The sequence below is a fragment of the Marmota flaviventris genome, chromosome 14, assembly GCF_047511675.1.
Source record: "Marmota flaviventris isolate mMarFla1 chromosome 14, mMarFla1.hap1, whole genome shotgun sequence".
NCBI classification, from domain to species: Eukaryota; Metazoa; Chordata; class Mammalia; order Rodentia; family Sciuridae; genus Marmota; species Marmota flaviventris.
In genome coordinates, this window is record NC_092511.1 from 61,375,932 (window position 1) to 61,520,110 (window position 144,179).

Consider the following 144,179-nt stretch of genomic DNA (forward strand, 5'->3'; position numbering starts at 1 on the left):
CTTACCACATGCTATAAAGTTTGATCTAGAATGTCCCATAGTCTCCAGCTTGGCACTAGAGGGAAATGGTGGAACCTTTAAGAGGTGAGGCCTAAACCAGGATAAATGTTGTATGTCTATAAGCCCAGCTACCTGGGAGGCTGAGCAGAATGATCTCAGGTTCCAGGATGGTCTGAGCACCTGCGCAAGATACTGTCTCAAAATAAGATTTTAAAAGAGGAGCTGGTGACAGCTCATAATCCTTACTACCAGAAAAAAACGGGGGATGCCTAGTAGGATATCTTCTGGTCATTGAGGTTTGAGGGTTTCCAGTATTGAAGGGGAAAATAGGACCCAATATGTCCTCTTCCCCACCCTTCTCTCTCTTCTATCCAGGTCATAATGTAAGCAGCTTGTTCCACCATGAACTCCCTTTCAACATGTGCTGCCTTGCCAACTGACTATGGACTGAATCATCCAAAGCTGTGAAACAAAAGAAATCCTTTCTCTTTTATAGGGTGATTATCTCAGGTGTTTGTTATAGTAACAGAAAGCTAACAATACACCACATTCCTCCTGGTTTTAGGCCTACTGCTTTTCAATGATGTGGACTTGACAAACCTCCAAAACAGTGTGGCCTTTGAAGAAATCAGGGGGAAGAAGGAAGAACATTAATAACATTGATCTTTCCCAATACATCCTTTCCTAGTGACAAGACAATCCCTGGGCAGCAAGCAAACATCACCCAATGATAGGACATCCCTGGAAAGGGCAAGCATTGATCCTTTCCCAATATATCCTTTCCTGTGGCAGTGCAATAGACCCTCCACTATTGCCCTGTAAAAACACTGCTTAGTTAAAAAAAATTATAATTTTTGTAATGAGGACACTGGAAGGCGAGCTACACCCAGGCAAGGACACCATTACCCTTGGTGCAGCTACCTCTTCCCATGTCCCATTCATTGAGTTTCTAGAATGAGGGGGCCTGGGCTCCACTGCCTCTACCTCCTCAGGTTGTCCACTTGAGAAGCCCCAGGTTACATGGCGGATGTACAGCAATGCAGTTTCATTTCTGATTGACACAGGGGCAAGCCATTCACTTTTGACACAATGGCATGGGCCCACTTTTTTGGCAGACACCCCCATTATAGGACTCTCAGGAACCCCTACATATCCACTAAAGACACTCCAGTTTTTTGCACAATTCGATCCTTCTCATTATCCATTCTTTATAGTTATGCCATGTTGCCCTTCTCCCTACTGAGACAGTAGCTGGTCCACAAAGTAAAAGCCTCAATCATCATCCCCCCTTTAAATTCCACTACCATCTTCTTAATACATTCTGGCCCAGATCTAGTCCCTGAGTCCCCGAAGTATCTGATTGTTCTTTGCCCATTGGAATTAACTCCACAGTATGGGATACTTCTCAACCTAAAATAGCTAAACACCACTCTCCTGTTCATATCCAACTAAAAAATACCACTATGTTCCCTTCCCCAATATCCATTAACTCCCTGACTCTCAGAGGTTTAAAGCACATCAATCATCTCCCACTTGTTACAGGTCCATCTCCTCATACCAACCACCTTTCCTCACACCTTCCCCATACTCAGAATAAAGAAACCCAATGGCCAATTCTGGCTAGTACAGAATGTCAGGAAAATCAATGAGGCAAGTGTTCCCACATATCCTGCAGTATCCAGTCCCTATACCCTTATCTCATATCTCAGCCTCCACCACACATTTCTCAGTGCTCCACCTGAAAGCTACCTTGTTCACTATTCCCCTCCATCCTTCCTCATGCTCACTTATGCCTTTACCTGGACTGACCCAGGCACTAATGTGTCTCAGCAGCTCACCTCAGCTCCTCTCCCACAGGGTGTCCATGATAGTCCCCAATTCTTTGGCCAGGCTCTCCAACAAGACATGCCCACCTTAAATTTATCCCCCAGCCATCTCATACAACATGTAGATGATCTCCTGCTCCGTAGCCCATCCCCCAAATTGTCCAAACATCACCAACACCCTACTTATTGCCCTGGCCTCCTAGGGTACCAGGTCTCTCAATCTAAGACCCTGCTCTGCTCCCCTCAGGTGCAATAGTTAGGTATCCTACTGACCCCCCAACTCCCATACAATACCCTCAGAATGACTCCAGGCCTTAAAGAACATTCCCCTATCTTCCACTAAAAGAGATAAGCTTGCCCTCTTAGGCCTTTTTCATTATTTTCACATCTGGATACCCAAATTCCCTCTCATACCCAAATCCTTTTATGAAGCCTCAAAAGGGAATCTTTTAGATCTTCTTCCATCTCCCCATTCCTTTTCTTCCACCATTTCTACTCTCCAGAATTCTCTTCTGAAATCCTTAACTCTTTATTTACCAATCCCTAATAAGCCTTTCTTCCTGTCACTCCACTCAGACAAAAAGAACAAAGGAGTCCTTGGGACTTCTTTACCAGAAATCAGGGAAAGGGATTATATTTAATAATATATTTAATAATTCTGTTCAAGATAATGTAAATTATTAAGAAAATTGTTTTCTTTTAGTGCCTTCTGGAATGTTATATAATTTTTTCTTTAGCCATTATTGCCAGAATTCCTATCTTCATCCCAGTGCCAGTGAAGACAAAGATAAAACCAATCTACAGCTACTGCAATAACCATCACTGAACTGCTTGCAGAACTTGCCTGGACTATGAATCACTTGTATGCATTGTGAACTCACCTGTATGCATTGTGAACTATCTGTTGGTGCAGCAACTTGTGGTAGTGTTGGGGTATTTTTGCTGATGATGTCATCGGTGGTACAATTTCTCCAAAAGGAGCTGTCAATTGGCTTGGTGTATCTTCCTCCCTTCTGCTTGTCATGGTCATTCAGCTAAAATTTGGGGACCAACAGAGGTGAGGCAAAGAACCTCACCTCCCCCCACCCCCCGCTGGTACAAAGACCTATCCACAGGTGTGGCTGTATACTGGACCGGAAGTCAGTGACGGGTGAGATCCAATTGCAATGGTACCAACCTAAGACAGGAGGCTGACGCCTTGAGGTCAGTTCATCCGATAACGGGTAAGGACCATATGTACTATTGGACAACCTAAGGCAGGCACGGTCCCTAAGCCACATGCTTGTTGTTTAAACAGAGAGGGGGAGATGTTGAGAGCCACAGCCAAAGGGGCCCCAGCAAACTTCCAGCTGCCAACAAACTTCCAGCTGCCAGCTGATGATTGGCTCACAGTGGCCCGAGCAACTTATAGCTGCCAACTGATTGGCTCCTCTGCGGTGATGCTCATTGGGCTGTTTCCCTGCCATTTCAGACCACGGAGCTGCTCATTGGGGGACTTTTTGGCTCCGCCCACGTGACCCAGCCAATCGGCCTCAAGAGCAGGAGGAGTGGGGGAGATTGGGAGGCTTGTGGGAAGCCGGTGGTGGCAGTTGGGCTCTGAGGGTTTTTCCTGAGGAGCTGTTTTGTTTGGCGTGTGTGGTTCTAAAAATAAAGTTCGTTTCTTTTGACAAGTGGCTCCTGAATTGTGCCCAGCCAGACTGCGGCAAGCATTTTGCTACTTTTCCTCAAAAAAAAAGCTCTTAGCCTTTCTGTAATTCATGTTTTTTATACCTTCATTTATGTATTTATTTATTTTCATGTGGTGCTGAGGATTGAACCCAGTGACTTGACTCATATGTATGAGGCAAGTGCTCTGCCACTGAGCCACAATCCCAGCCCCTGTAATTCATGTTTTAAATATAAAGTGGAGTTGTGGTTCAGTGGTAGAGCACTTGCCTGGCATGTGTGAGGCCATGAGTTCAATACTCAGCACCACATATAAAATAACAAAATGAAAAATCCATTGGCCACTAAAAAATATTTTTTAAAAATGTAATATCATATTGTGTTAGCTACTATTTATATGACCTCGAGCAACAATATATGTAAAATTTATAAAATGATATTTAAGAATTAAAGATCGGCTTTTGAACTAGATCACTTTGCTTAAGGTTTATAAAGATTTATAAAGAGCCCTGCCTTACCTGAGATAAGGCTCTGGCCTCCCATCTTACTACATGTCAGAATGACTCCAAAGCAGGCCAGACTTCAGTTCATTTAAAGTTGGGTTCAAAAGATTCATTCTTGTTGTTAAGATTATTAGGATCTCAAACAGGTGTTATACTATATAACTCAGTCAAATTCAAGGTAGCTATTACACAAACTAAATACATTTTTACTCTTGTTAATTTTATTTTCTATTTTCCTTATAAGCTGTCTAAATGTTTCCTGTTCATGTTTAACAGAGGTATTGCTTCAAGAACACACAACCTGGGGTTGTGGCTCAGAGGTAGAGTACTTGCCTAGCATGCATGAGGCACTGGGTTTGATCCTCAGCCCCACATAAAAATAAAATAAATGTACTATGTTCACAACAAAAAAAAATGTTTAAAAAAAAAAAAAGAACACACAACCTGGGTTAGTTTACGATAATAAGCCATCACCTAAGGGACAGATAAGATAGTAGAGACCCCAATTAATAAAAAGGGGTAAATGACTGTAAGGTTATAGATATAAAAGTTAAAGCCCAATATTCTTAATTTAAGACTGATGAGACAGACTTGCTAGATTTAAGATCAAGACTTAAAAATTAAAGTTAAATTAAAAGAACCAACAACCAATATTTGGCTCTTGTCCTCTGAGTCAGTCTAAACCCAAGAAAAAGGAAACTTCTCTAAAGAGCTTTGCAACTCTGGGCCACATAACCTCGCAATCAGGGAGATAATGAGAACACTAAAGAACAGAAAGACAATTGACGCAATTGCTATGGAGAGGAGGGTTATTGGAGAAGGGAGACATCCCTAATGCTTCCAAGGGAAGCCACATGGACAGCAAGACCTGGACCCATCCTAGCGCAAATGGCACTAGCACAATTAAGAAACTGCTCTCAAGTTCCCCCAAGAGAGACTCCCATGGAAACTCAGCTGACTCTTAACAATAACTAGACACAACAGTCAGTTTGAACTTGCTTCATCTTAAACACCTAACAAAAACAGTCCAAACCAAAACATAGCCATTCCTAGGCATTTAAAAGATAAATAATAATAGTTAAATATAACTTAAGATATACACTTATGTTAGCCCCCCTAAAATAAGTAAGACTGGAGGATACAAAGAGAGATTCTTAGGCAGGAATGCCTGATAACTATCAAAACAAACTATCAAGAGGAACTGCCAGAATGAGAAGTTTTTAGTTAATTTAAGGCCATCAGATATTCCTAACCTATACAGGTAGGCTTGATGTTTGCTAGTATGATTATCCAGCCCTAAGTAACAGAAATAAAGGGTTCTCTACTAGACATGAAGGTTGTACCAGTAAAAATTTTACAAGATCAGATGACACTGAGTAGCATAACTACATCTCATGGGGATGGACATCTGCAACATTAAAAGTTAAATGTTGTGTTTACATTCCTGATAACTCTAAAGATGTTGAATATTTACATTCCAATATAAAGGCCTTGTCTACTCTGGCCTTATCATGGGGACACCTTCTCAAGGCTTCAAACCTCCTAGTGAGAAATATTAACTTCTGTTGTCTTCATATTCATTGACATGTTCCAGAGACTGCAATATTTGTTCAGTACTCATGTTTTTGGTTTCTCCTTCATAGAACCACCCATTCCCAGAAGACTTTACAACTTGTTCTTCCGCAACCAGACTTCAACTCCAAAGCTGTTTGCCCCATCTCACATCACGCCCCCTCTTAGCTCCGAAGAAGCCACAACAGTTGTCGCTCCTTTTTCTTACAAAAGTGAAGCCAGAAATAGACAGTCACTATAGATAGGTAAATCCAATCATGTTGGATCAGGGAGGCCAGTTTTGGGTGAGTCTGGGAAGTTGGGGACTGTCACTTAAGGGATTAAAATTCCTTCAGAGCTCTTCCTCTACCCTATCAAAGATTTGAAAGAGACATATAAAAGAGAAGGGGGGAATGATGAACCCAACCTAATTTCATCTTAAGATTGGGAGCCATCAGATCACAAAGTCATGAAAAGTTAATTTCTGTTTTACTATAAATTACTATGATTTCTAACCTTCTTTGGATTTTCTGTCCATGCCTTGACATCACCCATGTCTGGCTTTCCGTTTCCAGATAACAACCCTCTCTAAAACCTTAGTGGCTCCTCATAATTCCTGGCTCCCCCCGATCAGATAACAACCTATTATGAAACCTCAGTGGTGCCTCATAAATTCTGAGGTTGGGATTTGAATTTATTCCCTACATTGAAATGTTAAGCCATGTACATCATCAACCTACTATATGCCTTTGTATTTTGCTCGTCAAAATCCTGTTATCTGTAAGTTCTCAAGACATCACCATTTGCAACTTTTTATGCTAAAACTGTTGCTAGAGAGATGGGGTCTAGTCTGGGGTTTAGGGACACACAGTCCTGGACAACTCCTATGTACACTTTAATTTGATTCATAATTGGAGTCAGTGGTCTTTTCTTTCCATTGTACTCTTTTCTTTCCATTGCAGTCTTTTCTTTCCATTATGGTTTAACAGGGCATGGTGGCACTACTGTGTAATCCCAGCAGCTTTGGAGGCTGAGGCAGGAGGATCCCGAGTTCAAAGCAAACATCAGAAACAGCAAGATACTAAGCCACTCATGAGACCCTGTCTATAAATAATATATAGTTTTTTTGGCACAGCTACGGTCGCGGACGAGCGCGGCGCCCCTGAGCGTGGCCCCGGGGAAGAGGCGACGGCGGCAGGGTTTAATTTCTAGAAATCTGGACTGGAAACAGAAGCAGCAGTTTGTATAATCCCAAGAACTTGCTTATGCCAGGAAGCTGTAAGGGCAACATGAATATCATTGAGGAGATCTAACATGGCAGCGGGCGGGGAGAGATCAAGTCTCTGACCTCTTCAACTGCGCGGGCATAGGGAGCTGTAAACTGTATAAATGCTGTTTGCCCAGGATCACTAGGCAATGCTGAGCTGACGTGGATCTGGGGTGTACCGTCTGAGCCCCTCAGAACACACACACCGAGCCCGGATCGGCTGCATCCAAGCTCTGGGTCGCCTGCTTCTCGTGACTCAGCACTAACAATCCCGCTGAAATAACTGGTTGGCCCTTAGGAACTTTCAGAGGTAAAAAACAACCGAGCCTTCATAGGCAGTGGCCACAGGATTGAAACGGGGATTGGGAGAGACAGTCAGGACCTACCCGTTGCACTGGTCACCCGGCAAAGGTAACGAACGGTCACCATTTACATGTGATACCACCTTGGCAGAGAACTGACGTCACGGGCGGAGGAGATAACTGCATTGAAACCAGCGCAACAGGGCTCCCAGGAGCAGCAGACATGGCGTGTAGCCAGTATTGTGGTGAGCGTCACAGGTGAGCGCGGCCCGGCTTGAGGAAACACAAGAGAAGGCCCTAGGCACTCAGGATTGGAGACCCTCCCAGTCTGTGACAAAGAGCTGCTACACAGTGATTGGTTCCCACTTAGTGAGAGGAGAAGCTTGACCCAGTGGGCACAGCTCCACCTACTGGAAGAGAAATTAATCGAACTCTATGACTGCATTTATTATTATTATTATTATCATTTTTTTTCTTTTTCTTTTTTTTCTTTCATTTTCAATTTTTTATTGTTGTTGTTCTTTAACTTTTTTTAATGCTTCTAATTTTTTTTAATTTTTTTTATCATTAATATAATTTTTTTAATTTTAATTTTCATTATTTTTATTATCATTATTATTTTTGTAAAAAAAAATTTTTTTCTTTTCTTTCTTTATTTTCTAACTTTTTTGTGTGTGTTTTGTTTTTGTTTCTTTTGTCTTTTCATTTCTTTTCAATTTTCTTATTCCCCCTTCCTTGAATTCTACCTGCCTACTCTCATTCTCTTTAGTGACTTCTTCCCTTCCCTTCTAATATCTTTCCTCCCAAGCATCAAATAAATTTATAAGAGTAAACAGTAACTCAGCAGTCAAGCAGAACAAGAAGTAACATGAGCAGCATAAAAAAGCAAGGAAGAAAAGGGGTACAAACAATGGAGGACAGCCTAAATATTCAGGAGGACCTAGAGTCAGCAGAAAAATGGTCATATAAAGAACTCAAGGAACACCTTAGACAGATGGAATGGAACCTTAAAGAGGATACGAGACAGCAAATCCAAACAGTGAAAGAACACTTTGAAAATCAATTACATAAACAGATAAAAGAAGAAGTTAAGCATCTTTATCAGGAGATAGAGATTATAAAAAAAAAATCAAACAATAATTCTAGAAATGAAGGAAACGATAAACCAAATTAAAAACTCAATTGAGAGTATCACTAACAGAGTGGAGCAAGTAGAAGCCAGAACGTCAGATAATGAAGACAAAATATATCATCTTGAAAAGAGCCTAGCCAACTCAGAAAGGCTGGTTAAAAATCATGAGAGAAACATCCAAGAGATATGGGATAACATAAAAACACCAAACCTACGAGTCATCGGGATAGAAGAAGGTACAGAGATTCAAACCAAGGGAATGAGTAGCCTGCTGAATGAAATAATTACAGAAAACTTTCCAGAAATAAAAAAGGGAACGGATATACAAATTTTAGATGCATACAGGACACCGAGCACACAAAATCACAGTAGACCAACGCCAAGACACATTGTTATGAAGATATCCAATATACAGAACAAAGAGAAAATAAAGAATCTGCAGCCAGAAAACCAGCATTGCAAAGCATCTTGAGCAAAACACTACACGAGGAAGAAATGAAAAACAATAACCAAAACCATCAGTGGGAAGTGCCTCTATAAAAACAGAGGGCGGGGGGAACGCTAACCATGGAGAAACAAACTAAATTCAATTAAAAAAAAAAGAAGATAAATAATAAAACATGGCTGGAAGTACAAACCATATATCAATAGTAACTCTAAACGTTAATGGCTTAAACTCTCCAATAAAGCGACATAGGCTGGTAACATGGGTTAAAAAAACAAATCCAACAATATGCTGCCTCCAGGAGACACATCTGATTGCAAAAGACATACACAGGCTGAAGGTGAAAGGCTGGGAAAAAATATACCACGCACACGGTCCTCGTAAGCAAGCAAGGGTGGCCATCCTCATATCGAATAAAATCGACTTCAAGACTAAGTTAATCAAAAGGGATAAGGAAGGACATTATATACTGTTAAAAGGAACCATTCACCAACAAGACATAACAATTATCAATATTTATGCACCAAATAATGGTGCTGCGACGTTCATAAAACAAATTCTCCTCAAGTTCATGAATCAAATAGACCACAACACAATAATTATGGGTGACTTCAACACACCTCTCTCACCATTTGACAGATCCTCCAAACAAAAGTTGAATAAAGAAACTATAGAACTCAATATCACAATCAACAACCGAGACTTAACTGACATATATAGAATATATCAACCATCATCAAGTGGATATACTTTTTTCTCAGCAGCACATGGATCCTTCTCAAAAATAGACCATATATTATGCCATAGGGCAACCCTCAGTAAATATACAGGGGTGGAGATAATCCCATGCATTTTATCTGATCATAATGGAATGAAACTGGAAATCAATGATAAAAGAAGGAAGGAAAAATCCTACATCACATGGAAAATGAACAATATGTTACTGAATGATCAATGGGTTACAGAAGACATAAAGGAGGAAATCAAAAAATTCTTAGAGATAAATGAAAATACAGACACAACATATCGGAATCTATGGGAAACAATGAAAGCAGTTTTAAGAGGGAAATTCATCGCCTGGAGGTCATTCCTCAAAAAAAGGAAAAACCAACAAATAAATGAGCTCACACTTCATCTCAAAGCCCTAGAAAAGGAAGAGCAAAACAACAGCAAATGTAGCAGAAGGCAAGAAATAATTAAAATCAGAGCGGAAATCAACGAAATTGAAAAGAAACTATTGAAAAAATTAACAAAACTAAGAGTTGGTTCTTTGAAAAAATAAATAAGATCAACAGACCCTTAGCCATGCTAACGAAGAGAAGAAGAGAGAGAACTCAAATTACTAACATACGGGATGAAAAAGGCAGTATCACAACAGACACTACAGAAATACAGAAGACAATTAGAAATTATTTTGAAAACCTATATTCGAATAAAATAGAAGATAGTGAAGACATCGATAAATTCCTTAAGTCATATGATTTGCCCAGACTGAGTCAGGAGGATACTCACAACTTAAACAGACCAATATCAATAGATGAAATAGAAGAAGCAATCAAAAGACTTCCAACCAAGAAAAGCCCAGGACCGGATGGGTATACAGCGGAGTTTTACAAAACCTTTAAGGAAGAATTAATACCAATACTTTTCAAGCTATTTCAGGAAATAGAAAAAGAGGGAGCTCTGCCAAATTCATTCTATGAGGCCAACATCACCCTGATTCCGAAACCAGACAAAGACACCTCAAAGAAAGAAAACTACAGACCAATATCTATGATGAACCTAGATGCAAAAATCCTCAATAAAATTCTGGCGAATCAGATACAAAAACATATCAAAAAAATTGTGCACCATGATCAAGTAGGATTCATCCCTGGGATGCAAGGATGGTTCAATATACGGAAATCAATAAATGTTATTCACCACATCAATAGACTTAAAGATAAGAACCATATGATCATCTCAATAGACACAGAAAAAGCATTCGACAAAGTACAGCATCCCTTTATGTTCAAAACATTAGAAAAACTAGGAATAACAGGAACTTACCTCGACATAGTAAAAGCTATCTATGCTAAGCCTCAGGCTAGCATCATTCTCAATGGAGAAAAATTGAAGGCATTCCCCCTAAAATCTGGAACAAGACATGGATGCCCTCTATCACCACTTCTATTCAATATAGTTCTCGAAACACTGGCCAGAGCAATTAGACAGACGAAAGAAATTAAAGGCATAAAAATAGGAAAGGAAGAACTTAAATTATCACTATTTGCAGATGACATGATTCTATACCTAGAAGACCCAAAAGGGTCTACAAAAAAACTACTAGAACTAATAAATGAATTCAGCAAAGTGGCAGGATATAAAATCAACACGCATAAATCAAAAGCATTTCTGTATATCAGCGACAAAACTTCTGAAACGGAAATGAGGAAAAACACTCCATTCACAATATCCTCAAAAAAAATAAAATACTTGGGAATCAACCTAACAAAAGAGGTGAAGGACTTATACAATGAAAACTACAAAACCCTAAAAAGAGAAGTAGAAGAAGATCTTAGAAGATGGAAAAATATACCCAGTTCATGGATAGGCAGAACTAACATCATCAAAATGGCGATATTACCAAAAGTTCTCTATAGGTTTAATGCAATGCCAATCAAAATCCCAATGGCATTTCTTGTAGAAATAGACAAAGCAATCATGAAATTCATATGGAAAAATAAAAGACCAAGAATAGCAAAAGCAATTCTAAGCAGGAAGTGTGAATCAGGTGGTATAGCGATACCGGATTTAAAACTATATTACAGAGCAACAGTAACAAAAACAGCATGGTACTGGTACCAAAACAGGCGGGTGGACCAATGGTACAGAATAGACGACACAGAGACTAATCCACAAAGCTACAGCTATCTTATATTTGATAAAGGAGCTAAAAGCATGCAATGGAGGAAGGATAGCATCTTCAACAAATGGTGTTGGGAAAACTGGAAATCCATATGCAACAAAATGAAACTGAATCCCCTCCTCTCGCCATGCACAAAAGTTAACTCAAAGTGGATCAAGGAGCTAGATATCAAATCAGAGACTCTACGTCTGATAGAAGAAAAAGTTGGCTCCGATCTACATATTGTGGGGTCGGGCTCCAAATTCCTCAAAAGGACACCCATAGCACAAAAGTTAATAACAAGAATCAACAAATGGGACCTACTTAAACTGAAAAGTTTTTTCTCAGCAAGAGAAACAATAAGAGAGGTAAATAGGGAGCCTACATCATGGGAACAAATTTTTACTCCTCACACTTCAGATAGAGCCCTAATATCCAGAGTATACAAAGAACTCAAAAAATTAAACAATAAGAAAACAAATAACCCAATCAACAAATGGGCCAAGGACCTGAACAGACACTTCTCAGAGGAGGACATACAATCAATCAACAAGTACATGAAAAAATGCTCACCATCACTAGCAGTCAGAGAAATGCAAATCAAAACCACCCTAAGATACCATCTCACTCCAGTAAGATTGGCAGCCATTATGAAGTCAAACAACAACAAGTGCTGGAGAGGATGTGGGGAAAAGGGTACACTTGTACGTTGCTGGTGGGACTGCAAACTGGTGTGGCCAATTTGGAAAGCAGTATGGAGATTCCTGGGAAAGCTGGGAATGGAACCACCATTTGACCCAGCTATTGCCCTTCTCGGACTATTCCCTGAAGACCTTAAAAGAGCGTACTACAGGGATACTGCTACATCGATGTTCATAGCAGCACAATTCAGAATCACTAGACTGTGGAACCAACCCAGATGCCCTTCAATAGATGAATGGATAAAAAAAATGTGGCATTTATACACAACGGAGTATTATACAGCACTAAAACATGACAAAATCATGGAATTTGCAGGGAAATGGATGGCACTAGAGCAGATTATGCTTAGTGAAGCTAGCCAATCCCTAAAAAACAAATACCAAATGTCTTCTTTGATATAATGAGAGCAACTAAGAACAAAGCAGGGAGGAAGAGCAGGAAGAAAAGATTAACATTAAACAGATACATGAGGTGGGAGGGAAAGGGAGAGAAAAGGGAAATTGCATGGTAATGGAGGGAGATCCTCATTGTTATACAAAATTACATATAAGAGGTTGTGAGGGGAATGGGAAAATAAACAAGGAGAGAAATGAATTACAGTAGATGGGGTAGAGAGAGAAGATGGGAGGGGAGGGGAGGGGAGATAGTAGAGGATAGGAAAGGTAGCAGAATACAACAATTACTAATAGGGCATTATGTAAAAATGTAGATGTGTAACCGACGTGATTCTGCAATCTGTATTTGGGGTAAAATTGGGAGTTCAAAACCCACCTGAATCAAATGTATGAAATATGATATGTCAAGAGCTTTGTAATGTTTTGAACAACCAATAAAAATAAATAAATAAATAAAATATAAAATAAGGCTGGGAATGTGTCTCAGTGGTGGAGTTCATCCCTGGTACCCTTCCCCACCAAAAAAAAAGCTTACCATCAAGGAAAATGATTAAATCCATAGTTTTACTCCCCAAAACCAGCTGACCAGCTGAATGTGAGTGTGTGTGTGTGTGTGTGTGTGTGTGTATTTGGCAACTCAGTCCTGACTTACTTTATAACACTCATAAGAGAAGTCAGTGAAAAAAAACACTCTCCACAAATTCAAAACCAAAGGAGTTTTTTAGGTGAAGCTGGGCTGAACAGACACACCTCTTACTTGGGTGCACAGCATAACTCACCACAAGAATTTTTCCAAATGCCCTTCTTTACTTTTCTCCAAAAATCCATCATGTTAAGTTAATTCACAAAAGTTAACCATAAACAATCATCAATGGAAAAACATGCAATATGTCTAACAATGCTGGATTTCTTTAAAATATGACCCAAAACAGTGAGCTGAAAACCCAGAGCCTAAAAGAGCCATCTATACACTATGAACACATTAATGGGTGACAAAAATCAGATCATATGACATAAAACAAAATAAGACTTAAGATCTTTATCTTATAGAATTCATGACAGATTCTGGACTTGCTACCTAGCTAATATAAAATAAGCAAATATATATATGATAATTATATATATAAATTTATGTTCATATATATATGGGGAAGGTGCACAAGCTAGGTTCAGTGGAACATGGATGTAATCCCAGAAACTCAAAGGCTGAGGATGGAGGATCTCAAGTTCAAGACCAACCTCAGCAACTTAGAAAGGCCCTAAGCAATATACTGAGACCCTGTCTCAAAAGAAAAAAAGGGATGGGGATGTGATGTAATGGGAAAGTTTCCCTGGTTTAAATTCCCAGAAAATGTACCTCCCCTCAAAATTTAATTGCCCCTTTTATTAACACAAATGAGACCTAAATGTGAATTGTTTCTGAAAAAAATAAAAATTTTTTAAAAATACATGTTAACCATTCTTTATGTACCCTCTCTTTATGTTTTCCTAATGTTCTAACTATTCTCCTGGTCTTCCAAGCATGCAAGACAAAGAATGTGAGAAGCCCAAGATTCTATAGTGGCTGTTTGCATGGGGGAGGAAGTCACAGTAACAGCCACACTGGATCTACTTAAAGAAGAAGAGAGAAAGGATCCTCAGTGCCTCTCACATATGAAAGAGGCTGATGGCAGGATGTCTACATGATCAAAGGAGCTGTCTGCAGCAAATTATAAGTTAAAGCAGTACAACAAAATCCAGAAGAGGAAAATTTTACAGTCACCTGGGTCTTCCACCATTCTAGATTATGCTTCTATTATTCAGAGTTCATTTTTGCAAGAATCAGCTCACAGAAAAGAAGACCCCTGCTCCTGAAGTCAAAAGAAAGTAATATTGATGAGTATATGAAGGCAGAATCAAGGTTTTTCCATGAAATAATGTCTACAATGAAGAGGGGTGGGGGAAGGAGAGCAGAAGAGAGTTACCAGTCCCACCTGGCCTAGCTAAGGCCAAAGAAAGTAGGAGTCAAGGAGAAACTAAAGAGAATCTTGGACCACTTCATTCCCCAGAGAATGCACTGAAGGAACTTCACCCTAGGGCTGGGATTGTGGCTCAATGGTAGAACATCAGCCTAGCATCTGTGAGGCAATAGGCTCAACAGATTACACACAAATAAACAAATGAAAGAAAAGTATTCTGTCTTCTAAAACTAAAAAAATAAAACAAAAAAAAAAAACACAAAATTTTTGACTAACCCCTTTCTTAATCCTTGAAAACTGCAGTAACTTCACAAATCAAATCAAGTTCTATGGTTCCACAATAACGATACTTGCTCAACCTAGATGTCTCTTTCTTCCATCTCCAGGGATATTAACAGTATCTGTTAATATAGAAATGTATACACTATTACCTCTTATACTGTGAAATATAATTTGTAACATATTCACAATATTTTAATGAACATTTAAGAGGAACACTGAGATAATATACCTAACACAAGAGCCTGGGGGAGGGGTGAGCCTGGGGTGAGCCCATTATGTCCCTGTTGCAGGATTCACCTGTCCAGAACTGAGCCATTTAGTTTCTATTATAACTCTCCTGTCACTATCTCCACCCAATCAACTCTCTTGTCATTTTCTCTACCCAATCCCACCTTCTTGTTGGGAATTTGACCGCCATATTGGCTACCTTATACCACTAAACAGCGAGTTTTGTGACATCATTCTCCAACCAAACCTAATGTCACCTGCTAGAATCTTAGGCTTGCCATGCAGTTGTAAACAAATTTGGAGCATGCAAGTGACCAGTGACAAGTAACCAGTCATCAGAGTGGCTGGTGGCCAGTGAACAGTGACCTGTGAAATCCATACTGGGAAACAGCCTCAGCTACCTCAGCATGGACATGTTCTCAAGAAAAACGAGGTTGGTTGGGATGGAATGTGGAAGAGAACCAAAGATTTTAAATCAACAGACAGCACAGAGTGATCTGCAAAAAATGAGGCTGGTTTAGAGAATGTTTAGAATAACCAACTTGCAAGGAAACTAAGACTTGAATTAGGGCATTACTGGGATAAGCACTTTATCAGAAAAGTCACACTTGGCTGTTAGTTTTTCTATGACCTCTTTGAACACAGATGATGTTGACAGTTTGAAATGAACATTTTAAAAGTATGTTTTAGAAATGATTCTTTCTATAAATATGTAATGAAAGTGATTATAGACAGGGCTGGGGCAACAGAAAACTCCATGTCCTATTTTACTTTGATTTTTGAACTACATGGATTTTGAAAAACTGATGTGCCCTAACCTGTATCAGAAGGACAAATTCCTTTGTGTGACAGGTAGTTTTGGAGCAGAACCTATTTTTCATCTTTCCAAGAGTTTTCTTTCTAAAATAGAATATATACAAAGAGTCATTAATGATTTTTAAGCCTAAGAACCAAAAGAGAGACCTATGGAAGAATAAAAAGTCAATTCCACAGCTCTAATTTCCACATTTATCTAATTTTGTGAAGTCTTTTTGGTTTTTCTGTATATCAAAGAATTATTGTAGGCTGGGGGAGTAGGTCCGTGGTGAGGGTCATGCTTAACATCCTAGAGTCCTGGTTCCACTTCCCAGCACCAGTAACCATCAAAAAAATTAAACTTAAATTTATTATTATATTCTATTGGTGGTGGTTTTTTCAGACTTTAGAGATAACATTTTCTTGTTAAAAATAATTATAAAGTAGAATTTCAGGACAAATACAAATTACATGATCATTTTGAATCATTTCCTTTGCCTCTTTATAACTGAAATGTTTATCAGAAAAAAAATTATATTAATTGAAATATCTACCTACTGGCATTCATATCTTTTACTTTTTAGGGGTAATAGAGGAAGATAAAAAAGAACAGTTGATAAAATTACTTTACACTTCTTGTTTTGTTCTCTATTTTGTAAAAAATTCACTTTTTTCCTTTGTTCTTTCCTTCCTTTTCTTCTTTCCTTTGTTTCTTCTTCTTTCCAGTCCTGGGTAATGAATGCAGGGATTGAAACGCAGGGTCTCATACTAACGAGGCACGCTACCACAATATATATCCCCATCACATTTTGTTGAGCTTCTGAGACAGGATCTTGCTAAATTACCCATGGTGGTTTTGAATTCCTGGGCTCCAACAATCCCACAGCTTCAGCCCTTGAATGCTGGGACTACAGGCCCACCCCACCATTCATAGTGGAGTTTTGCTTTTGCATGTGGTGGGAAAGAAGTTGCTTTGGATTTTGCTTTTCTGCAGTTCTAGGGAATGAACCTAGGGTCATTTTAACACTGAGCTACATCCCCTGCACCCCTTCCGTTTTTATGGACACAATATCTTTATTCATTTTTGGATGGTGCTGTAGATCAAACCCAGTGCCTCGCCTCACATGTGTAAGACAAGTTCTCTACCATGGAGCTGCAGCCCCAGCACTTTTAAAATTTTATTTTGATAGTGTCTCACTAAATAGCCAAGACCATCCTCAAACTTGCAATCCTCCTGCCTCAGGCTCCTGAGTAGCTGAGGTTACAAGGTGTGTAATACTGCAGCTGGTTTCATACTGCTTTTTATTGAAATATGCTTTTTATTGAACTACACTGTGGCTCCCTATGTGTTCACTTTTCTTAATTTTGCTGCTTAAAGAGAAACAGGAGTTTCTCTGTCTATATGTACTTCATAGAAATTCATTGAAAACCACTTTCAATGGTGGGCAGTGTTTTGGTTAACAGCATTCAGGAAAATAAACTAGAAACATTCACTTTCCTAATACTGTATGCATGATAATAGATCATTGTTTATTAGAAAATTTGCTATGCTTTGATGTTTGCTACATATCTAAAATTTCACTAGTACCTATGTATTCTTTGTAGTTCTGTGCTGTTTTTCACTTTTTGCCTTTCTATCTTTCCATAACTTACTATGTATTCCCCCATACGAACCTTAACTAATATATCACTTTGGTTCACAGATGAATTATCACTGCTAGTATTATTGTAACCACTTTCCAGATTAGACACCTGAAACTCAGAAAGTTTAAATAATTTTTTCATCCAGGAAGCATTTCTTGATAAATTTACTCTCAGGTATTCATTTTGATGTAGAATTGGAAGCCAGGCTCAAAGAGGATAAAGAAAGACCCATTAAATGTACCATCTGGATAGTAAAACTGAACTCTAGAAAATGGTATGTGATTTGCACAAGCAAACTGAGACACTAAAAATAGCAGTGGTGATACCAGAACTGTTTTATCTGAACAGGGAAAATAAAATTCTTTTCTCCTGACTTGTGTTTTTTGTCTAGAGCACAGAGTCCCAGCAAGGGAGGAATTTTCTATGACCCCCTTACTGATATTGAACAAGTCAATCTTATTTCTCTGACCCTATTTCGTCACTTACAAACTGTTAGTGTTAACTGTTCTCAAAATTTTAAAATGCTTCAGTTCTAGGGTATATTCATAAGTCAATACTATTGTCCACTCAAAGGAAAGATAGGGGAGAGAGAAGGATGCTGTTAGTGAACAAATGAGAGAAGCAAACCACTTGGGTCTATGGTGCCCAATTGGACAGAAAAGAAAGTTGATCAGAAGAGTACCAAACTGCTCCAACACTTGCAGCCAACCTAAATGGTTTCATTTGGGATATCTCAATGATTTCTAATATTGGAATCATTCTGACTGCCACAACCTCAGGATGATATTCATCCTCAAATATCGTAAGAATCTGCCTGTCTCATCAATATTTTCAACTCCCTCTTGCTTCCTACATAAAATTTCCAAAATTTTTCTTTACATGGAACTGCACATTCTCTGCAGTTCTCTCTTCCTCTGGCAACCAATGCAGCTTCCCTTACAGGAAGTGTCTGCAACTTCTCCAGAGCATCTGCTCCAGCTGCCACTTCAGTATGGTTACTGCCCTCAACCTGTGGCACCTCCTTCCAGCCACTCATGGGCAGTGCCTACCTTTATAAACATTCTAGCACAGACATGGTGTCGGGGTTACTGGCCAGAACCAGATGCCCATGGCATCAGCCTCCTATCCAATATCTCTGAGTGGTATATCCCAGGAAGTGCTGAAAAGAGCTCATCTGCACTTGGGGATTTAAATCTGACTCTCACTGAACAGGACACAGCAGGTTCTTCCACTTCTATGACAGTCCAATATGACAAAACTTCCAATACCTATGTCATGGTCTCTGTGTATACATCACAGTCTACCAAGGTTGTCCAGGTGACACCATCGCAGATTCCAAGTCAGGGACATAGCCTTGAACCTCCCTACGAAGAAGGAAGCCAGGTCTACTATTATGATCAAAACACTCTGGGGAATCTGCTCTCTGGAGAACATGGACCCTGCCTGCAATCCTACAGCTCTGTGCCATATGCAGGAAATTGTGCCACTGCCCCTCAATCAGAAATGGTGACAGTGCTGAAGAAGGTTCAGCCCACAAATGTCTACTATGGGATCTACTACTCTCGGTCTGCTCAACCTATCATAGAAACAAATTTTCAAGGGAGTACAAACACCAGGAAGGGGAAGAAATAAGTACAGCATTTGAAATGAGGGTCCAGTTTCCAGCTGGTCGCTGAGGGGCCAGAGATCATTAGTTCATGAGCAAGAGTTCCACCCTCTCCTAGTTCATGGTGTTAAGTGTTCTCACACTCTGCGGAGAGGGGTGAGATTTGAGAGGCCCCTATATGAGCAGGAGAGACTCCATGAAACAGTTTTTATGTATTTCCCACAGAGTAGGCAAGTGCTCTACCTTTGAGCCATGGTACCAATATGATGTGCCAGCCCAAAAGTAGGACATCAAGTGATCACCTGTAACCAACAGGCACCTCCTAACAGAAGCCTGTCCATGGTCCTTAAAAACTGCTACTAGAAATGCCTTCTCCACAGTTGGAAGGTTCCCTAATTAGAGTGTTTCTGCATAGAAGGAGCATCCAACTTACAATCTTTCTTCATTCCTTCCTTTGCAGAGATGGAAATTTTCCTAGGGATGGAGGTTTCCTTGGGATTGCAACTTCCCAGACATTTTGTCTGCTACAACCTCCAGAATTCCCCAAATCCTACAGTAACAGAAAAAGCCAAATACTTGAGAGGAACTCACAAACTAAACATGGAAACATTTCAGAAATAACTCCAGTCCAGAGTTCTACTACTTTCTGGGCATTGCCTCCAACTCAAAGCCAGGAACAAACAGAGAGTAAGAAACTAAATGAGATTAAAACCATGCTTTCAAAGCCTCTGGATGCCTACCAGTTTACCACGAAAAACCAAGATCCTCCACTATTCCCTTTAGACATCCCTGAAATCCACCAGCTGCTGGCCTCCATTGGTCTTCTGGACCAAGGGGAGAAGCCACATTCTGAAAATATCCATCTGGGAAACAACAGCCTGAGTCTTGAAGACCAAGGTACACTTGAAAATGGGATTGAATCTAGCAGTGGTTTCACAGACCTCACTGCCCTGGTAGAGGATATTCACCATCCTGAGCTTTTCAGTTCCTTGAAAGACTTTGACCAACCTGAAAGTCCCACAATAACAAAATACAATGGCACCAGAGCCATCATGGTGAAACAGGGGCAGGAAAACTCAAGTGTCATAAAGGGTCCTAGTGCTCCAGCGAGGAACAACAAACATAAAGCTTCAGAGTGTCCTGATGGAACTCCTCAGGCCAAAATGTAACCAGAAACCTAGAGTGTGCATTAGAAGAAGTTGCTCACAGGAATGCAGACAGTAGTAGGGCCCATGTGCACATAGCCAAGCACTCTAACAGCAAACCTCAGAAAGCTGCATCCAGCAGGAATGGCAAGGCTAAGGGCCATGGGCAGGACAAGACCAAGAAGACCAGAGAAAACCACTCCAGGAAAAACCAGGAGAATAAGCAACCAGGCAAATAAGTCAAAGCAGAATAGAAGCCAACCATGCCCAAGATGAAGCAGAAGAGAAACCAACCTGAGCTTTGAGAAGAGACCTTTAAAAAGCCTGAGGTGGGGCTGAGTTGTACCTCAGTGGTGGAACGCTCGCTTAGCACATGTGAGGCACTAGGTTCTATCCTCAGCACCACATACAAATAAAATGAAGATACTGTGTCCATCCACAACTAAAAAAATGTTTTAAAAACATGAGGAAAAATGAGTTACTTGGGGGATTATGCTCAATGGGAGCAGATAAGCCTGATTCCTACCTTAGGAGCTCTACTTCCACAAGAATAGCACTTACCCAATAACAGCATCCACCTGCTGGACTCATTCACTGTTACATCCCTAACACCTAGAACCAGCTGTTCAATCAGTATTTATCAAAATGTTGAATTGACTGGATTTTGTCCTGTATTGGCTCCTGCCAGGACCTGACCAATACTCTATGCCCTGTTTGACCAGTATCTCCAATGCCTCCATTTCTTTAGGCATAATCTACTACACTCATATTCTGAAGGGAAAGAATCAACAGAGAAGTAGATGGGGTACTGTTTACCTTAGGTGTGGTCTACTATGTGCTGTGTACAACTGTCTTCCCAAATACTTCTGCAAGGGATCCATGAGTTAAATAGTGAAGCCTTGCATTGGCATACGTGTTAGTGTTAATTGGGGATGGGAGGATGACGTACAATGTGCTTTCAGTCATCTTAAAAGTCAATGACCACACAGTCACTTTAGGAAAACAAAGAGATATATACACAATTATGTTTGGCAGAAAAAAGGCACTGGAGCTGGTACACCTGAGCTGGATCTTTAAGCTATACTTTGACAAATAGGTTACCATAGAACAAGCTTCTAGGGAGCTACCAAATAAATTTTCAGAAAGTGTCCTCAGAGTTAAGCTTTAAAACCAAAACATAAATTTTCAAGGTGGTGACATACAGTCTCCTATGACAGAATGGGTAGCAGGCCTCCTGAACCTTACTGAAAAAAAGGTGAGTACAAATTCAATCATATGCATACCTAGAAGTAGAATATGGCACTCTATTTGCACTTGGGTATATAAACACCTTTTCCTGGTTTCAGGGGCTGGAACTTTATCATGTAGGTGTCTTTGTGAACCCATTGCTTTTGCACTATTAAAGCAGGTCAGTGACCTCCACCCAGAAGACTCTTGCCGTAATTAAGCTTCTCTTTGTGAGATCAGCAGGATGTCTGCAGAGGATATTGAGGTTGGTACTTTCCTCTTTTTTTAAAATGCCAGGTTTGCACACAAAAGGTTTGACAGAGTAGTCTGAAAGCTTCTTAATTAAAAAAAAAAAATGATTTTTATGTTTTCTTGGTAAAAACTGTGAAACCTGTGACTGTCTAAAAAGATAGAATGAAACTCCATTGGTATACGAACCTCCTACCGACCCCACTGGACTCCCAGGGGTAGAAAATTCAGGGAATTTCTATCATCTTTGTTCAGAGGAAGAATTCTTAGGCATGAGCCACCTCTGAACCCTGCAATTAATAAATCTGCTTCCTGAAAATTGCTTAGGTGTCTGGCCTCTTCTGTCCTAATTCAACATAACACTTTCAACACATCTTATAGGTATTATTACAGTCTTATATTCTCTTCTAAGCAATAAGTTACTCCCTCAGTAATACCTCAGGCTACAAATCTTGGGTAGAAAATTACACAAGCTGAAAACAACGTCAATGTCCTGGGTTTCAATTCATGATTCGTTTAGGAAGTCGGCTGTTTTACTTGAATCAGCAATGCTCTTTGAACATGAGGTTTATGTGAGTGTAACGGAGGGGATATCTCTTGGGAAACACCTACCCAAAAGCAAAATGATTTTAAAAACAAAGAGTCAGCTTGATCACTGGTTTCTTTTAACTACTGGAGTTCACTTTCTTTCGGATCTATTTTCCTTTAAGAGCTAGGCACTGTAGAGCTCACTAGTCACTGGTCAGATTTTGCAGGAGTTGATTCTAGCCCCACTCACCAGCTTCTCACCCCTGGTCCTAAATCCTTGGGAGTATAATTGACAGATTGGTGTTAGTGGGCGTGCCTCCAGGCATCATCCTGGAGGAAAGGAGATAAAGGGTCTTGGATGTAGTGGGTAAGAATTTTGAGCATGGGACTCTGAAAGGAGCAGCTGCTGTGTGTCCTCTACACCACCCACTGTGCATGAGGCCATTTAAGGCTCTGGTCTCCTTGGGTTGTCACCTGACCAGCAAGGTCCAGCTCTATCCTGGCTACTTCATATGAAAGACCTACAACCTTAGGTGATTTTGCCCAGGAATGACAGTTTGGGCTTGAGTGCCTTCAAGAAGGGCACTCCAAACAGTTGTGGATGCATCCCTCTATACTGAAAACGCCCCCTCTGCTCATTCCTGCTGCTTCCTTTCACTGCCTCCACAATACATTTTATCAATGAGGCATCTTGGGGACATTTTAGGTTCGCAAGAGGCTTTGTGGGAGACGCAGTGCCTCTGCATCTCTAGCAGTTCCCCAGCTTTTCATGACCATGAGGAGGGTTTAGAGGGAAAGTTCTATGAAGGAAATGTGACTTGAATATTGAGGAAACCACATGAGAGAACTGGCAAAGAGATGACTAACTCTAGGGAAGGGATGGAGTAGAAAACACAGAAACAGTGGCTAGATAAATGAAGCAAAAGGTGCGGATTCCCAGGGGCGCTGTAATCCCAACTAAAGAAAAAAAAATATGTGGAGGAGGAGGTAAGATGGAATTATGGAAAAGACAAGAAAGAGACAGTTGGCTTTGGCTCTGAATTATAAGATGAATTGTATAGCTTGTACAACCCTAGAGAGTGCTGGCTAGGGAATACTACATTTTAATGCATGTCAAATACCCACTTTTCTTTTAAAGATTATGGAAACTAATGAAACTCTCAAGAAAATCTGGAGTCTAACAGCAAGAATAACTGGAAAGATTGTAAAATTACTGGAGTTTAGGACACAGGGAAAGAAAACTTCCAGACTGGGAACCATGCCTCTCCCCCACATTCAAAACTACTTTGTGCCCTTTTGTTATTAAATGAGTGCTTAGTTTTTGAATATAAATAAATTGTTATTTTAAGATCTAAATTCCAAGCTGATATGGTGGTACCTTCCTGAAATCCCAGCCACCCACCCCCGCAACCCACACCCCGGCAAAAGCATTTGATGACTGGGATATGTGGTCATATCAATCAATGGCACAAGAAATATGAATGGGTTTCACTTATAACTAGAACTAAAGATAATGTTTCTCAAACTGGTTTAAAAAAATAAAGTAAAATTCAGCTGGGCCTGGTGCCTGTCATCTCAAAGTCACAGGAGACTCAGGGGAATCACAAGTTTAAGGCCAACCTCAACAACTGAGCAAGGCCCTGAGAAACTTAGTGAGATTCTATCTCAAAAATAAAACATAAAATGGGCTTGGAATGTAGCTCAGTAGTAAAACATGCCTGGGTTCAATCCTTACTGAAAAAAAAAAATTTAAATACCTTGCCATGAAAATGAGGCACAATGTTTTAGACTGAAAGGAATAGTGGTTTAGTGAGCAATAATAATTATGAACACTCATTCCCAGACAAGTTTCCCTAATCAAGTTTGGACACAAATATGAAAAAGTATAGCACAGAAAATGTCAGATACTCGGATTAAATTAAAATAACCACACATAAAGTCACTTAACAATCCTCCTGTAAGTTCACAGAATGTGCTCTTACAGGTACTGGGATAAATGCAAATAGGTAGCTGAGAGGAGAAATGATGGAAGAAATACAAGGTACTGTACCTACTTTTATGATGCTCTAGGCAGAGCAACTTAATGATAGCAAATGACTACTTGAGGGTAGAACTGAACCCACCTTGGCCTATTCTCATTATATTCATTGTACTAACCTAATTGTGCTACAAGGATTGTAGGTTTTTGAGTATGCCAATACTCTCATCATGATTTGAGCTTCCTTGATGCGCTCCACCTTCTTGAAGGAAACAGACTTTATTTGATAAGAACCACAACATATTTTTTTCTTTAAATATTTTCAAGTAGAAGTTCGTGAGGTAAACACACTTTGTACTAGAACGGGCTGGGATGATGTTGGTCTTCTTTCTAATGCCATCTGTTTTCTCTTTTGTGTCTCAGAAATTCTTGGTCCTGACCATCTGACCATGGAGGCTCCTTCCACATGAAGGCCAGGGGAGGGCTCTGTCCCATTTGGGGAGTACCCTGGAGGTGAATGAAAACATTTCACCCCGTTGATACTTCCCCACCTCACCTGGGTCATCCACACACCCTGCAGAATGCACCACAAATGCAAAGCCAACTAAGCCACCAGTGGTAGACAGGTCCATGAACACTTAAGCACTGAGCAAGTCCATTTGCTGTTATCCTCTTCCATGTTTTTGCTGCCAGTGTCATTCTGGGGGATTCATCCCAGGACTGCCTCTGTGATCCCACTTACCAGGCTTTGACAATAGAACCCCCTTGGATAAGGACTGCCATACTCTGTTCTGTTACACTGGCTATCTTGTAAAAGAGGCCTTTGTTGAAAACATGCAATTGAGCTGAAGCAATATCAATTTTCTGAAAAGCTGGTGCTATCTTTAAATGTCAAATACTCAGCTTTTAAGGTTATTCAGAGATTCAAAATGGTCAGGGAATTAGAGACCAGATTGGCTTTTTGTAAAAAAAAAAAAAAAAAAAATCTTCAAAATTACAGTACAATGGGGCAATTCGATGAATGACTTTTAAAAAAATAAGAAAAAAAAAAGGGGGGGGGGGACTACTGAATTGTGCTTGCCCTGAAAGCATTCTTGATTCTTAAACAATTTAGTCAAGAAAAACATTGTGTATAGTGGGTGATAATTAAGTTCAACCACAAAAACTATTGGCCATCTTTCCTCCTGTCATTGATGACTGCAATCAAGAAAATGGGGAAAAATGGTGAGTATATCTTGATTATTAGAGGAATTTGTGGAAGACAGGTACTGACTTTCAAGTAGTCATTTAAAGAAGTCAATTTGCTGAAAATCCATTTAAAAGTACAATGGAAGAAGACAAGGAGGGCTGGGCTCTGAGGCCTGACCTTTTGACCTCCACCCCATTTCCTGGACAAGCTTTGCTCCCATTAGTTGTTCCCTTGTACACATTCTAATTTCAGGGAAATTGAACTCTCATATTCTCAGGGCATTATCTTGCCCAAAGAGGCTTGTTATCATTTGTCTTCTAACTACTCTTTCTGTCTTCCCTACTTTTCTAGAAGGATTTCCAGTTCCTCTCTTCAAGTAGATTGATTCTGTTCTAAAACTCTCAGAGCTCTTTTCATCTGCAACACAACTTAGATCATTTACCCATTCATGGAGTTATCTGCAATAACTATTTTCACTTCCCACAAGGTAGGACCTGAGTCTTGAGTCTCATTCACATTTGTGTTCCCTGTGTAGGCTGAGCACAGTGTCTACTTGTATACATTGACTAAGTGGATTTATTGAATTGAAAGGAAAAGATTCGGCCAAACTTTAATTCATCATGGCTAGATGGCATCATCAGACTGCTGAATGACTGTGCACCTCCTGATCAAACATTGTCATTGTCCAACAGTTCACACGTTGCTGTTGAATGTGCAGAAATTTAATATACTTTCTAACATTTTTTTCTTAATATGAAAATATAGCTGTGAAACTTGCTCCCTAACCTTAGCTTGCTGGCTTTCTCATGGGGTTTCTCCACTGGGCTCACAAACTGAGTCCATTCTTGGTATCCTGAAGCAGTTTATGACCCATTTCTTCATGCCTTTTTAGAGGGACCAGACTGGTTTTTGTTTTTTGAGAGGGGCAGGGTTTGGCATCTAAACTTTCTTCTAAAGACTCAATTTAGAAGTAAATAACTACTGAAGTCATTTTCCATTATCAAGACTACCTTATTGTAGGACTCTTAGAAATTCATACCCTGATATTCTTATGAGTTCAAAGAGAAAAAAATAAATAAAATGTTCAGTTGAATGGGAAGGTTAGTTTTTCATCCTTCTTCTTAGATTCTGACAGAGAATCCCTAAATTTCTTAGAAATGCTCTGGAAAGTAGTAGTTTACACTTGTCTTACCTTGACCAATTAAAGCCTACCCTTTTCTTAAAGCATCAAGAGTACTGAACTCAAAAGTCCAAAGGTTCCGATATATCAGATGTGGGTGAGACTCAAGACACAATTCATCCTTCACCAGTTGTGAGCCTGTGAAATGAATAAGTTACATGCTTCCAAAATACAATGGTGGAACAGGTATCGGACCGTCAGTCCCCCATTCCAAAAGGGAGGAACAAATGAAGAATGGAGTGACTGGAGCAGGCATGGTAGCGCATGCCTGTAATCCCACTACTGGGGAGGCTGAGGTGGGAGAATTCCCAAGTTCAAGGCCAGACAAAAAAGAGAAAACATTAAGTCGTAAAGTTGGAGAACAATCTCTTTTGATTCCATGTCCTACATAGGTGCACACTAAGAAAAGGGTTGGACCCCCAAGGCCTCAGACAGGCCATTGCTATATTTTTGCTGGGCTCACTTCACCCAGCAGCTCTCAGAAGTTAGCAGTTTGCCCTCATCTTGTCCAGACCGGAATTGTTGGCTGATGGCTCTTTGGTTTTAGGGTCTTGAGGGGCTGCCCTACTCCTACAATGCCAAGTCATTGCCCCAAAGGGAAGTCTCTTTGGTGGCTCTGATCCTGTGTCATGCCTCCATCCATGCTCTCAGGCTTTCTGCCACATACTCTAAAATCTAGGCAGAGACAACATGGCTCATATAATTACAGAAGATGAGAAATCTCACAGAAGCCTTTTTCCAAGATGGAGACCCTGCAATGCTGCTCATGTGGCTCAGTCGACATCCAAAACCCTCAGAACCAAGGAAGCTAATGGCATAATTCTCAGTCCAAGTCCAAAGTCCTGAGAATCCAGGAGTCACTTGGTGCCAGTCTTGGAATCCATCCTCTAAAATGAACAGTTTTTATTTCCCAGGGGCAGAAAAAGACGAGTGACTTACCTCTGCCTTTCTTGTGTTTCTATGTGGACCCAAAGCTGACTGCATTGTGCCCACCCATATTGAGGGTAGATATTCCCCACTCATTCTGTACAACCACATATCAATTTCCCTCAGAACACCCCTGAAAGTCTCACCCAGAAGTAATTCTTTACCATGTTCCTATTCCTTAATGCAGTAAAGCTGATACCTAAAATTAACCATCACATCTCCTAATGAGCTCTGGCTATAGGCTGCAGAAGAGACTTTACAACACGTTTTTGATGCCATTAGAGTGAGATGCCCAATGCCCAACTCAATGTCTGAAGTTGCAGGGATTTTAGTGACTTAGTTTGCTCTCCCAGTGCTAGCAGCTGTGAGGTCTGCTTGGAATGATTCAGCCTCATGGTCTCAGACTTTCCCCTTTCCAGTCCAATTTCTACAATCCATTGATTGTGCCATGTGCAGGTGCCCAGGAAGCTGAGTCCACAGTTTCTCCAGTCAGCCAGTGCCAACACTGCTCCGGGAGTAGAAACACGTGGAATTCTCTGTGGAAAACTGGTAAATAAATAAATTAAAAACAATAAACAAACAAACTCACTCTTTCCTGAACTGAGACTGTTTCTTTTTCATTGACCTCCCAGGACTCTCAGAGAAAATAATCAGGGTCAGTTTTTCTTTGTACCAAATCCTTCACAGAAGGAACCAAGGACTATATAGTATAATCACTTTGGATCTGTTGACTCTGTATTTAGTTACTTTCAGAGTCCCTTAACTTGAACTGATTAATATTAGAGTTAGAAAATACCAAACTCTAAATTTAGTAGATGGATCTAGCTACTACCTATACCATCAAGTTCTGAGAACCTACTTTTGGTAGGCCCTAGGAATATAAAATATACATAAGGCACAGAGTATATGTCCACAAAAAGTGTCCAATATCACTGTGGAGAGATGGAAGACACACAAAAAAAGATAAATAGCATTCTGATACTATGTACCATACAAGCACTAGGAATTTTGAGGAAGCAGAGATCAATGAATGGAGGCACTTAAAAGAATACATTACTAAGTGCTAATAAATCCATGAAGGAAATGCAACAGATTTAACCTGAGTCTTAATGAGAAGGACATAACAGTGGAGGGAAACTGCTTTAGACATGAGCAAAGGAAGAGAATGGTACTCCACCTGGAACTTTTCAAGAACCACGACTGCACTGCAACAGGGCTGTGGCAGTTACCCATGCTGTGCATCAGAGGGGACCCTGGGGTTGGTCTCAGCATCTCTGCTTCACAGACCCCCCAGAAATGCACAGTAGCAGGCACAGTTGTGAGGGATTCAGGGAACACAAGAGAGACCATGCTGTGGTGGGAAGGGCCTTTGCTTGTGCAGATGTTTGACTTTCCACTGGGTGGAGTTGAAGGAGTGCCCCAGAATTGTGACAAGCTGTTTTCTCCTTTGGCAGACAAGGAATGAATTTAACCATTACCCACATTGTCATAACCAAGCAAAGTGCTGGGTCTGATTACTGCAACATGGAGAACAAAGAACTTTTCCTCATATAGAATCAACAGAGTCTCACCACACTGGGCTGGATTCATGGAAGCAAATCTGGGCTCTCTGAGGGTTCCTCACCTCTTCTATCTTTGTGTTATAAACATTGCTTGTTTCTTTCTTGGAACGGATTAAATTTACTTAATTTATTCTTTTTCTCTCCATTGGATACAGTTCTTCTATATCTGACTGCTTCTACTAAGAAATCGGCAACCTTTTCCAGAACCTCTAAAACTGCGGTTAGCTCCAGCTAATGTCCATCCTAAAAAAAATGGAATTCTCACTCAGTTTTACCTGGGCTAAATTCTGGTAGCTACGCTAAAGAACGTTGAAAAAAAGAGATGAGTCTTTCTGAATGTCTCAATCACAGTAGATCCCTCCCATTAGAACAGCTTCAGGGGCTGGGGATGTGGCTCAAGCGGTAGCGCGCTCGCCCGGCATGCGTGCGTCCCGGGTTCGATCCTCAGCACCACATACAAGCAAAAACGTTGTGTCCGCCAAAAAATAAAATATTAAAATTCTCTCTCTCTCTCTTTTTTCTCTTAAAAAAAAAAAAAAAAAGATCAGCTTCAGAACTTCCCTGAATGCTTACAAAATATCCATTCGTGTGAGGTGCCTCCTCAGATGAGTTGTGTGAACAACTCTGTGCTACTTCACTATAGCAACTGTGTCAGAGATGAGTTGATCTTACTGGGGGGCTCTATCTTTGGTTAAGACACATTGCAAGAAGAATGTATTTGGTATAAAATGAAAAATTAGGAACACGGAGATAAGACTTTACCAACTTCCTGGACACTATGATCAGGGCACACTGCTTCCTATAGGAAGGGCTTTGTTCCTGTTTAAGATCCTTCCTCTCTGGGATGGCCTCTTTTGTTGGTCACAATTCCTTCAGCTCCTGAGCTGGATTCCTTTTAGTAGTTTCTCAGACATGAAGCCTCTTCTTTACATCAACATTTCTTTCAAGTGCAGTGATCTTCAGTCTGAAAGAGCCATTGCAAAACTGGCTGTTGTGGCTTTCTGTGGTCACTCGCATGAAACCAATGACAAGCAGTCCTCTAGAGACAACCTGGTAGATTCATGAACTCTATGTCTAAACTGATTCACTATGTAGGATGGCTGTCCACTACTGCAATGTCATTGGAGAGTAGCAGTACTTTCTTGTTGTACTTCATTTGGGATTTCTATGAGAAGGTATGTGAACACATATGTAAATTATGACCGCCCTTTAGTGGTATTATTTCCTCCTGGGATCTTCGACTCTGCACTCCTCAGGCTGGATACCAGTATACTGAACCAGCTCTGATATATTATGCACAGGTATCGTGAAAGTTTGACTGCTACAAATAAAACTGAGTTGGTTCAAATGGAAAATTAGACTCCTTTTTTAGCAGCAAGATCTATCTATGAACAATTTTATCATTACTTAACAACCATGGTTGGCTGCCTGTGCACATACAGACCCTTTGAGAAAGGAACATATATTGACCTCCAAATCCTAGAAAAACCTCTAGTAGTACACTACTACAATAGTTTAAATTTAGTCTACTGCCCTTCTCTATTAAGCTTTGCTGCTTCCTTTTCTGGTGCAGGAAAGTACAGAAGAAAGGACAATAAACATGAGCTGTCTTCGGGAAAAGAAATGGAACTGGTATTGGGAGCACTTATTCTCAGAGGGGTTACTCGGCTTGAAAGTCTTTATAGGAAGTAAGGTTTATCATTCTTCTGTCCCATGATCACAGCTGTCCCCTTATCAGAGAACACAACCACATGATAAAAGTTAAATGAATGTTGACATACAAATTGAACATGCCAGATTAAAATCCTTCCTGAATTCTAGAGAGGCCCAGTGGCTCAACTTGTGTTTCCCTATTCATTTCACTAACAGACTGCCATCTTCAAGGAATACTCAGAATGGCCTTCTGTCCATGGCTCAGGAGGGCCTTGGTGTGGCTAACTATATTTCATGATTTAGATTTTCAGCTCACTAGTAAAAACTGACATCCTCACCATGCTCTGCCTTCCACCAAATTATACATGAAGAGAGACATCTGCTTTGTGGTGGGATTTTCCACATTTTTGTAAACTAGGAGCTGCATAGTAGTAGATAATCCACAAACATAATCATGCAGAATACTTTTCTGCCTCTGTGAAACCAATGTAGATATTACCACGTTTTCTTAAACAGGAGCAACAGTACCAAATTAATAGGATACAACACATACGACTCTTAAGAGTCCTGAGTAGCTGATGGCCTCCTGGTAGGAATTTGTTGAGGAAAGAAGATGCGTCTGTTTATACAGATAGGCTTTCATGAAACTACTGTATGTGAGTGTATATGAATATGTATATATTTGCTTTTTAAATGTTCAGGCCTAAATACACTAACTGCAACTTTCCATTCAAAAGTAATACTGAGGCTTTTTATGAATTTCATATGAAGTAAACTGTCTTGTTGAAAATATAAATTTTGAGGGGCTGGGGTTGTACCTCAGTGGCAGAGAGCTTGCCTAGCATATGGGAGGTACTAAGTTCGATTCTCAGCACAGTAAATGAATAAAAATAAGTAAACAAATAAAGCCCACCATCAACTGAAATAGTATTTAAAAAAATAAATTTTTTCTTTACTACTACTGAATAACTCTCCTAGTCTTAAAAAAAATTCGTATCATTTGAGGAATGAACATGAATTTATTTATCATTGTCTTTATGGGCACATCCTTAACTTTCTTTAATTTCCTATTCATTCAAACAAAAACTATGTTATTGGATAACAGAAATCCCATTCATCCATTCATAAACTGAATTAATATGTATTGCACTCCTTACCATGTGCCAGGTATACTTCTGTGTGCTGGTTATACAGCTGTATCCCATATAATGTACCTGCTTTTATAGAGTTTACATCCCAGAGAAGAAGACTGACCAAAACATTATAAGCAATATATACCATCAGGTGCTAAGAAGAAAAAGCAGGGATTGGGGACAGAATGTGGAGGTGGTTAGGAAAGGTCTGTCTAAAGAGGCAATATAGGCAGAGAATCTCATAAGCATATAAGCCATGCCACTAGGAAAGAACATTCTGCAGAGAGGTTAAGGCAGTGAAAAGGCCCTGAATGTTAACTTATGTGGCATGTTAAGGAATAGCAGACGCTGGTGAGGATGCAGCATACTGATTAAGAAAAAAGAGTCATAAGAACTAGGGGAGAAAGTTAGAGATTATTTTATAAAAGGTCCATTTAGCCTGGTACGGATATGTAAATGAGGCCACTAGTGAGATTGAGAAGTAGAGTGGTACAATTTGGCTTACCTGTATGAAATATGAAGCTATAATGGGAAGGCAGGAATGAAGAGAACTGAGGGAAAAGCAGAGAGACCAATTAAGTTATTACTATATTCCAGGCAAGAGTCTTAGGCTAGTCTCACAGATGACGGACAAGTGGTTACATTTTGGATTCAGTCTGTTTTGAAGATTGAGAAATTAGGATTTTTTGATGACTTGTATATTAGGAGGAAGAAAAGAGAAGAGTAACAGATGAATCCTACATTTTTTTTTCCTGAACAACTAGGTAAATTCTGAGATAGAGATGAGGCAAACTGGAGGAAGGTTTGGAGAAGCATTGACTCGAGTTCTATTTTGCCCATGTGGGGTTCAAGAGGTTGAATAGAAAATTAAACTTCACAGTATAATTTAGGGCTTGAAAATTAATCTGGGAGTCATTAGGGAATAACCATGGCATTAGATAAAAATCACTTAATGCAGATGAAAAAGAGAAAATGGCAAAGGTCTGACCCCTGGGGAATTCCAACATTAAGAAGTAAAGAATACAAATAAAAAACAAAAAACTTACCACTGAACTAGATGAAAGATTGGTATGCTGCAGCGAGGTAACCAAAAGGTTTCACACAGGCGGAAATATTTCTATATGTTCTCATGTGTATGTAGAAGCTCAAAAGAGTTGATCTCCCAAGAGAGAGACAAACACTGATTAGCAGAGGCTGGAAAGAGTTGGGGAGTGCAGTTTGGAGACAGGATGGTTTATAGGTGTAAGAGTGCTCTTCGGGGGAAAAAAAGTAATGTTTTATAGGGTAGGGAAACTGAGTTTGACAACAATGAACTGCATATTTCAAAATGACTCCTTATAAGGTTTTTGAATGTTCTCTAACACAGATATATACTTAAGATGTAATATACAGGCCACTTACCCTGATTGTTATACATAGTGTGTATACATATATATTGAAATATCACCCTGTATACCATAAATATCTTCAATTATGTATCAATTAAAATATTTCAAATCAAATAAAAAATTCAATTCCTCAAAATAAAGATGAAAAAAAAAAACAGAACTATGTACTCATCATGTTGTATAAGGAATCTTTTTTTTAATTAATTAATTTTATTTTTTGAACGTTTTTTAAATTTATATATGACAGCAGAATGCATTACAATTCTTATTACACACAGAGAACAATTTTTCCTATCTCTGGTTGAATACAAACTATATTCACACCAATTCATGTCTTCATACAAGTACTTTAGGATAATGTTGTCCATCCATCACATTCACATTTCTAATCCCATGCCCCGTCCATTCCCCTCCCAACCCTCGGCCCTATCTAGAGTTCCTCTATTTCTCCCATGCTCCCCCATCCCTACACCACTATGAATCAGCCTTCTTATAACAGAGAAAACATTTGGCATTTGGTTTTTTCGGATTGGCTAACCTCACTTAGCATTATCTTCTCTAATCCATCCATTTACCTGCAAATGCCATGATTTTATTCTTTTTTTATCGCTGAGTAATATTGTATTGTGTATAAATGCCACAGTTTTTTATCCACTCATCTATGGAAGGGCATCTAGTTTGGTTCCACGTTTTAGCTATTGTGAATTATGCTGCTATAAATAAACATTGATCTGGCTGAGTCCCTGGAGTATGCTGTTTTTAAGTCCTTTGGATATAGACCAAAGAGAAATAAGAGAGCCTGAATAGGCAAAGCAATCCTTAGCAAGAAGAGTGAAGCAGGTAGCATCACTTTACTAGACCTTAAACTATACTACAGAGCAATAGTAACAAACATGGCAAGGTATTGGCACCAAAACAGACTTGTAGACCAAAGGTACAGAATAGAGGACACAGAGACAAACCCATACGAGACAAAGGCGCCAAAAACATATACTGGAGAAAAGATAGCCTCTTCAACAAACGGTGTTAGGAAAACTGGAAATCCATATGCAACAAAATGAAATTAAGTCCCTATCTCTCTCACCATGCACAAAACTCCACTCAAAGTGGATCAAGGACCTAGAAATGAAACCAAAGTCCCTGTGCCTAAAAGAAAGTAAGACCAAACCTATATCATGTAGGAATAGGCCCTGACCTCCTTTACCAGACTCCTATAGCGCAAGAAATGAAAATCAAGATTCAATAAATGAGATGGATGCAAACTGAAAAGCTTTTCTCAGAAAAAGAAACAACCAATGACGTGAAGCGAAAACCTTCAGAATGAAAACAAATTTTTATCACACGTAAATCAGAGCACGGATCTGTAGGATATCTAAAGAACTCAAAAAACTTAACACCACAAAAACAAATCCAAGACTCCTAAAGCATAAGAAATAAAATCAAGAATCAATAAATGGGATAAATTCAAACTGAAAAGTTTCTTTTCAGCAAAAGAAACAATCAGTGAGGTGAAGAGAGAGCCTACAGAATGGGAGCAAATTTTTACCACACGCAAATCAGAGCACTAATCTCTAGGATATCTAAGAAGTCAAAAGCTTAACACCAAAAAAACAAATCCAAGACTCCTAAAGTGTCTTCAGATTGGGAGAAAATCTTTACCACATGCACCTCAGATAAAGGATTAATCTCTAGGAAATATAAAGAACTCAAAAAACTAGACACCAAATAAATAAATACATAAACCAAATAACCCAATCAATAAGTGGGCTAAGGAAATGAACAGAAGATAATCCTAAGTGAAGTTAGCCAATCCCAAAAAACCAAATGGCCAACGATTTCTCTGATATCAGGAGGCTGACTCACAGTGGGGTGGGGGGGAGGAGCATGGGAGAAATAGAGGAATTCATCATTATCCAAAGTAGATGTATAAAGACACTATTGGTGTCAACATACTTTATATACAACCAGAGATATGAAAACTTGTGCTGTGTATGTGTAATAAGAATTGTAATGCATTCTGCTGTCATTTATTTCATCTCACTCCCATCAGAATGGCAATCGTCAAGAATACAGGCAACAATAAATGTTGGAGAAAATGTGGTGAAAAAAGGTAAACTCATATACTGCTGGTGGAACTGCAAATTGGTACAACCACTCTGGAAAACAGTATAGAGATTCCTCAGAAAATTGGGAATGGAAGCACCGTTTCACTCAGCTATCCCCCTCTTTGTTTATACCCAAAGGACTTAAAATCAGTGTACTCTTGTGACGCAGCCACATCAATGTTTATAGCAGCTCCATTCCCAATAGCTACACTATGGAACCAACCGAGGTATCCCTCAATAGATGAAGGCATAAAGAAATGGTGGTTTCTTAAAGCAGAGTAATATACACAACGGAATATAACTCTGCAATAAAAGAGAATACAATCATGGCATTTGCAGGTAAATGGATGGAGTTGGAGAATACCATCCTAAGTGAAGTAATCCAATCCCCAAAAACAAAAGGCCAAAAGTTTTCTCTGATATGTGGATGCTGATCCATAATGGGGTTGGGAGGTAGCATGAGAGGAATGGAGGAAGTTTAGATAGGGCAAAGGGAGGGAGGGAGAGGTAAGGGGCAGGGATTAGGAAAGATGGTGGAATGAGATGGACATTATTACCCTAAGTACATGTATGAAGACATGAATTGTGTGATTCTACTTTGTGTACAACCAGAGACATGAAAAATTGTGCTCTATATGTGTACTATGACTTGAAAAGCATTCTGTTGTCATGTTAACAAATTAGAATAAATAAATTTTTAAAAAAACTGCAGAAAACAGTGGAAGATGTTTCTTAATGTTATTGTGAAAATAAGTAATTTGGCTGAATTCCATAGGACATCCATTCAAAGGAAAGACATTGTTGAAGAACCTACTCCATGTTTCCACTCTGGTTACAGCTAGCCATGCTTTTAAATACACTGGTGTATGAAGCGCCGGCACACAGGGTCACAGGCATAAGCAGACAAGACACCAAGCAGCTATGTCACTGCATAGGAAGTTGCAAAAGCTGTGTATCCTGGACAATATGTGGGAATTCTTCAAATTCAACCCAAATAGCTATAATTTCATAAATAATAGCACTGTATAGAATAATCCTTCCATGGCATGGCTCTGAGAGATAAGAAGTAGGAGATAAAAAGGCCTATTTTTTTTTCCTACTCCAGGAATGTGATCTAATATAGTGGCTAGGCACATAAGCAATGAAGTTCATATGAATGCTCTCCTCCCAAACACCCAGTTCTGGCTCTGTGGCACTGTGAACCATATGGATGCATGAGTTGTGACTCATAAGTCCCAGAAACAGCCACAAATAAGGGTTCCATTATTTGCACATGTGTAAAACCACAGTAAAATGGGTGGAGATGGCAGAGTCAATGTCCCCAAGTAACTTACAGAGGCCAATTGTAGCATGATTCTGAGTAGCTACATCCCCAAAGAACCACTCCCAGCTAAAAAGCTCTTCACCACAGAATGTCACAGCTTGATGACACCCTAACTCTGAAGAGTCCATGCTACTCATCTGCTGGCCACAACAACCCAACTCTCTGATGGCCATGTGGCCTATGCGGCCACCAAAGAGTAAAAGAGCACTCCTTGTCTTCAGGTTCCTACCTGGAAGGGAGGATACCAGGACTTTTAACCCATACCGCAAAAAGAAACCTATGTTTATGATGTGTATATTATTAGGAAAGTTTGTTTTTTAACAACTTCATAGTGAACAATTTGTATTAAATAAATTTTCATCTTCTGTTAAAATATACATCTGTAGCTATGTATATTAAAATTCTATATTAATTTGAAAAGGGAAAAGAATGCAAAACCAGTATTCTATACTGAATTTAGATTGCTGAAAGAATACAAAATTAACTTTTCTTACCTTTTGCAAAAGAACTTTGAAAGCAATGAATCCAGTCTCAGGCATCCTCTGTCCAACTGGGAGGTGGTCTTTCCACCTAGTGGATATGTTTTTGTTAGTCAAACTATATGTTAGCCTTTTCTCCCTACACAGAATAAAGGCTTCTGGAATACCACAGTCATAGCCCACAGAGCATGTCCCTATTCTCTGCTTCTCATTCTGCCACTTAACTTATTCATCCCTGCCTGATAGTAACCCATAAATTCCTTCTTCCCATCTGCCCATATGGAAAACAGATCCAAGGCAACAGAACAAAGGTCTCCAGAAATAAGCAATATCTATAATCAGATGGTCAGAACTTCTGTATCCCTGACAAAAGCTAACACCAGCACCAAATACCGAAGTGTTATTAAAACAAACACAGAACAATAGTTTAAATGCAATTCTTTCACTATAAACGATGTTTTAGTTTTCATACAACTGATGGCATCAAATTCAATCGGTAGAGAATTTAAACTTTATGTTTCAAGAGAAAACTTCCAAAAGAAAGGGACTGTGAACTTCTCTTGAAAATACTAGGAGTCGACCTGAAAAGTAATATTTGCGCTCACTTCTACAGTACAAGTTAAAATTAACTGTAGTTAATTCAATACAATCTGAAGCACAGAAAGTCAAGAGTAGCAAGAAATGGGGCTGGGGAGGCAGAGAGGATCCCAGACCATACAGGACCCTATAGACCATGTAAGGAGATTTCTTTTATTCTCAAAATAATGCTTTAGTCTGATGTCTATCAGAACTATGAACTTTTTCCTATTCCATTTCAATTTCAAGATGGTTTGGGTGCTGAGGCTAAACTTATGAGCATTTATCTCCTAAGCTATGAACCCACACTTATTTTTATTTTATTTTTTAAATTTTGAGACAAGGTCTGAATAAATTGCTGAGCCTGGCTTGGAACTTGCGATCTACCTTCCTTGGGTCTCGTAAGTAGCTGGGATTACAGCCATGTACCACTGTGCCTGGCTCAATTTCAATTTTTTGTAATGACCTATTTAAAAGATTTGTGCAAAGAACATACTGGAAGAATGTAACAATAGATCTATGGACACCACTGGACTCCACTGCAATAGGTCAGGCAAGACCTGCATTATGATGTTGAAGGAGAAAAGCTGCCCAATACAAAACATATTCAGGAGATCAAATGAAAGGGACTTGATGTAAGGTTGGAAAGGAAGAGAGGAAGCTTGGAAGGTTTCAAGAAGTAAACTGTTTCATAGCAAATATGAACAGAGTCTCAACACTAACCATCTGGAAGTCTACAGGAAGATCTCTCAGGTGACACCTGTCAGGAAGCACCAGTTTGACTTCCCCAATTCCTGGAAATAATGCAAAACCACTTTTCATGAAAGGTCTCAAGCAGATTCTGAAAAAGCCATTCAAATTTATTTTCTTTTATTTATTTATTTACTTGGTACTGGGGATTGAACTGAGGGGCCCTCTGCCACATCCCCAGCCCTATTTTGTACTTTATTTAGAGACAGGATCTCACTGAGTTCCTTAGCGCCTCGCTATTGCTGAGGCTGGCTTTGAACTCCGGATCCTCCTTTCTCAGCCTCCTGAGCCGCTGGGATTACAGGCGTGCACTACAGCGCCTGGCTGAAATTTAAATCTTTTTATTCATATATTCTGTGGTTGAATCGAGGAGAGGTTCAATTTGGATGATTAAGGAGCATCCCCAAAACCAAGTCCCGTCTCAAAGCACTAGTTGACCCGAGGAGCAATGGACGCTCTGTCTCCCTTTTAAAAGGGTGGGCGAATTCACTGACCTCTATGTCTTTCAGCTTCTGCAGGTGGCGCAGCCAGGGTCAAAGTCTCTAATCCCAGCTTGGCCCATGTGCCAAGCTCGCTACAGCGACAGTGAGAGGCTAAGACACAAGACATGGAGCCCACGCCCAGAAGCGAGAAGGGCCATCCCCAGCACCCAGGGCGTACTACCTTTTCGCGATGCGGTTTCCATCCTTCCTCTTTGCTGAGAGATGTCCAGAAAAGTCGGGTGCCCGGCCCCAGCCACTGCGGCCATGACGCCATTGACTAATGTGGGCACCAAGAAGCCGTCCACCCAATGCCAGCGAGTCAAAGGGTTGAAGACATCTGTAGGTTCCCTGTGCCAGAATGAGATGCCGGTCTGAACTGCAGCTACCCACACAGTGCCCGGGAGTAGCCAGTGCGCCTTCGCCACCGCCCTTCGTGATGGCGTCACAGACCTGTTTGCTGAGTCGCTAGGTTGACAAACAGGACTTTGGCGACGACAGCGCCATCCATGGCCGGAGGCCTGTAGCACAGGTCTGTGAGTTTCTGTGAGTACTTCAGAGTTCAAATGGTACAGGACCTGAAATAAAAAATTAGGTCCCTCTGCACCCAGTTCCTGATGTGTTCTTGGAGATGTGTCCCAGTGTTTACATTTACATTTTGTGTCTCTTATAGATATTTGTATTTTCACATATATGTGTATCCTCTACAGCATAGGATATGTTCTCTACGATGTGCCTAGAATATTGATTTTTCTCCATTTATACTTATATCCTTCCAAGTTTTTTAATGACCATAGAGAATTGCATGGACTATAAGTAACATAACTGAAAATAACAGCATTCACTTCACCAGTCCCATATGGATGGACCTCTATTACAAGCTTTTGGTTTGGGTTTGGGTCTTCTGTTACAGACCATGCAATGCAATATCCTTACACATAAGTACAACTATACCTAGAAATAGAAATAGAAATTCCTAGAAATAGAATTTCTGAAATTAAGGATACACAACTTTAAATTTAGAAGGATACTGCTTAATCTAACAAAATTGTGTCAACCTACACTCCTATTCATAGACAGACTTTTCCTCAGTTACTATTACATAATAGGTATCATGCTAAAGTAGGTAACACTTATGTTTTAGCAAATTCCAAAAACAAACCAAAACAGACTTAAGAATGCAGCTCAGTGCAATATCTGCACATACTTATCAGGCACCAGGACTCAACATGTTAGGAAAACTCTGAATTCACCTACAATTAGAAGAGCAAAGAACAGTGTGTCTCAAGACAGAAAAAAGTACTAAATTACAGATTAAACCGCAGATAATTATGATAGTTATCTTATTCAAAAGTATATAAATCCAGACTGCTCCTGTAATGGGTGGCCATTTTCGAACCCAGAAAGTGTGTCCACCTGATGCCTGAATCCACAGCTAAATAAAGGCTTTGCTGAATTCATGAGGTCTGCACCTGTCCCCATCCCCCTCCCAACCTGCTCCTTTTCTCAGTCACATGAAATGACCCATGAGACCTTAGAAGTGACCACTGAACATCTTTCACTCCTTTGGCCCAGCTCATGCAGCTACTGCTGAATCTTTAAACTGACTCACAGACTCATACATCTCTTCCTCATTCACTAATCCAGAAATAGCAGATGAACCCAATCCTTACAGATTCTGGGGTCTCACTGGCCCCACATCAGACTCCTCTCCTCAAAGTCCCACAATTCCCCCATCTAACCTCCCGCCCCCGCTCAAACCTCACACTTATACTCTACCTCCTCCCTGCCATCACCTCCTCTACAAGATTCAAAATCCTTAAGAGTGCAACACGTGTTCCCTCTCACAGAAGTGGCAGGGGCTGAAGGGATGGTCCAAGTTCATGTCACCATTTCTCTGACAGCTTTGTCACAAACAGAGGCAGAGTAGGCTCATTTTCTGAAAACCCTACTAAGTACAGGAAAGAGTTCATAAAGTAGGTAACACTTATGTTTTAGCAAATGCCAAATTCCAAAAACTGAACTTGAATATTAAACTTGGCTGAAGGGATGGTCCAAGTTCATGTCACCGTTTCTCTGACAGCTTTGTCACAAACAGAGGCAGAGTAGGCCTTCCACCCTGACTCCTGATGAACATGCTCATATTTCACAGGTGGCTAAACCATGTCAATCTCCTCTATGCCCAAATTCCCCTTATCCATCCTGCACAGGGGCTGCCATTCCTACAGCTGAACCTGATGGGACATATCAGCCTCAAAACTCTGGGGTCATCAGACACCAGCACATGATTATTTGCCTCCTTTAAGGCATGACAAAAATACTCATACATAGGTTATTTTCATCAGGTCCCTGAGTAATTTAAAAGGCAATTTTTCAGGGACCTGATAAAAACCCCACCCTCTTTTTGGCCTGGCTTACTGAGGCTGTTACCAAATATACCAACCTAGACCTGGATACTCCTGGTGGCACTCTCTTTCTCCATTTTAACTTTATCAGTGGGTCTGCACCTGATATCCATAAAACACTTAGAAAGTCAGAAAAGGGCCCCGAGACCCCACTACAGCATCTTCTAGATACTACTTTCAAGGATTTTTAAAAATAGGGAAGACAAAGCCAAAAACAAGAGAGATAAATGTCTTTAAACTAAATATCAGCTACTGGCCTAAGCCATCCAGAGCCCTAAAAATGCCACTGTGAGGCTGGGGATATAGCTCAGTTGGTAGAGTGCCTGCCTCCCATGCACAAAGCCCTGGGTTGAATCCCCAGCACCAAAGAAAAAGCGCCCCTGTCACTCGTGGTCCCGAGTAATACACCTCCTGGATCCTGCTTCCGATGTGGCTGGACTGGATATTGGGCAAAATCTTGCCTTAACCCAAGGCCTCCGACCAAGCCCTATTGCAACTGTAGGCAATGGGGACACTGGAAGGCGAACTGTCCTCAGGCAAGGACACCATTCCCCTTGGTGCAGCTATCTACTTCCCTTTTCCCATTCACTGAGTTTCTAGAATGTGGGGACCTGGGCTCCACTGCCCCTATCACCTTAGATTGTACGTCTGAGGAGCCCCAGGTTACAGGGTGAGTGAACAGCCATGCAGTTTCATTTTTTATTGACACAGGGGCAAGCCTTTCACTTTTCACTCAATGCCATGGACCCACATTTTAAGTCAGACACTCCCATTATGGGAGTTTCAGGAACCCCTACATATCCACTAAAGACACTCCAGTTTTTTGCACAATTCGATCCTTCTCATTATCCATTCTTTATAGTTATGCCACGTTGCCCTGCTCCCTACTGGGACAGTATCTGCTCCACAAAATAAAAGCCTAAATCATCTTCCCCCCTTTAAACTCCACAACCATCTTCTTAATACATTCTGGCCCAGATCTAGTCCCTGAGTCTCCTAAGCGTCCTGATTGTACTTTGCCCATTGGAATGAACCCCACAGTCTAGGATACTTCTCAACCTAAAATAGCTAAACATCACTCCCCTGTTCATATCCAACTAAAAGATACCACTCACTATATTCCCTTCCCCAATATCCATTAACTCCCTGACTCTCAGAAGTTTAAAGCACATCAATCATCTCCCACTTATTACAGGTCCATCTCCTCATACCAACCAACTTTCCTCACTCCTTCCCCATACTCAGAGTAAAGAAACCCAATGGCCAATTCTGGCTAGTACAGAAGGTCATAAAAATCACTGCATCAAGTGTTCCCACATATCCTGCAGTAACCAGTCCCTATACCCTTATCTCATATTCCAGCCTCCACCACACATTTCTCAGTGCTCCACCTGAAAGCTACCTTGTTCACTATTCCCCTCCATCCTGCCTCGAGCTCACTTATGTCTTTACCTGGACTGACCCAGGCACTAATATGTCTCAGCAGCTCACCTGGGCTCTTCTCCCACAGGGCGTCCGCATAGCCCCCACAACTTAGGAAAGGCTCTCCAACAAGATCTGGCAACCTTAAATTTATCCCCCAGCCATTTCATACAACATGTAGATGATCTCTTGCTCAGTAGCCCATCCCCCAAAATCTCCAAACATCACCAACACCCTACTTAATGCCCTGTCCTCCTAGGGTACAAGGTCTCTCAATCTAAGACCCTGCTCTGCTCCCCTCAAGTGCAATAGTTAGATATCCTACTGACCCCCCAACTCCCATACAATACACCAGAATGACTCCAAGCCTTAAAGAACATTCCCCTACCTTACACTAAAAGAGATAGGCTTTCCCTCTTTGGCCTTTTTCATTATTTTCACATCTGGATAATTCTCTCTCATAGCCAAACCCTTTTATGAAGCCTCAAAAGGGAATCTTTTAGATCTTCTTCCATCTCCCCATTTCTTTTCTTCCACCATTTCTACTCTCCAGAATTCTCTTCTGGAATCCTTAACTCTTACCTATCCCTAATAAGCCTTTCTTCCTGGCACTCCACTCTGGCAAAGAAGACAAAGGAGTCCTTGGGACTTCTTCACCAGGAGTCAGGGAACATCCCCCTCCCCAGGACATTCTCATCCAAACAATTAGACTTAGTTTATCAAAGCTGGCCCAATGCCTCAAGGTTTTAGAGACTGCAGCTCTACTGATCCCTGAGGCCAGAAAATTTGCATTATATCAACCTTTTACTATTCTTACCACATACTCCCTCCCTTTCAGAACTTCTCAGCTGTTGGTCATTTCTCTCCATTCCACCAACATTCCCCCAACCAAAGTCCAATGACTGCATGTACAACTCCTGGATCCCCTAACTTCCTAGCAGCAAGACTCCCTATTAAACCCTGTACTCTTCTCCCAACAAAAAACCCTCTGCCCCTGTGATTTCTCACTCTTGTCTTGATAACCTTCATTTTCTTTAATATTTATTTTTTAATCATACTTGGACACAATACCTCTATTTCATTTATTTATTTTTATATGGTGCTGAGGATCAAACCCAGGGCCCTGCCTGGGCGAGGTGAGCATTCTACCCCTGAGCCACAACCCCAGCCCCATCCTTGATTTCTTAATGAACCCCTTTTCACATATAAATGATCAGCCAATCCCTGACTCCCCAGACTGGTTCATAAATGGAAGCTCCCAGAAAGAATCCCTGTAGGATATAGAAAATGACAAACTCCAAAATACTGTGGCATGGGAAGAGGGAATAAAGAAGAAAGCAGCACATGGATGGCATTGATCATTTCCCACTGCATTATTTCCCAGTGACATAAAAATCCCTAGAAAGGAAGCCAGAGCATTGATCCTTTCCCAAATAAATCTTTTCCCAGTAACACTACAATGGAACCCTTAAGGGAAAGAGTTAAACACTGAATGCTGACCCCAGACCCACCATTTTTCTCCAAGTAAAAACACTGTACAGTAAAAACAAATTTTCAAATTCTCCCAAACCTATTTCCCGAGTACTCGTTAGTTAAGTCACCTTTCTGTAACCTACATAAGCATTGATTCCCCGTTGGGCCCATGGCTCTTTGTCCACCTTCTGAGAAGTGGGTCCATCAGAGGCAGCACTCTGTTCCTGCATAAAAGCTGTGCTGATCCATGAAGTTTGTATCCAGCCTGGTCCTTTTGTGCTAACAGTCCCCATAACTTGCAGGCTATGCTATACTTCAAGGAAAGATTACAGCAGATTCTTCTTTTGTCCTCACCCATTTATTTGAGGCGGCTTCCATCCTCTCAGGTACCATATTTCAACAAGCGGAACTTGCTGCTCTCACTCAAGTTTTATCATCAGCCAGAAACAAATCAATCAATATTTTCACTGATTCCAAATACACTTATAACATAATTCATTCTAACATCCTAATCTGCAGGGAAAGAGGTTTTCTTCCTCAGGCAGGAATTCTTAATATTACATAAGAAATCTAATTGAAGCTGCTGCTTTATTCCACAAGATGGCAGCGTTGCACTGTAAAGGACATCAGGCTGGCAAGGGATACATTACCTTAGGAAATAATACAGGGGACTAGCTAGTGAAGCAGGCTGCTCTCTCTTCACCACCACCCTCAATCATCGCAAGCCTCTATGCCCACAAAACTCCACTTTCTCCCTGATGAAACTAAAGTCCTATTAGGTTTCCCTGATATGCACTCCCTCCAATGATTCCTGAAGAATTCACTAAATTCAGTATCTCCAACAAGTTCCTCAATCCTACACCACTTGTCTCAAGGACAACCCCAACCCCAAGGTGACACCACACCCATTTCTGACACAGCAAGCTAGGGAGACCTTCCTGACAAGGACTGGCAACTGGACTTCATCCACATGTCCCCTGTAAGAAAAACAAATATCTCCTAGACTCAGTAGACACCTTTACTGGATGGATCAAAGCCTTTCCTGCTAACAATAAGAACGCTTTTACCACTGCAACACAATTTCCCAAGCAATAATTCCATGTTTTGATTTGCCTGCCTCTCTCCAGTCTGATATAGGCCCCCAAGTTACTTTCTTTATTACCCAAGAATTGGCTAAATTTTAAATATAAAATGGAATTTCCACATTCCCTATCATCTGCAGTCCTCAGGAAAGGTTGAAAGGACAAATAGGACCTTAAAGGCAACCTTAACCAAATTATGTAGAAACATTCCTTGAATTTGATTAAGCTCCTACCTTTGGCCCTTATGTGGATCCAGGCACTGCCCGAAAAAAACTCTTATGATCAGCCCCTTTGAACTTCTTTATGGGAGACCCCTCATTCCCCCCCACCATTCAACCTCAACCACCTAGCATTGCTCCCGATGTCAGAAAAGGCCTCCTACCTCACCTCAGGGATTCCCTCTAGAAATATGCCCACACTCATCTTCCCACACCCAATCTTCAGGGGCCCCTCCTCCTATTTCCATAGGGGACTTAGTTTTGCCTCAAAATCCAACCTGTAATCCCCTTACAAAAAAAAAAAAAAAAAAGAAAATGAAGGGGCCCTTTTAAAGTGATTCTGACCACATCCACGACAGCCAAAATACACGGCCACCCATCCCAAATTCATTTAAGCAATTTCAAATCTGTTCCTGCTAATGCCACTTATCATTCTGTTCTCACAGGCCTCACCCAACTACACATGACCTACCTTCCAGCCATTCCTGCGGAAACCACTGACCCTCACACCCAGAATCTTAGAGTTGTTCTCTCAGATAACCTTCTACCTTTTTTAAAATATTTTTTTAGTTATACTTGGGCTCAATACCTTTATTTTATTTCTTTATTTACACATGGTGCTGAGGATCAAACCTAGTGCCTCTCATGTGCTAGGTGAGTGCTCTACTGCTGAGCCAAAACCCCAGCCTCTACTACCTTTTCTTAATAGCACTCAGGAGTCAAATTAAATTCATCATATTTACTCCCCCTTCATCTTTCAACTCTTCAAACATTGAAACTCATTTGAGATCCCTGGCTTCAAGGAACATTCATTGTTCTGACCCCCACCCAAATTTATTTCCTCTCCTTGTGTTTTCCACATATCATCTTTAACTTCACAAACTGCCACACCAGACCAGAAACAGCAGAGACAAGAAGTGGATGATGTACTCAGTGAGAATCCTCTCTCTACAGGCAAAAATATTAATTTCTTGAGCCTGGAAGACAAGCCCCGGGCCATGGGGTTAGGTTAAGAGAGATAACTGAAGGAAAACAGGTTCATTATTCCTATTAGATGTTCCTCATGCTGGTCTTCAAAATATGCACAACTGCCAGCATGGCTAGAAACACAAAGGCTTACAGGGCCCACATTCTACAGCCTGTCACTGCTCACCCAGTAACATGGTTTGATCCTCCCCCTTCAATCTATCTTAATTCCAAGCCTTTTGCCTGGTCCTTTCTTGACTACCAGCTCCTCCCAAAAATGTTTGTTCAATTATTCAGGACTATTTTCCTGACCCCCTCTTTGCATTTCTCACAGAAACTCATATTGTTATCACACTGGGCCTCAAAATTTGGCTAATATATATCCAAAAATAACAGGATCAAGAGGCCAGGCTTATTTTCCTCCCTGGCAGAGACTCACCTGAATGCCAGGAAGTTAATGTTTTTTTTTTTGTTTTTTTTTTAAGAAAGAGTGGGAGAGAGAGAGAGAGGAGAGAGAGAGAGAGAGAATTTTTTAATATTTATTTTTTAGTTCTCGGCAGACACAACATCTTTGTTTGTATGTGGTGCTGAGGATCGAACCCGGGCCGCACGCATGCCAGGCGAGCGCGCTACTGCTTGAGCCACATCCCCAGCCCCAGGAAGTTAATGTTAATTACTCATTAAGCAGACCCATATGTTCTTACCATTGGCACAGAAATCATTCCCCAAAAATTTTACAATGGTCTGAAGGTGGAACACCCCATCCTCGGAATCTTTCAGTTGTAGGAAAACAAGTTATACATTGGGGTTCTCCTGGGGAACTGACTGATGCTGAATCTAGAGCTTTGGGATGAAAATTACCTTATAGGGACAATTCAGATCTGGTTTATAGAACTGTTTTCCATTCCAATTCCACTAGATATTGGTCTAAGGGAGGATTATCACCTGCCATGAAAATGCATTTTGGGCCAACTCAGGACACGATATGGAAAATAGGTCTGACTGAGGAGATTTTTGGGATCTGGAATGGTAATCCTCAATATAATAACTTGAAAAATGTTATCTATCGTAACATTTCCTTCCATAAGGAATTGTACCTCACATTATGTGTCTATAATCCCTATGTTCTAGGGTCCAGATCCATTCAAACACAATGTGATGCCTCACAAAATCGACATTATGTTAAATGTGAAAAGTGCATGCTATAACAACATTTGAACTCTATGGCAAATTTCAGCACAAACTATTATGACTCCCAAAAGGCTCCTTATAAAATTAAAAGTACCACGGCATAAGGCCCCTTCAGTAGCATTCATGCAGGAACTACTAAGGAACTGAAACACCACACTAAATGGCTCATCTGGGGGCTGAGAGCTGGGACTGTTGTTTTGACTGGCATCATTACCTCTGCCTCCACTACAGTGGAGACATTGCATCATCAGGTCCAAACACCCATTACCTTCAACAATTCCATAAGAATGTTACCAAAACCTGACAAACTCAAGAACATATGGATCTGGATCATTCAAACAAAATTCAACAACTAAAAGATTCTATTATTTGACTAGAGAATAAGTACAAGATTTACGATGGGCTCAGAGACTTCAGTGTCATTATAACATCACCCAATTTTGTGTCACTAGAGATCCATATGATGACACTGAGATTCAATGGCAAAATGTATGTAATAACCTAATGGGACTTGATCCTTTTCATAGAAATACTTGTTTGGATTAAAACACAATCTCAGGTTCTGCCATAGCTAATGCAAAAACACCTATTTTTGGTAAGAAATTTGGGGCAGTTTAGCTAAAGGGATTTCTTCCCTCAAGCCTTTGAAATACTTTTCTACACTTATAGCTGGGCTACTAGCTATAACTATACAGTTAATTTCTGTTCTTCTTCTGCAGGGTCTGTCAAGCAGGATGGAAATGATTAAAATATCAGGAAAATATGCTTCTAAAGTTAATCATGCTTGCATGCTCCAAAGGACCCGAACTCCTGAGATCATGGAAAGTGCACCTTGAGTTTGAAAGGGATACAATGGCCGTGATTGAGTGAAATAGGCTTCCCAATGATAGGACCTGCTAAAATTGTTTTCCTACCACTAGCAAATCAGTTAATCTTCACTGTTATTACAATTATCTTTCTTCTCTCTATTTTTAATTGTGTACAAAAAATTTTCTTAATGAGGTGACCGACCTGGCTCAAGTCCCCTCCAGAACACAGTCCGAATTTCTGAAACCACAAAAGGAGGACTGTGCCTGAACCCCAAGTCTACTCCCACATATACTCCTCTTAAGCCTCATCCACCAGAGAAGCCATATTCTTTTGCAGAACTCTGAAAGCAGGGGTCTTCCTACTTCACACCTTCTCAGCAAGAAGCAGCCAGATCTGAAATCATTGCCCTATTCATTATGCCTACCCAGAGTCTGGAATGAAGGATATGCAAATGACAACCCCCCAAAACAGTGTGGCCTAGGAAGAGGGAGGGAGGGAAAAGGCAGAACATTGATAACATTGATCCTTTCCCAATACTTCCTTTCCCAGTGACATAAAAATCGCTGGGAAGGAAGCAAACATCACTAGGTGACAAGACATCACTGGAAAAGGGCAAGCATTGGACCTGTCCCAATATATCCATTCTCAGTGATAGGACAATGCACCCTCCATTCTTGCCCTATGAAAACACTGCCAATAAAAACAAATTTCTAGTTTTTGCAAACTTTTTCCTGAATGCCCACGTGCTGCTAAAGTCTTCAATGGGTAAGTTACCTCCCAGTGTGTAACCTATATAAACCTAGACCAGCAGCCATCTCTAACCAAAAAGTCTGCCCATCTAATGCCTGACTCCATAGCTGAATAAAAAGTTTTGCTGAATTCATGAAGTCTGCACCCGTCTCCACCATTTTGTTCTTATATCCTAAACCTATAGTAGCTGTGGATACCCTTGATTTCTCAGAGAACTTATGGAATGATCTGGCTTGCAGATACTCACTGTATGTACTTAGTCTCATATTACATGCCAGTATTATAGAAATAAGCTATCTGAGGTATGCAATTGAACTAAAAAGAAAAAAAAAACCCTGAAAAAGTTGACATAGTTCAAGCCATATCTTTGTACTGCCAATCCCTCTTAGATAAGCATTATCCCACACATAACCAGCAAATATATATATATATTCCATATTCCATAATTAGCAGTGTAAGAGATGGGAACTATGGCCTCTATATGCAATATTTAGCTTTATTTATGAGCAATTTTTTCTATATATGCGCTTGTCTTCCTGTGGGTTCTTGACATTGTGAATCACACTATCTACTCACTCTCTCTAAAGAAGTCCACAAATTAAATAAAGGTCCATTGACAACTAACAGAATAATTTTTTAAAAAAACAGCTTACCACATTTCTGGGTGGAGTGGCACATGCCTGTAATGCCAGCAGCTCGGGAGACTGAGGCAGGAAGATTGCAAGTTCAAAGCAAACTTCAGCAATGGCAAGGTGCTAAGCAACTCAGTGAGACCCTGGGTCTAAATAAAACATAAAATAGGGCTGGGGATGTGGTTTCAGTGATAGAGTTCAAATCCTGGTAACACCCCCACAAAAAAAAAAATCTTTACCACCAAGGAAAATCATTAAATCCCATAGTTGTACTCCCCCAAACCAGCTCAGTGCTCATATATATATATTATTACCATCTCAGTCCTGACTTACTTTATCACATTACAAGAGAAATTGGTAAAACAAGCACTCTCTAGGGGGATCAAAAGCAAAAGCAATTTAGATAAATTTGGGCTGAACAGACACACCTGTTCCTTGGGTGCAGAGCATAACCACAATGCTTTTCCCACAAGCCTCTCTTTGCATGTCTACACAAATCCATCAGATTAAGTTAATTCACAATACTTGAGCACAAACTATCATCAAAGGAAAAACATGCAATATATCTTACAATGTTGCATTTCTTTAAAATATGACAAAAAGAAAAGTGAGCTGAAAACCCAGAGTCTAAAATAGCTATGCATACACTACAAACACATTAATGGGTGACAAAAATGCGATCATATGACAAAAAAGAAAATAAGAATTAAGATTTTAATCTCCACTGTATAGAATTCATGACAGTTTTTGGGCTTCCAACCTAGCTATTTTTTTAAAATTATATATTTTTTAAATTTATATATACACATTTAATTTATATGTGTTTATTTTTTATATATGTATTTATATATATATATATATATATATATATATATATATATATATATATATATATATGTATATATATATATATGTATATATATGTATATATATATATATATAATAGTCCCAGAAACTCAACAGGTTGAGATGGAGGATCGCAAGTTCAAGACCAGCCTCAGCAACTTAGAAAGGCCCTAAGCAACATATGAGACACTGTCTCTAAAAAAAATAATAAAAAGGGCTGGGGATGTGAGGTAATGGGAAAGTGTCCCTGGTTTAAATTCCAAGGACTTGTCCCCCTGCAAAAAAAAAAAAAAAAAAATGAATTGCCTCTTTTATTAACACAAAATGAGACCTCAATGAGTTGACTTGTTTCTAACAAAAAGTTAAAATTTAAAAGTCCATGTTAACCTCTCTTTTCTTTATGTTATGCTTACTTTTTTATGTTATCCTAATGTTCTAACTATTCTCCTGGCCTTCCACCCAAACATGCAAGACAAAGAATGTGAGAAGCCCAAGATTCTATAGAGGCTGTTTGCAAGGGGGAGGAAGTCACAGTAACTGCCACACTGGATCCTCTTACATAAGAAGACAGAAAGGATCCTCAGTGCTTCTCACATATGGAAGAGGCTGATGGCAGAAAGTCTACATGACCAAGGAGCTGTTCTCAGGAAATTATAACTTAAAGAACGACAACAAAAATACGGAGAGGGAAATTTTACAGTCAGCTAGGTCTTCCACCTCTCCAGAATTGCTTCTATTGTTCAGAGTTCATTTTTCAAAGAATCAGCTTACAGAAAAGAAGACCCCTGCTCCTGGAAGTCAAAAGAAAGTAATATCAAGGTGTATAAGAATGCAGACTCAAGGCTTGTCCATGAAAAAATGTCTACAATGAAGAGGGGTGGGGGAAGGAGAGTAGAAGAGAGTTACCAGTCTAACCTGGCCCAGCCCAGGCCAAAGAAAATAGGGGTCAAGGAGAAACTAAAGAGAATCTTGGGCCACATCATTCCGCAGAGAATGCACTCAAGGAACTTCCCCCTAGGGCTGGGATTGTGGCTCAGTGGTAGAACGTTAGCCCAGCATGTGTTTGGCACAGGGCTTGAACCTCAGCACCACTTAAAAATAAATGAATAAAATAAAAGTATTGTGTCCATCTACAACTAAAACAAAAAAAAAAAAAAGAAAAACACAAAAACTTTTTAATCCCTTTCTGAATCCTTGAAAACTGCAGTAACTTCACTCATCAAATCAACTTCTATGGTTCCAGAACCACTATATTTGCTCAACTTAGATGTCTCTTTCTTCCTTCTCCAGGGATATTAACTGTATACGTTAATATAGTAATGTATCACTATTACCTCTTACACTGTGAAACATAATTTAAAATATATGCATAATACTTTAATGAACATTTAGAAGGAACACGGAGATGATATCCCTAACACAAGAGCCTGCGGAGGGAGGCCATGAGGTGAGCCCATTATGTCCCTCTTACAGAGATTCACTTGTCCAGAACTGAGCCATTTAGTTTCTATTATAACTCTCCTCTCACTTTCTCCACCCAATCAACTCTCTTGTCATTTTCCCCACCCAATCCCACCTTCTCATGGGAATCTGATCACCCTATTGGCTACCTCATACCTTTAAACTGACAGTTTTGTGACATCATTCCCCCACCATATCTACTGCCACCTGCTAGAATCTTAGGCTTACCATGCAGTTGTAAACAAATTTGGATCATCGCAAGTGACCAATGACCAGTAACCAATAATCAGAGTGGCCAGTGGACAGTAAACACTGACCAGTGAACCCCATACTGGGAAACATGCATTCTCTAGCCTCAGCCACCCACACATCCTCTGGGGTGGTCTCCTCATCCTTTGTATCTGCAATTGATGTGACCTCTTCTCTGACCATGTCAGGTAAGGAAAAAAAACTTTTTAAAGTTTTTCGTTAGACTTTTCCCTGCCTAAATTTACTAATGGTGTGAAAAGAGCTTAGAATAATAGGGAAAGGATGGAACTAGAAATCTGGACACCTAATTTCACTTTTGACTTTGACATGTACTAGGTATGGGACTCGACCATCTTTAACTCTCTCACAAAATCTGTTTCCTGATCTGCTACAGGAAGCTAACAGACTGCCCATGCTCTGGTCCCTTTGTTTTCTAATATTGACCCTTGAGGGACATGTTTATAGAGAATGAAATAAGCTTTTATGGTTGTGTTTGTTTCAACTGAAAGAGACAAATCCTAGGCAGGGTGGAAACCAAGAGGTTTTCTGGAACAGTTTCCCTCTACCAAGATTTCCACTTCAGTATTTCAAATTTAGTGCTGTTCAAAAAAGGGGCATTCACATATTTGGGAGTTTTCTGTTTAAACTAGGTGAAAAGAGAAAGAGGGAGAGGGGAGTAGGAGGACAGGGCTGTAAGGAGGCAGATGTTCTTGCGGAGCAAGTTTGAGGCTGTTTAAGCAGAAGGCAACAGGAACTCGGTAGAGGAAAAAAATATAAAAATAAGGGAGAAGAAAATGTCAGAATAAAAGAGATGAAAAGCATGATGTTCTCAAGAAAAAGGAGGTTGGTTGGGATGGATGTGGAAGAAAAGCAAAGATTTATTTAAACCAACAGACAGCATAGAGTGAATCTTCATAGAGGATGGTTTAGAGAATGTTTAGATTAATGGACTAGCAAGGAAACTAAGACTTGAATTAGGGTATCACTGGAGTAAGCAGTTTATCAGAAAAGTCTGTTACAGTTTTTCTATGACCTCTTTGAACACCGATGATGTTGACAGTTTGAACAAGAACATTTTAGAGGTATGTTTTAGAAATGATTCTTCATACAAACATGTCATGAAAGTGGTTATAGACAGGGCTGGGGCAACAGCAATCTCCATGTTCTACTTTACTCTGATTTTTGAACTACATGGATTTTGAAAAACTGATGTTCATTAACCTGCATCAGATGAACATATTCCTTTGTGTGACAGGTAGTTTTCCAAGAGTTTGCTCTCTAAAGTAGAATACCTTTCAAGAGTCATTAATGGTTTTTAAACCTAAAAATCAAAAGAGAGACTTACTAAAGGATAAAAATTCAAGCTCCACATCTCTAATTCCACATTTATCTAAAATAATTTTATGAAGTCTTTTTGGGTTTTATTTTTTTATATGTATTTTTTTTAGTTTCAGTTGGACACAATATCTTTATCTATATGTGGCATGAATCCAGTGCCTCACGTGTGCTAGGCGAGCTCTCTAACACTGAGCCCCAGCCCCTCTTTTTGGTTGTTCTATATGGGCTGGGGTGTAGGTCAGTGGCGGAGTGCATGCTTAGCATGTGTGAAGCCCTGGGTTCACTTCCCAGCACCAGTAACCATTAAAAAAAATTAGATTTAAATGTATTATGATATTCTAGTGGTGATGTTTTTTTTCAGACTTTAGAGACAACATATTCCTGTTATACATGATTATAAACTAGATTTTGAGGTCAAATGTAAATTTTATGTTCATTTTCAAGCATTTTTCCTGATTTTTGACTGAAATGTTTATCAGAAAATGTTTTTATATTAATTGAAAACTCTAATAGTAAAATTCATACCATTTATTTGTTGTGGGTAATATTTAGAGGAAGATGAACAAGCACAGTGATGAAATTACTTTACACTTCTTGTTTCATTCTATACTTTGGCCAAAATTTCCTTCCTTCCTTCCTTGCTTCCTTCCCTCCTTCCTTTCTTTCTTCTTTCCAGTGCTGGGGAATGAATGCAGGGATTAAAATGCAGGGTCGCATTCATGCTAGGCAGGCATGCTACGACAATCTATATCCCCAGCACATTTTGTTGAGGTCCTGAGACAGGATCTTGCTAAATTGCCCATGGTGGTTTTGAATTCCTGGGCTCCAACAACCCCATAGCCTCAGCCTCCTGAATGCTGGGACCACAGTCCCCCCCCCCCCAATTCATAGTGGGCTTTTGCTTTGGTTTTTGCTTTTTGCATGTGGTGGGAAAGAGATTGGTTTGGATTTTGCTTTTTTGCAGTACCAGGGAATGAACCTAGGGACACTTTACCACGAGCTCCATCCCCAGGTCCCCCCCCCCTTTTTATGGACACAATATCTTTATTTATTCATTTTTATGTGGGGCTGAGGATTGAACCCAGTGCCTCACATGTATGAGACAAGTGCTCTACCAAGGAGCTGCAGCCCCAGCCCTTCTAAAATTTTATTTTGATACACTGTCTCACTAAATGGCCAAGGTCTTCCTCAATCATACAATCCTCCTGCCTCAGGCTCCTGAGTAGCTGAGATTACAGATGTGTGCCACTGCAGCTGGCTTCATAACACTGTTTTTGAAATAGGTAGCTACATACATTGTGGTCACTTTTACTTAATTTTCTTGCTTATGTTGGCTGATAGAGTTTCTCTGCCTATATGCACTGGATAGAAATTCATTTAAAATCACCTTCAATGGTGGGGGCAGTGTTTTGGTTAACAGTATTCAGGAAAATAGACTAGAAACATTCTCTTTCATAATATTTTGTGTATGATTACAGAACTTCATTTGTGAGAAAATATGCTACATTTCCAAATTTTCATCAGTTATCTATGCATTCTTTTTAGTTCTATGCTGTTTTTCATTTTTACTTTTCTGTCATTCCAGAACATACTATATAATCCTTCATATGAATCTTAAGTAATATTACATTTTGGTTCATGGATGAATTATCGCTGTTAGTATTATTGTAATCACCTTCCAGATTAGTAACCTGAAGATCACAGAGTTTAAATAACATTTTTCTTCAGAAAGCATTTCTTAAGAAACTTACTCTCAGGTAGTCATTTTGATGTAGCATCAAAAGCCAGGTTTAAGAGGGTAAAGAAAGACCCATTGGGCTGGTGATGCGGCTCAGTGGTAGCGTGCTCACCTAACATGCGTTAGGCACTGGGTTCCATTCTCAGCACCACATACAAATAAAACAAAGATATTGTGTCCACCTAAAACAAAAAAATAAATATTAAAAAAAGATCCATTAAATATACCATCTGAATGGTACAAGTAAACTCTAGAAAATGGCAGGAGAGCTGCACAAGCAAACAGTGGTGATACCAGAACTGTTTTCTATGAAGAGGGAAAAATAAAATTCTATTTCCCTGACTTGTGCTCTTTGTCTAGAGCACAGAGTCCAGGCAAGGGAGTAATTGTCTATGACCTGGTACTGATACTGAACAAATCAATCTTACTTCTCTGACCCTCTGTTTCCTCACTTAACAAACTGTTAATGTTAAGTGTTCTAGAAGTTCTAAAATGCTTCAGCTCTAGGGCATATTCATAAGTTAATACTATGGCCCACTCAAAGGAAAGAGAGGTCAGAGAGAAGGATGCTTTTAGGGAACAATGAGTGAAGCAGATCACTTGGGTCTACTGTGCCCAATTGGACAGAAAAGACAGTTGATCACAAGAGTACCAAACTGCTCCCCCACTTGCAGCCATTCTAAATGGTTTGATTTGGGGTAGCTCAATGATTTCTGGTATTGGAGGCTTCCTGACTGCCACAACCTTAGGATGATATCATCCTCCGATATTCTAAGAATCTCTCAGTCTCATGATATTTTCACCAACCTCTTTCTTCCTACAGAAAATTCCCAAAATTCTTCTTTACATGGAACTGCACATTCTCTGCAGCTCTCTCTTCCTGTGATGACCAATGCAGCTTCCCTCACAGGAAGTGTCTGCAACTTCCTCAGAACCTCTGCTCCAGCTGCCACTTCAGCATGGTTACTGCCCTCAACCTGGCACCTCCTTCCAGCCTCTCATGGGCAATGCCTCCCTTTATCAACATGCTAGCACAGCCATGGTGTCTGGGGTTACTGGCCAGAACCAGATGCCCATGGCAACTGCCTCCTATCCAAGTATTTTTGAGTGGTATATTCCAGGAAGGGCTGAAAAGAACTCATCTTCACTCGGGGACTTTAATCTGACTCTCACTGACCAGGACACAGCAGGTTCTTCCATATCTATGACATCTCAATATGACAAAACTTCTGAAGCCAATGTCATGGTCTGTGTGTATCCAACACTATATGCCAGGCTTGTTCAGATTCCAAATCAGGGACACAGCCTCTTACTTACCTACCAAGAAGGAAGCCAGCTCTACGACTACGACCAAAACACTCTGGGGACTCTGCTCTGTGGAGGACATGGCCCCTGTCTGCAATCCTATGTCTCTGTGCCATATGCAGGAAGTAGTGCCACTGCCCCTCAACCAGAAATGGTGACAGCGCTGAAGGAAGTTCAGCCCACAAATGTCCTACCATCAGTCTCTAACCCTGGGATCTACTGCTCAGTGTTCGCTCAACTTTTACAGAAGAAAATTTTCAAAGTGAGTACAATTAGCAAGAAGGGGAAGGATTAAGATTACCTTTCAAATGAGGGTCCAGATTTCAGCTAGATGCTGTGGTCCACAGACCTGTAGTATTTAAGTCCCAAAACTTTATCCACCATTCTTGTTTAGCATTCCACATTGTCAGACTCTGTAAACAAGAATGCAGGATACCATAATGGCCATCCAGGATGCATTTAAGAGACCTCCAGGACACTGAAGGAGGCTATTTTCACAATTTTTGCAGATCAGTCCCCCTACACCACAACATTATACATTTATTTCCCATATTTTTACTTTGATCTCTTAGGAAGACACTGCATAATATACCAGGGAGTGACACTATAATTTTTCCTTAATTTGCTGCAGGACTTAAACTTTGTATGCAGTGATGCTGTCCAAAGCAGGGGTCTAAAAATCTGTTCTTTCACATATATTTCCTGAGCAAGAGCTTCACGCTCTCCTAGTTCAGGCTGTTAAGTGTTCTTACATTCTGGGGAGAGTAGAGAGAATTGAGAGGACCCTGTATAAGAATGAGAGAGTTCCTAAAACAGTTTTTGTGCATTTCCCAGAGAGTAGGCAAGTGCTCCACCACTGAGTCATGCTGCCATGATGATGTGTCACCCCAAAATTGTGACAACAAGTGATCACCTGTAACTAACAGGGACCTCTGAAAGAGACAAGTCCGCAGTTCTTAAAAAGAGCTAATAGAAATGCCTTATCCACAGTCCACAGGTTCCCTAATTAGTGCATTGCTGGGCAGGGGGAGCATCCTACTTACCATCGTCCTTGATTCCTTTCTTTGCAGTGTTGGAAACTTCCCTAGGGATGGAGGCTTCCTTGGGATTGTATTCTCCAAGTCAGATATTTTGTCTGCCACAGCCTCCAGAATTCCCGTACACCTGCAAAAACAGAAAAAGCCAAATAATTGAGAAAAACTCACAAACTGAACTTGGGGACATTTCCACAATAACTCCAGTCCAGAGTTCTACTGATTTCTTGGCATTGCCTCCAAATCAAAGCCAGGAACAAACAGAGATTAAGAATTTGTGTGAGATTAACACCATGCTCTCAGAACCACTGGATGCCTACCAGATTGCCATGGAGAACCAGGATCCTCCATTACTCCCTTTAGACATCCCTGAAAACCACCAGCTTTTGGCCTCTATTGGTCCTCTGGACCAAGAGGAGAAGCCACATTCTGAAAATATCCATCTAGAAAGGAATAGCCTGAGTCTTGAGGACCAAGGCACACTTGAAAATGGGATTGAATCTAGTAGTGGTTTTGTAGACCTCACTGCACTGGTGGGAGATTTTCACCTTCCTGAGCTTTTCAGTTCCTTGAAAGACTTTGACCAACCTGAAAGACCCACAATAACAAAATCCAATGACACCAGAGCCATCATGGTGAAACAGGGGCAGGAAATCACAAGTGGCATAAAGGGTCCTAGTGATCCAGTGAGGAACAATAAACATAAAGCCTCAGAGTGTCCTGATGGATCTCCTCAGGCCAAAATGCAGCCAAGGGACCTGGAGTGTGCATTAGGAGGAGAAGTTGCTCACAGGGATGCAGACAGTAGTAAGGCCCCTGTGCACACAGCCAAGCACTCTAACAGCAAACCTCAGAAAGCTGCATCCAGCAGGAATAGCAAGGCTAAGGGCCATGAGGAGGAAAAGACCAAGAGGACCAGAGAAAACAACTCCAGGAAAGCCGAGGAGAGGAAGCAGCCAGGCAATAAAGTCAAGGCAGAAGAGAAGCCAACTGTGCCTAAGATGAAGCGGAAGAGGAGCCAACCTGAGCTTCGCAAAGAGACCTTCGCCAAGAGACCTCGGAGCTGTCTCGACGTGCACATGCTGGAGTCGGTGCAGGTTTTCCACGCACTGGGGAAGAAGAATGATAAGAAAACTGGGCTCTCTTCCTCCCGGGCCCTGGGAAATTCAGGCACTACCCAAGACCCCCATCCATGCCCAGCTATGAAACCATGGCTGGCGGTTAAGTGTCCTGAGAAGTCACAAATCAAAGCCCAGAATCCAGATATCAGGGCTGAAGGAGAGGGTCCCTCTCCTTCCATTGATGAGCCTCCACCACCTGGGAAGGTTAAATTGGTACCTTTGCCTTTTCTGACCCTGGAGAAACCTCCACCTCGACCAGTAATCAATCGGAGGCCACAGTCTCTGGCTTCATGGAGACCCACTGGGGCTTACCCTGCCCAGCCTGGTCCCGCTAGCTCAGCTCAACCCATGGCAGTCAAACAATCCCAACCAGCTACTGCCAACCCATCTTGGATGCGTCCTGCCAAGCCAGCTCAGCCCGTTTTGACCCATGCCAGTCAGTCTGGTGTGACCGCTTCTACACAGCCTAGTGTTTCTCGGTCTGCTGCTTCTGGGCCTGCACCCTACAAAATATCATCTTGCACCTGTCTCCAGTGGCAACCCATTCCCATGGTTGGGACCAAACCCCAGTCACAACCACCCAAGCCTCAAAACCAATATCTACTCCAAGACTTTGCCTTACAATCAATTCCATGGAGGAAACCCAATGTTCCTGGGCAAGTAGTATCGACTCCCATCACCAAACAGCAGAGGCCAGAGCGGGAAGCCATGAAGAAGAAGGCTCAACAAGAGCGTGAAAATGCTGCCAAGTACACTGCTTTGGGGAGAGTGCAGTGTTTCATTGAGAGGGAAAGAGAGATGGAGATTTCTTGCCACCATGGCTACACAATGTAAAAGCTGCTGAGATGGGTGGTACCTCTTAGGGACCGAATAGTTTTCCACATGTATATAGATAGAGAGATACACAATTATTTATTCTCATAAACATTCAATGTTTTAAAAAATTAAATTAATAATGTAATGTAATAATATAAGTAATACATAATAAAGAGGCCTTCTGGTACCACTGAGAATTGATAGAAAATAAAGAGGCCTTTGGGTACTACATGGGTACCAAATAGTGTTGCACATATACACATAGATAGAGAGATACAAATTCATTCGTTTAGACACAGTTCAAAATGTAATAAAGTTAAGAAATGCTATAGGCTTGTTTAATAGGTAAGTAATAAAGAGGCTTGCTGGTACCATTTGAATACCAAATAGTTTTCCATATATATTGAGACAGAGGTACATAGATACAAAGGTATTCACTTATACATTTTTAAGACTTAATATAGTTGAATAAATAAATGTAATAGAATTGAGAGATAAGTAATAAAGAGGATTTCTGGCACCAATTGGGCACCCCATAATGTTCCACATATATGTAGATACAAATTTTTTTAAATATGTAGTTATGTAGGTACAAATTTATTTATTCCAATAAATATTCAAAATTGAATAAAGAATTGTAATAGAATTGGTTAACAGATAATAAAGAGGCCTTCTGTTATCACTTGGCTATCAAACACTTTTCCTCATTCCGGTATACTTTCAAAAAATAAAATTGAATAAAGAAATGTAATGGAATTGATTAATAGATAAGTAATAAAGAGGACTTTTGAGTTTGAATTGCCATTAACTCTGGTATTGCTTGGTAGAAGTGGGGATCACAGACTGCTTGAGAAGAAAGGAACTAAAACTTGACTAGGATAACATGGGTAAAGGATAGGAATGGAGGGAAGAGGAAGGCATATGATCCAGCACTAGGAAAGCAAAAATGAGAGAGATGTATGAGCTTACTGGAAGAATCAGGAATAGGTAAAAGGGCAGAAGTAAAAAACAAAGTTTGAGGGAAGGTTTAAAAGCATAAAATGTGAAGCAACTTGAAGATGCCAGAAGATGGGTTCATGTTGATCAGAAAAAAATGCAAAAATCAAACCAAAAGTCCTCATGGAGAATGGCCTAGGTTTTATGACCTACCTGAGAGGCATTTTACAAAATAAGATTCAGGGCACATCTCCAGCATTTTGGGGTCATTTAAGATCCTAGCTGGGAAAGGTGAATAGAAAACATGGGGAATCTACCATGGGTGTCCCAGTTACCCTGAGGGCAGCTGATAACCTGAGACTTGGCCAAGTGAACTCAGCAGCGTGAGACCCACCCAGAACATGGCCTGGAATAAATCACCATTGACTCAATACCCATGTACCAGGGCAGCAGAGATGCACTACTTCAATTAACATTCACACAAAAGGCCAGTATCACTCTGACACGTTACTAATGATCAAACTGTATGCAGAGAAACAAGGCCTCAATCTGAGGCCTTGGCCTCAAGTCCATGGGGTTGGCAAGTGCTCAGCAGGCAGCCGACCTGGCTTTCAGAGCACAGCTTCCAGAGGTTACCAGTAGAGAGATCATGCTTCAAAAGGGGGATAAATACTAAACTGATTGGCTGTCAGGTCCTCCTCCATTAATTCCAGCACGTGCCACCTTCAGAGACACTGCCATCAACGGAAGCTCACGAAAAAAATTAGTTCTTGGCGTCCATCTCCAGCCAACGCGAGTAGAGTGCGCATGCGCAGGGAGCAGCCTGCCAACCGCTGCAGGACCCAGCAGTCCAAGGGTTGCCTGAGGTGCCCAGACTTTGCACGAGTTAAGAGTCCTAGGGCGCAGATGCCCCATGAGGGACCTGGAGGTAGGATAGGGAAGGAATGGAGTGGGGCAAGAAGATGATGGAGGCAGCAGACCATCACCATTGAAAGATTAGTACTTTATATTTTTAAATTATATCCTAATAAAATTCACATAAAATTCTTCATTAAAAACGTGCAGTTCAGGAGCATTAAAGACTTTCATGAGTTGTGTAACCATCGCCACTTTCTAATTCATAACATTTTCATAATCCCAAAATGTGCGTGTTAGTGGTCATTCCCACTCCCCCCACCCCCTGGCCCCAGGCAACCATTAATCCCTCTGGTTTTGCCTTTTTCTGGACATTGCATATAAGAGGAATCATACAATATATGACCTTTTATATATGGCTTCTCCCACTTAGAAGACTATTTTCAAGGATCATCATCCATGCTGTAAAATGTGTCTTTCCTCCCCAGTTAAGACTGCCTGATATGATATTGTGTGGATACACCATTTTTGTTTATCCACACATCCCCTGTGGACATTGAGTTGTTTTCACTAGTAATTTCATTCATTGAGAATTTTTGGCTGAAAGTTATGCTCAGCCTCTTGATCTTTAAAAGATAATGTCAATAATTTGCTCAAGATTAAGAACTACCATTTAACTGGGAATGTGGGATTTGAACTCTGGCATTCAACATTTGGAAGTAATATATTCACACAATAGAACACTTAAAAAGATGCAAAATAGTACTAAATGGAAATCTACCCATTCTCTCCAATTTTCCAGCCCCCATCTTCACCACTCTTCCCACGGGAGACTTTGCCTTTTCCCACTTATTGGATCCTTCCAGAGATAGTTTATTTAACCCCAAAATATATGTATCACAATTTGTTGAATAATCTGTCCTACTAATTTGAAATGTCACCTTTTTGGCATACTAAATTCCTATGTGTTTGCATTATTCTTTGTAGACCCATCCTAGCTTTCTTCATTGTATATTGACCATTGTCTCTGGAAAATTTTTTATCATCTTTCTAAAAAATTCTTCTTTCTTTTAGGTACTATTTTTATGTTCATTTGGATTAAAATTACAATCTCAGGTTCTGCCATAGCTAATGCAAAAACATCTATTTTTGGTAAGAAATTTGGGGCAGTTTAGCTAAAGGGATTTCTTCCCTCAAGCCTTTGAAATACTTTTCTACACTTATAGCTGGGCTACTAGCTATAACTATACAGTTAATTTCTGTTCTTCTTCTACAGGGTCTGTCAAGCAGGATGGAAATGATTAAAACATCAGGAAAATATGCTTCTAAAGTTAATCATGCTTGCATGCTCCAAAGGACCCGAACTCCTGAGATCATGGAAAGTGCACCTTGAGTTTGAAAGGGATACAATGGCCGTGATTGAGGGAAATAGGCTTCCCAATGATAGGACCTGCTAAAATTGTTTTCCTACCACTAGCAAATCAGTTAATCTTCACTGTTATTATAATTATCTTTCTTCTCGCTATTTTTAATTGTGTACAAAAATTTTCTTAATGAGGTGACCGACCTGGCTAAAGCCCCCTCCAGAACACAGTCCGAATTTCTGAAACCACAAAAGGAGGACTGTGCCTGAACCCCACGTCTACTCCCACATATACTCCTCTTAAGCCTCATCCACCAGAGAACCCATATTCTTTTGCAGAACTCTGAAAGCAGGGGTCTTCCTACTTCACACCTTCTCAGCAAGAAGCAGCCAGATCTGAAATCATTGCCCTATTCATTATGCCTACCCAGAGTCTGGAATGAAGGATATGCAAATGACAACCCCCCAAAACAGTGTGGCCTAGGAAGAGGGAAGGAGGGAAAAGGCAGAACATTGATAACATTGATCCTTTCCCAATACTTCCTTTCCCAGTGACATAAAAATCGCTGGGAAGGAAGCAAACATCACTAGGTGACAAGACATCCCTGGAAAAGGGCAAGCATTGGACCTGTCCCAATATATCCATTCTCAGTGATAGGACAATGCACCCTCCATTCTTGCCCTATGAAAACACTGCCAGTAGAAACAAGTTTCTAGTTTTTGCAACCTTTTTCCTGAATGCCCACGTCCTGTTAAAGTCTTCAATGGGTAAGTTACCTCCCAGTTTGTAACCTATATAAACCCAGACCAGTAGACATTTCTAACCAAAAAGTCTGCCCATCTGCTGCCTGACTCCACAGCTGAATAAAAAGTTTTGCTGAATTCTTGAGGTCTGCACCTGTCTCCACCATTTTGTTCTTATATCCTAAACGTATAGTAGCTGTGGATACCCTTGATTTCTCAGAGAACTTATGGAATGATCTGGCTTGCAGATACTCACTGTATGTACTTAGTCTCCTATTACATGCCAGTATTATAGAAGTAAGCTATCTGAGGTATGCAACTGAACTAGAAAGAAAAAAAATACCCTGAAAAAGTTGACATAGTTCAAGCCATATCTTTATACTGCCAATCCCTCTTAGATAAGCATTATCCCACACACAACCAGCAAATATACATATATTATTTTTTTTCCATAATTAGCAGTGTAAGAGATGGGAACAAATGGCCTCTATATGCAATATTTAGCTTTATTAATGAGCACTTTTTTCTATATATGCACTTGTCTTCCTGTGGGTTCTTGACATTGTGAATCACACTATATACTTACTCTCTCTAAAGAAGTCCACAAATTAAATAAAGGTCCATTGAAAATTAACAGAACATTTTTTAAAAAAACAGCTTACCACATTTCCGGGTGGGGTGGCACATGCCTGTAATCCCAGCAGCTCGGGAGACTGAGGCAGAAAGATGGCAAGTTCAAAGCAAACTTCAGCAATGGCAAGGTGCTAAGCAACTCAGTGAGACCCTGGGTCTAAATAAAACATAAAATAGGGCTGGGGATGTGGTTCAGTGGTAGAGTTCAATCCCTGGTAAACCCGCCCCCACCAAAAAAAAAAAAAAAAAGTTTACCACCAAGGAAAATCATTAAATCCCAACTCAGTGCTCATATATATATTATTACCAACTCAGTCCTGACTTACTTTATCACATTACAAGAGAAATTGGTAACACAAACACTCTCCAGGGGATAAAAAGCAAAAGCAATTTAGATAAATTTGGGCTGAACAGACACACCTGTTCCTTGGGTGCATAGCATAACCACAATGCTTTTTCCACAAGCCTCTCTTTGCATGTCTACACAAATCCATCAGATTAACTTAATTCACAATACTTCAGCATAAACTATCATCAATGGAAAAACATGCAATATATCTTACAATGTTGCATTTCTTTAAAATATGACAAAAAGAAAAGTGAGCTGAAAACCCAGAATCTAAAATAGCTATCCATACACTACAAACACATTAATGGGTGACAAAATGAAATCATTTGACAAAAAAGGAAATAAGAATTAAGATTTTTATCTCCACTGTATAGAATTCATGGCAGTTTTTGGGTTTCCAACCTAGGTATTTTTAAAAAATTATATATATTTTTTTAAATTTATATATACACATTTAATTTATATGTGTTTATTTTTTATATATATATTTAATTTATATATATAATGAGCCAGGTGCAGTAGAATACACCTGTAGTCCCAGAAACTCAACAGGTTGAAGATGGAGGATCGCAAGTTCAAGACCAGCCTCAGCAACTTAGAAAGGCCCTAAGCAACATATGAGACACTGTCTCTAAAAAAATAATAATAATAAAAAGGGCTGGGGATGTGATGTAATGGGAAAGTGTCCCTGGTTTAAATTCCAAGGACCTGCCCCCCTGCAAAAAAAAAAAAAAAAAAATGAATTGCCTCTTTTATTAACACAAAATGAGACCTCAATGAGTTGACTTGTTTCTAACAAAAAGTTAAAATTTAAAAGTCCATGTTAACCTCTCTTTTCTTTATGTTATGCTTACTTTTTTATGTTATCCTAATGTTCTAACTATTCTCCTGGCCTTCCACCCAAACATGCAAGACAAAGAATGTGAGAAGCCCAAGATTCTATAGAGGCTGTTTGCAAGGGGGAGGAAGTCACAGTAACTGCCACACTGGATCCTCTTACATAAGAAGACAGAAAGGATCCACAGTGCCTCTCACAAATGAAAGAGGCTGATGGCAGAAAGTCTACATGACCAAGGAGCTGTTCTCAGGAAATTATAACTTAAAGAACTACAACAAAAATACGGAGTACAACCAACAATAAAAAAAAAAATACGGAGAGGGAAATTTTACAGTCAGCTAGGTCTTCCACCTCTCTAGAATTGCTTCTAATGTTCAGAGTTCATTTTTCAAAGAATCAACTCATAGAAAAGAAGACCCCTGCTCCTGGAAGTCAAAAGAAAGTAATATCAATGTGTATAAGAATGCAGACTCAAGGCTTGTCCATGAAAAAATGTCTACAATGAAGAGGGGTGGGAGAAGGAGAGTAGAAGAGAGTTACCAGTCTAACCTGGCCCAGCCCAGGCCAAAGAAAATAGGGGTCAAGGAGAAACTAAAGAGAATCTTGGGCCACATCATTCCCCAGAGAATGCACTCAAGGAACTTCCCCCTAGGGCTGGGATTGTGGCTCAGTGGTAGAACGTTAGCGCAGCATGTGTTTGGCACAGGGCTTGACCCTCAGCACCACTTCAAAATAAATAAATAAAATAAAAGTATTGTGTCCATCTACAAATAAAAAAAAAAAGAAGAAAGAAAAACACAAAAACTTTTTAATCCCTTTCTGAATCCTTGAAAACTGCAGTAACTTCACTCATCAAATCAACTTCTATGGTTCCAGAACCACTATATTTGCTCAACTTAGATGTCTCTTTCTTCCTTCTCCAGAGATATTAACTATATACGTTAATATAGTAATGTATCCCTGTTCCTGCTAATGCCACTAATCATTCTGTTCTCACAGGCCTCACTGGACTGACTACACATGACCTACCTCCCAGCCATGCCTGAGGAAACGGCTGTCCCTCATTCCTAGAACTCTTAGTGTTTCTGTCTCAGATATCCTTCTACCTTTTTAAAATATTTTTTTTTTAGTTATATTGGGCACAATACCTGTATTTTATTTGGTTATTTATATGGGGTGCTGAGGATCGAACCTCGTGCTGCACATATGCTAGGCGAATGCTCTACTGTGGAGCCACAACCCCAGCCTCTACTTCCTTTTCTTAATAGCACTCAAGAGTGAAATTCAATTCATCATATTTACTCCCCCTTCATCTTTCAACTCTTCAAACATTAGAAGAGGAGAATGTTCCTGCCTTCAAGGAACATTCATTGTCCTGACCCCCACACAAATTTATTTCCTCTCTTTGTGTTTTCCACATATCATTTTTAACTTCACAAACTGCCACACCAGACCAGAAACAGCAGAGACAAGAAGTGCCTGGTGTATTCAGTGAGAATCCTCTCTCCTCAGGCAAAAATGTTAATGTCTTGAGCCTGGAAGACAAACCCCAGGCCATGGGGATAGGTTAAGAGAGATAACTGGGGGCAACTGAGGAAAACACGTCAGTTCATTATTCCGATTAGCATGTTCCTCGTGCTGGTCTTCATAATATGCACAACTGCCAGCATGGCTAGAGACACAGAGGCTTATAGGGCCCACATTCTACAGCCTGTCACTGCTCACCCAGTAACATGGTTTGATCCTCCCCCTTCAATCTATCTTAATTCCAAGGCCTTCTTGCCTGGTCCTTTCTTGACAACCAGGTCCTCCCAACAATCTTTGTTCAATTATTCAGGACTGTCCTCCTGACCCCCTCTTTGTGTTTCGCTCAGAAACTCATATTGTTACCACACTGGGCCTCAAAACTCGGCTAATATATGTCCCAAAATAACAGGATCAAGAGGCTAGGCTTATTTTCCTCACTGGCAGAGGCTCACCTGCATGCCAGGGAGTTAATGTTAATTACTCATTAAGCAGACTCAATGCTCTTACCATTGCCACAGAAATCATTCACCAAAAGTTTTACAACGGTCTGAAGGTGATAACCCTATCATCGAATCTTTCTATTGTAGGAAAACAAGTTATTGATTGGGGTTCTCCAGGGGAATGACTGATGCTGAATCTAGAGCTTTGGAATGAAAATTACCTTACAGAGAAAATTTAGAACATCTGGCTTATAGAGCTGTTTTCCATTCCAACATCACTAGATACGGGTCTAAGGGAGAATTACCACCTACCATGAGAATGGATTTTCTGCCAATTTAGGACACAGTATGGAAAATAGGTCTGACTGAGGAGACTTTGGGGATCTGGAAGGGTAACTCCCTTTTTTTTATTTTTAATTTTTATTTTTGGTTGTTCAAAACATTACATAGTTCTTGATATATCATATTTCACACTTTGATTCAAGTGGGTTATGAACTCCCATTTTTACCCCGTATACAGATTGCAGAATCACATCAGTTACACATCCATTGATTTACATATTGCCATACTAGTGTCTGTTGTATTCTGCTGCCTTTCCTATCCTCTACTATCCCCCCTCCCCTCCCCTCCCCTCCCCTCTTCTCTCTCTACCCCCTCTACTGTCATTCATTTCTCCCCCTTGTATTATTTTTCCCTTTCCCCTCACTTCCTCTTGTATGTGCTTTTGTATAACCCTGAGGGTCTCCTTCCATTTCCATGCACTTTCCCCTCTCTCTCCCTTTCCCTCCCACCTCTCATCCCTGTTTAATGTTAATCTTCTTCTTATGCTCTTCGTCCCTACTCTGTTCTTAGTTACTCTCCTTATATCAAAGAAGACATTTGGCATTTGTTTTTTAGGGATTGGCTAGCTTCACTTAGCATAATCTGCTCTAATGCCATCCATTTCCCTGCAAATTCTATGATTTTGTCATTTTTTAATGCAGAGTAATACTCCATTGTGTATAAATGCCACATTTTTTTTTATCCATTCGTCTATTGAAGGGCATCTAGGTTGGTTCCACAGTCTTGCAATTGTGAATTGTGCTGCTATGAACATCGATGTAGCAGTATCCCTGTAGCATGCTCTTTTTAGGTCTTTAGGGAATAGACCGAGAAGGGGAATAGCTGGGTCAAATGGTGGTTCCATTCTGGAAGTGTAATTCTCAATATAATAAGTTGAAAAATGTTATCTATTATAACATTTCCTTTCATAAGGAATTGTACCTTCACAGTATGTGTATTAAATCCCTATGTTTTAGGGTCCAGAGCCATTCAAATACCCATTCAAATTTTGTGATGCCTCACAAAAATCTATATTATGTTAAATGTGTAAAGTGTATGCTACAACAACATTTGAACTCTATGGCAAAGTTCAGCACAAACTATAATGACTCTCAAAAGGCTCCTTGTAAAATTAAAAGTACCATGGCAGTAGGCCCCTTAAGTAACATCCACGTAGGAACTACTGAGGCACCTGAAACACCATGCTAAATGGCTCATCTGGTGGCTGAGAGCTGGGACTGTTGTTTTGACTGCAGCGGAGACATTGCATCAGCAGGTCCAAACACCCATTACCTTCAACAATTCCATAAGAATGTTACCGAGACCTGGCAAACTCAAGAACATATGGATCCGGATCATTCAAACAAAATTCAACAACTAAAAGATTCTATTATTTGACTAGGAGAATAAGTACAAGATTTACAATGGGCTCAGAAACTTCAGGGTCATTGTAATATCACCCAATTTTGTGTCACTAGAGATCCATATGATGACACTGAGACACAATGGCAAAATGTATGTAATCACCTAATGGACTTGACCTTTTTCATATCAATACTTGTTTGAATTAAAATTACAATCTCAAGTTCTGCCATAGAAAATACAAAAACATCTACTTTTGATAAGAAATTTAGGGCAGTTTAGCTACAGGGATTTCTTCCCTCAACACTTTGAAATACTTTTCTACACATATACCTGGGTTACTAGCTATAACTATACAGTTAATTTATATTCTAGTTCTGCACAGTCTTTCAAGCCGGTTGGAAATGATTAAACCATCAGGAAAATATGGTTCCAACATTAATCATGCTTGCAATGCTCCAAAGGACCCGAACTCCTGAGATCATGGAAAGTGCACCCTATTTTTGAAAGGGATACAATGGCCTTGATTAAGGGAAATAGGCTCCCCAATGATAGGACCTGCTAAAATTGTTTTCCTAGAACTAACAAATCTGTTAATCTTCACCTTTATTATAATAACCTTTCTTCTCCCTATTCTTAATTGTGTACAAAAAACATTTTCTTAGTGAGGTGACCTGTCTGGCTCAAGCCCTCTCCAGAATACAGTGCAACTTTCTGAAACCACAAAAGGAGGACTGTGCCTGAGCCCCAAGTCTACTCCCACATATACTCTTCTTAAGCCCAAACCACCAGAGAACCCATGTTCTTTTCCAGAACTCTGAGAGCAGGGGTCCTCCTACTTGACCCTTTCTCAGCAAGAAGCAACCAGATCTGAAATCATTGCCACTATTCATTATGACTTTTCAGTGTCTACAATGAAAGATATGCAAATGACAACCCCAAAACAGTGTGGCCTAGGAAGAGGGAGGGAGGGAAAAGGCAAAACATTGATAACATTGATCCTTTCCCAATACTTCCTTTCCCAGTGACATAAAAACCCCTGGGAAGGAAGCAAACATCACTAGGTGACAAGACATCCCTGGAAAAGGGCAAGCATTGGACCTGTCCCAATATATCCATTCTCAGTGATAGGACAATGCACCCTCCATTCTTGCCCTATGAAAACACTGCCAATAAAAACAAATTTCTAGGTTTTGCAACCTTTTTCCTGAATGCTCACCTCCTGTTAAAGTTTTCAATGGGTAAGTTACCTCCCAGTGTGTAACCTATATAAACCCAGACCAGCAGCCATTTCTAACCAGAAAGTTTGCCCATCTGATGCCTGACTCCACAGCTGAATAAAGGCTTTGCTGAATTCATGAGGTCTGCACCCATCTCCATCATCTCCATCTCCTTAACCTATAGTAGCTGTGGATACCATTGATTTCTAAGAGAACATAAGGAATGATATGGCTTACAGATACTCACTGTATGTTCTTAGTCTCATTTTACATGCTAGTATTATAGAAGTAAGCTATCTGAGGTATGCAGCTGAGATAAAAAGAAAAAAAAAATGTACCCTGAAAAAGTTGACATACTCCAAGCCATATCTTTATACCACCAAACATTTCACAATCCCTCTTAGCTAAGAATTATCCCACACACAACCAGCAAAAAAAATTATATTCCACAATTAGCAGTGTAAGAGATGGGAAAAATAGGCCTGTAAATGCAATATTTATCTTTATTTATGAGCAATTTTTTCTATATATGCGCTTCTCTTCTTGTGGGTTCTTGACATCGTGAATCACACTATCTACTCACTGTCTCTAAAGAAGTCCAAAAATTAAATAAAGGTCCATTGACAACTAACAGAATATTTTTCTTAAAAACAACTTACCACATTTCTTGGTAGGGTGACACACGCCTATAATCCCAGCAGCTTGGGAGACTGAGGCAGGAAGATCGCAAGTTCAAAGCATACATCAGCAATGGCAAGGTGCTAAGCAACTCAGTGTCTCTAATAAAACATAAAATAGGGCTGGTGATGTGGCTCAGTGGTAGAGTTCATTCCCTGGTAAACCCCCACCACCACAAAAAAAAAAAAAAAACAAAGCTTACCACCAAGGAAAATGATTAAATCCCATAGTTGTACTCCCCCAAACCAGCTCAGTACTCATATATATATTATTACCAATTCAGTCCTGACTGACTTTATGGCATTACAAGAGAAAGTGGTGAAACTAATACTCTCCAGGGGATCAAAAGCAAAACCAATTTAGATGAACTTGGGCTGAACAGACACACCTCTTCCTTGGGTGCACAGCATAACCACAATGCTTTTTCCACAAGCCTCTCTTTGCATGTCTACACAAATCCATCAGGCCCTAAGCAACATAGTGAGATCCTGTCTCTAAAGAAAAATAAAAAGGGCTGGGGATGTGAGGTAATGGGAAAGTGTCCCTGGTTTAAATTCCAAGGACCCATCCCCCCAGCAAAAAAAAAAAAAATTAATTGCCTCTTTTATTAACACAAAATGGGACCTCAATGAGTTGACTTGTTTCTAACAAAAAGTTAAAATTTAAAAGTCCATGTTAACCTCTCTTTTCTTTATGTTATCCATACTTTTTATGTTCTCTTAATGTTTTAACTTTTCTCCTGGCCTTCCACCCAAACATGCAAGGCAAAGAATGCAAGAAGTCCAAGATTCTATAGTGGCTGTTTGCAAGGGGGAGGAAGTCACAGTAACTGCCACACTGGATTCACTTACATAAGAAGAGAGAAAGGATCCTCAGTGCCTCTCACATATGAAAGAGGCTCATGGCAGAAAGTCTACATGACCAAGGAGCTGTCCTCAGGAAATTATAAGTTAAAGGAGTACAACAAAAATCCAGAGAGGGAAATTTTACAGTCAACTAAGTCTTCCACCTCTCTAGAGTTGCTGCTATTGTTCAGAGTTCATTTTTCAAAGAATCAACTCACAGAAAAAAAGACCCCTGCTTCTGGAAGTCAAAATAAAGTAATATCAATATGTACACGAATGCAGACTCAAGGCTTGTCCATGAAAAACTGTCTACAATGAAGAGGGGTGGGGGAAGGAGAGCAGAAGAGAGTTACCAGTCTAACCTGGCCCAGCCCAGGCCAAAGAAAGTAGGGATCAGGAGAAACTAAAGAGAATCTTGGGCCACATCATTCCCCAGAGAATGCACTCAAGGAACTTCCCCCTAGGGCTGGGATTGTGGCTCAGTGGTAGAACGTTAGCCTAGCACGCGTGAGGCACTGGGCTTGACCCATGAATAAAATAAAAGTATTGGGTCCATCTACAACTAGGAAAAAAAAAAACTTTTTAACCCCTTTCTGAATCCTTGAATACTGCAGTAACTTCACTAATCAAATCAACTTCTGTGGTTCCAGAACCACTATACTTGCTCAACCTAGATGTCTCTTTCTTCCATCTCCAGGGATGTTAACTGCATATGTTAATAGAGTAATGTATCACTATTACCTCTTATACTGTGAAACATAATTTATAACATATTCATAATATTTTAATGAACATTTAAGAGGAACACGGAGATGATATCCCTAACACAAGAGCCTGAAGGAAGGGAGCCATGGGGTGAGCCCATTATGTCCCTCTTGCAGGGCTTCACCTACCAGAACTGAGCCATTTAGTTTCTATTATAACTCTCCTGTCACTTTCTCCACCCAATCAACTCTCTTGTCATTTTCCCCACCCAATCGCACCTTCTCCTTGGGAGTCTGACCACTCTATTGGCTACTTCATACCTTTAAACGGCCAGTTTTGTGACATCATTCTCCCACCAAACCTACTGCCACCTGCTAGAATCTTAGGCTTGCCATGTAGTTGTAAACAAATTTGGATCATCGCAAGTGACCAGTGACCAGTAACCAGTCATTAGAGTGGCCAGTAAACAGTGACCAGTGAACTCCATATTGGGAAACATGCATTCTCTAGCCTCAGCCACCCACACATCCTCTGGGGTGATCTCCTCATCCTTTGTATTTGATGTGACCTCTTCTCTGACCATGTCAGGTGAGTAAAGAAACTTTTAAAGTTTTTCATTAGACTTTTACCTGCCTCAATTTACTAATGGAGTCAAAAGAGCTTAGAATAATAGGGGAAAGGATAGAACTAGAAATCTGGACACCTAATTTCATTTGGAATTTGACATGTACTAGGTATAGAACTGGACTATCTTACTCTCTCACAAAATCTGTTTCCTGATTTGCTACATGAGGATAACAGATTGCCCATGTTCTGGTCCCTTACTTTTCTTGCATCTTGAGGGGCATGTTTATAGAGAATGAAATCAGATTTCATGGTTGTGTTGTTTCAACTGAAAGAGACAAATCCTAGGCAGGGTGGAAACCAAGAGGTTTCCTCTGTAACAGTTTCCCTTCACCAAGATTTCTACTTCAGTATTTCAAATTTAGTGCTGTTCATAAAAGGGACATTCACATATTTGGGAGTTTTCTGTTTAAACTAGGTGAAAAGAGAAATAGGGAGAGAGGAACAGGAGGACAGGGCTGTAAGGAGGCAGATGTTCTTGGGAAAGCAAGTTTGTGACTGTTTAAGCACAAGGCAACAGGAACTCGGTGGAGGAAGAAAATATAAAAATAAAGGAGAAGAAAAGGTTTGAATAATAGAGATGAAGAGAATGATGTTCTCGAGAAAAAAGACGTGGGTTGGGATGGATGTGGAAGAAAAGCAAAGATTTTATTTAAACCAACAGACAGCATAGATTGAATCTTCCCAGAGGCTGGTTTAGAGAATGTTTAGATTAACAGACCAGCAAGGAAACTAAGACTTGAATTAGGGTATCACTGGGGTAAGCAGGTTATCAGAAAAGTCACACTTGGCTGTTACAGTTTTTCTATGATCTCTTTCAACACAGATGATGTTGACAGTTTGAACATGAACATGTTAGAAGTATGTTTTAGAAATTATTCTTCCTCCAAACATGCCAAGGAAAGTGGTTCTAGACAGAGCTGGGGAAATGGCATTTTCCATGTCCTACTTTGTTCTGATTTTTAAACTACAGGGATTTCTAAAAAATGTTTTGTCCAAACCTGCATCAGAAGGACACATTCCTTTGTGAGATATAAGCTGTCAAGATGAAGCTGTTTTCCATCTTTACAACGGTTTGTTTTTTTTTTTCTAAAACAGACAATATACAAATAGTCATTGATGATTTCTAAATCTAAGAACCGAAAGAAAGAACTATATAAGAATAAAAATTCAAGCTCACACCTCTAATTCCAAGTTTATTTAAATAATTATGTGAAGACTTTTTGTTTTGTCTACATTTCAAATAATTTTTCGGGGCTGGGGTGTAGGGTAGCTCAAACATTTTTGTATTAATTTTGTTTTAATATAAAAGGGAGAAGAAAATATCAGAATAAAAGACAAAAATTGTTTTAAATTTGTGATTTTATTATACTGTGATGGTTTTCTCAGACTTTAGGGACAAGATTTTTCTCTAAATGTGATAATAAACTAGGCTTCTATGATTTTGTTAAAGCATTTTTTCTGGTTTTTTTAATAACCAAAAGGATTATCAGAAAATGTGTTTATATTAATTGAAATATCTACCTAGTGGAATTAATGTCTTTTATTTGGTGTTGGTAATCCTTAGAGGAAGAGAAACAAGAACAGTAATGAAATTACTTTACACTTATTGTTTTTTTCTCTAGTATGTACAAAATTTATTGTGTCCTTCCTTCTGTCCTCCTTCCCTTCTTCTTTCCCTCACTCCCTCCATTTCTCTCTCCTTCCCTCCCTGCCTTGCTCCTTATGCCTTCCTTCCTTCCTCTCATTCATTCTTTCTTTCTTCCTTTCTTCTCTTCTTTCCAGTTCTGAGGATTGAACTCAGGGTCTCATGCATGCTAGGCAAGCATGCTACACAAGCTATATCTCCAGGATATTTTATTTGTTTTCTCAGATAGGATCTTGCTGAATTGCCCAGAGTGGCTTTGAATTCCTGGTTTCCTGCAATCCCACTGCCTCAGGCTCCCACGTGCTGGGACCAGAGGCCCACCACACCATGCCCAGATTCATCATGGGTTTTGGCTTTAGTTTTCGCTTCTCCACGTGGCTACCCATCTGTTCACTTTACTTAAATTTGTGTTCACTTTACTTAAAATTACACACATTTTTAGTATAGTTTCTCTGTCTATATGTACTGCTTGAGAATGCATTCAAACTCACCTTCAATTATGAGCTTTGTTTTGATTAACAGTATTCACTAAAATCAAAGAGAAACATTCATAATATTGTATGCATGATAACAGAACTCATTTCTTAGCAAATTTGATATACACTCACTTTTGCTACATATACATATGTTCATTACTATCTAGTCATTCCTTTTAGTTCTGAGCTGGTTTTGACTTTTGCTTCTATCTTTCCAGAACATACTGTAACTCCCTCCAAATGAAACTTTTTGCAATATCTATTTATTAGTTGTAGTTCAACACAATACCTTTATTTTATTTATTTTTACATGGTGCTGAGGATTGAACCCAGGGCCTCGCATGTGCTAAGCAAGCGCCCTAACGCTGAGCCATAATCTCAGCCCCCACATGAATCTTATGTAATATGACACTTTTATTCATGGATGAATTATCACTGTTGGTATTGTTATAACCACACCAAAGATGAGTAACCTGAAGCTCAGAAAGTTTTAATTTCTTTCAAGAAGCATTTCTTGAGAAACTGAATTTCAGGTAGTCATTTTCATGTAGGATCAGCAGTTAGGCTGAAAGAGGGCAAAGAATGACGCTTAAATTATCATTTGGATGGTAAAACTGAACTCCAGGAAATATCATGTGACCTGGACAAACAAAAGGAGATACTAAAGATCACTGTGGTGATATCAGTACGATCTTCTATGAACAGGGAAAAACAAATTTCTGTTTCTCCAGATTTCTGGTCTTTGGAACAAGAGTCCTGGCCAGGGAGTAAGTTTCCATAATCTGTTGCTGATTTTGAACAAGTCGATCTCACTTCACTAACCCTTGGAGGACTCATTTGGTAACTGGTAATGTTGGGGTTTTCTCTGAGTTTGAAAATGCTTCAGTTCTAGGGCAAATTCAGGAGTCAATACTAGTGCAGGCTCAAAGGAAAGGTAGGACAGGTAGAAGGATGCTTTTAGGGAACAATGTGTGAAGCAGACCACTTGGGACTTCTGGGCCCAATTTGAGACAAAAGGCAGGTAATCAGAAGAGTACTTGCAGCCATCCTAAATGGAGTGATTTGGGGTCTCTCAATGATTATTGGAATGAGGGCCTTCCTGATTACTACAACATTAAGATGTCATTATTCCTCGAATATTGTAAGAATCTGTCTGTCTCATCAATATTTTCACCACCCTCTTCTTCCTACAGAAAATTTCCAAAATTCTTCTTTACATGGAAATGCTGAATCTCTGCAGCTCTCTCTTCCTGTGGTGACCAATGCAGCTTCCGGGACAGGAAGTGTCTGCAACTTCTCCAGAGCCTCTGCTCCAGCTGCCACTTCAGCATGGTTACTGCCCTCAACCTGTGGCACCTCCTTCCAGCCACTCATGGGCAGTGCCTACCTTTATCAACATGCTACCACAGCCATGGTGTCTGGGGTTACTGGCCAGAACCAGACTCCCATGGCACCTGCCCCCTATCCAAGTATTTCTGAGTGGTATATCCCAGGAAGTGCTGAAAAGAGCTCCTCTTCACTCGGGGACTTTAATCTGACTGTCACTGACCAGAATACAGCAGATTCTTCCCTATCTATGACATCCCAGTATGACAAAACTTCCGAAGCCAATGTCATGATCCCCGGGTATCCACTACTATCTGGTAGGCTCGTCCAGGTGACACTATCTCAGATTCCAAATCAAGGACGTTGCCTCTCACTACCCCACCAAGAAGGAAGCCAGGTCTACTACTATGATCAAAACTCTCTGGGGACTCTGCTCTCTGGAGAACATTGGCCCTGCCTGCAATCCTATGGCTCTGTGCCATATGCAGGAATTAGTGCCGCTGCCCCTCAACCAGAAATGGTGACAGTGCTGAAGGAAGTTCAGCCCACAAATGTCCTACCATCAGTCCCTACACCTGTGACCTACTACTCTGTGTCCACTCAAAGTATAGAAGGAACAAATTTTCAAGGTGAGTACAAACAGCAAAAAGGGGAAGGAATAAGATTACCATTCGAAAGGAGGGTCCAGTTTTCAGCTGGTAACTGTGAGTCCACACATCCCTAGAATTCAAGTGCTGAGATTTTAACCACAATCTTGTTCAGCAGTCCCCATTTTCAGACTCTGTAAGAGAAGCATGCAGCATAGCATAATGGCCACCCATGCGTTTAAGAGACCTCTAGGACCCAAGACCCCCGTCCATGCCCAGCTATGAAACCATGGCTGGCGGATAAGGGTCCTGCACTCAGTCCAGCTACATAACCACACTATAAATATATTTCCCTAATTTTACTTTGGTTTAGAAAAATACATCAACACATATCAGGGTGTGACAATTTAATTGTTCCTTAATTGACTGAAGGATTTAACCTCTGTATGTAGAGATGCTGTCCAAAGCAGGAGTCCAAAACCCCTGACCTTTCACACTGATTTCATGAGCAACAGCTCCACCCTCACCTAGTTCATGGTGTTAAGAGTTCTTACATTCTGGGGAGAGTGGAGAGAATTGAGAGGCCCCTATATGAGAATGAGAGACTTCATGAAACAGTTTTTCGGTGTTTCCCACAGAGGAGACAAGTGCTCTACCAGAAACCCATGCTGCCATGGTGATGGACCAGCCCAAAAGTAAGACTTCAAGGGATCACCTGTAACTAACACGCAACTCTTAACAGATACCTGTCAGTGGTCCTTAAAAAGAGCTAAGAGAAATGCTTTCTCCACCGTAGGTGGTTTCCCTGAATAGTGTGTTTCTGGGAAGGGGGAGCATCCTACTTACCATCGTCCTTGATTCCTTTGCAGGGATGGAAACTTCCCTAGGGATGGAGGCTTCCTTGGGATTGCAACCTCCAAGTCAGACATTTTGTCTGCCACAGCCTCCAGAATTCCCATACATCTGCAATAACAGAAAAAGCCAAATAATTGAGAAAAACTCACGAATTGAACTTGGGGACATTTCCACAATAACTCCAGTCCAGAGTTCTACTGATTTCTTGGCATTGCCTCCAAATCAAAGCCAGGAACAAACAGAGATTAAGAATTTGTGTGAGATTAACACCATGCTCTCAGAACCACTGGATGCCTACCAAATTGCCATGGAGAACCAGGATCCTCCACTACTCCCTTTAGACATCCCTGAAATCCACCAGCTTCTGGCCTCCATTGGTCCTCTGGACCAAGAGGAGAAGCCACATTCTGAAAATATCCATCTAGAAAGGAATAGCCTGAGTCTTGAGGACCAAGGCACACTTGAAAATGGGATTGAATTTAGCAGTGGTTTTGCAGACCTCACTGCACTGCTGGGGGATATTCAACTTCCTGAGCTTTTCAGTTCCTTAAAAGACTTTGACCAACCTGAAAGTCCCACAATAACAAAATCCAATGACACCAGAGCCATCACGGTGAATCAGGGTAAGGAAATCACAAGCGCCTTAAAGGGTCCTAGTGAGCCAATGAGGAAGAACAAACATAAAGCCTCAGAGTGTCCTGATGGAACTCCTCAGGCCAAAATGCAGCTAAGGGACCTAGAGTGTGCATTAGGAGGAGAAGTTGCTCACAGGGATGCAGACAGTAGTAGGGTCCCTGTGCACACAGCCAAGCACTCTATCAGCAAAGCTCAGGAAGCTGCATCCAGCAGGAACAGCAAGGCTAAGGGCCATGGGCAGGAAAAGACCAAGAGGACCAGAGAAAACAACTCCAGGAAAGCCGACGAGAAGAAGCAGCCAGGCAACAAAGTCAAGGCAGAAGAGAAGCCAACAGTGCCCAAACTGAAGAGGAAGAGGAACCAACCTGAGCTTTGCCAAGAGACCTTTAAAAAGCCTTGGAGCTGTCTCGGCATGCACATGCTGGAGTCGGTGCAGGTTTTCCACGCACTGGGGAAGAAGAATGATAAGAAAACTGGGCTCTCTTCCTCCCGGGCCCTGGGAAACTCAGGCAGTACCCAAGACCCCCGTCCATGCCCAGCTATGAAACCATGGCTGGCGGATAAGCGTGCTGAGAAATCACAAGTCAAAGCCCAGAACCCAGATATCAGCGCTAAAGGAGAAGGTCCCGCTCCATCCATTTATGAGCCTCCACCACCTGGGAAGGTTAAATTGGTACCTTTGCCTTTTCTGACCCTGGAGAAACCTCCACCTCGACCAGTAATCAATAGGAGGCCACAGTCTCTGGCTTCACGGACACCCACTGGGGCTTACCCTGCCCAGCCTGGTCCCGCTAGCTCAGCTCAACCCATGGCAGTCAATCAATCCCAACCAGCTACTGCCAACCCATCTTGGATGCGTCCTGCCAAGCCAGCTCAGCCCGTTTTGACTCATGCCATTCAGTCAGGTATGAGCGCTTCTACCCAGCCTAGTGTCCCTCGGTCTGCTGCTTCTGGGCCTGCACCCTACAAAATATCATCTTGCACTTCTCTCCATTGGCAACCAGTTCCCAATGTTGGGACCAAGCCCCAGTCACAACCGCTCAAGTCTCAAAACCAATATCTACTCCAAGACTTTGCCTTACAACCAATTCCATGGAGGAAACCCAATGTTCCTGGGCAAGTAGTATCAACTCCCATCACCAAACAGCAGAGGCCAGAGCGGGAAGCCATGAAGAAGAAGGCTCAACAAGAGCGTGAGAATGCTGCCAAGTACACTGCTTTGGGGAGAGTGCAGTGCTTCATTGAGAGGGAAAGAGAGATGGAGATTTCTCGCTACTATGGCTACATAATGTAAGAGCTGCTGAGATCAGTGGTGCCACTTAGGGACCAAATAGTTTTCCACATGTATATAGATAGAGTGATACACATTTATTTATTCTCAGATGCTTTCAAAGTTTAATAAAATTATATAAAGAAATGTAATATAATTCACTAATACATAATAAAGAGGCCTTCTGATACCACTGAGAATTGTTAGAAAATAAAGAGGCCTTTGGGTACCACAGGGGTACCAAATAGTGTTCTCATATACACATAGATAGATAGTTGAAAATTTATTCATTAGGCACAGTTGAAAAGGTAATATAGTTCAATAAAGAAATGCTATATAGTATTGATTAGAGGGTAATAATAAAGAGGCTTTATGTTGCCATTTGAATACCAAATAGTTTTCCACATATATATACAGAGAGGTACATAGATACGAAGGTATTCACTTATAGATTTTTAAGACTTAATATAGTTGAATAAAGAAATGTAATAGAATTGTTTTGAGAGATAAGTAATAAAGATGCTTTCTGGTACTGCTTGGGCATCACATAGTTTTCTACATGTGTAGATACAAATTTTATAAATATGTAGATACAAAGAGACAAATGTATTCATTCTAATATATTTTTAAAGTTTAGTCAAACTGAATGAAGAAATTCAATAGAATTGGTTAATAGATAATAAAGAGGCCTTGTGTTACCACTTGGCTATCAAACATTTGTCCTCATAGACGTATGAATATGTACTCATTCCAATATACTTTTCAAACTTAATAAAACTGAATAGAGAAATGTAATGGAATTGATTAATAGATAATAAACAGGAATTTTGAGTTTGAATGGCTGTTAAGTGTGGTTTAGTTTGATAGCGGTGGGGATCACAGCCTGCACGAGAAGAAAGGAAGTCAAAGTTGGCCAGGATAATAGAAGTAAAGGCTAGGAATGGGGGAAAGAGGAAGGCATATGATCCAGCACTAGGAAGGCAAAAAGAAAAGAGATGTATGGACTTACTGGAAGAATCAGGAATTGGCAAAATGGCTGACCAATAACACAATGTTTGAAACTAGGGTTAAAATGATAAAATGTCAATCAAGTTGAAAATGATAGGAGACGGGCTCAGGTTGACCAGAAGAAACGCAAAAATCAAACAAAAAACATCTCATGGAGAATGGCCTAGTTTTTGGCCTACCTGAAAGGCATTTTACAAAAGAAGATTCAGGGCACATCTCCACCATGTTTGGGTCAGTTTCCCTAGCTGGGAAAGGTGAATACAAAACACAGGGAATCTACCAGGGGTGTCAGAGGGTTCACAGTTACCCTGAGGGAAGCTGATAACCTGAGACTTGGCCAAGTGAACTGCAGCAGCATGAGGCCCACCCAGAACATGGCCTGGAATAAATCACCACTGACTCAACACCCATGCACCAGGTCTGCAAAGATGCACTACTTGAATTAACCTTCACACACAAGGCCAGCATCACTCTGACACTTTACTAATAGTCGAGAAGCAAGGCCTCAATCTGAGGCTTGTATCCTCAAGTCCTCAGTGTTGGCAAGGGCCCCCTGCAGGCAGCCAACCAGGCTTTCAGAGCATAGCATGGAGACTTTGGGGTAGAGGATGAGGAGAGAGATCACACTTGAAAGGGGGGATAAATACTGAACTGAGAAGCCTGTCAGGTCCTCTTCCATTGATTCTGGCAAGCGCTGTCTTCAGGGACCATTACCATGAACCAAAGCTCACAAGAAAATAATCACTCCTTGGCTTCCATCTCCACCCAACGCAAGCACAGTGCGCATGCGCAAGGAGCAACTTGCCAACAGCTGCAGGACCCAGCAGCCCCAACAGCTTTCCATTCCCTCAAAATTGCCAGTCACCATCTTCACCACTCTTCCCACAGGAGACATCGCCTTTTCCCACATTTTGGAAACTTCCAGAGATATTTAACCCCAAAATGTATGTTATCACAATTTCTTAAATTATCTGACCTACAGATTTGAAATGTAACCTTTATGACATATTAAATTCCTATGTGTATTTGCATTCTTCTTTGTAGAATTTGCCTGGCTTTCTTGCTTTTCCTATTTATCAGGTCTCTGGGATATTTTTTATCATGTGTTTCATTTTTTTTTAATTCATTATTCTTACTTTTTAGATATTATCTATTATGTTCATTCATGTTTTCCCTTTTAGATTAGTCTTATTTTGATTTCTACCATCTCATCTAATTTCCACTTATGTTGTTCTTTTTTATTATGAAACATAAAACTTAACATTTCAACCATTTTTATGTGGATAACTCTATAGCATTAAGTAGATGCACAATGTTGTTCAAGCATTATCCACTAACCAAATCCAAAACTTTTCACAATCCCAAACAGAAAGCTATATCCATGATATAATTTTCCATTCCCCTCTCAGGTTCTGTCCTATTTTGCATTGCTTGGCCTTCTGTTTTTTAGCTAGTTTTGAAAGAGTGGGCTACCATCTGATGTGCTTGGGGGGTTCTTTTCTGACTTGTTTTCGTCGTCTGAGAGGATGCTATTCTCCTGTTTCTTAGAATACCTTTATTTGCGATTTGGTTTCCTTCTTTTCTTGCTATGCACTTTTATGCAAAATTCATTTTCTTTGTAAAAGCATGGTTGAGGATAGAGTTTCTTATGTGATGGAACGGCAACTTCCACCTCTCCTTCCTCCACCTCTTCTTCTTCCCTCCAGTTCTGTCCCTCCCCATTCTCCCTTTGCTCTCCTCCTTCTCCTCCTCCTCTTCCTTCTTGAAGTATTAAAAACATGTCAACTTATTTTCTGGCTGTTTCCACAGGGAGGTTTATCCTTTGTGTCTATTGTTCCTCCCAGCGATTTCTCCTCTGGGTGAGGCCTTGTCCTGAAAAGGAGCATTGGCTGTTCACTTTTCAAGAGAGTTTAGGGCCTGGACAGCGTCAGCCCTTCCGATTTGAATGTGGGGCATTTGTACTTACAGCTGCTCCTCAGTATCCACAGAGAATTGCACCCAGGACCCCTCACAGACACTAAATTCCACAGAGTTGAAGAGAGACTGCACACATTCAAATGATCTAAATCATCTCTAATTACTTATCATAACTACAATGTAAATGCTATGTAAATAGCTGTTGTACCATACTGATTATACATCGTATAATACATATTGTAGGAGACCTACTGCACTCACTTTGGGGTTGACCAGAACCCCTCTGTTTCAGCTGCTCTTCTCCTGCTGGCCCACAGGGCTTTGCAGGAACGCCTGCTGGAGCCTTGAAAGCCTCCTGTCTCCCATTTCCTCTGCTGCAAGTGCTGCTGCCAGGCAGGTCTGGTGCCTCCTGCTGGTGGTTTGCCCTATCCTCTTGTTCTGAGGTTCCTAGGGAATACTGTGTTCTCTACTTTTGTGGTAAATGCTACTCCAGGGTTTGGCTTTCTTTCATCTATTTACATGGCCTCTAGGCCAAATGTGTCTTTTTCTTCTCTTTGTTTTAGGAGACTCCAAACTGCACTGCTGCCTGCATCTTTCTGAAATCTTGATGGATAACATAATTATTTTAAATTGGGGATATTGCAGGTTTCAGTTCCCTGAAGCAGAGCTTCGTTTCCCCCAGACTAGTTAAGACTCTGAGGCAGACTGTGAGTCACCTGTAACGACCATGGCACCTGGTGTCTTTGCTTGCTATGTTGGTGTTTGAGTGAGAAGCAATCTCAAGGTTCGTGGGGGAGGGACATCTGGCCACAGGAAAAGGGAGTAGTCTTCTGGACAGGTGGAGAATGGGGACATGGCCTCTAGTCTAAATGTGTCTTTTTCTTTTCTTTGTATCTTCTTTCTGAACACATCAGAGAAGGAATCTCCTATTTGCTCTCCTTCCCCTGTGGGTGGGGGTGGGGTGTCGGGTCTATACACAGTTTCCTTGTCTTCCTTAGGGTCATCTTTCCAGTTGTCCAGGCCAGAAATCTTTGACATTCTTTGACTCCTTTCTCTCTCTCCCAATTACACACTTGGAATTTTAGTAAATTTCATCTGACCTCTCTTCACATCACATCTAGAACCTACCCACTTCTAACTCCATTCCCCGATTTCTGCTCTAACGTAATCCCTAACCATTTACTGCCTTTCTCTAACCATGATAGGGGACATACACATTTTCCATAAAAAGACCGATAGATGGTAAATACATAACTGTCTGTGAGCCAGATTGTCTCTGTCTCCACAGCTCCACTCTGCACTTGTAGCATGAACGTGGCCATGCAAATAGGAGAATACATGGACCTTAGCTCTGTTTTAATAAAACTTTATTCACAAAAACAGGTTGTACTGCTTCACAGACTCTGGCTCTGCCTGATCCACTGCTATGCTCCCTTTCAATCACTCCAGTACAGACCCCCTGAGCCCACTTGCTGTTCCAAGCCTGAAAAACACTCCTCACGTCCTTCAAGCCTCTTCTCAAATTGTACCTTTCAATAAGGCTTTGTCTGACTACACTCTTTGAAACTGTAATCACCTCTCTCAGGGTTTCTCCCTTCCTTCCATCTGATTCCCTTCACCAGGGACCACATCTCCTGCAGTGTTGTGAACCTTTCAATACACTGTGCAATTTAATTCTTTGTTGTCTTTAAGGTTTAGACTTTCCATCACTCCCTTGCCCGTCAATTCATAAAATGTAAGACCCTTGAGGGCACAAAATTTTCTCATATGTTGTTCGTTTCCATGTGTCCCATGTCTTAAACAGTGTCTCAAAAATAAGAGCTGATCAGAACATGTTTGTTGAATGGCATATACCCAAAGGGCTTAAAATCAGCATACTATACTAATGCTGACACATTCATGTTTACAGCAGCTCAATTCATAATAGCTAAACGATGGGACCAACAGAGCCCTTTAACAGATGAATGGATAAAGAAAATGTGGTATCTATATACAATGGAATATTACTCAGTGATAAAGAAGAATGAAATCATGGCATTTGCCAGTAGATGGATGGAACTGGAGACTGTCATGCTAAGAGAAATAAGCCAATCCCCCAAAAGCCAAAGGCAGAATTTTCTGTGATATGCATAGATGCTAACACAGAATGTTGGGGGATGGGGGAGGGAAGAGCAGAAGTTCATTGGATTAGAGAAAGAGGAATGTAGGGATGAAAGAAGGTGGGAATAGGAAAGGCAGTAGAATGAATTGGACGTAGGTTTTCTGTGTTCATGTGTGAATACATGACCAGTTATCTTCACCCCACAAACAACCACAAGAATGGGAAGTTAGGGATACGTGGGTTGGGCAGCTGAACACTGGGACCAAGGGCTAAAGGTGAGAGACTGAAAAAATGCAGACCACCCAGGCACTGCTTATTACTCCAGCTCTGGCCCGCTGTTGTACCAGGGGTCTAATCAGGCCTGTGTCTGTCTCCCTCCTGAGTAGACCACAGGACTCATCTAAACAGCCTTCCTACACCAGCTCCTCTCCAGGTGGCCAGACAGAAGTTCCAGAACAGGACTGTGTCCTGGGACATTGACTCAGCAGACAAGTTCATTGGTGGCAGGGCTGCCACTGTTGGTGTGACCAGATCAGAGGCTGGTTTGGAACTGTATTTAGAGAAATGATGTTTCTCTAAACTCCTCCCCCAAAACCAAACAAACACAAAAGAACGCAAAGTTATACTCCATGTATGCCTTAATATGTCAAAATACACTCTACTATCATGTATAAACAAAATGATCAATAATTTAAAAAAAAAAAAACTTTTAAAAATTAGAAATACAAAAATGTTACCAGGTTGCTTATTAGCCATTTTATAAAGCCAGCTTGACCACTGGCTATGCCAGTGACATCTAAACCAGAATCTAAATGTGTGTCCAGCCAGGTTCACTTGGAGTTGCCAAATTGTTATCTATCAGATCCCCAGGGTATGTGCAGGTTAGACCCTCACAGTCACCTTCCCCTCACCTTCCTGTGCCCTCCACCCTCCCCCACTCTCATTTTCTCCTCTCCCTGGGTTGGCGTTGATCTCTGTCCCTGGTAGGAACCCATCTCTCAAAGCAACAGCTCTTCTCCTTTGCCTTTTAAGGCCATCGGCTCTTCTGTTTGATGGTCACCTTCCTCTTCCTCTTTGCCATGTGAGGCTCTGTGGGGTCACCCACTCATCCCTGCTTCTTTGACTCCACTCCAATCTGGGTGTGGGAGTGTGCTGACGTATATACCATTAAAGGATGTTCCTCTAAACTCCTCCCCCAAAACCAAACACAAAAGAATGGAAAGTCGTACTCCATGTAAGCCTAATATGTCAAAATACACTCTACTATCATGTATAAACAAAAAGAACAAATAAATTTTAAAAACTTTTAAAAATTATACATACTAAACAGTTACAGTGTCTGCTTACTACCCACTTTATAAAGTAAATGTGTAAACCAAATAGAAAATGATAAAATCCCTGACCTGAAGCACACCAAACAACCCTAAAGTTTCTTATGGCATTTAACTCTTTTAGAAATTCTCAACCTTGAGATAAAACTTTTAACTGAAACAAAGATTTTGAATTACTTAATATAAATTACATACAGCATAGCTAACTAGCCATAAAAAAAGGAACAGAGTATTTATAAAATACAACCAATCCATCAGGTACACATTTAATCATTAATTTTAACAGACACACATATTAAAGATCTTTCCATGCATGAGGAAGAACATGTTTTCCAAATCTGTCATTTCCTTGCTGACAGGAGATACCAGTCTTTAAAGAAACTATAGGTGGTGCTCCAAAACACAGATTACTCTTCATGTTATGGTTTTACATGTATGGTTTTACTGCCACCTTTTTCTTGAATGCCCACATTTTGTGGGCTTAATGCCCACCTCTTCAAAGGCTAAGTCACCTCCCTTCTTAAGGGACAACATCATCAGGTAATCCCAATTCCATGTGATAAAGAAGATAATTTACCTACAATAATAATGTACAATTTTAAAAATTGCAATGCATTTGTGTATTTACCTATATTTGAACCAGTTCATCCCATCTTTGTCTTCCCAAGTATCTACTTTTCAAATTCTGTCTTTTTATATTCCCAATGGGTTCACAGCAAACATCTTACCAGTGTGAACACTTTGTCTTTAATACACATTCCGTTTCTGCTTTCTGATAACCTGTGTTCCCTAGCAATGTTTTACATAGGCTGCTGTAGTGTTTCAATGCATGCAACCCACCTAAATCCTCCCAAGGATCTTGCTGAATTTTAAAAAAATATTTATATTTGAGCTTAAGTGGAAACAGTATCTTTATTTTATTTTTGTGTGGTTCTGAGGATCAAACCCAGTGCCTCATGCATGCTAGTGAGCACTCTACCACTAAGCCACAACCTCAGTCCCTTTGCTCATCTTTTAAAATTATTTGTTCTTCTGATGGCTCTAAGCCAACATCTATGAAATCTATCAAAACAGGATGTGTTCGTTTTCATTGTAGATCCATTGGCTAGCATAGATTCCCAAACATAATAGCTAATGAAGGCATCTAACCTTGAGGCTTTATGCTTCTACCAAGGACTGCCTTTTGAAGAATTCTTGGTCCCAGGAACATAACGGTTGGTTTAGCTCCGCACATTGTAGTTATCACCATAATTGGCTAGACCATCCATGGAACTGATTTTGGGTATAAGGAGACAACACTGACCTAAGTAATATGTGGGCAACCGGGAATATGTATTGAACATTACTGGGGTCCCAAAACAATGTCGACATTGAGAAGGGAGCTGGAAGCAAGTCAGAAAATCTCCTGTCTTTCTGGACATCATATTCTAGTGGGCAATGAAAGACAATAAACCAACCAAACCATATCAGAGAGAGGTAAGGACTATCAAGAAAACTGAAACAAGACCAACTGATACAGGGTAACTGGGTAGCTCCTTAGAATGGATGGACAGGGAAGTTCTCTCTGAGGAGGTGACATGAATGATAAGATGGAACCAGCCAAGTGAAGAGCACTACAAAAGCACCTCATGAGAGTAATCAGCTGGGCAAAGGTCTGCAGTGGAACTGCAGATGTTCTGATGGTGTGGCTGGAGAGTAGCAAGGAAGAAGGAAAGTGGGAGATGAGGTCAGAGAGGCCACAGTGGCTGAATCACTCTGCAATCTAGGTAAAGAGTACGAATTCTAATCCTAAGCCTCACGGGAGGTCATTGGAGGATTTTAGGTATTTTTTCCAGATACCTAATACGTGGACAGGAAAATAGAGACAGGAGTAAGGGATATTTGGAGCAACTGTGAAATAATTGACTCTAATAAAATGTGACAGTTTTTGGTAGGACCTATGTACCATATGGATGCTTGAGGGTTTCCAATCTTTAATAAAACTGAGAAGAGAATATGGAAGGACCTCAGTGACAGATAGTATGGTAGGGTGAACGAAGATGAGTCCCAGTCATCCTGATCAGTACAAAATGTAGGGATGGGGTTGTCCCTTAGGACAATAAGCTTAGTATAAACACTGATGGTTTAGGTCGGGGAGGACTTGATGCTATGTTATACCAAGGCTCTTTAGGTTCTTCAGACCACATTTTAGACTAGTTTTAGAGTATATGATGATGCTGAGACTGCAAGATAGAATTAAGTGCATGGAAAACAACATTGTGATGAAGCTTGGGAACAGGAGTGGCAAACAGCATTTGAACCTGCATATTTCAGTATGTACAAATTATACTGCTCTCAATAATAATCTTACCACATGCTATAAAGTTTGATCTAGAATGTCCCATAGTCTCCAGCTTGGCACTAGAGGGAAATGGTGGAACCTTTAAGAGGTGAGGCCTAAACCAGGATAAATGTTGTATGTCTATAAGCCCAGCTACCTGGGAGGCTGAGCAGAATGATCTCAGGTTCCAGGATGGTCTGAGCACCTGCGCAAGATACTGTCTCAAAATAAGATTTTAAAAGAGGAGCTGGTGACAGCTCATAATCCTTACTACCAGAAAAAAACGGGGGATGCCTAGTAGGATATCTTCTGGTCATTGAGGTTTGAGGGTTCCCAGTATTGAAGGGGAAAATAGGACCCAATATGTCCTCTTCCCCACCCTTCTCTCTCTTCTATCCAGGTCATAATGTAAGCAGCTTGTTCCACCATGAACTCCCTTTCAACATGTGCTGCCTTGCCAACTGACTATGGACTGAATCATCCAAAGCTGTGAAACAAAAGAAATCCTTTCTCTTTTATAGGGTGATTATCTCAGGTGTTTGTTATAGTAACAGAAAGCTAACAATACACCACATTCCTCCTGGTTTTAGGCCTACTGCTTTTCAATGATGTGGACTTGACAAACCTCCAAAACAGTGTGGCCTTTGAAGAAATCAGGGGGAAGAAGGAAGAACATTAATAACATTGATCTTTCCCAATACATCCTTTCCTAGTGACAAGACAATCCCTGGGCAGCAAGCAAACATCACCCAATGATAGGACATCCCTGGAAAGGGCAAGCATTGATCCTTTCCCAATATATCCTTTCCTGTGGCAGTGCAATAGACCCTCCACTATTGCCCTGTAAAAACACTGCTTAGTTAAAAAAAATTATAATTTTTGTAATGAGGACACTGGAAGGCGAGCTACACCCAGGCAAGGACACCATTACCCTTGGTGCAGCTACCTCTTCCCATGTCCCATTCATTGAGTTTCTAGAATGAGGGGGCCTGGGCTCCACTGCCTCTACCTCCTCAGGTTGTCCATTTGAGGAGCCCCAGGTTACATGGCGGATGTACAGCAATGCAGTTTCATTTCTGATTGACACAGGGGCAAGCCATTCACTTTTGACACAATGGCATGGGCCCACTTTTTTGGCAGACACCCCCATTATAGGACTCTCAGGAACCCCTACATATCCACTAAAGACACTCCAGTTTTTTGCACAATTCGATCCTTCTCATTATCCATTCTTTTTTTTTTTTTTTTTTTTTTTTTTAATATTTATTTTTTAGTTATTGGCGGACACAACATCTTTGTTTGTATGTGGTGCTGAGGATCGAACCCGGGCCGCACGCATGCCAGGCGAGCGCGCTACCGCTTGAGCCACATCCCCAGCCCCTCATTATCCATTCTTTATAGTTATGCCATGTTGCCCTTCTCCCTACTGAGACAGTAGCTGGTCCACAAAGTAAAAGCCTCAATCATCATCCCCCCTTTAAATTCCACTACCATCTTCTTAATACATTCTGGCCCAGATCTAGTCCCTGAGTCCCCGAAGTATCTGATTGTTCTTTGCCCATTGGAATTAACTCCACAGTATGGGATACTTCTCAACCTAAAATAGCTAAACACCACTCTCCTGTTCATATCCAACTAAAAAATACCACTATGTTCCCTTCCCCAATATCCATTAACTCCCTGACTCTCAGAGGTTTAAAGCACATCAATCATCTCCCACTTGTTACAGGTCCATCTCCTCATACCAACCACCTTTCCTCACACCTTCCCCATACTCAGAATAAAGAAACCCAATGGCCAATTCTGGCTAGTACAGAATGTCAGGAAAATCAATGGGGCAAGTGTTCCCACATATCCTGCAGTATCCAGTCCCTATACCCTTATCTCATATCTCAGCCTCCACCACACATTTCTCAGTGCTCCACCTGAAAGCTACCTTGTTCACTATTCCCCTCCATCCTTCCTCATGCTCACTTATGCCTTTACCTGGACTGACCCAGGCACTAATGTGTCTCAGCAGCTCACCTCAGCTCCTCTCCCACAGGGCGTCCATGATAGTCCCCAATTCTTTGGCCAGGCTCTCCAACAAGACATGCCCACCTTAAATTTATCCCCCAGCCATCTCATACAACATGTAGATGATCTCCTGCTCCGTAGCCCATCCCCCAAATTGTCCAAACATCACCAACACCCTACTTATTGCCCTGGCCTCCTAGGGTACCAGGTCTCTCAATCTAAGACCCTGCTCTGCTCCCCTCAGGTGCAATAGTTAGGTATCCTACTGACCCCCCAACTCCCATACAATACCCTCAGAATGACTCCAGGCCTTAAAGAACATTCCCCTATCTTCCACTAAAAGAGATAAGCTTGCCCTCTTAGGCCTTTTTCATTATTTTCACATCTGGATACCCAAATTCCCTCTCATACCCAAATCCTTTTATGAAGCCTCAAAAGGGAATCTTTTAGATCTTCTTCCATCTCCCCATTCCTTTTCTTCCACCATTTCTACTCTCCAGAATTCTCTTCTGGAATCCTTAACTCTTTATTTACCAATCCCTAATAAGCCTTTCTTCCTGTCACTCCACTCAGACAAAAAGAACAAAGGAGTCCTTGGGACTTCTTTACCAGAAATCAGGGAAAGGGAATATCCCCCACCCCAGGACATTCTCATCCAAACAATTAGATTAGTTTATCTAGGTTGGCCCTAAGGCCTAAAGTTTTTACACACTGTAGATCTACTGATCCCTGAGGCCAGAATAATTTTTTTTTTTGACATTTGCATTATGTCAGCCTTTTTCTATTCTTATCATACACTCTCTTTCAGAACTTCTCAGCTGCTGGTCATTTCTCTCCATTCCACCAACATTCCCCCAACCAGAGTACAATGACTGCATGCACAACTCTTGGATCCCCTAACTAGCAGCAAGACTCCCTATTAAACCCTGTACTCTTCTCCCAACAAAAACCCCCTCTGCCCCTGTGTTTTCTCACTCTTCTCCTGACACCCTTGATTTCTTTTTTTTTTTTTTTTTTTTTAATATTTATTTTTTAGTCGTAGTTGGACACAATACCTCTATTTCATTTATTTATTTTTATGTGGTGCTGAGGATCCAACCTGGGTCACCCCACCCACCCCCCCCACCCCCGTGCAAGGAGAGCACTCTACTGTTGAGCCAAAACCCCAGCCCCACCCTTGATTTCTTAATGAACCCCTTTTCACATATAACTAATCAGCCAATCCCTGACTCCCCAGACTGGTTCATAATCGGAAGCTCCCAGAAAGAGTCCTTGTTAAATATGGAAAATGTCAAACTCCAAAATACTGTGGCATGGAAAGAGGGAGTAAAGAAAAAAACAGCATATTGATGGCATTGATCATTTCCCACTGCATTCTTTAACAGTGACAGAAAAATCCCTAGAAAGGAAGCCAGAGCATTGATCCTTCCACAAATAAATCTTTTCCCAGTAACACTACAATGGGACTCTGAAGGGAAACAGTTAAACACTGAATGCTAACCCAAGACACTCCATTATTCTCCAAGTAAAAATATTGTACAGTAAAAACAAATTTTCAAATTCTCCCAAACCTGTATCCTGAGTCCTCATTAATTAAGTCACCTCTCTGTAACCTACATAAGCATTGATTCCCCATTGGCCCATGGCTCATTTTCAACCTTCTGAGAAGTGGGTTCATCAGAGGCAGCACCCTGTTCCTACATAAAAGCTGTGCTGATCCATGAAGTTTGTATCCAGCCTGGTCCTTTTCTGCTAACAGTCCCCAAACCTTGGAGGCTATGCTATACTTCAAGGAAAGATTACAGCAGATTCTTCTTTTGTCCTCACCCATTTAATTGAGGCTGCTCCCCTCCCCTCAGGCACCACATCTCAACAAGCTGAACTTGCTGCTCTCACTCGAGTTTTATCATGAGCCAGAAACAAATCAATCAATTTTTTTTTACTGATTTCAAATACACTTATAACATAATTCATTCTAACATCCTAATCTGCAGGGAAAGAGGTTTTCTTCCTCAGGCAGGAATTCTAATGCTAATTACATAAGAAATTTGCTTGAAGCTGCTCCTTTATTCCACAAGATGGCAGAGTTGCACTGTAAAGGACATCAGGCTGGCAAGTGTTAATTTCCTTAGGAATAATACAGAGGACTGGCTAGTGAAGCAGGCTGCTCTCTTTCACCACCACCCTCAATCATCACAAGCCTCTATGTCCACAAATCTCCAGTTTCTCCCTGATGAAACTAAAGTACTATTATCTTACCTACAAAATTTACTCCACCCTGATATGCGCTCCCTCCAGTGATTCCTGAAGAATTCACTACACCTACCCTCTTCAGATTTACAGTATCTCCCACAAGTTCCTCAATCCTGCACCACTTGTCTCAAGGATAACCCCAACCATAATGTGAGACCACATCCATTTCCTACACACCAAGCTAGGGAGACCTTCCTGCCACAGACTGGCAACTTGACTTCACCCACATGTCCCCTGTAAGAAAAACAAATACCACCTAGACTCAGTAGACACCTTTACTGGATGGGTCAAAGCCTTTCCAGCTAACAATAAGAAGGCTTTTACCACTGCAACATAATTTCCCAAGAAATAATTCCATGTTTTGATTTACCTGCCTCTCTCCAATCTGATATAGGCCCCCAAGTTAATTTCTTTATTACCCGAGAATTGGCTAAAGTTGAAATATAAAATAAAATTTCCTCATTCCCTATCATCTGCAGTCCTCAGGAAAGGTTGAAAAAACAAATAGTACTTTAAAGGCAACCTTAACCAAATTAAGTAGTAACATTCCTTGGATTTGATTAAGCTCCTCCCTTTGACCCTTCTCTGGATCCAGGTACTGCCCCCAAATCCTCTTATGATCATCCCCTTTGAACTAATTTATGGGAGAAGTTGCTCCCCCACCATTCAACCTCAACCACCTAGCATTCCTCCAGATGTCCCAAAAGACCTCCTACCTCACCTCAGGGATGCCTTCTGGAAATATGCCCACACTCATCTTCCCACACTAGATCTTCAGGGGCCCCTCCTACTATTTCCATAGGGGACTTAGTTTAACTCTCCCCTTTCCTACCTGTAGTCCCCTTACAAAGATAAAAAAAAATGAAAGTGCCCTTTTAAGGTGATTCTGGCCACACCTACAACAGCCAAACTACAAGGCCACCCATCCTGGATCCATTTAAGCAATTTCAAATCTGTTCCTGCTAATGCCACTTATCATTCTGTTCTCACAGGCCTCATCCGACTACACATGACCTACCTCCCAGCCATTCCTGAGAAAACCACTGACCCTCACACCCAGAATTCTTAGTGTTGCTCTCTCAGATATCATTCTACCTTTTTTAAAATATATTTTTAGTTATAGTTGGGCTCAATACCTTTATTTTATTTCTTTATTTACACATGGTGCTGAGGATCAAACCTAGCGCCTCGCATGTGCTAGGCGAGTGCTCTACTGCTAAGCCATAACCCCAGCCTCTACTACCTTTTCTTAATAGCACTCAAGAGTCAAATTAAATTCATCATATTTACTCCCCCTTCATCTTTCTACTCTACAAACATTAGAACTCATTTGAGATCCCTGGCTTCAAGGAATATACATTGTCCTGACGCCCACCAAGATATCTCTCTTTGTGTTTTCCACATATCATCTTTAACTTCACAAACTGCCACACTGGACCAGAAACAGCAGAGACAAGAAGTGGCTGATGTATTCAGTGAGAATCCTCTCCCTATGGCAAAAATGTTAATGTCTTGAACCTGGAAGCCTCCATGTCATGGGGATAGGCTAAGAAAACAAGAGAGATAACTGGGAGCAATTGAGAAAAACAGGTCAGTTTGTTATTCCTCTTAGATGTTCCTCATGCTGGTCTTCATAATATGCACAACTGTGAGCATGGCTAGAGACACAGGCATATAGGGCCCACATTATACAGCCTGTCACTGCTCACCCAGTGACATGGTTTGATCCTCCCGCTTCAATCTGTCTTAATTCCAAGCCTTCTTTCCTGGTCCTTTCTTGACTTCCAGACTTCCCAACAATCTTTGTTCAATTATTCAGGACTCTACTCCTGAACCCCTCTCTTTGCATTTCTCACAGAAACTCATATTGTTATCACACTGGGCCTCAAAATTTGGCTTACATATGTACCCAAAATAACAGGATCAAGAGGCCAGGCTTATTTTCCTCCCTGGCAGAGGCTCACCTTCGTGCCAGGAAATTAATCTTAATTATTCATTAAGCAGACCCATTTGCTCTTACCATTGGCACAGAAATAATTCACCAAAAGTTTTGCAATGGACTGAAGGTGATACACCCCATCTTTGGAATTTTCTGTTGCAGGAAAACAAGTTATAGATTGGGGTTCTCCTGGGGAACGGACTGATGCTGAATCTAGAACTTTGGGATGAAAATGACTTTATAGGGACAATTTAGGTATGTTTATAGAACTGTTTTACAATCCAACTCCACTAGATACTGGTCTAAGGGAGAAATATCACCTGCCATGAGAGTGCACTTTGGGCCAATTCAGGACACGATTTGGAAAATAGGTCTGACTGAGGAGACTTGGGATCTGGAATGGTGATTCTCAATATAATAAGTTGAAAAATGTTATCTATCGTAACATTTCCTTCCATAAGGAATTGTACCTCACAGTATGTGTATTAAATCCCTATGTTTTAGGGTCCAGATCCATTCAAATACAATACCATGCCATAAAAAAATCTATATTATGTTAAATGTGTAAAGTGTATGCTACAACAACATTTGAACTCTATGGCAAAGTTCAGCACAAACTATTATGAATCTCAAAAGGCTCCTTGTAAAATTAAAAGAACCATGGCAGGAGGCCCCTTCAGTAGCATTCATGCAGGAACTACTGAGGCACCTGAAACACCACGCTAAATGGCTCATCTGGTGCCTGGAGCTGGGACTGCTGTTTTGACTGGCATCATTACCTCTGCCTCCACTGCAGCGGAGGCATTGCATCAGCAGGTCTAAACACCCATTACCTTCAACAATTCCATAAGAATGTTACCAATACCTGACAAACTCAAGAACATATAGATCCGGATCATTCAAACAAAATTCAACAACTAAAAGATTCTACTATTTGACTATAGAATAAGTACAAGATTTATGATGGGCTCAGAGACTTCAGTGTCATTGTAACATCACCCAATTTGATGACACTGAGATTCAATGGCAAAATGTATGGAATCACCTAATGGGACTTGATCCTTTTCATAGAAATTCTTATTTGGATTAAAATTACAATCTCAGGTTCTGCCATAGCTAATGCAAAAACACCTATTTTTGGTAAGAAATTTGGGGCAGTTTAGCTAAAGGGATTTCTTCCCTCAAGCCTTTGAAATACTTTTCTACACTTATAGCTGGGCTACTAGCTATAACTATACAGTTAATTTCTGTTCTTCTTCTGCAGGGTCTGTCAAGCAGGATGGAAATGATTAAAACATCAGGAAAATATGGTTCAAATATTAATCATGCTCGCAATGCTCCAAAGGACCCGAACTCCTGAGATCATGGAAAGTGCACCTTGAGTTTGAAAGGGATACGATGGCCTTGATTAAGGGAAATAGGCTCCCCAATGATAGGACCTGCTAAAATTGTTTTCCTACCACTAGCAAATCAGTTAATCTTCACTGTTATTATAATTATCTTTCTTCTCTCTATTTTAAATTGTGTACAAAAAATTTTCTTAATGAGGTGACCGACCTGGCTCAAGCCCCCTCCAGAACACAGTCCGAATTTCTGAAACCACAAAAGGAGGACTGTGCCTGAACCCCACGTCTACTCCCACATATACTCCTCTTAAGCCTCATCCACCAGAGAACCCATATTCTTTTGCAGAACTCTGAAATCAGGGGTCCTCCTACTTCACACCTTCTCGGAAAGAAGCAGCCAGATCTGAAATCATTGCCCTATTCATTATGCCTACCCAGAGTCTGGAATGAAGGATATGCAAATGACAACCCCCCAAAACAGTGTGGCCTAGGAAGAGGGAGGGAGGGAAAAGGCAGAACATTGATAACATTGATCCTTTCCCAATACTTCCTTTCCCAGTGACATAAAAATCCCTGGGAAGGAAGCAAACATCACTAGGTGACAAGACATCCCTGGAAAAGGGCAAGCATTGGACCTGTCCCAATATATCCATTCTCAGTGATAGGACAATGCACCCTCCATTCTTGCCCTATGAAAACACTGCCAGTAAAAACAAATTTCTAGTTTTTGCAACCTTTTTCCTGAATGCCCACGTGCTGCTAAAGTCTTCAATGGGTAAGTTACCTCCCAGTGTGTAACCTATATAAACCCAGACCAGCAGCCATTTCTAACCAAAAAGTCTGCCCATCTAATGCCTGACTCCATAGCTGAATAAAAAGTTTTGCTGAATTCATGAGGTCTGCACCCGTCTCCACCATTTTGTTCTTATATCCTAAAACTATAGTAGCTGTGGATACCCTTGATTTCTCAGAGAACTTATGGAATGATCTGGCTTGCAGATACTCACTGTATGTACTTAGTCTCATATTACATGCCAGTATTATACAAGTAAGCTATCTGAGGTATGCAATTGAACTAGAAAGAAAAAAAAAATACCCTGAAAAAGCTGACATAGTTCAAGCCATATCTTTATACTGCCAATCCCTCTTAGATAAGCATTATGCCACACACAACCAGCAAATATATATATATTATATATATATATATATATATATATTCCATAATTAGCAGTGTAAGAGATGGGAACAAATGGCCTCTATATGCAATATTTAGCTTTATTTATGAGCAATTTTTTCTATATATGCACTTGTCTTCCTGTGGGTTCTTGACATTGTGAATCAACTATCTACTTACTCTCTCTAAAGAAGTCCACAAATTAAATAAAGGTTCACTGAAAACTAACAGAACATTTAAAAAAAAAAAAAACAGCTTACCACATTTCGGGTGGGGTGGCACATGCCTGTAATCCCAGCAGCTCGGGAGACTGAGGCAGAAAGATGGCAAGTTCAAAGCAAACTTCAGCAATGGCAAGGTGCTAAGCAACTCAGTGAGACCCTAGGTATAAATAAAACATAAAATAGGGCTGGTGATGTGGCTCAGTGGTAGAGTTCCATCCCTGATAACCCCACCACCACCAAAAAAAAAGTTTACCACCAAGGAAAATCATTAAATCCCAACTCAGTGCTCATATATATATTATTACCAACTCAGTCCTGACTTACTTTATCACATTACAAGAGAAATTGGTAATACAAACACTCTCCAGGGCATAAAAAGCAAAAGCAATTTAGATAAATTTGGGCTGAACAGACACACCTGTTCCTTGGGTGCATAGCATAACCACAATGCTTTTTCCACAAGCCTCTCTTTGCATGTCTACACAAATCCATCAGATTAACTTAATTCACAATACTTCAGCATAAACTATCATCAATGGAAAAACATGCAATATATCTTACAATGTTGCATTTCTTTAAAATATGACAAAAAGAAAAGTGAGCTGAAAACCCAGAATCTAAAATAGCTATCCATACACTACAAACACATTAATGGGTGACAAAATGAAATCATTTGACAAAAAAGAAAATAAGAATTAAGATTTTTATCTCCACTGTATAGAATTCATGACAGTTTTTGGGTTTCCAACCTAGGTATTTTTTAAAAATTATATATATATTTTTAAATTTATATATACACATTTAATTTATATGTGTTTATTTTTTATATATGTATTTAATTTATATATATAATGAGCCAGGTGCAGTAGAATACACCTGTAGTCCCAGAAACTCAACAGGTTGAAGACGGAGGATCACAAGTTCAAGACCAGCCTCAGCAACTTAGAAAGGCCCTAAGCAACATATGAGACACTGTCTCTAAAAAAATAATAATAATAAAAAGGGATGGGGATGTGATGTAATGGGAAAGTGTCCCTGGTTTAAATTCCAAGGACCTGCCCCCGTGCAAAAAAAAAAAAAATGAATTGCCTCTTTTATTAACACAAAATAAGACCTCAATGAGTTGACTTGTTTCTAACAAAAAGTTAAAATTTAAAACTCCATGTTAACCTCTCTTTTCTTTATGTTATGCTTACTTTTTTATGTTATCCTAATGTTCTAACTATTCTCCTGGCCTTCCACCCAAACATGCAAGACAAAGAATGTGAGAAGCCCAAGATTCTATAGAGGCTGTTTGCAAGGGGGAGGAAGTCACAGTAACTGCCACACTGGATCCTCTTACATAAGAAGACAGAAAGGATCCTCAGTGCCTCTCACAAATGAAAGAGGCTGATGGCAGAAAGTCTACATGACCAAGGAGCTGTCCTCAGGAAATTATAACTTACAGAACTACAACAAAAATACGGAGTACAACCAACAATTAAAAAAAAAAAAAAATACAGAGAGGGAAATTTTACAGTCAGCTAGGTCTTCCACCTCTCTAGAATTGCTTCTAATGTTCAGAGTTCATTTTTCAAAGAATCAACTCATAGAAAAGAAGACCCCTCCTCCTGGAAGTCAAAAGAAAGTAATATCAATGTGTATAAGAATGCAGACTCAAGGCTTGTCCATGAAAAAATGTCTACAATGAAGAGGGGTGGGAGAAGGAGAGTAGAAGAGAGTTACCAGTCTAACCTGGCCCAGCCCAGGCCAAAGAAAATAGGGGTCAAGGAGAAACTAAAGAGAATCTTGGGCCACATCATTCCCCAGAGAATGCACTCAAGGAACTTCCCCCTAGGGCTGGGATTGTGGCTCAGTGGTAGAACATTAGCCCAGCATGTGTTTGGCACAGGGCTTGACCCTCAGCACCACTTCAAAATAAATAAATAAAATAAAAGTATTGTGTCCATCTACAACTAAAACAAAAAAAAAAGAAAGAAAAACACAAAAACTTTTTAATCCCTTTCTGAATCCTTGAAAACTGCAGTAACTTCACTAATCAAATCAACTTCTATGGTTCCAGAACCACTATATTTGCTCAACTTAGATGTCTCTTTCTTCCTTCTCCAGAGATATTAACTATATACGTTAATATAGTAATGTATCCCTGTTCCTGCTAATGCCACTAATCATTCTGTTGTCACAGGCCTCACTGGACTACACATGACCTACCTTCCAGCCATTCCTGAGGAAACCGCTGTCCCTCATTCCTAGAACTCTTAGGGTTTCTGTCTCAGATATCCTTCTACCTTTTTAAAATATTTTTTTTTAGTTATATTGGGCACAATACCTGTATTTTATTTGGTTATTTATATGGGGTGCTGAGGATCGAACCTCGTGCCGCACATGTGCTAGGCGAGTGCTCTACTGTGGAGCCACAACCCCAGCCTCTACTTCCTTTTCTTAATAGCACTCAAGAGTGAAATTCAATTCATCATATTTACTCCCCCTTCATCTTTCAACTCTTCAAACATTAGAAGAGGAGAATGTTCCTGCCTTCAAGGAACATTCATTGTCCTGACCCCCACCCAAATTTATTTCCTCTCTTTGTGTTTTCCACATATCATCTTTAACTTCACAAACTGCCACACCAGACCAGAAACAGCAGAGACAAGAAGTGCCTGGTGTATTCAGTGAGAATCCTCTCTCTACAGGCAAAAATGTTAATGTCTTGAGCCTGGAGGACAAACCCCAGGCCATGGGAATACGTTAAGAGAGATAACTGGGGACAATTGAGGAAAACAGGTCAGTTCATTATTCCGATTAGCATGTTCCTCGTGCTGGTCTTCATAATATGCACAACTGCCAGCATGGCTACAGACACAGAGGCTTATAGGGCCCACATTCTACAGCCTGTCACTGCTCACCCAGTAACATGGTTTGATCCTCCCCCTTCAATCTATCTTAATTCCAAGGCCATCTTGCCTGGTCCTTTCTTGACAACCAGGTCCTCCCAACAATCTTTGTTCAATTATTCAGGACTGTCCTCCTGACCCCCTCTTTGTGTTTCGCTCAGAAACTCATATTGTTACCACACTGGGCCTCAAAACTCGGCTAATATATGTCCCAAAATAACAGGATCAAGAGGCTAGGCTTATTTTCCTCACTGGCAGAGGCTCACCTGCATGCCAGGGAGTTAATGTTAATTACTCATTAAGCAGACTCAATGCTCTTACCATTGCCACAGAAATCATTCACCAAAAGTTTTACAACGGTCTGAAGGTGATAACCCTATCATCGAATCTTTCTATTGTAGGAAAACAAGTTATTGATTGGGGTTCTCCAGGGGAATGACTGATGCTGAATCTAGAGCTTTGGAATGAAAATTACCTTACAGAGACAATTTAGAACATCTGGCTTATAGAGCTGTTTTCCATTCCAACATCACTAGATACGGGTCTAAGGGAGAATTACCACCTGCCATGAGAATGGATTTTCTGCCAATTCAGGACACAGTATGGAAAATAGGTCTGACTGAGGAGACTTTGGGGATCTGGAAGGGTAATTCTCTTTTTTTTTAATTTTTAATTTTTATTGTTGGTTGCTCAAAACATTACATAGTTCTTGATATATCATATTTCACACTTTGATTCAAGTGGGTTATGAACTCCCATTTTTACCCGGTATACAGATTGCAGAATCACATCAGTTAAACATCCATTGATTTACATATTGCCATACTAGTGTCTGTTGTATTCTGCTGCCTTTCCTATCCTCTACTATCCCCCCTCCCCTCCCCTCCCCTCCCCTCCCCTCCCCTCTTCTCTCTCTACCCCCTCTACTGTCATTCATTTCTCCCCCTTGTATTATTTTTCCCTTTCCCCTCACTTCCTCTTGTATGTAATTTTGTATAACCCTGAGGGTCTCCTTCCATTTCCATGCAATTTCCCTTCTCTCTACCTTTCACTCCCACCTCTCATCCCTGTTTAATGTTAATCTTCTTCTCATGCTCTTCGTCCTTACTCTGTTCTTAGTTACTCTCCTTATATCAAAGAAGACATTTGGCATTAGTTTTTTAGGGATTGGCTAGCTTCACTTAGCATAATCTGCTCTAATGCCATCCATTTCCCTGCAAATTCTATGATTTTGTCATTTTTTAATGCAGAGTAATACTCCGTTGTGTATAAATGCCACATTTTTTTTTTTAATCCATTCCTCTATTGAAGGGCATGTAGGTTGGTTCCACAGTCTTGCTATTGTGAATTGTGCTGCTATGAACATCGATGTACCAGTGTGCTAAGAGCCAAGTATATGATGCATGGCATTTTTGGTCGAAAGGTGACGCCAGCTAGCCACTGAGATGATATGATTATGTTAAGATTTGCATTCATATGGATATTGGACTCCTGCTGTTCACCTAGGCCGGCTACAGGACTCCTGGAGAGTTCCCATTGGTTGGGGAAGTACAGTAGGAGGGAGTTCCGGGGGAGGAGCTCTCTCTGCGGGTCTGGGAGGAGGCCGCGTGGGTGGAAAAAATCTTCCCAGGCGGTACCGGACATTGGCGGCAGTTTCAAAAAATAAACTTTGTTCCTGCTTGAGTGGCTCGTGATTTTGTGCCCAGCCAGACTGCGGCACCAGTGTCCCTGTAGCATGCTCTTTTTAGGTCTTTAGGGAATAGACCGAGAAGGGGAATAGCTGGGTCAAATGGTGGTTCCATTCTGGAAGGGTAATTCTCAATATAATAAGTTGAAAAATGTTATCTATTATAACATTTCCTTTCATAAGGAATTGTACCTTCACAGTATGTGTATTAAATCCCTATGTTTTAGGGTCCAGACCCATTCAAATACCCATTCAAATTTTGTGATGCCTCACAAAAATCTATATTATGTTAAAATTGTGTAAAGTGTATGCTACAACAACATTTGAACTCTATGGCAAAGTTCAGCACAAACTATAATGACTCTCAAAAGGCTCCTTGTAAAATTAAAAGTACCATGGCAGGAGGCCCCTTAAGTACCATCCACGTAGGAACTACCGAGGCACCTGAAACACCATGCTAAATGGCTCATCTGGTGGCTGAGAGCTGGGACTGTTGCTTTGACTGCAGCGGAGACACTGCATCAGCAGATCCAAACACCCATTACCTTCAACAATTCCATAAGAATGTTACCGAGACCTGGCAAACTCAAGAACATATGGATCCGGATCATTCAAACAAAATTCAACAACTAAAAGATTCTATTATTTGACTAGGAGAATAAGTACAAGATTTACAATGGGCTCAGAAACTTCAGGGTCATTGTAATATCACCCAATTTTGTGTCACTAGAGATCCATATGATGACACTGAGACACAAGGGCAAAATGTATGTAATCACCTAATGGACTTGATCTTTTTCATATCAATACTTGTTTGAATTAAAATTACAATCTCAAGTTCTGCCATAGAAAATGCAAAAACATCTACTTTTGATAAGAAATTTGGGGCAGTTTAGCTAAAGGGATTTCTTCCCTCAACTCTTTGAAATACTTTTCTACACATATACCTGGGTTACTAGCTATAACTATACAGTTAATTTATATTCTAGTTCTGCACAGTCTTTCAAGCAGGTTGGAAATGATTAAACCATCAGGAAAATATGGTTCCAACATTAATCATGCTTGCAATGCTCCAAAGGACCTGAACTCCTGAGATCATGGAAAGTGCACCCTGTTTTTGAAAGGGATACAATGGCCTTGATTAAGGGAAATGGGCTCCCCAATGATAGGACCTGCTAAAATTGTTTTCCTAGAACTAACAAATCTGTTAATCGTCACCTTGATTATAATAACCTTTCTTCTCCCTATTCTTAATTGTGTACAAAAAACATTTTCTTAATGAGGTGACCTGTCTGGCTCAAGCCCTCTCCAGAATACAGTGCAACTTTCTGAAACCACAAAAGGAGGACTGTGCCTGAGCCCCAAGTCTACTCCCACATATACTCTTCTTAAGCCTAAAACACCAGAGAACCCATGTTCTTTTCCAGAACTCTGAGAGCAGGGGTCCTCCTACTTGACCCTTTCTCAGCAAGAAGCAACCAGATCTGAAATCATTGCCACTATTCATTATGACTTTTCAGTGTCTAGAATGAAAGATATGCAAATGACAACCCCAAAACAGTGTGGCCTACGAAGAGGGAGGGAGGGAAAATCAGAACATTGATAACATTGATCCTTTCCCAATACTTCCTTTCCCAGTGACATAAAAATCCCTGGGAAGGAAGCAAACATCAGTCAGTGACAAGACATCCCTGGAAAAGGGCAAGCATTGGACCTGTCCCAATATATCCATTCTCAGTGATAGGACAATGCACCCTCCATTCTTGCCCTATGAAAACACTGCCAATAAAAACAAATTTCTAGGTTTTGTAACCTTTTTCCTGAATGCCCACCTCCTGTTAAAGTTTTCAATGGGTAAGTTACCTCCCAGTGTGTAACCTATATAAACCCAGACCAGCAGCCATTTCTAACCAGAAAGTCTGCCCATCTGATGCCTGACTCCACAGCTGAATAAAGGCTTTGCTGAATTCATGAGGTCTGCACAAATCTCCATCATCTCCATCTCCTTAATCTATAGTAGCTGTGGATACCATTGATTTCTAAGAGAACATAAGGAATGATCTGGCTTACAGATACTCACTGTATGTTCTTAGTCTCATATTACATGCCAGTATTATAGAAGTAAGCTATCTGAGGTATGCAGCTGAGATAAAAAGAAAAAAAAATATACCCTGAAAAAGTTGACATACTCCAAGCCATATCTTTATACCACCAAACATTTCACAATCCCTCTTAGCTAAGAATTATCCCACACACAACCAGCAAAAAAAATATATATATATATATTCCACAATTAGCAGTGTAAGAGATGGGAAAAATAGGCCTGTAAATGCAATATTTATCTTTATTTATAAGCAATTTTTTCTATATATGCGCTTCTCTTCTTGTGGGTTCTTGACATCGTGAATCACACTATCTACTCACTGTCTCTAAAGAAGTCCAAAAATTAAATAAAGGTCCATTGACAACTAACAGGATATTTTTTTAAAAAACAACTTACCACATTTCTGGGTAGGGTGACACACGCCTATAATCCCAGCAGCTTGGGAGACTGAGGCAGGAAGATCGCAAGTTCAAAGCATACATCAGCAATGGCAAGGTGCTAAGCAACTCAGTGAGACCCTGTCTCTAATAAAACATAAAATAGGGCTGGTGATGTGGCTCAGTGGTAGAGTTCAATCCCTGGTAAACCCCCACCACCACAAAAAACAAAAAAAAAAACAAAGCTTACCACCAAGGAAAATGATTAAATCCCATAGCTGTACTCCCCCAAACCAGCTCAGTACTCATATATATATATTATTACCAATTCAGTCCTGACTGACTTTATGGCATTACAAGAGAAAGTGGTGAAACTAATACTCTCCAGGGGATCAAAAGCAAAACCAATTTAGATGAACTTGGGCTGAACAGACACACCTCTTCCTTGGGTGCACAGCATAACCACAATGCTTTTTCCACAAGCCTCTCCTTACATGTCTACACAAATCCATCAGGCCCTAAGCAACATAGTGAGATCCTGTCTCTAAAGAAAAATAAAAAGGGCTGGGGATGTGAGGTAATGGGAAAGTGTCCCTGGTTTAAATTCCAAGGACCCATCCCCCCAGCAAAAAAAAAAAAAATTAATTGCCTCTTTTATTAACACAAAATGGGACCTCAATGAGTTGACTTGTTTCTAACAAAAAGTTAAAATTTAAAAGTCCATGTTAACCTCTCTTTTCTTTATGTTATCCATACTTTTTTATGTTCTCTTAATGTTTTAACTTTTCTCCTGGCCTTCCACCCAAACATGCAAGGCAAAGAATGCAAGAAGTCCAAGATTCTATAGTGGCTGTTTGCAAGGGGGAGGAAGTCACAGTAACTGCCACACTGGATTCACTTACATAAGAAGAGAGAAAGGATCCTCAGTGCCTCTCACATATGAAAGAGGCTCATGGCAGAAAGTCTACATGACCAAGGAGCTGTCCTCAGGAAATTATAAGTTAAAGGAGTACAACAAAAATCCAGAGAGGGAAATTTTACAGTCAACTAAGTCTTCCACCTCTCTAGAGTTGCTGCTATTGTTCAGAGTTCATTTTTCAAAGAATCAACTCACAGAAAAAAAGACCCCTGCTTCTGGAAGTCAAAATAAAGTAATATCAATATGTACACGAATGCAGACTCAAGGCTTGTCCATGAAAAACTGTCTACAATGAAGAGGGGTGGGGGAAGGAGAGCAGAAGAGAGTTACCAGTCTAACCTGGCCCAGCCCAGGCCAAAGAAAGTAGGGATCAGGAGAAACTAAAGAGAATCTTGGGCCACATCATTCCCCAGAGAATGCACTCAAGGAACTTCCCCCTAGGGCTGGGATTGTGGCTCAGTGGTAGAACGTTAGCCTAGCACGCGTGAGGCACTGGGCTTGACCCATGAATAAAATAAAAGTATTGGGTCCATCTACAACTAGGAAAAAAAAAACTTTTTAACCCCTTTCTGAATCCTTGAATACTGCAGTAACTTCACTAATCAAATCAACTTCTGTGGTTCCAGAACCACTATACTTGCTCAACCTAGATGTCTCTTTCTTCCATCTCCAGGGATGTTAACTGCATATATTAATAGAGTAATGTATCACTATTACCTCTTATACTGTGAAACATAATTTATAACATATTCATAATATTTTAATGAACATATAAGAGGAACATGGAGATGATATCCCTAACACAAGAGCCTGAAGGAAGGGAGCCATGGGGTGAGCCCATTATGTCCCTCTTGCAGGGCTTCACCTACCAGAACTGAGCCATTTAGTTTCTATTATAACTCTCCTGTCACTTTCTCCACCCAATCAACTCTCTTGTCATTTTCCCCACCCAATCGCACCTTCTCCTTGGGAGTCTGACCACTCTATTGGCTACTTCATACCTTTAAACGGCCAGTTTTGTGACATCATTCTCCCACCAAACCTACTGCCACCTGCTAGAATCTTAGGCTTGCCATGTAGTTGTAAACAAATTTGGATCATCGCAAGTGACCAGTGACCAGTAACCAGTCATTAGAGTGGCCAGTAAACAGTGACCAGTGAACTCCATATTGGGAAACATGCATTCTCTAGCCTCAGCCACCCACACATCCTCTGGGGTGATCTCCTCATCCTTTGTATTTGATGTGACCTCTTCTCTGACCATGTCAGGTGAGTAAAGAAACTTTTAAAGTTTTTCATTAGACTTTTACCTGCCTCAATTTACTAATGGAGTCAAAAGAGCTTAGAATAATAGGGGAAAGGATAGAACTAGAAATCTGGACACCTAATTTCATTTGGAATTTGACATGTACTAGGTATAGAACTGGACTATCTTACTCTCTCACAAAATCTGTTTCCTGATTTGCTACATGAGGATAACAGATTGCCCATGTTCTGGTCCCTTACTTTTCTTGCATCTTGAGGGGCATGTTTATAGAGAATGAAATCAGATTTCATGGTTGTGTTGTTTCAACTGAAAGAGACAAATCCTAGGCAGGGTGGAAACCAAGAGGTTTCCTCTGTAACAGTTTCCCTTCACCAAGATTTCTACTTCAGTATTTCAAATTTAGTGCTGTTCATAAAAGGGACATTCACATATTTGGGAGTTTTCTGTTTAAACTAGGTGAAAAGAGAAATAGGGAGAGAGGAACAGGAGGACAGGGCTGTAAGGAGGCAGATGTTCTTGGGAAAGCAAGTTTGTGACTGTTTAAGCACAAGGCAACAGGAACTCGGTGGAGGAAGAAAATATAAAAATAAAGGAGAAGAAAAGGTTTGAATAATAGAGATGAAGAGAATGATGTTCTCGAGAAAAAAGAGGTGGGTTGGGATGGATGTGGAAGAAAAGCAAAGATTTTATTTAAACCAACAGACAGCATAGATTGAATCTTCCCAGAGGCTGGTTTAGAGAATGTTTAGATTAACAGACCAGCAAGGAAACTAAGACTTGAATTAGGGTATCACTGGGGTAAGCAGGTTATCAGAAAAGTCACACTTGGCTGTTACAGTTTTTCTATGATCTCTTTCAACACAGATGATGTTGACAGTTTGAACATGAACATGTTAGAAGTATGTTTTAGAAATTATTCTTCCTCCAAACATGCCAAGGAAAGTGGTTCTAGACAGAGCTGGGGAAATGGCATTTTCCATGTCCTACTTTGTTCTGATTTTTAAACTACAGGGATTTCTAAAAAATGTTTTGTCCAAACCTGCATCAGAAGGACACATTCCTTTGTGAGATATAAGCTGTCAAGATGAAGCTGTTTTCCATCTTTACAACGGTTTGTTTTTTTTTTTCTAAAACAGACAATATACAAATAGTCATTGATGATTTCTAAATCTAAGAACCGAAAGAAAGAACTATATAAGAATAAAAATTCAAGCTCACACCTCTAATTCCAAGTTTATTTAAATAATTATGTGAAGACTTTTTGTTTTGTCTACATTTCAAATAATTTTTCGGGGCTGGGGTGTAGGGTAGCTCAAACATTTTTGTATTAATTTTGTTTTAATATAAAAGGGAGAAGAAAATATCAGAATAAAAGACAAAAATTGTTTTAAATTTGTGATTTTATTATACTGTGATGGTTTTCTCAGACTTTAGGGACAAGATTTTTCTCTAAATGTGATAATAAACTAGGCTTCTATGATTTTGTTAAAGCATTTTTTCTGGTTTTTTTAATAACCAAAAGGATTATCAGAAAATGTGTTTATATTAATTGAAATATCTACCTAGTGGAATTAATGTCTTTTATTTGGTGTTGGTAATCCTTAGAGGAAGAGAAACAAGAACAGTAATGAAATTACTTTACACTTATTGTTTTTTTCTCTAGTATGTACAAAATTTATTGTGTCCTTCCTTCTGTCCTCCTTCCCTTCTTCTTTCCCTCACTCCCTCCATTTCTCTCTCCTTCCCTCCCTGCCTTGCTCCTTATGCCTTCCTTCCTTCCTCTCATTCATTCTTTCTTTCTTCCTTTCTTCTCTTCTTTCCAGTTCTGAGGATTGAACTCAGGGTCTCATGCATGCTAGGCAAGCATGCTACACAAGCTATATCTCCAGGATATTTTATTTGTTTTCTCAGATAGGATCTTGCTGAATTGCCCAGAGTGGCTTTGAATTCCTGGTTTCCTGCAATCCCACTGCCTCAGGCTCCCACGTGCTGGGACCAGAGGCCCACCACACCATGCCCAGATTCATCATGGGTTTTGGCTTTAGTTTTCGCTTCTCCACGTGGCTACCCATCTGTTCACTTTACTTAAATTTGTGTTCACTTTACTTAAAATTACACACATTTTTAGTATAGTTTCTCTGTCTATATGTACTGCTTGAGAATGCATTCAAACTCACCTTCAATTATGAGCTTTGTTTTGATTAACAGTATTCACTAAAATCAAAGAGAAACATTCATAATATTGTATGCATGATAACAGAACTCATTTCTTAGCAAATTTGATATACACTCACTTTTGCTACATATACATATGTTCATTACTATCTAGTCATTCCTTTTAGTTCTGAGCTGGTTTTGACTTTTGCTTCTATCTTTCCAGAACATACTGTAACTCCCTCCAAATGAAACTTTTTGCAATATCTATTTATTAGTTGTAGTTCAACACAATACCTTTATTTTATTTATTTTTACATGGTGCTGAGGATTGAACCCAGGGCCTCGCATGTGCTAAGCAAGCGCCCTAACGCTGAGCCATAATCTCAGCCCCCACATGAATCTTATGTAATATGACACTTTTATTCATGGATGAATTATCACTGTTGGTATTGTTATAACCACACCAAAGATGAGTAACCTGAAGCTCAGAAAGTTTTAATTTCTTTCAAGAAGCATTTCTTGAGAAACTGAATTTCAGGTAGTCATTTTCATGTAGGATCAGCAGTTAGGCTGAAAGAGGGCAAAGAATGACGCTTAAATTATCATTTGGATGGTAAAACTGAACTCCAGGAAATATCATGTGACCTGGACAAACAAAAGGAGATACTAAAGATCACTGTGGTGATATCAGTACGATCTTCTATGAACAGGGAAAAACAAATTTCTGTTTCTCCAGATTTCTGGTCTTTGGAACAAGAGTCCTGGCCAGGGAGTAAGTTTCCATAATCTGTTGCTGATTTTGAACAAGTCGATCTCACTTCACTAACCCTTGGAGGACTCATTTGGTAACTGGTAATGTTGGGGTTTTCTCTGAGTTTGAAAATGCTTCAGTTCTAGGGCAAATTCAGGAGTCAATACTAGTGCAGGCTCAAAGGAAAGGTAGGACAGGTAGAAGGATGCTTTTAGGGAACAATGTGTGAAGCAGACCACTTGGGACTTCTGGGCCCAATTTGAGACAAAAGGCAGGTAATCAGAAGAGTACTTGCAGCCATCCTAAATGGAGTGATTTGGGGTCTCTCAATGATTATTGGAATGAGGGCCTTCCTGATTACTACAACATTAAGATGTCATTATTCCTCGAATATTGTAAGAATCTGTCTGTCTCATCAATATTTTCACCACCCTCTTCTTCCTACAGAAAATTTCCAAAATTCTTCTTTACATGGAAATGCTGAATCTCTGCAGCTCTCTCTTCCTGTGGTGACCAATGCAGCTTCCGGGACAGGAAGTGTCTGCAACTTCTCCAGAGCCTCTGCTCCAGCTGCCACTTCAGCATGGTTACTGCCCTCAACCTGTGGCACCTCCTTCCAGCCACTCATGGGCAGTGCCTACCTTTATCAACATGCTACCACAGCCATGGTGTCTGGGGTTACTGGCCAGAACCAGACTCCCATGGCACCTGCCCCCTATCCAAGTATTTCTGAGTGGTATATCCCAGGAAGTGCTGAAAAGAGCTCCTCTTCACTCGGGGACTTTAATCTGACTGTCACTGACCAGAATACAGCAGATTCTTCCCTATCTATGACATCCCAGTATGACAAAACTTCCGAAGCCAATGTCATGATCCCCGGGTATCCACTACTATCTGGTAGGCTCGTCCAGGTGACACTATCTCAGATTCCAAATCAAGGACGTTGCCTCTCACTACCCCACCAAGAAGGAAGCCAGGTCTACTACTATGATCAAAACTCTCTGGGGACTCTGCTCTCTGGAGAACATTGGCCCTGCCTGCAATCCTATGGCTCTGTGCCATATGCAGGAATTAGTGCCGCTGCCCCTCAACCAGAAATGGTGACAGTGCTGAAGGAAGTTCAGCCCACAAATGTCCTACCATCAGTCCCTACACCTGTGACCTACTACTCTGTGTCCACTCAAAGTATAGAAGGAACAAATTTTCAAGGTGAGTACAAACAGCAAAAAGGGGAAGGAATAAGATTACCATTCGAAAGGAGGGTCCAGTTTTCAGCTGGTAACTGTGAGTCCACACATCCCTAGAATTCAAGTGCTGAGATTTTAACCACAATCTTGTTCAGCAGTCCCCATTTTCAGACTCTGTAAGAGAAGCATGCAGCATAGCATAATGGCCACCCATGCGTTTAAGAGACCTCTAGGACCCAAGACCCCCGTCCATGCCCAGCTATGAAACCATGGCTGGCGGATAAGGGTCCTGCACTCAGTCCAGCTACATAACCACACTATAAATATATTTCCCTAATTTTACTTTGGTTTAGAAAAATACATCAACACATATCAGGGTGTGACAATTTAATTGTTCCTTAATTGACTGAAGGATTTAACCTCTGTATGTAGAGATGCTGTCCAAAGCAGGAGTCCAAAACCCCTGACCTTTCACACTGATTTCATGAGCAACAGCTCCACCCTCACCTAGTTCATGGTGTTAAGAGTTCTTACATTCTGGGGAGAGTGGAGAGAATTGAGAGGCCCCTATATGAGAATGAGAGACTTCATGAAACAGTTTTTCGGTGTTTCCCACAGAGGAGACAAGTGCTCTACCAGAAACCCATGCTGCCATGGTGATGGACCAGCCCAAAAGTAAGACTTCAAGGGATCACCTGTAACTAACACGCAACTCTTAACAGATACCTGTCAGTGGTCCTTAAAAAGAGCTAAGAGAAATGCTTTCTCCACCGTAGGTGGTTTCCCTGAATAGTGTGTTTCTGGGAAGGGGGAGCATCCTACTTACCATCGTCCTTGATTCCTTTGCAGGGATGGAAACTTCCCTAGGGATGGAGGCTTCCTTGGGATTGCAACCTCCAAGTCAGACATTTTGTCTGCCACAGCCTCCAGAATTCCCATACATCTGCAATAACAGAAAAAGCCAAATAATTGAGAAAAACTCACGAATTGAACTTGGGGACATTTCCACAATAACTCCAGTCCAGAGTTCTACTGATTTCTTGGCATTGCCTCCAAATCAAAGCCAGGAACAAACAGAGATTAAGAATTTGTGTGAGATTAACACCATGCTCTCAGAACCACTGGATGCCTACCAAATTGCCATGGAGAACCAGGATCCTCCACTACTCCCTTTAGACATCCCTGAAATCCACCAGCTTCTGGCCTCCATTGGTCCTCTGGACCAAGAGGAGAAGCCACATTCTGAAAATATCCATCTAGAAAGGAATAGCCTGAGTCTTGAGGACCAAGGCACACTTGAAAATGGGATTGAATTTAGCAGTGGTTTTGCAGACCTCACTGCACTGCTGGGGGATATTCAACTTCCTGAGCTTTTCAGTTCCTTAAAAGACTTTGACCAACCTGAAAGTCCCACAATAACAAAATCCAATGACACCAGAGCCATCACGGTGAATCAGGGTAAGGAAATCACAAGCGCCTTAAAGGGTCCTAGTGAGCCAATGAGGAAGAACAAACATAAAGCCTCAGAGTGTCCTGATGGAACTCCTCAGGCCAAAATGCAGCTAAGGGACCTAGAGTGTGCATTAGGAGGAGAAGTTGCTCACAGGGATGCAGACAGTAGTAGGGCCCCTGTGCACACAGCCAAGCACTCTATCAGCAAAGCTCAGGAAGCTGCATCCAGCAGGAACAGCAAGGCTAAGGGCCATGGGCAGGAAAAGACCAAGAGGACCAGAGAAAACAACTCCAGGAAAGCCGACGAGAAGAAGCAGCCAGGCAACAAAGTCAAGGCAGAAGAGAAGCCAACAGTGCCCAAACTGAAGAGGAAGAGGAACCAACCTGAGCTTTGCCAAGAGACCTTTAAAAAGCCTTGGAGCTGTCTCGGCATGCACATGCTGGAGTCGGTGCAGGTTTTCCACGCACTGGGGAAGAAGAATGATAAGAAAACTGGGCTCTCTTCCTCCCGGGCCCTGGGAAACTCAGGCAGTACCCAAGACCCCCGTCCATGCCCAGCTATGAAACCATGGCTGGCGGATAAGCGTGCTGAGAAATCACAAGTCAAAGCCCAGAACCCAGATATCAGCGCTAAAGGAGAAGGTCCCGCTCCATCCATTTATGAGCCTCCACCACCTGGGAAGGTTAAATTGGTACCTTTGCCTTTTCTGACCCTGGAGAAACCTCCACCTCGACCAGTAATCAATAGGAGGCCACAGTCTCTGGCTTCACGGACACCCACTGGGGCTTACCCTGCCCAGCCTGGTCCCGCTAGCTCAGCTCAACCCATGGCAGTCAATCAATCCCAACCAGCTACTGCCAACCCATCTTGGATGCGTCCTGCCAAGCCAGCTCAGCCCGTTTTGACTCATGCCATTCAGTCAGGTATGAGCGCTTCTACCCAGCCTAGTGTCCCTCGGTCTGCTGCTTCTGGGCCTGCACCCTACAAAATATCATCTTGCACTTCTCTCCATTGGCAACCAGTTCCCAATGTTGGGACCAAGCCCCAGTCACAACCGCTCAAGTCTCAAAACCAATATCTACTCCAAGACTTTGCCTTACAACCAATTCCATGGAGGAAACCCAATGTTCCTGGGCAAGTAGTATCAACTCCCATCACCAAACAGCAGAGGCCAGAGCGGGAAGCCATGAAGAAGAAGGCTCAACAAGAGCGTGAGAATGCTGCCAAGTACACTGCTTTGGGGAGAGTGCAGTGCTTCATTGAGAGGGAAAGAGAGATGGAGATTTCTCGCTACTATGGCTACATAATGTAAGAGCTGCTGAGATCAGTGGTGCCACTTAGGGACCAAATAGTTTTCCACATGTATATAGATAGAGTGATACACATTTATTTATTCTCAGATGCTTTCAAAGTTTAATAAAATTATATAAAGAAATGTAATATAATTCACTAATACATAATAAAGAGGCCTTCTGATACCACTGAGAATTGTTAGAAAATAAAGAGGCCTTTGGGTACCACATGGGTACCAAATAGTGTTCTCATATACACATAGATAGATAGTTGAAAATTTATTCATTAGGCACAGTTGAAAAGGTAATATAGTTCAATAAAGAAATGCTATATAGTATTGATTAGAGGGTAATAATAAAGAGGCTTTATGTTGCCATTTGAATACCAAATAGTTTTCCACATATATATACAGAGAGGTACACAGATACAAAGGTATTCACTTATAGATTTTTAAGACTTAATATAGTTGAATAAAGAAATGTAATAGAATTGTTTGAGAGATAAGTAATAAAGATGCTTTCTGGTACTGCTTGGGCATCACATAGTTTTCTACATGTGTAGATACAAATTTTATAAATATGTAGATACAAAGAGACAAATGTATTCATTCTAATATATTTTTAAAGTTTAGTCAAACTGAATGAAGAAATTCAATAGAATTGGTTAATAGATAATAAAGAGGCCTTGTGTTACCACTTGGCTATCAAACATTTGTCCTCATAGACGTATGAATATGTACTCATTCCAATATACTTTTCAAACTTAATAAAACTGAATAGAGAAATGTAATGGAATTGATTAATAGATAATAAACAGGAATTTTGAGTTTGAATGGCTGTTAAGTGTGGTTTAGTTTGATAGCGGTGGGGATCACAGCCTGCACGAGAAGAAAGGAAGTCAAAGTTGGCCAGGATAATAGAAGTAAAGGCTAGGAATGGGGGAAAGAGGAAGGCATATGATCCAGCACTAGGAAGGCAAAAAGAAGAGAGATGTATGGACTTACTGGAAGAATCAGGAATTGGCAAAATGGCTGACCAATAACACAATGTTTGAAACTAGGGTTAAAATGATAAAATGTCAATCAAGTTGAAAATGATAGGAGACGGGCTCAGGTTGACCAGAAGAAACGCAAAAATCAAACAAAAAACATCTCATGGAGAATGGCCTAGTTTTTGGCCTACCTGAAAGGCATTTTACAAAAGAAGATTCAGGGCACATCTCCACCATGTTTGGGTCAGTTTCCCTAGCTGGGAAAGGTGAATACAAAACACAGGGAATCTACCAGGGGTGTCAGAGGGTTCACAGTTACCCTGAGGGAAGCTGATAACCTGAGACTTGGCCAAGTGAACTGCAGCAGCATGAGGCCCACCCAGAACATGGCCTGGAATAAATCACCACTGACTCAACACCCATGCACCAGGTCTGCAAAGATGCACTACTTGAATTAACCTTCACACACAAGGCCAGCATCACTCTGACACTTTACTAATAGTCGAGAAGCAAGGCCTCAATCTGAGGCTTGTATCCTCAAGTCCTCAGTGTTGGCAAGGGCCCCCTGCAGGCAGCCAACCAGGCTTTCAGAGCATAGCATGGAGACTTTGGGGTAGAGGATGAGGAGAGAGATCACACTTGAAAGGGGGGATAAATACTGAACTGAGAAGCCTGTCAGGTCCTCTTCCATTGATTCTGGCAAGCGCTGTCTTCAGGGACCATTACCATGAACCAAAGCTCACAAGAAAATAATCACTCCTTGGCTTCCATCTCCACCCAACGCAAGCACAGTGCGCATGCGCAAGGAGCAACTTGCCAACAGCTGCAGGACCCAGCAGCCCCAACAGCTTTCCATTCCCTCAAAATTGCCAGTCACCATCTTCACCACTCTTCCCACAGGAGACATCGCCTTTTCCCACATTTTGGAAACTTCCAGAGATATTTAACCCCAAAATGTATGTTATCACAATTTCTTAAATTATCTGACCTACAGATTTGAAATGTAACCTTTATGACATATTAAATTCCTATGTGTATTTGCATTCTTCTTTGTAGAATTTGCCTGGCTTTCTTGCTTTTCCTATTTATCAGGTCTCTGGGATATTTTTTATCATGTGTTTCATTTTTTTTTAATTCATTATTCTTACTTTTTAGATATTATCTATTATGTTCATTCATGTTTTCCCTTTTAGATTAGTCTTATTTTGATTTCTACCATCTCATCTAATTTCCACTTATGTTGTTCTTTTTTATTATGAAACATAAAACTTAACATTTCAACCATTTTTATGTGGATAACTCTATAGCATTAAGTAGATGCACAATGTTGTTCAAGCATTATCCACTAACCAAATCCAAAACTTTTCACAATCCCAAACAGAAAGCTATATCCATGATATAATTTTCCATTCCCCTCTCAGGTTCTGTCCTATTTTGCATTGCTTGGCCTTCTGTTTTTTAGCTAGTTTTGAAAGAGTGGGCTACCATCTGATGTGCTTGGGGGGTTCTTTTCTGACTTGTTTTCGTCGTCTGAGAGGATGCTATTCTCCTGTTTCTTAGAATACCTTTATTTGCGATTTGGTTTCCTTCTTTTCTTGCTATGCACTTTTATGCAAAATTCATTTTCTTTGTAAAAGCATGGTTGAGGATAGAGTTTCTTATGTGATGGAACGGCAACTTCCACCTCTCCTTCCTCCACCTCTTCTTCTTCCCTCCAGTTCTGTCCCTCCCCATTCTCCCTTTGCTCTCCTCCTTCTCCTCCTCCTCTTCCTTCTTGAAGTATTAAAAACATGTCAACTTATTTTCTGGCTGTTTCCACAGGGAGGTTTATCCTTTGTGTCTATTGTTCCTCCCAGCGATTTCTCCTCTGGGTGAGGCCTTGTCCTGAAAAGGAGCATTGGCTGTTCACTTTTCAAGAGAGTTTAGGGCCTGGACAGCGTCAGCCCTTCCGATTTGAATGTGGGACATTTGTACTTACAGCTGCTCCTCAGTATCCACAGAGAATTGCACCCAGGACCCCTCACAGACACTAAATTCCACAGAGTTGAAGAGAGACTGCACACATTCAAATGATCTAAATCATCTCTAATTACTTATCATAACTACAATGTAAATGCTATGTAAATAGCTGTTGTACCATACTGATTATACATCGTATAATACATATTGTAGGAGACCTACTGCACTCACTTTGGGGTTGACCAGAACCCCTCTGTTTCAGCTGCTCTTCTCCTGCTGGCCCACAGGGCTTTGCAGGAACGCCTGCTGGAGCCTTGAAAGCCTCCTGTCTCCCATTTCCTCTGCTGCAAGTGCTGCTGCCAGGCAGGTCTGGTGCCTCCTGCTGGTGGTTTGCCCTATCCTCTTGTTCTGAGGTTCCTAGGGAATACTGTGTTCTCTACTTTTGTGGTAAATGCTACTCCAGGGTTTGGCTTTCTTTCATCTATTTACATGGCCTCTAGGCCAAATGTGTCTTTTTCTTCTCTTTGTTTTAGGAGACTCCAAACTGCACTGCTCTACCACGCGGCCTGCGCAATGGTTTCATTAATGAGGTTCTAGGCATAAAGTTAGTTAGAAGAGATCGAAATAAAACACACAGACTCAGTTACCTTATTTCTATTGCCAGGCCCGAGACGGCTCCCCTCTCTGGCTCCGACCTCTAACCGCCCAGCAGGGCAGCAAGGATTACTCAGGGCTAGCAGGAGAGAGAGAGAGTGAACACGCCAGGGAGTAGCCTTTTATTGGGGAACAAGAAATTCAGGGGATAATTCCATCCAATGAAGGTTGAGGGGGGACTGCACTCCAAGGTCAGGGTCAGTGATTGGGCCCCCGGGGTCAGTGGTCAGTCACACCCCCACACGGACGGGTTCTCTCATCAGGAAAGGGCCGGGAAAATTCCGACACAGCCAGAAGCCTCAGACCCTTAACGGGAGTCGCCCAGTCACGTGTCAGGATGGCTTCCCACACACTGCTGCCTGCATCTTTCTGAAATCTTGATGGATAACATAATTATTTTAAATTGGGGATATTGCAGGTTTCAGTTCCCTGAAGCAGAGCTTCGTTTCCCCCAGACTAGTTAAGACTCTGAGGCAGACTGTGAGTCACCTGTAACGACCATGGCACCTGGTGTCTTTGCTTGCTATGTTGGTGTTTGAGTGAGAAGCAATCTCAAGGTTCGTGGGGGAGGGACATCTGGCCACAGGAAAAGGGAGTAGTCTTCTGGACAGGTGGAGAATGGGGACATGGCCTCTAGTCTAAATGTGTCTTTTTCTTTTCTTTGTATCTTCTTTCTGAACACATCAGAGAAGGAATCTCCTATTTGCTCTCCTTCCCCTGTGGGTGGGGGTGGGGTGTCGGGTCTATACACAGTTTCCTTGTCTTCCTTAGGGTCATCTTTCCAGTTGTCCAGGCCAGAAATCTTTGACATTCTTTGACTCCTTTCTCTCTCTCCCAATTACACACTTGGAATTTTAGTAAATTTCATCTGACCTCTCTTCACATCACATCTAGAACCTACCCACTTCTAACTCCATTCCCCGATTTCTGCTCTAACGTAATCCCTAACCATTTACTGCCTTTCTCTAACCATGATAGGGGACATACACATTTTCCATAAAAAGACCGATAGATGGTAAATACATAACTGTCTGTGAGCCAGATTGTCTCTGTCTCCACAGCTCCACTCTGCACTTGTAGCATGAACGTGGCCATGCAAATAGGAGAATACATGGACCTTAGCTCTGTTTTAATAAAACTTTATTCACAAAAACAGGTTGTACTGCTTCACAGACTCTGGCTCTGCCTGATCCACTGCTATGCTCCCTTTCAATCACTCCAGTCCAGACCCCCTGAGCCCACTTGCTGTTCCAAGCCTAAAAAACACTCCTCACGTCCTTCAAGCCTCTTCTCAAATGGTACCTTTCAATAAGGCTTTGTCTGACTACACTCTTTGAAACTGTAATCACCTCTCTCAGGGTTTCTCCCTTCCTTCCATCTGATTCCCTTCACCAGGGACCACATCTCCTGCAGTGTTGTGAACCTTTCAATACACTGTGCAATTTAATTCTTTGTTGTCTTTAAGGTTTAGACTTTCCATCACTCCCTTGCCCGTCAATTCATAAAATGTAAGACCCTTGAGGGCACAAAATTTTCTCATATGTTGTTCGTTTCCATGTGTCCCATGTCTTAAACAGTGTCTCAAAAATAAGAGCTGATCAGAACATGTTTGTTGAATGGCATATACCCAAAGGGCTTAAAATCAGCATACTATACTAATGCTGACACATTCATGTTTACAGCAGCTCAATTCATAATAGCTAAACGATGGGACCAACAGAGCCCTTTAACAGATGAATGGATAAAGAAAATGTGGTATCTATATACAATGGAATATTACTCAGTGATAAAGAAGAATGAAATCATGGCATTTGCCAGTAGATGGATGGAACTGGAGACTGTCATGCTAAGAGAAATAAGCCAATCCCCCAAAAGCCAAAGGCAGAATTTTCTGTGATATGCATAGATGCTAACACAGAATGTTGGGGGATGGGGGAGGGAAGAGCAGAAGTTCATTGGATTAGAGAAAGAGGAATGTAGGGATGAAAGAAGGTGGGAATAGGAAAGGCAGTAGAATGAATTGGACGTAGGTTTTCTGTGTTCATGTGTGAATACATGACCAGTTATCTTCACCCCACAAACAACCACAAGAATGGGAAGTTAGGGATACGTGGGTTGGGCAGCTGAACACTGGGACCAAGGGCTAAAGGTGAGAGACTGAAAAAATGCAGACCACCCAGGCACTGCTTATTACTCCAGCTCTGGCCCGCTGTTGTACCAGGGGTCTAATCAGGCCTGTGTCTGTCTCCCTCCTGAGTAGACCACAGGACTCATCTAAACAGCCTTCCTACACCAGCTCCTCTCCAGGTGGCCAGACAGAAGTTCCAGAACAGGACTGTGTCCTGGGACATTGACTCAGCAGACAAGTTCATTGGTGGCAGGGCTGCCACTGTTGGTGTGACCAGATCAGAGGCTGGTTTGGAACTGTATTTAGAGAAATGATGTTTCTCTAAACTCCTCCCCCAAAACCAAACAAACACAAAAGAACGCAAAGTTATACTCCATGTATGCCTAATATGTCAAAATACACTCTACTATCATGTATAAACAAAATGATCAATAATTTAAAAAAAAAAAAAAACTTTTAAAAATTAGAAATACAAAAATGTTACCAGGTTGCTTATTAGCCATTTTATAAAGCCAGCTTGACCACTGGCTATGCCAGTGACATCTAAACCAGAATCTAAACGTGTGTCCAGCCAGGTTCACTTGGAGTTGCCAAATTGTTATCTATCAGATCCCCAGGGTATGTGCAGGTTAGACCCTCACAGTCACCTTCCCCTCACCTTCCTGTGCCCTCCACCCTCCCCCACTCTCATTTTCTCCTCTCCCTGGGTTGGCGTTGATCTCTGTCCCTGGTAGGAACCCATCTCTCAAAGCAACAGCTCTTCTCCTTTGCCTTTTAAGGCCATCGGCTCTTCTGTTTGATGGTCACCTTCCTCTTCCTCTTTGCCATGTGAGGCTCTGTGGGGTCACCCACTCATCCCTGCTTCTTTGACTCCACTCCAATCTGGGTGTGGGAGTGTGCTGACGTATATACCATTAAAGGATGTTCCTCTAAACTCCTCCCCCAAAACCAAACACAAAAGAATGGAAAGTCGTACTCCATGTAAGCCTAATATGTCAAAATACACTCTACTATCATGTATAAACAAAAAGAACAAATAAATTTTAAAAACTTTTAAAAATTATACATACTAAACAGTTACAGTGTCTGCTTACTACCCACTTTATAAAGTAAATGTGTAAACCAAATAGAAAATGATAAAATCCCTGACCTGAAGCACACCAAACAACCCTAAAGTTTCTTATGGCATTTAACTCTTTTAGAAATTCTCAACCTTGAGATAAAACTTTTAACTGAAACAAAGATTTTGAATTACTTAATATAAATTACATACAGCATAGCTAACTAGCCATAAAAAAAGGAACAGAGTATTTATAAAATACAACCAATCCATCAGGTACACATTTAATCATTAATTTTAACAGACACACATATTAAAGATCTTTCCATGCATGAGGAAGAACATGTTTTCCAAATCTGTCATTTCCTTGCTGACAGGAGATACCAGTCTTTAAAGAAACTATAGGTGGTGCTCCAAAACACAGATTACTCTTCATGTTATGGTTTTACATGTATGGTTTTACTGCCACCTTTTTCTTGAATGCCCACATTTTGTGGGCTTAATGCCCACCTCTTCAAAGGCTAAGTCACCTCCCTTCTTAAGGGACAACATCATCAGGTAATCCCAATTCCATGTGATAAAGAAGATAATTTACCTACAATAATAATGTACAATTTTAAAAATTGCAATGCATTTGTGTATTTACCTATATTTGAACCAGTTCATCCCATCTTTGTCTTCCCAAGTATCTACTTTTCAAATTCTGTCTTTTTATATTCCCAATGGGTTCACAGCAAACATCTTACCAGTGTGAACACTTTGTCTTTAATACACATTCCGTTTCTGCTTTCTGATAACCTGTGTTCCCTAGCAATGTTTTACATAGGCTGCTGTAGTGTTTCAATGCATGCAACCCACCTAAATCCTCCCAAGGATCTTGCTGAATTTTAAAAAAATATTTATATTTGAGCTTAAGTGGAAACAGTATCTTTATTTTATTTTTGTGTGGTTCTGAGGATCAAACCCAGTGCCTCATGCATGCTAGTGAGCACTCTACCACTAAGCCACAACCTCAGTCCCTTTGCTCATCTTTTAAAATTATTTGTTCTTCTGATGGCTCTAAGCCAACATCTATGAAATCTATCAAAACAGGATGTGTTCGTTTTCATTGTAGATCCATTGGCTAGCATAGATTCCCAAACATAATAGCTAATGAAGGCATCTAACCTTGAGGCTTTATGCTTCTACCAAGGACTGCCTTTTGAAGAATTCTTGGTCCCAGGAACATAACGGTTGGTTTAGCTTCGCACATTGTAGTTATCACCATAATTGGCTAGACCATCCATGGAACTGATTTTGGGTATAAGGAGACAACACTGACCTAAGTAATATGTGGGCAACCGGGAATATGTATTGAACGTTACTGGGGTCCCAAAACAATGTCGACATTGAGAAGGGAGCTGGAAGCAAGTCAGAAAATCTCCTGTCTTTCTGGACATCATATTCTAGTGGGCAATGAAAGACAATAAACCAACCAAACCATATCAGAGAGAGGTAAGGACTATCAAGAAAACTGAAACAAGACCAACTGATACAGGGTAACTGGGTAGCTCCTTAGAATGGATGGACAGGGAAGTTCTCTCTGAGGAGGTGACATGAATGATAAGATGGAACCAGCCAAGTGAAGAGCACTACAAAAGCACCTCATGAGAGTAATCAGCTGGGCAAAGGTCTGCAGTGGAACTGCAGATGTTCTGATGGTGTGGCTGGAGAGTAGCAAGGAAGAAGGAAAGTGGGAGATGAGGTCAGAGAGGCCACAGTGGCTGAATCACTCTGCAATCTAGGTAAAGAGTACGAATTCTAATCCTAAGCCTCACGGGAGGTCATTGGAGGATTTTAGGTATTTTTTCCAGATACCTAATACGTGGACAGGAAAATAGAGACAGGAGTAAGGGATATTTGGAGCAACTGTGAAATAATTGACTCTAATAAAATGTGACAGTTTTTGGTAGGACCTATGTACCATATGGATGCTTGAGGGTTTCCAATCTTTAATAAAACTGAGAAGAGAATATGGAAGGACCTCAGTGACAGATAGTATGGTAGGGTGAACGAAGATGAGTCCCAGTCATCCTGATCAGTACAAAATGTAGGGATGGGGTTGTCCCTTAGGACAATAAGCTTAGTATAAAAACTGATGGTTTAGGTCGGGGAGGACTTGATGCTATGTTATACCAAGGCTCTTTAGGTTCTTCAGACCACATTTTAGACTAGTTTTAGAGTATATGATGATGCTGAGACTGCAAGATAGAATTAAGTGCATGGAAAACAACATTGTGATGAAGCTTGGGAACAGGAGTGGCAAACAGCATTTGAACCTGCATATTTCAGTATGTACAAATTATACTGCTCTCAATAATAATCTTACCACATGCTATAAAGTTTGATCTAGAATGTCCCATAGTCTCCAGCTTGGCACTAGAGGGAAATGGTGGAACCTTTAAGAGGTGAGGCCTAAACCAGGATAAATGTTGTATGTCTATAAGCCCAGCTACCTGGGAGGCTGAGCAGAATGATCTCAGGTTCCAGGATGGTCTGAGCACCTGCGCAAGATACTGTCTCAAAATAAGATTTTAAAAGAGGAGCTGGTGACAGCTCATAATCCTTACTACCAGAAAAAAACGGGGGATGCCTAGTAGGATATCTTCTGGTCATTGAGGTTTGAGGGTTTCCAGTATTGAAGGGGAAAATAGGACCCAATATGTCCTCTTCCCCACCCTTCTCTCTCTTCTATCCAGGTCATAATGTAAGCAGCTTGTTCCACCATGAACTCCCTTTCAACATGTGCTGCCTTGCCAACTGACTATGGACTGAATCATCCAAAGCTGTGAAACAAAAGAAATCCTTTCTCTTTTATAGGGTGATTATCTCAGGTGTTTGTTATAGTAACAGAAAGCTAACAATACACCACATTCCTCCTGGTTTTAGGCCTACTGCTTTTCAATGATGTGGACTTGACAAACCTCCAAAACAGTGTGGCCTTTGAAGAAATCAGGGGGAAGAAGGAAGAACATTAATAACATTGATCTTTCCCAATACATCCTTTCCTAGTGACAAGACAATCCCTGGGCAGCAAGCAAACATCACCCAATGATAGGACATCCCTGGAAAGGGCAAGCATTGATCCTTTCCCAATATATCCTTTCCTGTGGCAGTGCAATAGACCCTCCACTATTGCCCTGTAAAAACACTGCTTAGTTAAAAAAAATTATAATTTTTGTAATGAGGACACTGGAAGGCGAGCTACACCCAGGCAAGGACACCATTACCCTTGGTGCAGCTACCTCTTCCCATGTCCCATTCATTGAGTTTCTAGAATGAGGGGGCCTGGGCTCCACTGCCTCTACCTCCTCAGGTTGTCCATTTGAGGAGCCCCAGGTTACATGGCGGATGTACAGCAATGCAGTTTCATTTCTGATTGACACAGGGGCAAGCCATTCACTTTTGACACAATGGCATGGGCCCACTTTTTTGGCAGACACCCCCATTATAGGACTCTCAGGAACCCCTACATATCCACTAAAGACACTCCAGTTTTTTGCACAATTCGATCCTTCTCATTATCCATTCTTTATAGTTATGCCATGTTGCCCTTCTCCCTACTGAGACAGTAGCTGGTCCACAAAGTAAAAGCCTCAATCATCATCCCCCCTTTAAATTCCACTACCATCTTCTTAATACATTCTGGCCCAGATCTAGTCCCTGAGTCCCCGAAGTATCTGATTGTTCTTTGCCCATTGGAATTAACTCCACAGTATGGGATACTTCTCAACCTAAAATAGCTAAACACCACTCTCCTGTTCATATCCAACTAAAAAATACCACTATGTTCCCTTCCCCAATATCCATTAACTCCCTGACTCTCAGAGGTTTAAAGCACATCAATCATCTCCCACTTGTTACAGGTCCATCTCCTCATACCAACCACCTTTCCTCACACCTTCCCCATACTCAGAATAAAGAAACCCAATGGCCAATTCTGGCTAGTACAGAATGTCAGGAAAATCAATGAGGCAAGTGTTCCCACATATCCTGCAGTATCCAGTCCCTATACCCTTATCTCATATCTCAGCCTCCACCACACATTTCTCAGTGCTCCACCTGAAAGCTACCTTGTTCACTATTCCCCTCCATCCTTCCTCATGCTCACTTATGCCTTTACCTGGACTGACCCAGGCACTAATGTGTCTCAGCAGCTCACCTCAGCTCCTCTCCCACAGGGCGTCCATGATAGTCCCCAATTCTTTGGCCAGGCTCTCCAACAAGACATGCCCACCTTAAATTTATCCCCCAGCCATCTCATACAACATGTAGATGATCTCCTGCTCCGTAGCCCATCCCCCAAATTGTCCAAACATCACCAACACCCTACTTATTGCCCTGGCCTCCTAGGGTACCAGGTCTCTCAATCTAAGACCCTGCTCTGCTCCCCTCAGGTGCAATAGTTAGGTATCCTACTGACCCCCCAACTCCCATACAATACCCTCAGAATGACTCCAGGCCTTAAAGAACATTCCCCTATCTTCCACTAAAAGAGATAAGCTTGCCCTCTTAGGCCTTTTTCATTATTTTCACATCTGGATACCCAAATTCCCTCTCATACCCAAATCCTTTTATGAAGCCTCAAAAGGGAATCTTTTAGATCTTCTTCCATCTCCCCATTCCTTTTCTTCCACCATTTCTACTCTCCAGAATTCTCTTCTGGAATCCTTAACTCTTTATTTACCAATCCCTAATAAGCCTTTCTTCCTGTCACTCCACTCAGACAAAAAGAACAAAGGAGTCCTTGGGACTTCTTTACCAGAAATCAGGGAAAGGGAATATCCCCCACCCCAGGACATTCTCATCCAAACAATTAGATTAGTTTATCTAGGTTGGCCCTAAGGCCTAAAGTTTTTACACACTGTAGATCTACTGATCCCTGAGGCCAGAATAATTTTTTTTTTTGACATTTGCATTATGTCAGCCTTTTTCTATTCTTATCATACACTCTCTTTCAGAACTTCTCAGCTGCTGGTCATTTCTCTCCATTCCACCAACATTCCCCCAACCAGAGTACAATGACTGCATGCACAACTCTTGGATCCCCTAACTAGCAGCAAGACTCCCTATTAAACCCTGTACTCTTCTCCCAACAAAAACCCCCTCTGCCCCTGTGTTTTCTCACTCTTCTCCTGACACCCTTGATTTCTTTTTTTTTTTTTTTTTTTTTAATATTTATTTTTTAGTCGTAGTTGGACACAATACCTCTATTTCATTTATTTATTTTTATGTGGTGCTGAGGATCCAACCTGGGTCACCCCCCCCCACCCCCCCCACCCCCGTGCAAGGAGAGCACTCTACTGTTGAGCCAAAACCCCAGCCCCACCCTTGATTTCTTAATGAACCCCTTTTCACATATAACTAATCAGCCAATCCCTGACTCCCCAGACTGGTTCATAATCGGAAGCTCCCAGAAAGAGTCCTTGTTAAATATGGAAAATGTCAAACTCCAAAATACTGTGGCATGGAAAGAGGGAGTAAAGAAAAAAACAGCATATTGATGGCATTGATCATTTCCCACTGCATTCTTTAACAGTGACAGAAAAATCCCTAGAAAGGAAGCCAGAGCATTGATCCTTCCACAAATAAATCTTTTCCCAGTAACACTACAATGGGACTCTGAAGGGAAACAGTTAAACACTGAATGCTAACCCAAGACACTCCATTATTCTCCAAGTAAAAATATTGTACAGTAAAAACAAATTTTCAAATTCTCCCAAACCTGTATCCTGAGTCCTCATTAATTAAGTCACCTCTCTGTAACCTACATAAGCATTGATTCCCCATTGGCCCATGGCTCATTTTCAACCTTCTGAGAAGTGGGTTCATCAGAGGCAGCACCCTGTTCCTACATAAAAGCTGTGCTGATCCATGAAGTTTGTATCCAGCCTGGTCCTTTTCTGCTAACAGTCCCCAAACCTTGGAGGCTATGCTATACTTCAAGGAAAGATTACAGCAGATTCTTCTTTTGTCCTCACCCATTTAATTGAGGCTGCTCCCCTCCCCTCAGGCACCACATCTCAACAAGCTGAACTTGCTGCTCTCACTCGAGTTTTATCATGAGCCAGAAACAAATCAATCAATTTTTTTTTACTGATTTCAAATACACTTATAACATAATTCATTCTAACATCCTAATCTGCAGGGAAAGAGGTTTTCTTCCTCAGGCAGGAATTCTAATGCTAATTACATAAGAAATTTGCTTGAAGCTGCTCCTTTATTCCACAAGATGGCAGAGTTGCACTGTAAAGGACATCAGGCTGGCAAGTGTTAATTTCCTTAGGAATAATACAGAGGACTGGCTAGTGAAGCAGGCTGCTCTCTTTCACCACCACCCTCAATCATCACAAGCCTCTATGTCCACAAATCTCCAGTTTCTCCCTGATGAAACTAAAGTACTATTATCTTACCTACAAAATTTACTCCACCCTGATATGCGCTCCCTCCAGTGATTCCTGAAGAATTCACTACACCTACCCTCTTCAGATTTACAGTATCTCCCACAAGTTCCTCAATCCTGCACCACTTGTCTCAAGGATAACCCCAACCATAATGTGAGACCACATCCATTTCCTACACACCAAGCTAGGGAGACCTTCCTGCCACAGACTGGCAACTTGACTTCACCCACATGTCCCCTGTAAGAAAAACAAATACCACCTAGACTCAGTAGACACCTTTACTGGATGGGTCAAAGCCTTTCCAGCTAACAATAAGAAGGCTTTTACCACTGCAACATAATTTCCCAAGAAATAATTCCATGTTTTGATTTACCTGCCTCTCTCCAATCTGATATAGGCCCCCAAGTTAATTTCTTTATTACCCGAGAATTGGCTAAAGTTGAAATATAAAATAAAATTTCCTCATTCCCTATCATCTGCAGTCCTCAGGAAAGGTTGAAAAAACAAATAGTACTTTAAAGGCAACCTTAACCAAATTAAGTAGTAACATTCCTTGGATTTGATTAAGCTCCTCCCTTTGACCCTTCTCTGGATCCAGGTACTGCCCCCAAATCCTCTTATGATCATCCCCTTTGAACTAATTTATGGGAGAAGTTGCTCCCCCACCATTCAACCTCAACCACCTAGCATTCCTCCAGATGTCCCAAAAGACCTCCTACCTCACCTCAGGGATGCCTTCTGGAAATATGCCCACACTCATCTTCCCACACTAGATCTTCAGGGGCCCCTCCTACTATTTCCATAGGGGACTTAGTTTAACTCTCCCCTTTCCTACCTGTAGTCCCCTTACAAAGATAAAAAAAAATGAAAGTGCCCTTTTAAGGTGATTCTGGCCACACCTACAACAGCCAAACTACAAGGCCACCCATCCTGGATCCATTTAAGCAATTTCAAATCTGTTCCTGCTAATGCCACTTATCATTCTGTTCTCACAGGCCTCATCCGACTACACATGACCTACCTCCCAGCCATTCCTGAGAAAACCACTGACCCTCACACCCAGAATTCTTAGTGTTGCTCTCTCAGATATCATTCTACCTTTTTTAAAATATATTTTTAGTTATAGTTGGGCTCAATACCTTTATTTTATTTCTTTATTTACACATGGTGCTGAGGATCAAACCTAGCGCCTCGCATGTGCTAGGCGAGTGCTCTACTGCTAAGCCATAACCCCAGCCTCTACTACCTTTTCTTAATAGCACTCAAGAGTCAAATTAAATTCATCATATTTACTCCCCCTTCATCTTTCTACTCTACAAACATTAGAACTCATTTGAGATCCCTGGCTTCAAGGAATATACATTGTCCTGACGCCCACCAAGATATCTCTCTTTGTGTTTTCCACATATCATCTTTAACTTCACAAACTGCCACACTGGACCAGAAACAGCAGAGACAAGAAGTGGCTGATGTATTCAGTGAGAATCCTCTCCCTATGGCAAAAATGTTAATGTCTTGAACCTGGAAGCCTCCATGTCATGGGGATAGGCTAAGAAAACAAGAGAGATAACTGGGAGCAATTGAGAAAAACAGGTCAGTTTGTTATTCCTCTTAGATGTTCCTCATGCTGGTCTTCATAATATGCACAACTGTGAGCATGGCTAGAGACACAGGCATATAGGGCCCACATTATACAGCCTGTCACTGCTCACCCAGTGACATGGTTTGATCCTCCCGCTTCAATCTGTCTTAATTCCAAGCCTTCTTTCCTGGTCCTTTCTTGACTTCCAGACTTCCCAACAATCTTTGTTCAATTATTCAGGACTCTACTCCTGAACCCCTCTCTTTGCATTTCTCACAGAAACTCATATTGTTATCACACTGGGCCTCAAAATTTGGCTTACATATGTACCCAAAATAACAGGATCAAGAGGCCAGGCTTATTTTCCTCCCTGGCAGAGGCTCACCTTCGTGCCAGGAAATTAATCTTAATTATTCATTAAGCAGACCCATTTGCTCTTACCATTGGCACAGAAATAATTCACCAAAAGTTTTGCAATGGACTGAAGGTGATACACCCCATCTTTGGAATTTTCTGTTGCAGGAAAACAAGTTATAGATTGGGGTTCTCCTGGGGAACGGACTGATGCTGAATCTAGAACTTTGGGATGAAAATGACTTTATAGGGACAATTTAGGTATGTTTATAGAACTGTTTTACAATCCAACTCCACTAGATACTGGTCTAAGGGAGAAATATCACCTGCCATGAGAGTGCACTTTGGGCCAATTCAGGACACGATTTGGAAAATAGGTCTGACTGAGGAGACTTGGGATCTGGAATGGTGATTCTCAATATAATAAGTTGAAAAATGTTATCTATCGTAACATTTCCTTCCATAAGGAATTGTACCTCACAGTATGTGTATTAAATCCCTATGTTTTAGGGTCCAGATCCATTCAAATACAATACCATGCCATAAAAAAATCTATATTATGTTAAATGTGTAAAGTGTATGCTACAACAACATTTGAACTCTATGGCAAAGTTCAGCACAAACTATTATGAATCTCAAAAGGCTCCTTGTAAAATTAAAAGAACCATGGCAGGAGGCCCCTTCAGTAGCATTCATGCAGGAACTACTGAGGCACCTGAAACACCACGCTAAATGGCTCATCTGGTGCCTGGAGCTGGGACTGCTGTTTTGACTGGCATCATTACCTCTGCCTCCACTGCAGCGGAGGCATTGCATCAGCAGGTCTAAACACCCATTACCTTCAACAATTCCATAAGAATGTTACCAATACCTGACAAACTCAAGAACATATAGATCCGGATCATTCAAACAAAATTCAACAACTAAAAGATTCTACTATTTGACTATAGAATAAGTACAAGATTTATGATGGGCTCAGAGACTTCAGTGTCATTGTAACATCACCCAATTTGATGACACTGAGATTCAATGGCAAAATGTATGGAATCACCTAATGGGACTTGATCCTTTTCATAGAAATTCTTATTTGGATTAAAATTACAATCTCAGGTTCTGCCATAGCTAATGCAAAAACACCTATTTTTGGTAAGAAATTTGGGGCAGTTTAGCTAAAGGGATTTCTTCCCTCAAGCCTTTGAAATACTTTTCTACACTTATAGCTGGGCTACTAGCTATAACTATACAGTTAATTTCTGTTCTTCTTCTGCAGGGTCTGTCAAGCAGGATGGAAATGATTAAAACATCAGGAAAATATGGTTCAAATATTAATCATGCTCGCAATGCTCCAAAGGACCCGAACTCCTGAGATCATGGAAAGTGCACCTTGAGTTTGAAAGGGATACGATGGCCTTGATTAAGGGAAATAGGCTCCCCAATGATAGGACCTGCTAAAATTGTTTTCCTACCACTAGCAAATCAGTTAATCTTCACTGTTATTATAATTATCTTTCTTCTCTCTATTTTAAATTGTGTACAAAAAATTTTCTTAATGAGGTGACCGACCTGGCTCAAGCCCCCTCCAGAACACAGTCCGAATTTCTGAAACCACAAAAGGAGGACTGTGCCTGAACCCCACGTCTACTCCCACATATACTCCTCTTAAGCCTCATCCACCAGAGAACCCATATTCTTTTGCAGAACTCTGAAATCAGGGGTCCTCCTACTTCACACCTTCTCGGAAAGAAGCAGCCAGATCTGAAATCATTGCCCTATTCATTATGCCTACCCAGAGTCTGGAATGAAGGATATGCAAATGACAACCCCCCAAAACAGTGTGGCCTAGGAAGAGGGAGGGAGGGAAAAGGCAGAACATTGATAACATTGATCCTTTCCCAATACTTCCTTTCCCAGTGACATAAAAATCCCTGGGAAGGAAGCAAACATCACTAGGTGACAAGACATCCCTGGAAAAGGGCAAGCATTGGACCTGTCCCAATATATCCATTCTCAGTGATAGGACAATGCACCCTCCATTCTTGCCCTATGAAAACACTGCCAGTAAAAACAAATTTCTAGTTTTTGCAACCTTTTTCCTGAATGCCCACGTGCTGCTAAAGTCTTCAATGGGTAAGTTACCTCCCAGTGTGTAACCTATATAAACCCAGACCAGCAGCCATTTCTAACCAAAAAGTCTGCCCATCTAATGCCTGACTCCATAGCTGAATAAAAAGTTTTGCTGAATTCATGAGGTCTGCACCCGTCTCCACCATTTTGTTCTTATATCCTAAAACTATAGTAGCTGTGGATACCCTTGATTTCTCAGAGAACTTATGGAATGATCTGGCTTGCAGATACTCACTGTATGTACTTAGTCTCATATTACATGCCAGTATTATACAAGTAAGCTATCTGAGGTATGCAATTGAACTAGAAAGAAAAAAAAAATACCCTGAAAAAGCTGACATAGTTCAAGCCATATCTTTATACTGCCAATCCCTCTTAGATAAGCATTATGCCACACACAACCAGCAAATATATATATATTATATATATATATATATATATATTCCATAATTAGCAGTGTAAGAGATGGGAACAAATGGCCTCTATATGCAATATTTAGCTTTATTTATGAGCAATTTTTTCTATATATGCACTTGTCTTCCTGTGGGTTCTTGACATTGTGAATCAACTATCTACTTACTCTCTCTAAAGAAGTCCACAAATTAAATAAAGGTTCACTGAAAACTAACAGAACATTTAAAAAAAAAAAAAAAACAGCTTACCACATTTCGGGTGGGGTGGCACATGCCTGTAATCCCAGCAGCTCGGGAGACTGAGGCAGAAAGATGGCAAGTTCAAAGCAAACTTCAGCAATGGCAAGGTGCTAAGCAACTCAGTGAGACCCTAGGTATAAATAAAACATAAAATAGGGCTGGTGATGTGGCTCAGTGGTAGAGTTCCATCCCTGATAACCCCCCCACCACCAAAAAAAAAGTTTACCACCAAGGAAAATCATTAAATCCCAACTCAGTGCTCATATATATATTATTACCAACTCAGTCCTGACTTACTTTATCACATTACAAGAGAAATTGGTAATACAAACACTCTCCAGGGCATAAAAAGCAAAAGCAATTTAGATAAATTTGGGCTGAACAGACACACCTGTTCCTTGGGTGCATAGCATAACCACAATGCTTTTTCCACAAGCCTCTCTTTGCATGTCTACACAAATCCATCAGATTAACTTAATTCACAATACTTCAGCATAAACTATCACCAATGGAAAAACATGCAATATATCTTACAATGTTGCATTTCTTTAAAATATGACAAAAAGAAAAGTGAGCTGAAAACCCAGAATATAAAATAGCTATCCATACACTACAAACACATTAATGGGTGACAAAATGAAATCATTTGACAAAAAAGAAAATAAGAATTAAGATTTTTATCTCCACTGTATAGAATTCATGACAGTTTTTGGGTTTCCAACCTAGGTATTTTTAAAAAATTATATATATATTTTTAAATTTATATATACACATTTAATTTATATGTGTTTATTTTTTATATATGTATTTAATTTATATATATAATGAGCCAGGTGCAGTAGAATACACCTGTAGTCCCAGAAACTCAACAGGTTGAAGACGGAGGATCACAAGTTCAAGACCAGCCTCAGCAACTTAGAAAGGCCCTAAGCAACATATGAGACACTGTCTCTAAAAAAATAATAATAATAAAAAGGGATGGGGATGTGATGTAATGGGAAAGTGTCCCTGGTTTAAATTCCAAGGACCTGCCCCCCTGCAAAAAAAAAAAAAAAAAAAAAAAAAATTAATTGCCTCTTTTATTAACACAAAATGAGACCTCAATGAGTTGACTTGTTTCTAACAAAAAGTTAAAATTTAAAAGTCCATGTTAACCTCTCTTTTCTTTATGTTATGCTTACTTTTTTATGTTATCCTAATGTTCTAACTATTCTCCTGGCCTTCCACCCAAACATGCAAGACAAAGAATGTGAGAAGCCCAAGATTCTATAGAGGCTGTTTGCAAGGGGGAGGAAGTCACAGTAACTGCCACACTGGATCCTCTTACATAAGAAGACAGAAAGGATCCTCAGTGCCTCTCACAAATGAAAGAGGCTGATGGCAGAAAGTCTACATGACCAAGGAGCTGTCCTCAGGAAATTATAACTTACAGAACTACAACAAAAATACGGAGTACAACCAACAATTAAAAAAAAAAAAAATACGGAGAGGGAAATTTTACAGTCAGCTAGGTCTTCCACCTCTCTAGAATTGCTTCTAATGTTCAGAGTTCATTTTTCAAAGAATCAACTCATAGAAAAGAAGACCCCTCCTCCTGGAAGTCAAAAGAAAGTAATATCAATGTGTATAAGAATGCAGACTCAAGGCTTGTCCATGAAAAAATGTCTACAATGAAGAGGGGTGGGAGAAGGAGAGTAGAAGAGAGTTACCAGTCTAACCTGGCCCAGCCCAGGCCAAAGAAAATAGGGGTCAAGGAGAAACTAAAGAGAATCTTGGGCCACATCATTCCCCAGAGAATGCACTCAAGGAACTTCCCCCTAGGGCTGGGATTGTGGCTCAGTGGTAGAACGTTAGCCCAGCATGTGTTTGGCACAGGGCTTGACCCTCAGCACCACTTCAAAATAAATGAATAAAATAAAAGTATTGTGTCCATCTACAACTAAAACAAAAAAAAAAGAAAGAAAAACACAAAAACTTTTTAATCCCTTTCTGAATCCTTGAAAACTGCAGTAACTTCACTAATCAAATCAACTTCTATGGTTCCACAACCACTATATTTGCTCAACTTAGATGTCTCTTTCTTCCTTCTCCAGAGATATTAACTATATACGTTAATATAGTAATGTATCCCTGTTCCTGCTAATGCCACTAATCATTCTGTTGTCACAGGCCTCACTGGACTACACATGACCTACCTTCCAGCCATTCCTGAGGAAACCGCTGTCCCTCATTCCTAGAACTCTTAGGGTTTCTGTCTCAGATATCCTTCTACCTTTTTAAAATATTTTTTTTTTAGTTATATTGGGCACAATACCTGTATTTTATTTGGTTATTTATATGGGGTGCTGAGGATCGAACCTCGTGCCGCACATGTGCTAGGCGAGTGCTCTACTGTGGAGCCACAACCCCAGCCTCTACTTCCTTTTCTTAATAGCACTCAAGAGTGAAATTCAATTCATCATATTTACTCCCCCTTCATCTTTCAACTCTTCAAACATTAGAAGAGGAGAATGTTCCTGCCTTCAAGGAACATTCATTGTCCTGACCCCCACCCAAATTTATTTCCTCTCTTTGTGTTTTCCACATATCATCTTTAACTTCACAAACTGCCACACCAGACCAGAAACAGCAGAGACAAGAAGTGCCTGGTGTATTCAGTGAGAATCCTCTCTCTACAGGCAAAAATGTTAATGTCTTGAGCCTGGAGGACAAACCCCAGGCCATGGGAATACGTTAAGAGAGATAACTGGGGACAATTGAGGAAAACAGGTCAGTTCATTATTCCGATTAGCATGTTCCTCGTGCTGGTCTTCATAATATGCACAACTGCCAGCATGGCTACAGACACAGAGGCTTATAGGGCCCACATTCTACAGCCTGTCACTGCTCACCCAGTAACATGGTTTGATCCTCCCCCTTCAATCTATCTTAATTCCAAGGCCATCTTGCCTGGTCCTTTCTTGACAACCAGGTCCTCCCAACAATCTTTGTTCAATTATTCAGGACTGTCCTCCTGACCCCCTCTTTGTGTTTCGCTCAGAAACTCATATTGTTACCACACTGGGCCTCAAAACTCGGCTAATATATGTCCCAAAATAACAGGATCAAGAGGCTAGGCTTATTTTCCTCACTGGCAGAGGCTCACCTGCATGCCAGGGAGTTAATGTTAATTACTCATTAAGCAGACTCAATGCTCTTACCATTGCCACAGAAATCATTCACCAAAAGTTTTACAACGGTCTGAAGGTGATAACCCTATCATCGAATCTTTCTATTGTAGGAAAACAAGTTATTGATTGGGGTTCTCCAGGGGAATGACTGATGCTGAATCTAGAGCTTTGGAATGAAAATTACCTTACAGAGACAATTTAGAACATCTGGCTTATAGAGCTGTTTTCCATTCCAACATCACTAGATACGGGTCTAAGGGAGAATTACCACCTGCCATGAGAATGGATTTTCTGCCAGTTCAGGACACAGTATGGAAAATAGGTCTGACTGAGGAGACTTTGGGGATCTGGAAGGGTAATTCTCTTTTTTTTTAATTTTTAATTTTTATTGTTGGTTGTTCAAAACATTACATAGTTCTTGATATATCATATTTCACACTTTGATTCAAGTGGGTTATGAACTCCCATTTTTACCCCGTATACAGATTGCAGAATCACATCAGTTAAACATCCATTGATTTACATATTGCCATACTAGTGTCTGTTGTATTCTGCTGCCTTTCCTATCCTCTACTATCCCCCCTCCCCTCCCCTCCCCTCCCCTCCCCTCCCCTCTTCTCTCTCTACCCCCTCTACTGTCATTCATTTCTCCCCCTTGTATTATTTTTCCCTTTCCCCTCACTTCCTCTTGTATGTAATTTTGTATAACCCTGAGGGTCTCCTTCCATTTCCATGCAATTTCCCTTCTCTCTCCCTTTCACTCCCACCTCTCATCCCTGTTTAATGTTAATCTTCTTCTCATGCTCTTCGTCCTTACTCTGTTCTTAGTTACTCTCCTTATATCAAAGAAGACATTTGGCATTAGTTTTTTAGGGATTGGCTAGCTTCACTTAGCATAATCTGCTCTAATGCCATCCATTTCCCTGCAAATTCTATGATTTTGTCATTTTTTAATGCAGAGTAATACTCCGTTGTGTATAAATGCCACATTTTTTTTTTTTAATCCATTCCTCTATTGAAGGGCATGTAGGTTGGTTCCACAGTCTTGCTATTGTGAATTGTGCTGCTATGAACATCGATGTACCAGTGTGCTAAGAGCCAAGTATATGATGCATGGCATTTTTGGTCGAAAGGTGACGCCAGCTAGCCACTGAGATGATATGATTATGTTAAGATTTGCATTCATATGGATATTGGACTCCTGCTGTTCACCTAGGCCGGCTACAGGACTCCTGGAGAGTTCCCATTGGTTGGGGAAGTACAGTAGGAGGGAGTTCCGGGGGAGGAGCTCTCTCTGCGGGTCTGGGAGGAGGCCGCGTGGGTGGAAAAAATCTTCCCAGGCGGTACCGGACATTGGCGGCAGTTTCAAAAAATAAACTTTGTTCCTGCTTGAGTGGCTCGTGATTTTGTGCCCAGCCAGACTGCGGCACCAGTGTCCCTGTAGCATGCTCTTTTTAGGTCTTTAGGGAATAGACCGAGAAGGGGAATAGCTGGGTCAAATGGTGGTTCCATTCTGGAAGGGTAATTCTCAATATAATAAGTTGAAAAATGTTATCTATTATAACATTTCCTTTCATAAGGAATTGTACCTTCACAGTATGTGTATTAAATCCCTATGTTTTAGGGTCCAGACCCATTCAAATACCCATTCAAATTTTGTGATGCCTCACAAAAATCTATATTATGTTAAAATTGTGTAAAGTGTATGCTACAACAACATTTGAACTCTATGGCAAAGTTCAGCACAAACTATAATGACTCTCAAAAGGCTCCTTGTAAAATTAAAAGTACCATGGCAGGAGGCCCCTTAAGTACCATCCACGTAGGAACTACGGAGGCACCTGAAACACCATGCTAAATGGCTCATCTGGTGGCTGAGAGCTGGGACTGTTGCTTTGACTGCAGCGGAGACACTGCATCAGCAAGTCCAAACACCCATTACCTTCAACAATTCCATAAGAATGTTACCGAGACCTGGCAAACTCAAGAACATATGGATCCGGATCATTCAAACAAAATTCAACAACTAAAAGATTCTATTATTTGACTAGGAGAATAAGTACAAGATTTACAATGGGCTCAGAAACTTCAGGGTCACTGTAATATCACCCAATTTTGTGTCACTAGAGATCCATATGATGACACTGAGACACAAGGGCAAAATGTATGTAATCACCTAATGGACTTGATCTTTTTCATATCAATACTTGTTTGAATTAAAATTACAATCTCAAGTTCTGCCATAGAAAATGCAAAAACATCTACTTTTGATAAGAAATTTGGGGCAGTTTAGCTAAAGGGATTTCTTCCCTCAACTCTTTGAAATACTTTTCTACACATATACCTGGGTTACTAGCTATAACTATACAGTTAATTTATATTCTAGTTCTGCACAGTCTTTCAAGCAGGTTGGAAATGATTAAACCATCAGGAAAATATGGTTCCAACATTAATCATGCTTGCAATGCTCCAAAGGACCTGAACTCCTGAGATCATGGAAAGTGCACCCTGTTTTTGAAAGGGATACAATGGCCTTGATTAAGGGAAATGGGCTCCCCAATGATAGGACCTGCTAAAATTGTTTTCCTAGAACTAACAAATCTGTTAATCGTCACCTTGATTATAATAACCTTTCTTCTCCCTATTCTTAATTGTGTACAAAAAACATTTTCTTAATGAGGTGACCTGTCTGGCTCAAGCCCTCTCCAGAATACAGTGCAACTTTCTGAAACCACAAAAGGAGGACTGTGCCTGAGCCCCAAGTCTACTCCCACATATACTCTTCTTAAGCCTAAAACACCAGAGAACCCATGTTCTTTTCCAGAACTCTGAGAGCAGGGGTCCTCCTACTTGACCCTTTCTCAGCAAGAAGCAACCAGATCTGAAATCATTGCCACTATTCATTATGACTTTTCAGTGTCTAGAATGAAAGATATGCAAATGACAACCCCAAAACAGTGTGGCCTACGAAGAGGGAGGGAGGGAAAATCAGAACATTGATAACATTGATCCTTTCCCAATACTTCCTTTCCCAGTGACATAAAAATCCCTGGGAAGGAAGCAAACATCACTAGGTGACAAGACATCCCTGGAAAAGGGCAAGCATTGGACCTGTCCCAATATATCCATTCTCAGTGATAGGACAATGCACCCTCCATTCTTGCCCTATGAAAACACTGCCAATAAAAACAAATTTCTAGGTTTTGTAACCTTTTTCCTGAATGCCCACCTCCTGTTAAAGTTTTCAATGGGTAAGTTACCTCCCAGTGTGTAACCTATATAAACCCAGACCAGCAGCCATTTCTAACCAGAAAGTCTGCCCATCTGATGCCTGACTCCACAGCTGAATAAAGGCTTTGCTGAATTCATGAGGTCTGCACAAATCTCCATCATCTCCATCTCCTTAATCTATAGTAGCTGTGGATACCATTGATTTCTAAGAGAACATAAGGAATGATCTGGCTTACAGATACTCACTGTATGTTCTTAGTCTCATATTACATGCCAGTATTATAGAAGTAAGCTATCTGAGGTATGCAGCTGAGATAAAAAGAAAAAAAAATATACCCTGAAAAAGTTGACATACTCCAAGCCATATCTTTATACCACCAAACATTTCACAATCCCTCTTAGCTAAGAATTATCCCACACACAACCAGCAAAAAAAAAATATATATATATTCCACAATTAGCAGTGTAAGAGATGGGAAAAATAGGCCTGTAAATGCAATATTTATCTTTATTTATAAGCAATTTTTTCTATATATGCGCTTCTCTTCTTGTGGGTTCTTGACATCGTGAATCACACTATCTACTCACTGTCTCTAAAGAAGTCCAAAAATTAAATAAAGGTCCATTGACAACTAACAGGATATTTTTTTAAAAAACAACTTACCACATTTCTGGGTAGGGTGACACACGCCTATAATCCCAGCAGCTTGGGAGACTGAGGCAGGAAGATCGCAAGTTCAAAGCATACATCAGCAATGGCAAGGTGCTAAGCAACTCAGTGAGACCCTGTCTCTAATAAAACATAAAATAGGGCTGGTGATGTGGCTCAGTGGTAGAGTTCAATCCCTGGTAAACCCCCACCACCACAAAAAACAAAAAAAAAAAACAAAGCTTACCACCAAGGAAAATGATTAAATCCCATAGCTGTACTCCCCCAAACCAGCTCAGTACTCATATATATATATTATTACCAATTCAGTCCTGACTGACTTTATGGCATTACAAGAGAAAGTGGTGAAACTAATACTCTCCAGGGGATCAAAAGCAAAACCAATTTAGATGAACTTGGGCTGAACAGACACACCTCTTCCTTGGGTGCACAGCATAACCACAATGCTTTTTCCACAAGCCTCTCCTTACATGTCTACACAAATCCATCAGGCCCTAAGCAACATAGTGAGATCCTGTCTCTAAAGAAAAATAAAAAGGGCTGGGGATGTGAGGTAATGGGAAAGTGTCCCTGGTTTAAATTCCAAGGACCCATCCCCCCAGCAAAAAAAAAAAAAATTAATTGCCTCTTTTATTAACACAAAATGGGACCTCAATGAGTTGACTTGTTTCTAACAAAAAGTTAAAATTTAAAAGTCCATGTTAACCTCTCTTTTCTTTATGTTATCCATACTTTTTTATGTTCTCTTAATGTTTTAACTTTTCTCCTGGCCTTCCACCCAAACATGCAAGGCAAAGAATGCAAGAAGTCCAAGATTCTATAGTGGCTGTTTGCAAGGGGGAGGAAGTCACAGTAACTGCCACACTGGATTCACTTACATAAGAAGAGAGAAAGGATCCTCAGTGCCTCTCACATATGAAAGAGGCTCATGGCAGAAAGTCTACATGACCAAGGAGCTGTCCTCAGGAAATTATAAGTTAAAGGAGTACAACAAAAATCCAGAGAGGGAAATTTTACAGTCAACTAAGTCTTCCACCTCTCTAGAGTTGCTGCTATTGTTCAGAGTTCATTTTTCAAAGAATCAACTCACAGAAAAAAAGACCCCTGCTTCTGGAAGTCAAAATAAAGTAATATCAATATGTACACGAATGCAGACTCAAGGCTTGTCCATGAAAAACTGTCTACAATGAAGAGGGGTGGGGGAAGGAGAGCAGAAGAGAGTTACCAGTCTAACCTGGCCCAGCCCAGGCCAAAGAAAGTAGGGATCAGGAGAAACTAAAGAGAATCTTGGGCCACATCATTCCCCAGAGAATGCACTCAAGGAACTTCCCCCTAGGGCTGGGATTGTGGCTCAGTGGTAGAACGTTAGCCTAGCACGCGTGAGGCACTGGGCTTGACCCATGAATAAAATAAAAGTATTGGGTCCATCTACAACTAGGAAAAAAAAAACTTTTTAACCCCTTTTTGAATCCTTGAATACTGCAGTAACTTCACTAATCAAATCAACTTCTGTGGTTCCAGAACCACTATACTTGCTCAACCTAGATGTCTCTTTCTTCCATCTCCAGGGATGTTAACTGCATATGTTAATAGAGTAATGTATCACTATTACCTCTTATACTGTGAAACATAATTTATAACATATTCATAATATTTTAATGAACATATAAGAGGAACATGGAGATGATATCCCTAACACAAGAGCCTGAAGGAAGGGAGCCATGGGGTGAGCCCATTATGTCCCTCTTGCAGGGCTTCACCTACCAGAACTGAGCCATTTAGTTTCTATTATAACTCTCCTGTCACTTTCTCCACCCAATCAACTCTCTTGTCATTTTCCCCACCCAATCGCACCTTCTCCTTGGGAGTCTGACCACTCTATTGGCTACTTCATACCTTTAAACGGCCAGTTTTGTGACATCATTCTCCCACCAAACCTACTGCCACCTGCTAGAATCTTAGGCTTGCCATGTAGTTGTAAACAAATTTGGATCATCGCAAGTGACCAGTGACCAGTAACCAGTCATTAGAGTGGCCAGTAAACAGTGACCAGTGAACTCCATATTGGGAAACATGCATTCTCTAGCCTCAGCCACCCACACATCCTCTGGGGTGATCTCCTCATCCTTTGTATTTGATGTGACCTCTTCTCTGACCATGTCAGGTGAGTAAAGAAACTTTTAAAGTTTTTCATTAGACTTTTACCTGCCTCAATTTACTAATGGAGTCAAAAGAGCTTAGAATAATAGGGGAAAGGATAGAACTAGAAATCTGGACACCTAATTTCATTTGGAATTTGACATGTACTAGGTATAGAACTGGACTATCTTACTCTCTCACAAAATCTGTTTCCTGATTTGCTACATGAGGATAACAGATTGCCCATGTTCTGGTCCCTTACTTTTCTTGCATCTTGAGGGGCATGTTTATAGAGAATGAAATCAGATTTCATGGTTGTGTTGTTTCAACTGAAAGAGACAAATCCTAGGCAGGGTGGAAACCAAGAGGTTTCCTCTGTAACAGTTTCCCTTCACCAAGATTTCTACTTCAGTATTTCAAATTTAGTGCTGTTCATAAAAGGGACATTCACATATTTGGGAGTTTTCTGTTTAAACTAGGTGAAAAGAGAAATAGGGAGAGAGGAACAGGAGGACAGGGCTGTAAGGAGGCAGATGTTCTTGGGAAAGCAAGTTTGTGACTGTTTAAGCACAAGGCAACAGGAACTCGGTGGAGGAAGAAAATATAAAAATAAAGGAGAAGAAAAGGTTTGAATAATAGAGATGAAGAGAATGATGTTCTCGAGAAAAAAGACGTGGGTTGGGATGGATGTGGAAGAAAAGCAAAGATTTTATTTAAACCAACAGACAGCATAGATTGAATCTTCCCAGAGGCTGGTTTAGAGAATGTTTAGATTAACAGACCAGCAAGGAAACTAAGACTTGAATTAGGGTATCACTGGGGTAAGCAGGTTATCAGAAAAGTCACACTTGGCTGTTACAGTTTTTCTATGATCTCTTTCAACACAGATGATGTTGACAGTTTGAACATGAACATGTTAGAAGTATGTTTTAGAAATTATTCTTCCTCCAAACATGCCAAGGAAAGTGGTTCTAGACAGAGCTGGGGAAATGGCATTTTCCATGTCCTACTTTGTTCTGATTTTTAAACTACAGGGATTTCTAAAAAATGTTTTGTCCAAACCTGCATCAGAAGGACACATTCCTTTGTGAGATATAAGCTGTCAAGATGAAGCTGTTTTCCATCTTTACAACGGTTTGTTTTTTTTTTTCTAAAACAGACAATATACAAATAGTCATTGATGATTTCTAAATCTAAGAACCGAAAGAAAGAACTATATAAGAATAAAAATTCAAGCTCACACCTCTAATTCCAAGTTTATTTAAATAATTATGTGAAGACTTTTTGTTTTGTCTACATTTCAAATAATTTTTCGGGGCTGGGGTGTAGGGTAGCTCAAACATTTTTGTATTAATTTTGTTTTAATATAAAAGGGAGAAGAAAATATCAGAATAAAAGACAAAAATTGTTTTAAATTTGTGATTTTATTATACTGTGATGGTTTTCTCAGACTTTAGGGACAAGATTTTTCTCTAAATGTGATAATAAACTAGGCTTCTATGATTTTGTTAAAGCATTTTTTCTGGTTTTTTTAATAACCAAAAGGATTATCAGAAAATGTGTTTATATTAATTGAAATATCTACCTAGTGGAATTAATGTCTTTTATTTGGTGTTGGTAATCCTTAGAGGAAGAGAAACAAGAACAGTAATGAAATTACTTTACACTTATTGTTTTTTTCTCTAGTATGTACAAAATTTCTTGTGTCCTTCCTTCTGTCCTCCTTCCCTTCTTCTTTCCCTCACTCCCTCCATTTCTCTCTCCTTCCCTCCCTGCCTTGCTCCTTATGCCTTCCTTCCTTCCTCTCATTCATTCTTTCTTTCTTCCTTTCTTCTCTTCTTTCCAGTTCTGAGGATTGAACTCAGGGTCTCATGCATGCTAGGCAAGCATGCTACACAAGCTATATCTCCAGGATATTTTATTTGTTTTCTCAGATAGGATCTTGCTGAATTGCCCAGAGTGGCTTTGAATTCCTGGTTTCCTGCAATCCCACTGCCTCAGGCTCCCACGTGCTGGGACCAGAGGCCCACCACACCATGCCCAGATTCATCATGGGTTTTGGCTTTAGTTTTCGCTTCTCCACGTGGCTACCCATCTGTTCACTTTACTTAAATTTGTGTTCACTTTACTTAAAATTACACACATTTTTAGTATAGTTTCTCTGTCTATATGTACTGCTTGAGAATGCATTCAAACTCACCTTCAATTATGAGCTTTGTTTTGATTAACAGTATTCACTAAAATCAAAGAGAAACATTCATAATATTGTATGCATGATAACAGAACTCATTTCTTAGCAAATTTGATATACACTCACTTTTGCTACATATACATATGTTCATTACTATCTAGTCATTCCTTTTAGTTCTGAGCTGGTTTTGACTTTTGCTTCTATCTTTCCAGAACATACTGTAACTCCCTCCAAATGAAACTTTTTGCAATATCTATTTATTAGTTGTAGTTCAACACAATACCTTTATTTTATTTATTTTTACATGGTGCTGAGGATTGAACCCAGGGCCTCGCATGTGCTAAGCAAGCGCCCTAACGCTGAGCCATAATCTCAGCCCCCACATGAATCTTATGTAATATGACACTTTTATTCATGGATGAATTATCACTGTTGGTATTGTTATAACCACACCAAAGATGAGTAACCTGAAGCTCAGAAAGTTTTAATTTCTTTCAAGAAGCATTTCTTGAGAAACTGAATTTCAGGTAGTCATTTTCATGTAGGATCAGCAGTTAGGCTGAAAGAGGGCAAAGAATGACGCTTAAATTATCATTTGGATGGTAAAACTGAACTCCAGGAAATATCATGTGACCTGGACAAACAAAAGGAGATACTAAAGATCACTGTGGTGATATCAGTACGATCTTCTATGAACAGGGAAAAACAAATTTCTGTTTCTCCAGATTTCTGGTCTTTGGAACAAGAGTCCTGGCCAGGGAGTAAGTTTCCATAATCTGTTGCTGATTTTGAACAAGTCGATCTCACTTCACTAACCCTTGGAGGACTCATTTGGTAACTGGTAATGTTGGGGTTTTCTCTGAGTTTGAAAATGCTTCAGTTCTAGGGCAAATTCAGGAGTCAATACTAGTGCAGGCTCAAAGGAAAGGTAGGACAGGTAGAAGGATGCTTTTAGGG

At 40.6% G+C, this 144,179-nt stretch overlaps 5 protein-coding genes and 1 pseudogene across 9 annotated transcripts in view; 5 read left to right on the forward strand and 1 right to left on the reverse strand.

The window, feature by feature from the left end:
* The first annotated feature begins 18,448 nt into the window (after positions 1-18,448).
* On the forward strand, positions 18,449-21,736 carry LOC139701720 (uncharacterized protein C2orf78-like; annotated as a pseudogene).
* Positions 21,737-24,575: 2,839 nt separating this feature from the next.
* Positions 24,576-55,823, reverse strand: LOC139701811 (uncharacterized). Of its 5 annotated transcripts, XR_011704388.1 has the most exons (7): positions 55,655-55,823; positions 39,245-39,638; positions 38,555-38,625; positions 37,271-37,346; positions 33,006-33,212; positions 32,465-32,510; positions 24,576-28,157 (listed from the first exon to the last, which is right to left on the reverse strand). XR_011704388.1 is itself a non-coding variant. In XM_071601736.1 (5 exons), exons 1-5 carry the CDS (start codon positions 55,679-55,681, stop codon positions 28,101-28,103), a joined length of 600 nt encoding a protein of 199 aa, XP_071457837.1. In that variant the 5' UTR covers positions 55,682-55,822; the 3' UTR covers positions 24,576-28,100. The 5 variants fall into 5 exon arrangements, 2 of the variants coding, with proteins under 2 accessions (XP_071457837.1, XP_071457836.1); XR_011704387.1 differs by lacking the exons at positions 33,006-33,212; positions 38,555-38,625 and adding an exon at positions 29,936-30,137; XR_011704389.1 differs by lacking the exon at positions 33,006-33,212.
* Positions 52,657-59,935, forward strand: LOC139701808 (uncharacterized protein C2orf78-like). Its single transcript, XM_071601731.1, is given in 4 exon segments — positions 52,657-52,753; positions 56,465-56,618; positions 56,620-57,212; positions 58,017-59,935. Coding segments are annotated over 4 exon segments (2,763 nt in total).
* A 13,296-nt stretch (positions 59,936-73,231) lies between these two features.
* LOC139701800 (uncharacterized protein C2orf78-like) lies at positions 73,232-80,222 on the forward strand. Its single transcript, XM_071601721.1, has 3 exons — positions 73,232-73,322; positions 76,676-77,437; positions 78,265-80,222. The coding sequence occupies exons 1-3, from the start codon at positions 73,232-73,234 to the stop codon at positions 80,178-80,180; spliced, it is 2,769 nt and encodes a 922-aa protein (XP_071457822.1). The 3' UTR covers positions 80,181-80,222.
* A 26,722-nt stretch (positions 80,223-106,944) lies between these two features.
* On the forward strand, positions 106,945-113,935 carry LOC139701804 (uncharacterized protein C2orf78-like). Its single transcript, XM_071601726.1, has 3 exons — positions 106,945-107,035; positions 110,389-111,150; positions 111,978-113,935. The coding sequence occupies exons 1-3, from the start codon at positions 106,945-106,947 to the stop codon at positions 113,891-113,893; spliced, it is 2,769 nt and encodes a 922-aa protein (XP_071457827.1). The 3' UTR covers positions 113,894-113,935.
* A 27,030-nt stretch (positions 113,936-140,965) lies between these two features.
* The window catches only part of LOC139701805 (uncharacterized protein C2orf78-like), a 6,991-nt gene continuing 3,777 nt past the window's right edge, over positions 140,966-144,179 (forward strand). Inside the window, exon 1 of the mRNA XM_071601727.1 lies at positions 140,966-141,056. Coding sequence (XP_071457828.1) covers positions 140,966-141,056 — 91 coding nt within the window. The remainder of the gene's footprint in view (positions 141,057-144,179) is intronic.

Excerpts from the sequence above, each read along its gene's own strand:
- LOC139701800 (XM_071601721.1), top strand. The coding sequence starts at position 73,232 with ATGCATTCTCTAGCCTCAGCCACCCACACATCCTCTGGGGTGATCTCC. Across the intron at positions 73,323-76,675 it reads CTCTTCTCTGACCATGTCAG|AAAATTTCCAAAATTCTTCT; the intron begins GTGAGTAAAGAA and ends TTCTTCCTACAG. Across the intron at positions 77,438-78,264 it reads AGAAGGAACAAATTTTCAAG|GGATGGAAACTTCCCTAGGG; the intron begins GTGAGTACAAAC and ends ATTCCTTTGCAG.
- LOC139701811 (XM_071601735.1), bottom strand. The coding sequence starts at position 55,681 with ATGCTACATCAAAATGACTACCTGAGA. Across the intron at positions 39,639-55,654 it reads ATCAAAATGACTACCTGAGA|GTCCTGTACCATTTGAACTC; the intron begins GTAAGTTTCTTA and ends TTTTTATTTCAG. Across the intron at positions 37,347-39,244 it reads GGAAACCGCATCGCGAAAAG|GTGGAAAGACCACCTCCCAG; the intron begins GTAGTACGCCCT and ends CATATCCACTAG.
- LOC139701804 (XM_071601726.1), top strand. The coding sequence starts at position 106,945 with ATGCATTCTCTAGCCTCAGCCACCCACACATCCTCTGGGGTGATCTCC. Across the intron at positions 107,036-110,388 it reads CTCTTCTCTGACCATGTCAG|AAAATTTCCAAAATTCTTCT; the intron begins GTGAGTAAAGAA and ends TTCTTCCTACAG. Across the intron at positions 111,151-111,977 it reads AGAAGGAACAAATTTTCAAG|GGATGGAAACTTCCCTAGGG; the intron begins GTGAGTACAAAC and ends ATTCCTTTGCAG.